At 41.1% G+C, this 144179-nt stretch overlaps 2 protein-coding genes across 6 annotated transcripts; one reads left to right on the forward strand and one right to left on the reverse strand.

The window, feature by feature from the left end:
- The first annotated feature begins 239 nt into the window (after window positions 1-239).
- Window positions 240-34897, forward strand: FAM98B (family with sequence similarity 98 member B). The gene is made up of 8 exons (XM_059057073.2): window positions 240-339; window positions 8331-8476; window positions 9627-9761; window positions 15232-15410; window positions 18540-18620; window positions 19627-19743; window positions 31515-31682; window positions 33767-34897. The coding sequence occupies exons 1-8, from the start codon at window positions 269-271 to the stop codon at window positions 34130-34132; spliced, it is 1263 nt and encodes a 420-aa protein (XP_058913056.1). The 5' UTR covers window positions 240-268; the 3' UTR covers window positions 34133-34897.
- A 2664-nt stretch (window positions 34898-37561) lies between these two features.
- Window positions 37562-117524, reverse strand: RASGRP1 (RAS guanyl releasing protein 1). Of its 5 annotated transcripts, XM_067028943.1 has the most exons (19): window positions 117135-117391; window positions 112506-112687; window positions 77344-77532; window positions 72978-73012; window positions 71054-71177; window positions 68474-68542; window positions 66949-67080; window positions 64639-64792; window positions 61228-61401; window positions 60097-60213; window positions 57530-57805; window positions 55934-56014; window positions 51178-51282; window positions 50213-50322; window positions 49369-49513; window positions 48608-48644; window positions 47694-47846; window positions 46481-46866; window positions 37562-40156 (listed from the first exon to the last, which is right to left on the reverse strand). In XM_067028943.1, exons 5-19 carry the CDS (start codon window positions 71059-71061, stop codon window positions 40022-40024), a joined length of 2082 nt encoding a protein of 693 aa, XP_066885044.1. In that variant the 5' UTR covers window positions 71062-71177; window positions 72978-73012; window positions 77344-77532; window positions 112506-112687; window positions 117135-117391; the 3' UTR covers window positions 37562-40021. The 5 variants fall into 5 exon arrangements, with proteins under 5 accessions (XP_066885044.1, XP_066885043.1, XP_058912946.1 ...); XM_067028942.1 differs by lacking the exon at window positions 72978-73012 and having other exon boundaries at window positions 117135-117374; XM_059056963.2 differs by lacking the exons at window positions 71054-71177; window positions 72978-73012 and having other exon boundaries at window positions 68474-68536; window positions 77427-77532; window positions 117135-117524.
- Window positions 117525-144179: the final 26655 nt, after the last annotated feature.

A 144179-nucleotide genomic window follows, 5' to 3' on the forward strand; every position in this document is an offset into this window, starting at 1 on the left:
GGTAGAATCACGATGTTTGCTAAGACAACTCAAAGAAGTCTTTTTATCTCTACTATTTATTGTTATTATTATTTTTAAAAGTTAGCATTGTTACATAAATTGGTTTTAGGCAAGAGAGCCAATTGTCTCCGGGCCGAGAACGTTTTGTCTCCCAGTGCCAGAGGCACTCCTAGGCAGTCCAGGTTGAGACGCGGCCGGAACCTTGGCGCCGCGACGCCAGTTTCCGGCGGGCTCCTTAGAGAGCGGAACAACTTTGGGCCGAAGGACCATGAGAGGGCCGGAACCGGGTCCCGAAGCTACGATGGAGGGGGACGTGCTTGACACGCTAGAGGCGCTGGGGTGAGTAGTCCTGGGGCCGCCTTTCCCGCGAAAACGTAAGCTGTCCCTCCGCCTGGCTGCCTCAGTCTCCTCCCCGTGGGCCTTCGCTGAGCTCTTGCCGCTCGGTGCAGGCCTCCGTCCCTGCCTCGCTGCCTCCGGCGCGGACAGAGTTAAGAGAGAGGCGGGAGATAAATCCGCTTCGGGGGTGGAGCAGGCCCGGAGAGCTGGGGCGCTTGGCCCCCTCTTCCGAACTCCTTGCCTCGGAACTCCGCATCCGGGACCTGTGGCGAAGGCGCGGAGGGGCCCGGCTGGCAGCACTCCTTTGAGGAATTAGTTGCTGCCCCGCGGGTGGTATTATTGTTGACGCTCCGGGGGAGAGGCGCTGGATGCCGGAGTGCAGCTGTCGGCTGTTGTCTCCTACCTTGTACAACCTGTGGCTTAATTAGGGCGCGGGAGCGAATCTCCTGCTTCCTTGACCCGAGAAAGGGGTTTAGTTCAGTGCAAGTCCATTCATTTCACCGTTTCTTCCATTCATTAACATATTAATTTGGTGTTAATCTGTATTCATTAATGCGTATTTATGTGCTAGGCCGAGGAAGAAGACAGTTTTCAGATTACCAGTAGGTTACCTAGTAGGGGACTATAAAGAGTCTACTGGTGTTTACAATTCAGGGTGGTTAAGTGCTATGAGAGCTCCTGGAATAATGTTAATACTTGCAGGCATGGGTATCAATACATGCAAAATAGTCTCTGCTTCAGCCTCATCCTGTTTTTCTTCACAGCCCTGGGGTCCCTATCCCAAATTATCTTGTCCTGAACATTTATTTATTGTCTCTTGAACATCCACCCTCCCCACCCTCCACCCCCTAACCTGTCTTGTTCCCCAAAATATCCTACAACCAGATCTGCTACAATAAATAGTGGTTGGATGAATGGGTAAATGAGTGAAGAAGAGTTCAAAGCAGAGACTCCACAGAGGTGAGCATAGGGCCAGATAGTTGCAAGTCAAAAAAATACACATTAATTAAAGACATTGAAGCCATCTGTACAGTTGTGTGCCGTGCCACATCTGGAGTTTCTTGGATAGTATAGGCTGTGCCTTTGCAGTGTGATCGTGAAGCTCGAACCACCCCTTCGCCCCCCTTGATTTTTCTTAAAACTGCACTTACTCCTCTATCAATTGCTTCTTTGGGACCCTGATAGTACCTACTTTGCAGCAACTCATTGTAACAGAGCCTTGCACTTACTAGATCTTGAATAAATATTTGTCAAGTGAAAGAACAGAGCCAGTGATTATTTAGGGGGCATTTTTACTTCTGTGAAATCCTGTGGAAATTTTCACGTAACTTGGTTAAGGAAATAACCAACGCAAAAAGTTAAAATAATTAAAGTGTTTCGGACCCAAACGGTTTGAGCTCCCAAGTATTCCAGATAAGACTAGTGGGATTCTATAAATAGTTTTTGAAAAATGGAAAGTCAGTGCTTTTTAAAATTTCTTTCATTCTTTGAATTTGTTTATATTATAGGTGTTTTGAAAAATGAAGTTTGGTATAATCTTGGCTTTTATCAAGGAAAATTAGTCTCAGGTTATTCAATATAGAAAGTAAAACAGTTTACACGCTTTAGAACTGATTTTTCCTGGAATAATTAAGGACAAGATTTTGAAGTTTGAATTTTCCTATAACAATGAAAAGTGAAAAAAGAGTAATTTTTTCACTTGAACATGCGTTTCAAAATCTCCATGTAGATTGTGAATAATGCATTTTCTGTTGTGATTAAAACATTTAGGATATCAGTGAAGGTACTTCAGTTTATCAGATAAAATAGGAAATTAAAGGGAGAAATTAAAAGGGAAAATCTATGTGAAAGAACAGTTTAGTGATGTAGTACATTATAAACGAAAACAGGGTAGTAATAACTTAGTTTCCTAATCTGTGAAAGGAGCAGGCTGGATCAGATTTCAGAAGTCTCTTTCAGTTCTGACAATCTATGATTTTGTAGAGCAGTGTATCTCAAGCCTGGTTATACATCAAAATCATGTTTGGAGCTTGGAAAAAAATGTTTCAGTCTGGTATATACCACCAGCTGAGTGAAGCATGATCTTCAGGGGTGTGATATAGGCATGCATGTTTTTAAAAAGCTTCACAGCCTAGGTTGAGAACCACCATTGTGGAGGGAAATTTATTTCACATATTTCCTGAGCACAGCTCTGTATTGGACGCTGTTCTGAGAAGTCATTGGTGAGCAAAACAGACTTGGTTCCTGTCCCAATGGAGCTTATAGTCTGGTGGAGAAAAAGACATGATCACACAAATATATATAAACTAAAATAAGTGTTTCAAAGAAAAGAACAGGCTGACATAATGTGGCAGGAGGACCTATGTACTCTTAGGGGTTAGTGACAGATTACTGAGGAAGTGACATTTGAGTTGAAATAGGAAGAGTGAGTAGGAGTTAACTAGGTGAAGTTGGCTGGGAAAGGAGGACAAAGGTGTCCTTACAGTGAGAACAAAATATGAAAGACCTTAAATTGGAAGGGATCTGCCATATTAGGAGAACTGGAAGGAGGCTGATGTAGCCGGAGGGCAGAGAGCAAGGACCCGTGTTAGAAGATTGGATCCACGAGGAACAGGGCATGCAGCACCTTTTAGGCCATGTTGAGGATTTTATTCTTCGTCATGACAGCAATGCGACATGATTGAAGAATTTTAAATAAAAAAGGGAGTGATTAGACCAGGGGTCCCCAGCCCCCGGGCCGTGGGCCGGTACTGGTCTGGGGCCTGTTAGGAACCAGGCTGCACAGCAGGAGCTGAGCAGTAGGTGAGCGTGGAGGAGCGGAGCTTCATCTGCCGCTTCCCATGGCTCACATTACCTCCTGAGCCAACTCCCCTACTCCCCCTCCTCCCCGTCTGTGGAAAAATTGTCTTCCAAAAAGCTGGTCCCTGGTGCCAAAAAGGTTGGGGACCGCTGGATTAGATGTCTAGTTTGAAAAATTACCTCTGTCAGCAAGGTGGAAAACAGATTGGAGAATTAGTTAGTAGTCCAGGCAAGACGTGATGGTTGCTCAGTGGCAGTGGATATAGAAAGTATATTACTGGTCTTAGTGATTTGATTGGCTATTAGAGCTGAAGGAGATGACAGTATAAAGGATTCATTTCTTCAACAGGTATTTATTGAGCGACAAAATAAAATTATACACTTTGGAATCTCAATTGGACTGGGAAGAACGTGAAGACAGTCGGGAGCTAGGAAATACAGAGAATGCAGAGGGACCATAGGAACTGAGGTAGAGATGATATTAAGTGTGGTCAAAAGAGCAAGCTGGAAGGATAGATAGTAGGCTATGGTCAGGGAGTGACATGTTCAAATTAGTGATTTCAGAAGTGACGTAGTTCCAGGTGATGGCATGATCTGGGTGTGGCTTACTTATGTGCAGTGGCAAAGGTTGGAAAAGAGGAGGTTAGGGAATTGAGAGCTCAGGGTATTGGAAAGGGTATACATATGGACTTTGAAGAAACTCAATATAATTGAAAAAAATAGGAATGGAGAAGAGAAACTGAGCACAGGGAATGTTGAAGAGTGTCCAAAAGATTGATAGATGAAAACCACGAGAGAAAGAGGGTGGCAAATCTGATTGGCCTGAGCCTGGAGAGAACAGGAGATATTTATAAGATAATGAGGGAGTCGATCAGAAAATGGGCAGAAGATCTAAATGGACATATCTCCAAAGAAGACATACAGATGGCCAAAAAGCACATGAAAAGATGCTCAACATCTCTAATTATTAGAGAAATGCAAATCAAAACTACCATCACCTCACACTGGTCAGAATGACCATCTTTAAAATGTCTACAGACAATAAATGCTGGAGAGGGTGTGAAGAAAAGGGAACCCTCCTACACTGTTGGTGGGAATGTAAATTGATGCAGCCATTATGGAGAACAGTATGGAGGTGCCTTAAAAAACTAAAAGTAGAACTACCATATGAGCCTGCAGTCCCACTCCTGGGCATATATCTGGAGAAAACCATAATTTGAAAAAATACATGCGCTCAAATGTTCATTGCAGCGCTATTAATAATAGTCAAGCGTGGAAGCAACCTAAATGTCCATCGATGGAGGAATGGATAAAGAAGATGTGGTATATTTATACAATGGAATATTAGTCATAAAAAAGAATGAAATAATGCCATTTGCAGCAACATGGATGGACTTAGAGATTATCATATGAAATGAAGTAAGCCAGAGAAAGACAAATATCATATTATATCTGTTATATGTAGAATCTAAAAAAAGAATGATACAAAAATGAACTTATATACAAAACAGAAATAGACCCACAGGACATAGAAAACAAACTTAACGGTTACCAAAGGGGAAAGGGTGTGGGTGGGGAGGGGTAAATTAGGAGTTTGGGATTAACATATACATGCTACTGTATATAAAATAGGTAAACAAGGACCTACTGTATAGCTCAGGGAACTATACTCAGTATTTTGTAATAAACTATAAGGGAAAATAGTCTGAAAAAAATAGATATATATGTACGTATAACTGAATCACTTTGCTGTGCATCTGAAACTAACACAACATTGTAAATCAACTATATTTCAATTAAAAAAATATAATGGGGGAGCCGTGATATGGATGCTGTATTGGGAAGCAAGGAGGACAAAAACCCCACCATTTTGACCGTCAGGCAATTACGAGTAAAATACCCAAAGCTAGAGGTAGTAGGGATAAGTCTTTCTGCGAAGACATTGACAGAATAGGAGAGTTGTTGTTTATGGATGGAACATATGGAAGAGTTTGAGAAGCAGGAAGAAGTGGAGAGCTGGATCAGAGGCAAGCCGGTAGGCTGGGTAAATGACAGGGGGAAAGAAAGGGTCTAATATTTTATATGTTGGCTGATGAAAACAGAAAACAGAAAGTAAATTAGACCCCGGCTGTGTCTTCATGAAGCTTTACCAATGGCCCTGCTGGACTGAAGGTTTGGTTCACCCAGCTTATAGCAGTGTCAGATCAGCAACTATGGTTCAAGTGTGCATGGCCCTGGGGTAGTCTAGGCCTAGGGGAGGTGTCCCCAGTTACTACTAAGTTATTAATCTTTGGAGTTACTCTTTGGAATAAGAATAGCACTTTCCTAATTAAATAAGAATATATAGAACAAACTAAGCATGATAATAATACCTATCTTGTGGGATATTGTGTCAAATAAGGTGACATACATACAGCACATAGCACTGGCCTAAGATTAGTTTATAAATGTTAGTTGCTATATGATTATGATTGTTATTAGATATTCAGGTTTGTTAAATGCATTTCTTTTTCTTTTTACCTGTTTTGATGAACTGAGGCATTAAAGCTTGTGTATTCAGGATTTAGTATTTTTGGTGATTTAGTAAATTTTTATTGAATTTTATAATTGGCATTTCAGTAAAAATAACTTACCAATAATATGAATTAGTTAAATTTTTTCAGGAGCTTATGATTATTGCTTTATTGCAGAAGTGAAAGCAAGTAGGGGGAAATAAGATATTTACTATTAAGTCTCAATGAGAGGTGCTGTAAGACATGGTAGAAAGGTAATACAGGGGAACCAGTCTTGGTTGGAGGAGCAGAGACTGGTCTAGTCCCAGCTGTCTTTACCTGGCTGCATTACCTGGCCAGGTTATTTACTTTGTTTCCTTATTAGTGCAGACAGAAGTTTGAGTTCACATGGAGCATTTGGGGTCAAATCTAGATTTAAATCAGAGTGTCGTCACTTATCTTCTGATATTATCTTCTGGTCCTGCAGAATTAGGATAATAATAACTTCAAATCATTGCTGTAAAGAGTAGATGAATTGGAATATTCATCTGGCTTGCTACTTAAGGCAGGTATCCTAACCTTGCTGAGCCTTAATTTCTTATCTGCAAAATGGGGCTTTGAAAATACTCACCCTTTGTGAAATATGACCAGAGAATTTAGAGAAAAAGAAACACAAATGGCCTTTAAACATATCAAAAGATGTACAGTCGTGCCATAAGAGAAATGTTAATTAAAACTATACTGAGATACCAGATGGTTAAAAATCCAAGTGTTTGACATGAGTCAAACGTTTGGTAAGTTATGGGTAATGGATACTCTTCTACTTTAATGGTACAACCCCTGTATAGGCAAATTTAACATTATTCAGCAAAGTTGCATAGCCATTTACCCTTTGATCCAGTGATTCCACCTCTAGAAATCTATCCCAGATATACACTGACAAAAATTTGCCCAATTTTTTTAATAGCAAAGCATTACAAAAAACCAAAATGTGCTTCAGTAGGGGCATAGCAAATAAAATATGGTATATGCAGACAGTGGATACAACTATAAAAATGTTTGAATAGTATCTCTGCAGATCTCTAGTATATATAAATATGTGTCTGTGCATGTGTATGTGTTTAAAAAAAGGAATAGAACAGTAGATAGTAGGCTGCCTTTTATCTAAAAAAGATACATTTATGTATATATATATTTTTGTGTGTATATATATATGTTTATATTTATATTTAAAAACATTATGGTTTGACAACCCCAAACTAATAAATATGGTTTCCTATGAGGAAGGGAGGAAACAGAGTACTAGATGGAACAGTATTAAGATTGCAAGCTAGAATTGTCAGAATGTACCTTGTTTTGTTTTAGACTTTGAAACCGTATAAATGTTTTACATAATTGTAAAGCAAAATTAAAATGAAATCAAAACAAAAAAAGAGAGAAATCCCTAAAAATTAAAAGCAAAATGAAAAAAATATCAGTGTATTGAGTGGGAGGTTTAATCACTTGGAAAGGAATTGTTTTTCTATACATCCTTACTGGAATATATTCTAAAGATAAAAATATAAATTGTTTTCATTAATTTTTTTTAGTAATAATGCTGTTTTTTCTATTCTGAAACTGTATGTAATTTATGTTTATTTTTATATTTACTAGGATTCTGTAAATGTCATAAAAAACCAGCATTTTCATTGTAAGAGGAAAATAGATAAAAATGTAAAACAAAATAGGTAAAAACCCTATAATTCTAAATTTGAACTGGAAATAGCAGTGTGAACTCCTGATATAATTTCTTTTAAAAAGGTACAAATACACTGACTAACCTTTACGACCAGATTGTGTATTCTAAATACCATTGAAGAGAATCAGGGCTTGGAGAAATGGCTGATTACAGGTATAGGGGAGGAACATATTGTCATAGAAAGCAAGGAAAATATTCAAAGAATAATGGGGACAAGTCAAAGGACTCATTGAGTAACATGAATGCACTCCCACTAATCAGAGATAGGACAGTTTAAGTATCAAAACAAAAATAAATGCAATGGATTAAAACCCATCAACTGTGCTAAAACTCATAAGTTTAATAATGTGGGGGAAAAAACTCAGTTACAGAAAGAACAGTAAAAGTAGAAAACTGGTATCAAATTCAATTAAGATAATACACAAAAATGGTTTGAAAATTTAAGGTTCTATTCAAATACACTTTGTAGCAGTGTTTAAAAGTATAAAATTATAAAAGAAATGGTTAAGATTAAAATAATCTCATATGTCCTCAGTTTTAATTTTTTTAATTTAAATTTGCATCTGTTCTTTTTTCACTATATTACCTTTTTCTTATTCTTTTAACTAGTATAGTTATTAGACTATCTATTTGACTTTGTTATGTATAATATTTATCTTACAATTGGTTGATAATTTTACTAAAAAATTTTAAAACAAAGTCAAATGTTAATTATATAGAGCATAAATCAGCAAACTATTTCTGTAACAGACCAGATAGTAAAAAGTTTAGGCTTTACTGGCCACACTGTCTTTGTCACAAATAAGGAAAACAGCCAGAGAGAGTTTGTAAATGAGTACATTTGTTGGCTGTGTTCCAATAATATTTATTTACAAAGACAGGCAGCAGACGTTGATTAAAAAGTATTAGGTGTATTAGGGTTTTGTTTGTTTGTTTGTTTTAACCTTTTATATCTTCCTTTCTAGGTATAAGGGGCCACTGTTAGAAGAGCAAGCCCTTATAAAGGCAGCAGAGGGTGGACTATCTTCACCTGAATTTTCAGAGCTCTGTGTTTGGTTAGGCTCTCAAATAAAATCATTGTGCAACTTGGAAGAAAGTATCACTTCAGCTGGTATTGCTATTGAGTTTTATTTACTTTTCTGTTTACTAGTAAAATGAAATGATAGGTTATGATTTACAGTTTTATCTATAATGTGCTCACTGTACAAAGAAAAGTCATTATGACAAAGAACTTCAATATGTGACTTAAATATCTTTGGATTAAATTTTATATTGATTAATCCAAAATTGGTTCTTAAATTTATATAAAATTATAAATAATTATTGTTTATCTGCTGTCTTGAACTTAGTATTGTTCTTTAGAAAAAGAAGAGTCAATTTGGTTATATAAAAAGTTTAATTTTTGAATACTGCTTATTTTGAATTAAGGTGTTTTTTTTCCCTAAAGTATCCATATATGTAATCCCTAATTTGAATTGTATTACCAAACCTGTAACTCAGGACATGGATTCACGTAGGAATACGTTTATTAAAAAACTCCTGTACTAGCTCACAAGGTTTATTTAATTCACTACTGTATTGGTAGCTGGAGTTCTTGTGGGTCTTTGATTGGTAGAATTTCAGACAGTGTAATAAAATGAAAAATAAAATTTGGGGGGGCATTTGCTAGGAGACCAGTAGCCTTCCCTTCTGATGCTGTCCTTTTAAATTGTTTTTTTCCTTGCCAAATCTAATAGAATTCACTTGAAGCTAAGTAAAATAAACTGAATTCAGAACTTATGACACAAGTTCCCACATAATTAGATTATGAAAGAAAGATAAGTGCTGGGGCTTAATTCGATGATAGCATTTATTATCCAAATCCATAGAAAAACAATAGGAATGGATCATTTGCTCTGAAGCCAATTAATAATTATAGCCATAATAATGCTTTTAATATTTCAGTTACTAACATAAAATATTTCCATTTTATCTGCTTTTATGGAAAGCCCATTGGAAGATATCAGAGATTTAAATATAAAAATATTTATAATTACATTATTAGATACTTATGTTCTTGAATTTAAGTGTTGCTTTCCATATGTAGAAATACGTTTTGGTTACTTTGACCTAAGCTTTTGGGGTCACACATTTAAGGATTTAATGTCAAAGTGAAAATTTGGAATTGAATATAAAATTAAGATCAACTAGTGGTAGATTTGATAGTATCAGATTACATGGTAAATATTTATTAAATGTTTTATACCTTTTCTTGTTTAAAGGGAAAGATGATCTAGAAAGCTTCCAGCTTGAGATAAGTGGCTTTTTAAAAGAAATGGCATGTCCATATTCTGTACTCGTATCAGGAGATATTAAAGACCGTTTAAAAAAGAAGGATGACTGTTTGAAACTTCTATGTAAGTTATGTTTCTTTGAACAATTTAAATGCATGTGTTTAATCTGGTTTGTGTTATTTTCAAGTCAAGATTTATGAACTTTAATTAATGAAGCATTAGATATTTTGTGTATTAGAAAGTTTTTAATATTTGGCTTAAAATATGAAACTGACTCAGATTTTTATATAAATGTAGTATAAATTCTACTAATGTACTCTTTAAGATTTCTAACACTTATGATTTATTGGGCCAATATAGAATGCCCAGGGTTTGTGACTTGTATGGTACTTTAGTAATTTTTCCTTCACCTAATTCATCTCTTTACATTTATGACTAATTGGCTAAAGTGGTGATCTCCAAACTCCTATTTAATCTTAAAACTCTCTGAAACTAGGCTGCTGAGCAGATTATTAGATGATAGGCACTGAATGATGATTTAAAAATATTTATTGATCACTTTCTACTGTACCAGAAACTGCTCTAAGCATTAGGGATGTATCAGTTTAGAAAAAAAGTTGTGCCCTTGTGCCACTTGAATTTTAGTGAGTGTGGCCTATTCTCATCAGGGATAAATTTGGAGTACAGATTACCTATATCTTAACAATTACTATAAATAACATCCATTTATTTATATTGGCTCCCTTAAAAATTTTTTTAATTCAGTTAGTTTAATTTCATGCTATTTTGAAAGTTCTGCAAGCAGTGACTATTTGAAAGAATTTTTCTAACATCTTCTATTATTGAAGATTTCAATTATTTTAGGTTGTACCATTTATAAAAAGATGCATGTGATATATTCCTCTATGTTTTAGTGTTAAAATGTTAGTTTCATTAGAGCAGAAATCATGTTTATGTGTTTAACTAGTGGTGGTGTTCTAAGTGTTGACATTTGAATTATCTTGTTTGTTTTGGGGAGGATAAAAGTTATGTGCCCTTCCCCCATTTCTTACACTATTTCCTTGTCTTCCTCCCATTCAGTGTAAGTCACTGATTTAGTGAACCATTGTTATTAATGGGAGGTCACAGTAACCCTTAGGTGTATTGGGACAAAAAGGAAGGTAAGAAGCACTGGCTATGAGGAACTTGCATATAGATATAGATAATCCTTAGATTACCTTATCCTTACCTTAGGTATAGGTAATCTGTAATTCTTTATGTTAGTCAGTGAGAACTGTGTAAATCATCACGTTTCCCTTTTTGCCTTTGCTTCTAAGAAGCTCAGCAATAACAGTAATATAAGTTTCTGGTCCAAATAAAAATAAAAAGGAGATATAAGAGAGGTTGGTATAGTTTTTTCTGAATATAAAAATACATGCTCAGGAGGTGGGGTGAAATGGGGAATTGTTAAATGAGTACAAAGTTTCGGTTAAGGAAGATGAAAATGTTCTGGAGATGGATGGATGGATGGTGGTGATGGTTATACAACCGTTTGAATGTACTTAATGCCACTGTACACTTAAAAATAGTTAGAATGGTAAATTTTATGTTACATGTTGAAAAAATACATGCTCATCGTAGAAATCTTACAAAGTAGATAAATATGAAAAGAAGAAAATAATTTATCATTTCACTCCCCAGAGAGGATCATGAATAACTTTTCATTGTATTTCCTTTTCCTTCTCTTTTTCCTTTGTACACACATATTTAAATAAGATTGAGATCTGTTACAGATGTAGTTCCTGCTCTTCCTCTTCTTCATTTAATGTATTGTGAGCATTTTCCCATCACTTAGTATTTTTAGAAAAATAATTTAAATTGGCTACATAACATTCTATGCTATGGGCATTTTTATTTAATAGATTTCAAATTTGGGGGTATTTGGATTTTTCTAATTTATCTATCTATCTATTTATGGCTATGTTGGGTCTGTTGCGTGCAGGCTTTCTCTAGTTGCGGTGAGTGGGGGCTACTCCTTGTTGCGGTGTGTGGGCTTCTTGCGGTGGTTTCTGTTGTTGCAGAGCATGGGCTCTAGGCGCATGGGCTCAGTAGTTGTGGTTCGTGGGCTCTAGAGCACAGACTCGGTAGTTTTGGCACACAGGCTTAGTCGCTCTGCCACATGTCAGATCTTCCTGGACCAGGGCTTGAACCCGTGTCCCCTGCGTTGGCAGGCGGATTCTTAACCACTGCGCCACCAGGGAAGTCCCGATTTTTCTATTTTAAATTAATTTCTTTGTTCATATTTTTGGTTACTTAGACAAAGATCATGAACATTTAAAAAAATTCTCTGGTCTAGATATATTGCCATAATTTGCTCCAGAAAGGTTATACCAATTCACAATCTTACAAGCATCTATTTCATCTTTATCTTTAGTTTGACTACCTTTAAAACATACTGATATAATAAGCTTATTCATGTTCTTTTAGAATTGTTTGCAACATGTGTAAAATGAAAAGGGCCACATTCCTTACTATGTGGAGAGCTTTTATAGAGATAAAAACTCACTGGAAAAATATGTAGAGTACATAAGGCATGAGAAGGCATTCTACAGAAAAATGTTAAAAAAAAATTGCTTCTAAACATGAAAAGATGCACAGTTATCCCCCAGAGTTAAAGAGTTACAAAAAAAACCAACAGGATACCGTTTTTCACTTACCAGGCTAGCAAATACCAGAAAAAAAAAAGTCATAATACAAGTTTTGGGGGTAGTAAGCATTCTCATATACTACAGGCATTGGAGTGTGGTGGGAGAATAATTGGTACAATCTTTTGGAAAGGCAAATTTTCAATAACACAATTAAAATTCACCTGTCTTTTGACTTGGCAATTCAATGACTAGGAGTTCATACTAACTGTACAAAGATATATGAAAAGAGTATTCATCATGGCATTGTTTGTAGTAGTTAAATAGAAATGGTACATCTTTGCAGTGATACCATTCTATAGCCATTAGAATGAGAGTAGATAAATTGTGTAAATATGGAATGATCTCTAAGATATATTGGTAAATAATATACAGAACATGTATCGTATGCTCTTGTTTCTATAAAAGAAATAAAAGTGCATAGGTGGTAGAGACATATACTAAATACACACACACACACACACACACACACACACACACACACACACACACACACACACACACACACACACACACACACACACACACACACACACACACCTAAAAATATGCCCAAGAAACTAACACTGGTGATTGCCTCTGGGGAGGGGGAATCTGAGGATCTGTGGTGGAAAGAAGACTTTTCACTGTATTATTTTCCATCTGTGAGAATTAACATTTTAAATACTAGACTGAACTCTTGCTTGTACTGTTACTTACAGCATGTTTCCATAGAACAAAGACAGACTTCAGCCATGATTCTGCACAAAATATAAATTTTTGAAGAACTGGTGATCTGCTTAATGAAGTTAAAAAATCAGAGGGACCTTGGCATAGTCCTCATATGCAAAGTTTGATACATGTTGGTCTTAACTTTTTGTGGGTTCTTTAGACTATTGTGTATAGATTACATGGAAAAATCTTAAATTAGTGGCTCTCAATCCTGCCTGCCCATGAGAGTCACCTTGGGTCCAAAACCACACAGATCCCCAGATTCTACTTTAGACCTACTGGTTCAGAATCTCTGAGGGTGGGACCCTGGTACTTGTACTTTTAAACAATTTCTCAGATATTTTTTCTGCCCAGCTGAAGTCGAAACTGTTGTATTAAATTGTGTGTGTGTATAACTTTAACTAAACAAATAAAAACAAACCCCATTATCTTTACTGTTGTAAAAGTTAATTTTAAAAAAGATTGTAATGATTTAAGATAATTTTTTGCTTTCCAAAATGATATTTTTTTAGGTTTTTTTAATTGAAATAGAGTTCACATAAAATATTGTTAGTTAGTTTCAGGCGTACCACATAGTGATTTGACATCTGCATACATTATGAAATGGTCACCATGGTAAATCTAGTAACCATCTGTCCCCATATGAAGTTATTACAGTATTATTGACCGTATTTTATATTGTGTGTTACACCCTCGTGGCTGATTCCTTTTCTAACTGGAGGTTTGTACCTCTTAAGCCCCTTCACCTATTCTACCCCACCCCCACACCCCTTCTCTCTGGCAAATACCCATTTGTTCTCTGTGTATATGAGTCTGTTTCCATTTTGTGTTGTTTGTTTTGTTTTTTTTCCATCTAAGATTTTTGAATGATTTTTAAAAATATGGCTGTTAAAAGGATGAAATAAAATGGTGACAGTGAAAGGACTTGTGAACAGCCTGGGGTGGTCTGTCTTAAAGGCAGTTTTTCAAATTGCTCTATCTGCTTAATAGATCAGTTAAAGCTATACATTCTCTCCTGACTTGAGCTGTGCGTATCAGAGAGAGAATATTTTATCATTCTTAAACATTCTTAAGCATTTTAAAATTGTTGAAGTACATGTGGGTCTCCCCTACTAGGCTTTAAACACTTTGCAAGTAGGCACTATTTAAAAAAAAATTCCTTCTGCCCTCTTTATTTCTTTTTGTGATAAGAATACTTAATGTAAGATTTACTGTCTTAGCAAATTTTTAAGTGTACAATATAGTATCGTTAACTATAGGCACTATGCTGTAAAGTAGATCTCTAGGATTTATCCATCTTATATAACCAGTATGTATCAAACTTTGCTTATGAGGACTATGCCAAGGTCCCTCTGATTTTTTAACTTATTTTTTTTTGGCTGCGTTGGGTCTTAGTTACTGCGCGCAGGCTTTCTCTAGTTGCAGCGAGCAGGGACTACTTTTCGTTGTGGTGCACGGGCTTCTCATTGCGGTGGGTTCTCTTGTTGTGGAGGACAGACTCTAGGTGCATGGACTTCTGTAGTTGTGGCTCGCGGGCTCTAGAGCACAGGCTCAGTAGTTGTGGCACACGGGCTTAGTTGCTCTACCGCATGTGGGATTTCCCAGGCCAGGGATTGAACCTGTGTCCCCTGCATTGGCAGACAGATTCTTAGCTACTGCACCACCAGGGAAGTCCCGGTCCCTCTGATTTTAAAACTTCAATAAAACAGATCACCAGTTCTTCAGAAATTTATATTTAACAAATATAAAATTTATATTTAACTAAACTCCTTGTTTCCTCCTTCCCCAGCCTGGCAATCACCATTCTGCTTTCTACTTTAGGTGTTTGACTGTTTTAGATTCTTCATAAAAGTGATATCATTAGTATTTGTCTTTCTGCATCTGGCTTATTTCCCTTTGCACAGTGTCCTCCAGGTTCATCCATGTTGTCAGAAATGGCTGGATTTCCTTCTTTTTTAAAGCTGGATAATAATTCCATTGTATACATATACCACATTTTCTTTATCCATTCATCTGTTGAATGACACCTAGGTTGTTTCCAAATCTTGGCTGTTATGAACAATACAGTAGTGAATAAGGTAGTGAAGATCTCTTTGAGGTCCTGATTTTCGCTCCTTTGCATGTATACCCAGAAGTGGGATCTTTAAAGCATTCTTGTGCATTTTAACATTATTTGTTTTTCCCTTTTCTTATTATAGTATTTTTAAGTACAGAGCTTCAAGCTTTACAGATATTACAGAACAAGAAACGTAAAAATTCTCAATTAGATAAAAATAGTGAAATTTATCAGGAAGTTCAAGCTATCTGCGATACCCTTGGTATTCCCAAGTCAGCAACTTCTGACATTCCACTTATGCTGAACCAAGTGGAATCAAAGGTATTGTATTTGTTTTATTTTTCATTTCCTCCAAACTCAATTAAATGCTGATATGTAAATGTTGAATTAAAAATGAAAATACAGTTGACCCTTGAACAATGTGGGACTTAGGGGTGCTGACCCTCTGCAGAGTCGATAATTAACATACAACTTCACTGTTGTCCCTCTGTATCTGCGGTTCGCATTTGTAAATTCAACCACCTGTAGATCGGATAGTACTGTAAATTTATTTAGTGAAAAAAATTCACATATAAGTGGACCAGCACAGTTCAAACCCATGTTGTTCAAGGGTCAACTGTATTTCCTTTAGGTACAAGATATACATTCTATTTAAAGAAACATTTATCTTCGTGTAAACTAAATTTTGGATTTGGAGTTAATATGCATGTGACCTAATTTGACTATAAGTAATATTCAGGAATCAGATCTTAATGAGTGAGTGCTAGGCTTTGTGAAGGTTTGCCCTGATAGAATTCCTTTTGCAAATTTAAGGGTCTCTTTTCTAAACAAGGTTGTATCACAGTATAATGAAAGAAGTAGAGTTATCCTATGAAGTCAAAGGCATACTAAATTTCTCTTTAATGGATGTTGTTAATAGAATTGCAGTGTGTTTATCTTTGGCAGTGAACAAAGAAATGCACAATTTCTGGTGGATAAGTGTTTAGTAAATGTTTGTTGTATAGTGAATAAATGAATAAGTACCCTGATGGAGTAGTCAAAAACAACTAAAACCTGTGTACTTTTATCTTTTTTTTTTTTTTCAATTATTAAACTATCCTTGTTCCCAGTCAAGCCATTGATTAGAGAGAATGATACTCTCACAGACCAAATTCTGGCTTAATTCCTAGGTTTTGTAAGACTCCTCTAGGGGAATAATGCAAGATTCATTTTTAAGGAAAAGAAAATTCTCACCCTCAAGAATAGGTACTAAAACTCTGTTTTTAGACATGCTGTTTTAAACTAAATTCTTGAATAAAGTACTCTTTGCATTGATAATTTATGAACTGAAAAATAAAAAGATTTGTCTTACTGAATGTCAGAGAATTTTAGTATCTTTAAGATGAAAACACAGTATAAAAACTTTTTTTCCCCCTAGAACTTATAAACCAAAGAATAAGCCTATAAATCCCAGCTTAGAAACATTGGTGTAGAGTTAATAAATTGCTCTTCAGAATTTGTTTCTCTGGATTAAGAATGATCTGAGGTTGGGTAAAATATCTGGGGCTATTTCAGATTGAGACAGATTTCTAGACTCTTCCTAATTTCCCAGTGCTTCCACATATTGATCCCAGAGAGGTTTTTCCTTTTATGAGTTTCAATTAGAATTTAAAAATACCCCCAAACCTCTTTTCTCTACTTAAAGCAGGCTGTAATGCCTGTGTTCAAGTGCTGGCAGGCTAATTATAAGGTAGTAGTTACTATGGCCATCATGGCTAAATAGTTACCTATAATGACTTACTTCTCCATTCAGTTCCTATCAAAAGCAAAAATTTCCATATTTTCTTCTATGTACGATGTGTCCAGAAGACACTTAGTCACCATTGGGGAGGAAATTTATCATTATTTTTTAGCTCGAAGCTGTTCAAATGTAAATCTAAAGTAATTATAGTAATATTGACAGCACACATACAGCATTTACTGTGCTAAATGTTTATATATAATAACTCATTGCATTCTTACATCACCTATGAGGTAGTAATATTATTTACAACAGCCATTTGAGAAAATTGAGGTACTGAAAGATTTAATAAATTAGACAAGCAAGTTTCTAAGTAGTAGTAGTGGTAGACTGGAGTTTCAAACCCAGGTGGTCAACCTCAGAGTCTGCTCTTAACTCCCTCTTTATCACAAGTAATTCTCAAAGTTATTAAAACTGTTATCTAATGTTGAAATACAGGGAATGTGATTATATATGAGAAACTTAAGCATGCATTCAGAGTCCCTCTTGAGTAAGGGGTTATGACTAAAACTTTTAGTAGTATGTGAAATATCAAAATAGAAGGTATTTACAATAGTGAGGAATCTACAGAAATGGTATGTTTTAAGAAAATAATAATTCTTTTCAATGTGTAAGAGTAGTGTCAGTAATCACTTTTGTAGTGGTAGATTTGTAGTGGTAGATTTACTGTGATGTAAAGCTTAAGCTTTGGGACCCCCTAATTTGCACAAGTTCTTTCTAAGCTCATTTTTCAAAAATAGCTTTCTCAAGATATAATTTAAGTGCTATAAAATTCGCCCATTTAAAGTGTACAAGTCAATGAATTTTAGTATATTTACAGAGTACAACATCATCAAAATCTAATTTTAGAACATTTCCATCATTCTCAGAAGAAACCATGTGCCCATTTACAGTCACTTCCCATTAACCACCACAAGTTTCCAAGCTAATTTTGTGTTCATAATTTTTAATTCTTTTTAAAAGAGGTCCCCCAACATTAAATAAGGTTCATACTCCTCAAAATGTGAACTCTTCCTGATTATTTTCTCTAGTTACTTTATAGCTAAGCAACTGTAAATATTTCATTCTGTTTGAATGACCTCTGAATGACCTCTGATCAATAGGTCTTTTTGCTAAAGCAAAAGCTAATGTCTAAATCTTGTTCACCAAAATAAATATGTTTCAAGTAATTCAAATCAGTGGCTTTGCAAAGTAATGAAATGTGTATGTGGCGACTAATTGAGAGGGCTTGCTCTCCTGTGTTTGTGTTGCTGAACAATGGAATGTGTACAAAATATTTAATTGAGTAAAACCAACATACTCAGCAAAGGTTTTAGTATCCCTTTTGAGAATTTGTCAGCATGTAAGAGCGTGCCATCTTAAGAAGAAACTCTGAATTTATTTCAGATAAAACATTATAGATTCTCATAATAAAACCTTTTAGTATCTACTTCTTTAGTTGTCCATGTACATTATCTCTTACTCTGGAAAAGGTGTGCTATAGCTTGAATTAATGTAACTAATGCTTCTTTGAGAAAGATACTCTGCATTGTAGTGATATTCTTTCCTAGTATGTGAAGGTGTATTTTAACATTTTATTAATTCTCTAGCATTCAAAGCATTTTAAGCAAGAATAAGATTGTTTTAAATTAGGGATATACATTTTCACAATCTTTTATGTTTAATTTTAGGTGAAAGATATTCTCTCACAAGTCCAGAAAAATCATGTGGGAAAACCACTGCTGAAAATTGATTTAAATCTGGAACAGGCGGTAAGTCACCCCCCCTTTTTTATTAGCTTTATGTAATTAAAGTAGTGAATATGACTTAATTTTATAGATGGACATCTAGATTTTTACAGTGTGTAGCATGCATTTTTTATATTGGAGAATTAAAATGGAATGATATTCTAGAGCAGTAGGTCCTAACATTTCTTCACTCAGATTATTAATTAAAAAAAAACCTGGCCAAAAGTATTTATCGTGCCTAATATGTTAGCATAGTTGTAATTCGAAAAGTGTAGTAGCTCAACACCAACAAGATGGGAAGTTGTTGGTATTTTCTTTTTTTTTTTTTTTGCTGTACGCGGGCCTCTCACTGTTGTGACCTCTCCCATTGCGGAGCACAGGCTCAGCGGCCATGGCTTACGGGCCCATCCGCTCCGTGGCATGTGGGATCCTCCCGGACCAGGGCAGGAACCTGTGTCCCCTGCATCGGCAGGCGGACTCTCAACCACTGCGCCACCAGGGAAGCCCAGTTAGTATTTTCTTTCCTTATTGGTCCAGAGTACTTTGCAAGTAGATATTTTACTTAAATTAACATGTTTGAAGATCAGGTAAACTGTACCAATTGTAGAGTTTAATTTGTATGTTTAATATCTTCTGAATATTTTATTTTATTTTATTTATTTTGTGGTACGCGGGCCTCTCACTGTTGTGGCCTCTCCCGTTGCGGAGTGCAGACTCAGCGGCCATGGCTCACGGGCCCAGCCGCTCCGCGGCATGTGGGATCTTCCCGGACCGGGGCACGAACCCGTGTCCCCTGCATCGGCAGGTGGACTCTCAACCACTGCACCACCAGGGAAGCCCTCTTCTGAATATTTTAAATGTTCTATCAAATATCTTTATTATTTAATTTATTGTAAAGTCTCATGGGATCAGAAAATGACCATCAAGTACCACCTTTTGAATTAATAGGAAGTATTGACCACAATTCTGAAATTTCTTTTCTGTGCATAATGAGTCTAAAGGTTATGATTTTTGTTCCCAAATTCTTTAGGAACAACTGGAAAGAATCAACGATGCCCTTTCCTGTGAATATGAGTGCCGTCGGCGGATGTTGATGAAACGATTAGATGTAACAGTGCAGTCCTTTGGATGGTCTGATAGAGCAAAGGTAAGGCTGTTTTTCCATTTGTGTCCTGTAGGTGGTACTCTGTGACAGCTCTTCAGGCTCTCTTGTCTGTTAGGTACCGATGCCACATTTGTACTTTATCACACTGTTTGAAGCTCCTGCCCAGGCCAACTGCTGGTCTTAAATAATGATCCTGGTCTTGTATACAAGTCCCTGTTTTCAAATATCTTAATTTCTCCCCATATCTTTCACATTTATTTAAAACTCATAGATGTTGTGATTTATGCAAGGATATACATAAAAGAAGGCATCATATGTGATAGTGAGATAGATATAGTGAGCAACTGGTCAAGAAAGAAGGATTTATTGCTAAACACCCTACAGTACACAGGATAGCCCTTCAAAACAAGATCTATCTGGTCCGAAAGGTCAAAAGTAGTGGTTGACAAAATCTGTTTCTGATGATATGAGATCAGATTTTTCTTTATATATAATATATCATTATTTTCATTCAACAAATAGTTGAATGCATACTCTATTTCATGTACACATTGAAGGACTTTTATTAAAACATATATTTGAACAGCAAGTGCAATGTGGCACACTGTACACAAAAAGAGGTGACTCTTCTGTAATCATCATGCCTGTCTGCTTATTGTGCTACTGTCACTTTGTTTATTTAACTAATGTGAGGTTCATTATTCTTTTTCAGTTTTGCAATCTGGTTAAAGTGACACATCATTTCTCAATGTTATCCTGTCCAAATCTTCTCTGATAAATAGCACCTGTCTGCAGAAAGCACCTGCTCAGAAGCAGTTTTAGACTTCCTGTTACTGTTAAGCTTGTGACAGGTCACCCAGGCTGAGAGGAAAGAAATTAACAGACAAGCTGCTACTGTGTTCTGAAATGATGGGACTGAGGCCACGTATTCTCTGGTTTCTCTCCTAATGGCCTGTGCAGTCTTTCCAGTATAGTATGTCTCTCTTCCTATTCCACAGAGGGATTAAAACCCTTTTTTCCCATTTGATATATGTCTAAATCCTTTTATTCAACTGTCGAGAAAGTAAAATACTGATTTTTTTTTTTAGAAAAAAAAAGAAAGAAGGATTTAGGAATGAATCAGGTAGCACTGATGCGTGAACAAACCTTCTTAAAGGTGGCTTAAGGCTGTGGAGTGTGTTCCAGCTGAAGAGGAGGTTGGAGGGTGGGGGCATTCCCAAATATGAATCTCTTTGGGTAGTTTTCTAGAGAGCTGTCACCCATCATTCCCATTTTATGCCTGTAATCTGTACCCAGGTGTCGTCTGGGATCCTCCACTCCAGACTGTAAGCTGGGACAATTATAGGAAAACATTTGCTTCCCCTGTTTGAGGGATCATTGTGTCCTGTGCTCCTTGATGTCCAGTTTCTGAAAATCACTGGTTCATGTGGGTTGTCCAGTTTTATGGTTGTTTCAGGTAGGAGGGTAAATCTGTGCCTGTTACTCTCATATATTATTATTACATTCTTTGGATTAACTGGGCAGTTGTCCTGCCCCCATATTGTATCAACTGGGGTCATTTATGCAGCTTCATTCAGCTGATACCTGGGCTGGGCTGGAACATCCAAGATGGTTGTCTCACATGTCTGGGTTTTGCTAACTGTTTCTTGGGGTGCTTCACTTGTCATCTTGGCTCTTAGGTGGTCTCTCTCTCCATGTGGTGCCCCACATTGGTTTCCTATGGCTGCTGATCAGAAGTCCTAAAATGAAGGTATTGGCAGGATTGCATTCCTCCTGGACACTTCAGGGGAGAATCTGTTTCCTTGCATTTACTAGCTTCCAGATACCACCTGTGTACCTCGAGTCATGACCTCATCCTCCATCTTCAAAATCAATAATGTAGGATCTTCCAGTCTTTCTCCTTCTACTTCCATTGTCACATGCCTTCTGCTGTCTCTCTCTTATTAGGAGCCTTGTGATTACACTGGGCTTACCCAGATAATCCATCTCAAGATCCCTAACTTAACTCGCATCTGTATCTTCAAGGTGACATAGTCACAGGTTCCAGAGATTAGGATGTGGAGATCTCGGGGGAGCCATTCTGTTTACCAGGTGTCTTCTAATTGGAGTTTATTTTTTTCCTGCATTGTATTTCGTTATCATATGCGGCTGCTGCTTTTTTCTTTTTCTCTTTTTAAAATATACTTAAAAAATCAAGTATTCTAATGAGTCCTCTCTTCTATACTTTCCCTCCTAAAAGCTTGTGTCCTACTGCAATTTGGGCTGTTTGCGCACCTATCCTTGGCTACTCCACTATTTCCTGGATCCCATGGCCTTCTCGTTCATTGTTTATTCCCTCAATCTACCATGGTGAATCCACAAATAACTTCCTAACAAAGGGTGCATAGGAGTGATTTTTCTGACCCCTTGAATTCTGAAAATATGTTTATTCTGCTGCCACGTTTGATTGATAGTTTGGGTAAATATAAAATTCTAGGTGGAAAACATTTTTCTCTAAGAATATTGAAGGCAAAAAAAAAAAAAAGAATATTGAAGGCATTGCTTCATTGTTTTCTAGCATATAGTGCTGCTGTTGAGAAACCCAGTGCCATTGCCTGTCCTTTTGGATGACCTTTTATTTTTCTCTGGGAGCTTTTGGACCCTTTTTTTTTTTTTTTTTGAGAATTACATTTTATTTGACAGACTTGCTTAGGACTTAAGCCTGGAAGACAGCCTCTCAGATGACTCTGTGGGACTGCTCTGAAGAGGTAAGGGAGGAGCCAGGATATATAGGAGTTTTTGCAAGAAACCAGGTAGTAGGAACATCAAAAGATCATTGTTAAAAAAAAAAGAAAAAGAAAAAAAGATCATTGTTAATTAAAGAAAAACAGGGAGTTCCCTGGTGGTTGGACTCTCTTCTTTATCCTTGGAGTTCTGAAATTTCACAGCATATGTCAGTCTGGGTCTTCCTGAATTTATTGTGCTAAGCATTAGGTGGGCATTTCAATCTGTAGACTCTTAGCTTTTATATTTCTCTTTATTAATTTCTTCCCTTTTGTTTTCTCTTTCTGAAACTCTTGTTATTCAGATATTAGACCCCCTGCATAGATCCACTTGAGTTGCTTTATTTTTTTTCTCATTTTCTGTCTTTTTCTTTTTGATTGACTTTCTTGGAAATGTCTTTAATTTTATTTTGTTCTTGGCACTAAATTTTTGTTTCTGCCGTCATTTTTTCATATCCAGGAATTCTTTTTGCTTCTTGAGTTTTCCTTTTTCATGTTTTTTTTTTCTTGTTTTATGAACGTGCTATCTTCTTCACTGGGGATGAAAAATTTTTTTAAAAAAAGGTTTTGTTTTGTTTTGTTTCCCCTTTAATTATTTCTTTCTCTTCCAGAGCAATTTTTGGTTTGTTTTTCTTGGTCTCTCTCTCGTGGTGGCTTTCTTCAAATCATGATGGTCCTTTGTTGTCCATATTTAAGAGAAGACACTGAAAAACTGATTGGGAACTGTAGTCGTTGATCAGGATTGTTGATGTCAGACTTTGGAGCCGCCTCCTTTGCTGTGTAAATTCCTGATGCTCATTTGGAGAAGTCTTTTCTCTGTAGCTGCTCAGTTTTTCAAGAAGGGAAGCATCATTTTTTTCTGTACATTATTCTCCTTTGGCTAGAGGAGGAGGAGTGGTGACATGGCACCAGGGGTTGGAAGAATAGACTATTCCATAAATAGACAGTTAACCCCTATTTTTGGCTCCCAGTTTCATTTCCTGAGATGTTGGTTCCCTTCTTACCTGTATCCCCTTTTTCCATTCTCTTTATTGTAGTATATATGTATTTAAAAAAAGAAAATTTAGTGTGTTTGAGAAGATACCTTTAGAAAATATCTTGATATTTTATCTTCTCATCTTGGTCTTTCTTCATCACGTTTTAGGACAAGGAGCTTGTGTTTTTGTTGTTTTTTTCCTTAGTCCGGAAGATTTTTTAAATATTTTTTTTCCTCAGAGTATAGGTCAAATTTTGGCCTTTCATGCCATCCTTTTCAATTGATTATATGAGTATATACATTTATACCCTGAGTTTTCTTTTCTTGGTAAATTTAATATATCTTTATCTTATTCTCCGTATTTCATGTGTCTGATGTTGTTGAATGACTCATCAAATGTTGTTCTGCAGCATTTAAAATCTTTTGCATACAGATATACTCTATTGATTGACATTGAGTTTTCCTTTAATTTTGTCTCTTTTGACCCTGTAATGAAATTTATGGCAGCTCAATTTTTGTTCATGTCTATGATATATTCCTAAAAGTGGAATTTCTTGATCAAAGAATATCCATTATAATGCTTTTGATGCATACTCTAGAGTTGCTCTTCAAAAAGATTATACATGTTTATTAGTATGGTTAATCTGGTTTCTCTGTTTCTTTGCTGGTATTGAAATGAGACTGAGTATACTTTTATAGTTTGCTTTTTTTTTTTTTTTAACTGAATATATTGTGATCATTGTCCCATATCTCTAAAAGTTCTATTTTGGTGTCCTTTTAAAATTAATTTTAAATTTATTTCTTATTTTTTGAGTTATAGTTCACCATCTTAAAGTGTACAGTTCAGTGGTTTTTAGTATGTTCACTGTATTCTGTGCCATTATCTAATTCCACAACGTTTCCCTCACCACCAAAAGAAACATGCACCTATTAGTGGTCATTTGCAATACCTTCACCTTCCTTCTCTGACACTCAATACTATAACCTACTTTCTGTGTCTTTGGATTTGCCTGTTCTGGATATTTCATATAGATAAAGATTCATACAATATGTGGCTTTTTATGTCTGGTTTCTTAGCATAATGCTTTCAAGGTTCATCCATGTTGTCCCATGTAACTGCACAATCAGCCCTCCATGTCCGCAGATGTGAAACCCATGGATTCCTAGGGATTCCTAAATGGAAATTTACTAAATTTCCTAAATGGAAATTGTGAAAGGTTATGACTCTTAATGCTCTTGATTCACATCACCAAATTGTTTTTTACAAAGTTTGTATGAATTTAAGCTCCTACAAGTAGGGTAAATGAAATTTTGCCTTCACTTTAGCTTCTTTAATTTTAGAATATTATCAATTTTATGGCTAACTTGATGGTTAAAAAAGACTAAATTGTTTTAATTTGTATATTTTTTATTAGTGGTACAGTTGAACTTTTTTTCATAAGCTTATTAGTCATTTGAATTTCCTCTTTTTTGAAATTTCTATTTGTGTCTTGTCTTTTTTTCCCCTTAAGGTCTTCCTGTTTTCCTTCTGATTGAGCTTTTTATATATTAAGGAAGTTAGCTAGTTGCTTTATTTGTTGAAAATATTTTTCCCAGTGGTCTTTTGTTTTATGTCTTTTGATGCGCAGAAATTTTAGTCTATAATGTGGTTAAGTTTTTCAGTTTAAAATAAAACTTTAAACAGTGAACTCTTTTAAAAAATTTATAATTTTTTTATTGGAGTATAGTTGATTTGCAATGTTGTGTGAGTTTCTGCTGACAGCAAAGTGAGTCAGTTATACATATACCTATATCCACTCTTTTTTTTGTGTGTGTGCTAGGCAGGCCTCTCACTGTTGTGGCCTCTCCCGTTGCGGAGCACAGGCTCTGGACGCGCAGGCTCAGCGGCCATGGCTCACGGGCCCAGCCGCTCTGTGGCATGTGGGATCTTCCTGGACCGGGGCACAAACCTGTGTCCCCTGCATCGGCAGGCGGATTCTCAACCACTCGCCACCAGGGAAGCCCCATATCCACTCTTTTTTAGATTCTATTCCCATATAGGTCATTACAGAGTTCCCTGTGCTATAAAGTAGGTTCTTATTAGTTATCTATTTTATATATAGTAGTGTGTATATGTCAGTCTGAATCTCCTAATTTATCCCTTCCCCCTTCCTTTACCCCTTGGTAACCATAAGTTTGTTTTCTACATCTGTGACTCAGTTTCTGTTTTGTAAATGGGTTCTTTTGTATGATTTTTTTGGATTCCACATATAAGCAATATCATATGATACTTGTCTTTCTCTGTCTGACTTACTACGATAAACTCTAGGTCCATCCATGTTGCTGCAGATGGCATTATTTCATTCTTTTTTATGGCTGAGTAATATTTCATTGTATATATGTATCACATCTTCGTTATCCATTCCTCTTTCGATGGACGTTTAGGTTGCTTCCATATCCTGGCTATTGTAAATAGTGCTGCAGTGAACATTGGGGTGCTTGTACCCTTTCTAATTACGGTTTTCTCCAGATATATGCCTATGAGTGAGATTGCTAGATCATATGGTAGCTCTACTTTTAGTTTTTTAAGAAATCTCCATACTGTTCTCCATAGTGGCTGTACCAATTTACATTCCCACCAACAGTGTAGGAGGGTTCCCTTTTCTCCACTCCCTCTCCAACATTTATTGTTTGTAGATTTTTTTGATGTTGGCCATTCTAACAAGTGTGAGGTGATACCTCCTTGTAGTTTTGATTTGCATTTCCCTAATAATTAGTGATATTGAGCATCTTTTCATTTGCTTTTTTTTTTGGCATACAAATTCTTGACCTTATATATTCATTTTGTCATTTTTTTCCCTGCCTGTACCTGTAATGGGTTTCTTAACCAAAGTCAATCCATGCACAGGATTTCTTTTTTTTTTTTTTTTTTTTTGTGGTACGTGGTCTTCTCACTGTTGTGGCCTCTCCCATTACGGAGCACAGGCTCTGGACGTGCAGGCTCAGCAGCCATGGCTCATGGGCCCAGCCACTCCGCGGCATGTGGGATCTTCCTGGACCGGGCCACGAACCCGTGTCCCCTGCATCGGCAGGCGGACTCTCAACCACTGCGCAACCAAGGAAGCCCTATTTTGCATTTATATAATAAAATATAGAAGACAATAAAAATAAGTGAGGACTGCTATAAGCAACAACAGAAACAAAACTCATGAGCAATATTCAGCAAAACAAGGCAAACATAAAATGATATACATTGTATGGTTTCTTTTTAAAAAATTCAAATCTGGGCAAAACATTTATGGTGAAGGTAGTAGTTATTATGGGGGCAGAAAGTAGGGGTCATGACCAGGAAATAGTATAAAGAAGGCTTCCGAGGTGCTGGGAAAGTTCTGTTTCTTGATCTGAGTAGTGGTTATACTAGTGGGAGTTCAGATAACTCACGTAAGTCATAAGTTTATAGTTAAACTTATGACTTATGCAGTTTTCTCTGTGTTACAACTTATTAAGAAAGCTAAGACAAAAGCCTTATTTAGTTCATTAAGATGAACAGTTGGCAAAGAATTACTGAATATTATTTTAGACACCTACAAAGTTCAAGGAAGTGTCTTAGGTGATCAAAGATTCCAAGTCCATTCCACTATCAAATACATATTTTTTTCTTATTAGTCGTCCATTTTATACACATCAGTGTATACATGTCAATCCCAATCTCCCAATTTATCACACCACCCCCTTCCCCCGCCACTTTCCCCCTTTGGTGTCCATATGTTTTTTTCTCTACTTCTCTGTCTCAATTTCTGCTCAGCAAACTGGCTCATCTGTACCATTTTCTAGGTTCCACATAAATGCGTTAATATACAATATTTGTTTCTCTCTTTCTGACTTCCCTCTGTATGACAGTCTCTAGATCCATCCGCGTTTCAACAAATGACCCAATTTCGTTCCTTTTTATGGCTGAGTAATATTTCATTGTATATATGTACCACATCTTCTTTATCCATTCGTCTGTCAATGGGCATTTAGGTTGCTTCCATGACCTGGCTATTGTAAATAGTGCTGCAATGAACATTGGGGTGCATGTGTCTTTTTGAATTATGGTTTTCTCTGGGTATATGCCCAGTAGTGGGATTGCTGGGTCATATGGTAATTCTATTTTTAGTTTTTTGAGGAAACTGCATACTGTTTTCCATAGTGGCTGTATCAATTTACATTCCAACCAACAGTGCAAAAGGGTTCCCTTTTCTCCACACCCTCTCCAACATTTGTTGTATGTAGATTTTTTGATGATGGCCATTCTAACAAGTGTGAGGTGATACCTCATTGTAGTTTTGATTTGCATTGCCTAATAATTAGTGATATTGAGTGTCTTTTCTTGTGCTTTTTAGCCATCTATATGTCTTATTTGGAGAAATGTCTATTTAGATCTTCTGCCCATTTTTTGATTGGGTTGTTTGTTTTTTTTGATATTAGTCTGCATGAGCTGTTTGTATATTTTGGAGATTAATCCCTTGTCAGTCACTTCGTTTGCAAATATTTTCTCCCATTCTGTGGGTTTTCTTTTAGTTTTGTTGATGATTTCCTTTGCCATGCAAAAGCTTTTAAGTTTCATTAGGTCCCATTTGTTTTTATTTTCATTACTCTCGGAGGAGGATCAAAAAAGATCTTGCTGCAGTTTATGTCAGTGTTCTGCCTATGTTTTCCTCTAAGAGTTTTATAGTATCTGGTCTTACATTTAGGTCTTTAATCCATTTTGAGTTTATTTTTGTGTATAGTGTTAGGGAATGTGCTAATTTCACTCTTTTACATGTAGCTGTCCAGTTTCCCCAGCACCACTTATTGAAGAGACTGTCTTTTCTCCAGTGTATAGTCTTGCCTCCTTTGTCATAGATTAGGTGACCATGGGTGTGTGGGTTTATCTCTGGGCTTTCTATACTATTCTATTAATCTATATTTCTGTTTTTGTGCCAGCACCATACTGTTTTGATTACTGTAGCTTTGTAGTATAGTCTGAAGCCAGGGAGCCTGATTCCTCCAGCTCCGTTTTTCTTTCTCAAGATTGCCTTGGCTATTCAGGGTCTTTTGTGTCTCCATACAAATTGTAAAGTTTTTTTGTTCTAATTCTATGAAAAATGCTGTTGATAATTTGATAGGGATTGCATCGAATCTATGCATTACTTTGGGTAGTATAGTCATTTTGACAATATTGATTCTTCCAATCCAAGAACATGATATATCTTTCCATCTGTTTGTGTCATCTTTGATTTCTTTCATCAGTATCTTATAGTTTTCTGAGTACAGGTCTTTTGCCTCCTGAGTACAGGTATTTTATACTTTTTGATGTGATGGTAGATGGGATTGTTTCCCTAATTTCTCTTTCTGATCTTTTGTTGTTAATGTATAGGAATGCAAGAAATATCTGTGTATTAATTTTATATCCTACAACTTTATCAAATTCATTGATGAGCTCTAGTAGTTTTCTGATAGCATCTTTAGGATTTTCTATGTATAGTATCATGTCATCTGCAAACAATGATAGTTTTACTTCTTTTCCTATTTGGATTCCTTTTATTTCTTTTTCTTCTCTGATTGCCATGGCTAGGACTTTCAAATCTATCTTGAATAAAAGTGGAGACAGTGGACATCCTTGTCTTGTTCTTGATCTTAGAGGAAATGCTTTCAGTTTTTCACCATTGAGAATGATGTTTGCTGTGGGTGTGTTGTATATGGCCTTTACTGTGTTGAGATATGCTTCCTCTGTGTCCACTTTCTGGAGAATTTGTATCATAGATGGGTGTTGATTTTTGTCAGAAGCTTTTTCTGCATCTATTGAGATGATCATATGGTTTTTATTCTTCAGTTTGTTAATGTCGTGTATCACATTGATTGATTTATGTATGTTGAAGAATCCTTATATCCCTGGGATAAATCCCACTTGATCATGGTGTATGATCATTTTAATGTGTTGTTGCATTTAGTTTACTAGTATTTTGTGGAGGATTTTTGCATCTATATTCATCAGTGATATTGGCCTGTAATTTTCTTTTTTTGTGATATCTTTGGTTTTGTTATCAGCGTGATGGTGGCCTTGTAGAATGAGCTTGGGGGTTGTTACTTTCTCTGCAAGTTTGAGAAGGATAGGTGTTAACTCTTCTCTAAATGTTTGACAGAATTCGCCTGTGAAGCCACCTGGTCCTGGACTTTTGTTTGTTGGAAGTTTTAAAATCACTGTTTTATTTTCAGTACTTGTGATTGATCTGTTCATATTTTCTATTTCTTCCTGGTTCAGTCTTGGAAGCTTATATCTTTCTGATAATTTGTCCATTTCTTCTAGGTTGTCCATTTTATTGGCATATAGTTACTTGTAGTTAAACAATGAACTCTATTATATTTGGAATCCCCTTCGTTATATGTTGATTATTATTATTTTACAAATAGACAACAGTTCATTGCAGCACCATTTAAAAAATCTATTTCTTTTCTTATTGCTCTTTTTTTAAAGGTTTTTGTATTCTTTATTTTTAGAGCACTTAAAGGTTCATGGCAATATTGAACAGAGGTTTTGAGATTTCCATTTACCTCCTGCCCCCCCCCCATAACCCCCCCATCATCATCCCCCACGAGAGTAGTAAATTTTTGCAGCTGATGAACCTACATTGATATATCATTGTTATCCAAAGTCCCATAGTTTGTATTAGGTTTCACTCTTGATGCTGCACGTGCTATGGTTTTGAAAAAATACACAAAGACATGTATCCACCATTATAGTATCGTACAGAATATTTTCACTGCCTGAAAAATCTTTTCTGCTTTGCCTATTCTTCCCTCCCTCCGCACAACCCCTGGCAACCTATTTAATCTTTTTACTATCTCTACAGTTTTGCCTTTTCCAGAATGTCATATAGTTGAAGTCATACAGATTATTATTTTCAGATTAGCTTCTTTCACTTAATAATAGACATTTAAGTTTCCTTCATGCCTTTTTGTCTCACTGATCTTTGATGCCTCCTCTATTGTTTATTGCATTCATGCATTTATGAGGCCCTGAATCTCAATTGCCTCTTTTGTTTCATCAATCTGTTCCCTCTACCAGTTCCATTTAATTAGACTGAGGTAGGATAGTATAGTGTTATCTATACAACCACTCTAAAAGGATGTTTTGAAGATTAAAGATACGATATTAGATGAAGAATAGCTTGGCTCATTTAACAAGTAGTCAATGAATGTTAACTGTTAAGGCAATGATGATTTAGATATCCCCTACCTCCCTGCTCACCACTGCCCCCAAAAAAATATTCCAGTAGGACTGAAGTAAATCTATAAGTTAATTTTGAGGGAAACCGACAATACTCAATGTACCCATCCAGGTATTTCTGTTTATTCAAGTTTTACTTTTGTTTTTGTAGATTTACTAATGTTTTCTCCTTAAAGGTTCTGTGTGTGTTTTCGGTACAGCTATTTTTAGGTATTTTGCTTTTTGTTGATATGAATGGGATTTTTTTTCATTACTTTTCAAATGAGTTGTTACTGGTAGTTATGTAGTCTTTTAGCATCTGTTGGGCTTTTTTTTTTGTCATTCTACTTACAGATTATCAGATATTTGAATGTTTTGCTCTTCTCTGTTTCTTTGCTTATGTTATTATCTCCTTTTTTTCTTTCTGAAGATTATCATTGCCATCGCCCTTTTTTAAAGTTAATTAATTAATTTGGCTGCGTGGGTCTTAGTTGTGGCACACAGGATCTTTGCAGCATGCAGGATCTTTAGTTGCAGCATGTGGGATCTTCGTTGTAGTACATGGGATCTTTAGTTGTGGCATGCAGGATCTTTAGTTGTGGCATGCAGGGTCTTTCGTTATTGCGTGCGGGCTTCTCAGTAGTTGCGGCGCACAGGCTCTATAGCGCGTGGGCTCAGTAGTTGGGGCGCACAGGCTGAGTTGCCCCACGGTATGTGGGATCTTAGTTCCCTGACCAGGGATCAAACCCACGTCCCCTGCATTGGAAGGTGAAGTCTTAACCACTGGACCACCAGGGAAGTCCCGCCATTGCTCTTTCATTGAAATGTTCTTTGGTTCCTTTTTTCCCTGAATTTTGTCATTTAGATAAAAACAGATGACATAGCAAGAATTTACCAGCCTAAGCGTTATGCTTTGTCACCCAAGACAACAATAACCTTGGCACATCTACTTGCTGCCCGTGAAGATCTATCCAAGATCATCAGGACAAGTAGTGGCTCCAGCCGGGAGAAGACAGCATGTGCCATTAATAAGGTTGGTTTTTCTTTCAGTAACAGTGGATAATGAATTTATAATATCCTTGTTTGATGTTTTTACAGATTTAATCCATTTGTCTTTTCATCCTAGTGAACTCCTAGAAAAGAGAGTGGTGGAGGGGCTTCAGTCAATTTAGACTTAGTAATGTTTTCTGTGTGCATGTTTGTTTGAATTTCTGTATTCATAAATTAAACCACAGTTTTATCTGAATTAGAGGAGTTAAGAATTATTTTTATGAATAGCATTAGCAAGAATTATTTGCCTTCTTTCCAATAATGTAATCATTTTTTGTCAGTAAAAATCTGTAGGAGTCATTTCTGGTACTCACATATTCCTTAGATCCTTGGTGTAAAGGGAGGAGTCCATGCTTTGGGTTCACATCCTAGCTCTATCATTTACTTAGAGTGGTCACCTTGGGCAAGCTGCGGAATCTCTTGGAGGTTCCATTTCCTGATTCCGAGTATAGATCCATTGCTCTGACAGTAGTCTTAAATAAGCTCAGAGTCTGAATTTTTTACTTTATGACAGCAGCATTAACAATAAACTAATTTAGAATGTTTATATCAGCTTGATTAGCATATACTTACTCTTCATTTAGATAGATCACTTTATGACAAACTATTACAAAAGAGCAAGAAATCAGAAGTAAGGGATTTGGGTAATTTTAAAACATCATTTCTCACTCAATGCAGTGAGAAAGGTATCCTGTATCAAGGGATGGCTGTATGTAAAGTCACTTTGCTAATTATTGCTAAGTTAGACACTAGTGTTTGGGCCTTCCTGCTTCCAGTTTAGACCAACCTCCTCTCTTCTTAAAGTGTTCTGTCTTTAAATATGTTACTTAACGTCTTGCATCAGGTTATAAGATAGTCTTGATGGATCAAGAGTTCTATTTCTTTAAGTGACATTGCCCATCTCTTTTCTGAGTTTGTAATTTATAGTCTAATTATTTGAGGGCAGTCTTATTATGAGATCTTGGAACAGCATCCCTGTATATCCACCCACATAGCATGTTTGGTGGAAAGACCAATGAAGATAATGATCAAGAAAAAAGCTACTGATATTTTTTGGATTTGGTAATTAGGATGTTATTGCTGACTTTTAAAAGAATGTTTGCTTCTTCGAATCTTGTCCCACAGTGAGGATGTTGTACTTTTTGTCTTTCATTTATGACATAAAGTAGTAAAACATGATTTTGGTCAGAGAATCAAAGGAAGTAGAACACAACTGATTTATAGATCATTTTGGTTGAGGCACTTCTGGTTTACCTTCTTTCCTGAGAGACTAGCAGGAAGCTATTTGCTTCCTGTTGGTCTCTGTACACGGGCATATAAAGTAGCTTCTTTCTACACAAAGTTGGGGACTTAAAGCAAACTCTTCCTTGGCTTATCCTTCAAAGCATTATAAAGCATGGTTAAGGAAGTGTATCAAGTCTCTCTTTTCTCTATAATATAGTAACTAGTATCATCATTGAAAGTTAGTGAGCTTAATTTCTCATAAAAAAGGAATAGTTCATTGAAAATCCTTGTATCTCTTTACAATGATAACCTTGGATTATAGCCATTATGTTCATCTCTGACTGCATTATACCCACATGTTATCATATATACTTCATACTCTGTTGAAATAAAATGTGCTCAGAAATTATCTTTTATTGGATAATCTATTACCAAACCAATGGCAATAGAAAGTCCATAGTTGTTGCATAAACGGATATGAAATCAATTAATGTAAGGTATGTATTTTATGTATATTGTAAATGTTTTGCTAAAAAAATTTCTAAGTGTGATGGGTACTACATTTGTTATAAAATTTGCTGAACAAATTTAAACAAGTCCTTAAGTTTCAGAAATATTCCCCCACATTGCTTAGAAATAACAGCACATTGTGAGGAATTTGTCACATATCACATTTGTATTTTCAATATTAATTCATACTGCTGTGTCTCATACTTTCATGTCCTTAAATACTTGACTTCTGTTTCTTTATTAGAACAATAACTTCAATATTGCTTGTATCCTTTATGTAAATTTTAACTTTTAAAATATTGGAAACTGAAAGAAAATATTTCTTTTACACAGGTGCTGATGGGAAGGGTGCCTGACAGGGGAGGACGGCCGAATGAAATTGAACCACCACCCCCTGAAATGCCCCCTTGGCAAAAGAGACAAGAAGGCGGCGGAAGGGGTGGTTGGGGTGGTGGAGGTGGAGGTAGAGGAGGTGGTGGGAGCGGAAGAGGCGGTTGGGGAGGGGGTGGGGGGTGGGGAGGGGGTGGTGGAGGGGGAGGGGGGTGGGGTGGAGGTGGAGGGGGTGGTGGTAGAGGAGGAGGTTTCCAAGGCAGGGGAGATTATGGTGGAAGAGGGGGGTATGGAGGAAGAGGGGGCTATGGAGGAAGAGGTTATGGAGATCCATATGGAGGAGGAGGTGGTGGATATAGAAGATATTAAAAGCTACAGCATTTAGATAACAGGCTTACTTCTTAATAGATACATTAGGCATAGTGTTCTAAATAACTACTTGAATGTCATCTTTGAAGTAAACACCATGTTAGATTCCCTGATGATATCATTCTTGAATTTAGAATGTAAAGAGCATTGTTTTATACTACTACTTGATCTCTTAGACAGAGTGATGATTTTTTCCATATTCTGTGTACTCTTGAGCATGTTATGTCTTTTTAAAAAACAAAAAAATGAGCAAAAATTATTTTTAAAAGTGTAAATATATTATTACCATCAAACTTGGAAAATAGAAAGTATTTTATTGTCATGGTTGAATTTAGATTGTTACCTGTATTTTTTTCAGGTCTGAAACACATAAATGACCCCACTTGTAGTGGAAAGGAATATAGACTATTGCCTCATCTGTATTCCTGTGGCTGTGTTTTGCGTTTGTTAATCCTACTTTACAAAATAGGGAAAGGGACTGATTGATAGTTGTGTTCAAGGGGAAGGTTTCTTGACTTTTTCTTTCTTTTATATGAGCAATTCCTCTGGCCAGGTTTGTGTTAAAATTCCATTAATTGAAGCTGAAGTCTGGTTTTTGCTATGCATATTTGATTTATTTTCCAACTGGATTTGAAATCTGTATGATTTTGTTTGACTGACAGCAGAATTAAAGACTGAGGTCAGAATTACTCTAAAGGGACAAAGACATGTACTAATTTTACATGATGGTGTGAAAAATATTTCTGTAAATTGGTTTCTTCATTATTTGTGCCATCACTTTGGGTCTCTGAATATTAAAAGACAGGCTGCACTGTGCTACACAGGATTAGGACACTCATATCCAGTTTCAGTAGATCAGAGGTAGGGCCAGGGTATCCCGTGGTAATTCTGATTCTCAGCTAGATTTGGGAAACAAAGGGTTGGGGAATGATTAAATGTGGTTTGGTGGTTGGAGCAGTCGAAGGCTTGGGAATCAGGAGTTGTGAATTCAAATCATGGCACTAGCTCAGGGGTGCTATGGGTTGAAATGGCCATAGCTCTCAAGGATTAATTTGTCCTCATTTGTCAAATAAGGAACGTGATACTTGGGCCTTCTCAGGTTGTTTTATAAAGACCTAAGTACAAGTCCAATTTGTTGAGAATTTATAAAGGCCTGTTGTGAATGGTTTAAGAGGTGGCCCAAGTAATGCATTTTTTTCTTAGTGTAGAGAGAGAAAAAGATACAGTCACATAAATTTTTTCAATCCCACTTTAAAATCTGTAGGCTCCTGGTCAACTCTTGTGCATAACAACTTTCTGTGGTCTAACCAACTCAACAGATAGAAGCCTGAGTACCTGTGGACAAATGGTATTTGATATTTGGTAGTGTTATTCTTGTTGTTGTTTTGTTTTACAGTAAACCCTGTGGGGAGACCTAAAATAATGTTAAACCTTCACATATTGTGTACACCACAGTCTTGGCCATGTATTTTTCAAGCTAACCCTTCGAGGAAATTTGTTCAGGATAGGAAAACATAAATTTTTTTGGTTATTCTTAAGCTTAGAGTTTTAAAAAATTTTATATGTAATGAAGAGACTTAATTTCATTTGTGATAGTTGAAGAAAAGGCTTTCCATATAAGGAAACACTATCAGTAGCTATGAACTCTGAAAAATAAATAATTTTTAAAAATATATACGCAAAGACCACTGGAGTAAAAAATTTCAAAAAAGTTATTACTCAAACTGTTCATTTAAAACCTTTACATTTCTACTTCATTTCAGCAGCTTTGGTTGCTGATACAGGACAGGTTGACAACTACTTTCAGCTTCTTTTATTACTAAAGGTTTATGGTGAATAATGGTAGAAACATTAGTTTATTAATTTCTGTAAGATTTCTTTGTACTTTCATAGGAGTGCTGTTGGGTTATCTGCTACTCATTGTAAATCTTATCCAAGTTTAGCACTTGCTTCTGGAATCTTGTTAGAGCCGGAACCACTCTTATTTACATATTCCTATAAACTTCACTTGAATGAGAAGCTGAGTGGTCTAGAACCTAATATCTTATTCTTTCCTGTGAGGTAGGATTTTCATGAAAATCTTCTTTCAGTAAAAATTTCTTTCATAGAAAAGTTTGCTAAGCAATATCTAGAATAGCAATAAGGCAATTTGGGGCCTTAATGTGAAAGGCCATAATGTGAAAATGCTTTATAAATTGAGTGCAATACAAATGCAGAGTATGATGAATGGCACTTCACTGCTTCCTAAAATCTAACACCTTCTTCTGTGCCGCCTCTTCATCATTCTTTTTTGCCTAGTTCTTAATTTTATTTTTTCCTACTACCTCATTTTCCCTCCCCTGTTTTCTTCTCCCTGCCTTGGTCTGTCGTGTAGTATCTAATAGCACCTATAGACATGATTTTACTGGGAGTTTCTGGATTAAAGAAGTAACTGACCTCTTACCTGGATTTGTCCATCCATACATAATTACCACATTACACATAAGCTGTCGGTAAAAGAAGAGATGAAGTATTTCCTTTTAACCTGTTCCCTTGTGTTCTGCAGATCAGGGAAATCTTGCCTCGCTAAACAGGAAAAAACATTTTAAACCAAAAAACATTTAATTACCTTTATGTGTGTCAAAAGAAGGTATGATAACTCCCAAAATATTTGTGATGAGGAGAATGTTCCGAGCGATGATACTATCTATACCTTGTAGGGGGCACAGGGTAGAGATATTTGGAGTGGGAATTGTGGGTGGAGGAGGGGAGGTAGTTTAATCTCTCTTCTAGGGCCAAGTTGTCAGTGTGACTTCATTGTTTTGTATGAAGGACTATGAAATGCCAAAATGATAAATATACCACATCCAAGTGTATCAGAATACATTCCACCATGGAATTTGAGTGATTGGAGTCTGTCCCCGTTCTCCCCCACCACCTTCATTGGTCTAGTTAAACAAAAGTTGGCTGATGATTAAGGAAAAATCACAGCTATCTGTAATCACTCTAAATAATCATGAACACAAATGAATTGCTCTGGGTGATCTGTCCACTAGATTGAACCATCCTCTACCAGTTCCATCCACAGCTTCAAAGTTTCTCTTCTTTACTTGCTAGTTTTCTTAGATACAACTGTGGAATTAAAGGTGAAAGCCACAGGAATGACAACCTCCGATTTGTCTCCTTCAGTGTTAAGTGTTTGTAGACTTAATATTTGGGGATCACTGTAAGTCATTATACAGTAAGATGGGAAAAGGCTGAATATTTGTTACTACATGTTATAGAAAGATTTAGAAAAATGTATACTGAATAATTAGTTGCTTTGCTTTTCCTTTCAGGAAGACTCAGTTTGGTTAACAGAAGTAGGGAGTGGTCTCAGTTGTCGATTATAGTAAAAATTCAGGTGAGGCTTCTATATGTTCATGAACTAGAGGAAAAACAGGACATTATGCCATAGGGATCCTAATGTCTTTTATCATACAAATATTACACAAAGAAAACTTACATTAGGTATCAAAAAAAACCACCTTTACAATCTGTACATTTGTTTTTTCCTTGCAGTTCTTTTACATTATACATCTTTAAACAGAAATTCACATTTGGCCAGTAAAACAGCAAATCAATTACCAAAGAAAATAAGAAGTGACATTGTTAACAAGATTTGTCCTTGTTTCAGCAGATAAATATATGCCCAAACTTATTTCAAGTTGATACAAGACACACAAATTTGTATCCTAGGCTTGACAAACAAAAAATTTGTTCCATATTATTCTGTAGATTCCACTAATCCCATGTAGTTCAGAGCAAATAATATTAATTTATACACTATAATTATTTGGCCCTTGCTGGACTGTAAAGACTTGTGGTGAAACTACTGCTTCCTATTGACTTTCAGTGGTAAATTCTGGAATGCTTGAGACTTTCTAGCCATGTTAATTTAACTAATTAAGGAGACTGTGACCTTTTGAATTCCTCTAGATCACAAATTATTTACATAGAAACTAACCTGGGCTCTGTATTTTGGATCCTGGGTAAGAAGAATGAAAAAAATTTAACTGTATTTCATAACTATGCTTAAAGAAATTGAATTGTACCATCTTTGGCCAGAGGAAAAGAATAGGTGAAGAATATGAATTTTAGGGATGATTATAAACTCATGTTTGTTCCACATAAGGTAAGTAAGTAGCAAAGTACTTCTTACAGGATTATATACCAAGTGGTGGACCTAAGCAGCCCTGACATGGGGATTTCTGAGTTTGGATTTAGAAAAAGGTAGATTTGTGTGTAAAGTGATTCTTTAAAACACTAACTGAAAGCTAGTCACTAGCTTTTTCATTAAAGCTCAGTTCAGTACAAGGAGGTATGCAAGTGGGAACTGGTCTTTCATCAAAGAAACTTCTTAAAATGATCTGAATGCTCCAAGGAAGCTTATACTATATATACAATTTGTTTCTGATTAAGACTTGGTGTTGTTGGCTTTAGGTTTGGAACTTCTGGTTATTGAGATTATATGCTTGGCAGTTGGTCAACTTGTGTATGAATTTTAAGTCAGCTTGGTGTCAGGCTTTGCAAGCATGGAAGGTAAGTTCTCCCCACCAAAAGAAAATGATCATATGAATTTTTTTTTAGAGAAATAGAGTCTGACAAAGAAGTTTGTGAATAGTTGCCCAGATAATTAAAAGAGCCCATTTATCATTAACCTTCATTAACAGAAGACTCACAGGACTCGTGATTTTGCCAAACAAACAATACAATTTACATTCTGAGCAATTTCTTTATCTTGTAACAAGCTGAACTTCGTGAATTTGTGTACATGACCAAAAGTCGTTTAACTCACACATTTTACTAAGGAAGAAACAGAATTCCAAGCCACATGCATGTCTGATGTTCTATATACATAATATGTACATATGTACATGCTGTCAGCTATTATTGAAGCCTCTGATCCAATTAGCTTATTTCTAAATAGTATTAATAGTGAAGACAGTACAAGCACAAATTCAGTTCAGAAACTTACTTCAAGAAAAAAAAAAAAGATGGCGTATGAGAGTTAAACATTTTTAAAAAGCCATAAATTCTTCATTCTATCCAGTGTAGATTATGAGGGACAAACATCATGTTTGCGTTATGTTTGTTTTAGCTAATTAGCCAGCCATGTGTGAGGTGCTAATAGCCACATTTCCAGGTACTTAACTTGGCTACTTCTTTTATGACTCAGACTAAAACTGAGTTGACCTGTAATTGGATGATGTCATGTTGTTTAATAGCCCCTTCCTGCTCTCCCCAAATTTATGGTTACATCTCTAGAAGTTCTCTTCTAGGTAGATATCCTCGTGTGTAAGAACGTAGTGAGGAAAAAGGGGGAAAGGCAAATTGATTAGATCTGAGGCAGTGAAGTGGGAACCAGATTCATAAAGAATGCTGAAATATAGAGGAAGCAATTCTACTTTTGGAATGTGAGTATTTTTCCATTATAAGCAAGCTTTGGATGGAACAAAATAAATGCCTCAGGAAAAAACGGGAAGGAAACAAATTCATTTTCCAGGGATTTTAGTTCTAAGGAAGAAGCAGCTGGGCAGGCCATATAGAAGAAGCTATCTTGTCAGAAAACTATAGTCATGTTTTTTTATCATGCTTTTGATATTAGTCCCAGGGGGGGAAAATTTCTGGTATGAATGGAAAATATTTTGCATTCTTCAGCTTTCCTCCCTTCGATTCAACTGGCTGGAAGAGAAAACCATACTGCACAGGTTGGAATCTTTTAAGTAACAAAAGAGTAACCAGCTTTCCTTCTTTAAAGTACCCTTTTGAAAGCCAGTCAGTCTAAGGTTTCCCAGGTCTTTGTGTTAAGAGTTTTAGGAAATAAGATCTCTGATACACTCTGCAGTTTGTGCTGCTTGAGTTTCTGGGCTAAGAACAGTCACTCTGCTCCATCTGAGCCAAGACATGATTGCTTCTTGCAAGCTGGAGGGTTTCTATCTTCTTCTGTGCATATTTCAGTTGGATCTTTAGAGCATTATTATCTGCTTTCAGGGTATTTATTTCCTTAAAAAAAAAAAAGAATGAGGTATGTTAATAAAGCAGCAATGAACGGCAAATCAGTTACAGTATTGGGAGTACTACACTTGATTCGCATTATTCACTGTGGCTGAGAATTAAAAAGTGTTTTCAAGGCATGTATTTTGCCCTGAATAAAAAATAACACATTGAATATCAAATGAGCATATGTAAACAACAATTAGTTTTGTTATATCAAAGATGTGAGTGGCTAGCAGGCAGAATAAACCATTCCTGAACAATAGATGAATAATGAGAAAATCTTTGAATATTGTGTAGCAGGCCTAAACTTGGCAGAAATAGTCTTGGTCAGGTCTGAGGTATGAAAGCAGTGACTTGGAATCCTATAATATGTGATATTATAGTTCACATGAGATATTACATATGTAGTATTACATATTTTCTCCTCCAAATCATTGAAAACTAATAGACTCTTGAGAAAGATAAGAATTTTATCCCATCCCCCTAAACTGGGATTTATTTAATTTGCAGTGATTTAGTTATAGAGGCAGCTGTTGATTTCCAGTATTGCAAATGGCAGAATCTCATTCTTTGTTTATGGCTGAGTAATATTCCATTGCATGTATGTATATGTGTATATATATACATATATCTTCTTTATCAATTCATCTGTTGATGGACACTTAAGTTGCTTCTGTATCTTGGCTATTGTAAATAATGGTAAGAACATTGGGGTGCGTGTATCTTTTTGAATTAGTGTTCTCATTTTCTTTGGATATATACCCAGGAGTGGAATTGCTGGATCATATAGTAGTTTTTTTCAGTCTTTTGAGAAATCTCCATAATGTTTTCCATATTGGCTGCACCAATCTTCATTCCTCCCAGCAGTGCACGAGGGTTCCCTTTTCTGAACATCCTCATGAGCACTTGTTATCTTGTGTTCCTGATGATAGCCATCCTAACAGATGTGAGATGATATCTCATTGTGGTTTTGAATTGCACTTCTCTGATGATCAGTGATGTGGAACATCTTTTCATGTACCTGTCGGCCATTTGTATGTTTTCTTTGGGAAAAAAGTCTATATAGTTCTTCTGTTTTGTAATCAGATTTTGTTGTTATTGAGTTGTGTGAGTTCTTTACATATTTTAAAGAACTCCTTACCAGATATATCATTTTAAATATCTTCCCCCCATTCAGTTGATTGCCTTTTCATTTTATTGATGGTTTCCTTGCTGTGCAAAAGCTTTTTAGTTAATGTAGTCCCATTTGCTGATTTTTTTGCTTTTGGTGTCATATCCAAAAATTCACTGCCAAAGACCAGTGACAAGGAGCTTCTTCCTTCGTTTTTTTCTAGGAGTTTCACAGTATCAGGCCTCATGTTTACCTCTTTGATCCATTTTGAGTGAATTTTTATCAGTGGTGTAAGATGGGGGTCGAATTTCATTGCTCTGCATGTGCTTATCCAGTTTTCCCAGCACCATTTGTGAAGAGACTTTAGGACTTTTTTTCTATTTCTGTAAAGAATTCCATTGGTATTTTGATGAGGATTGCACCGAAGGTATAGATTGCTTTGGATAGTATGGATATTTTAAGTCTTTTAAAAAAAATTTATTTTATTGAAGTCTAGTTGATTTACAATGTTGTGTTAGTTTCTGCTGTACAGCAAAGTAATTCTTTTATATGCATATATATATTCTTTTTCATATTCTTTTCCATTATGGTTTATCACAGGATATTGAATATAGTTCTCTGTGCTATACAGTAGGACCTTGTTTATCCATTCTGTATGTTAATAGTTTGCATCTGCTAATCCCAAATTCCCAATCCACCCCTCCCACACCCCCTCCCCCCTTGGCAACCACAAGTCTGTTTGTTGTGTCTGTGAGTCTGTTTCTGTTTCATGGATAAGTTCTTTTAGGTCATATTTTAGATTCCACATGTAAGTGGTATCATATGGTATTTTTCTGACTGACTTCACTTAGTATGATAATCTCTAGGTCCATCGATGTTGCTGCAAGTGGCATTATTTCATTCTTTTTTATGGCTGAGTAGTATTGCATTGTATATATATATATATACATATATATATACCACTAAATCCATACCACATATTTATCCGTTCATCTATTGATGGGCACTTAGGTTGCTTCCGTGTCTTGGCTGTCGTAAATAGTGCTGCTGTGAACAGTGGGGTTCATGTATCTTTTTGAATTATAGTTTTGTCCAGATATAAGCCCAGGAATGGGATGGCTGGATCACATGGTAGTTCTACTTTTAGTTTTTTAAGGAACCTCCATACTGTTTTCCATAGTGGCTGCACCAATTTATATTCCCACCAACAGTGTAGGAGGGTTCCCTTTTCTCCACACCCTATCCAGTGTTTATTATTTGTAGACTTTTTAATGATGGCCATTCTGACCAGTGTGAGGTGGTACCTCATTGTAGTTCTGATTTTCATTTCTCTAATAATTAGTGATGATGAGCATCTTTTCATGAGCCTTTTGGCCACCTGTATGTCTTCTTTGGAAGGAAAGAATTCAGGTCTTCTGCCAGACATTTTAGCAATCAATTCTTCTGATCCATGAACACAGGATGTCTTTCCATTTTTGTCTTCGATTTCTTTCTGCAAAGTCTTGTAGTTTTCGTTGTAGAAATCTTTCATTACCTTGATTAAATTTATTCCTATTTTATTGTCTTTGATGCTATTATGAATGGGAAAGATTTCTTTTTCAGATGTTTTGTCCTTAGTGTATATAGAAATGCAACTGATTCTATAAGTTGACTTTGTATACTGCAGTTTAACAGAAAATGTTTATTAGTTTCAACAGTTTTTTTTGCTTAATCTTTAGGTTTTTCTATATACAGACTCATCATCTGTAAACAGTGACAGTTTTGCTACTTCTTTCCTGATTTGGATGCTTTTTTACTTTCTTGTCTTGCCTAATCTCTCTAGCTGAGACTGTCAGTACTTGAATAAATGGTGAGAGTGGGCATCCTCGTCTCATTCTTCATCTTGGTGGAAAAGCTTTGAAATTTTCTCCATTGAGTATAATGTTAGCTGTGGATTTGTCATATATGGCCCTTATTATGTTGAGGTATATTCCTTTTATCCAGTCTGAGCAGGGTTTTTATCATGAAAGGATGTTGTATTTTGTCAGATGTTTTTCTGCATCTGTTGAGATGGCCACATGAATTTTATCTTTCATTTTACTAATGTGATGATTACATTTGTTGATTTGCCTATGTTGAACTGTCTTTGCATCCTAGGGATAAACCGCACTTTTCATGGTGTATAAAAATCTTTTTGATGTGTTCTTGAGTTCAGTTTGCTAATATTTTGTTGAGAATTTGTGCATGTATAGTCATCAGTGATACTGGTCTGTAGTTTGGTTTTCTTGTAGTTTCCTTATCTGGCTTTGGTATCAGGGTAAAACTGCCCTCGCAGAATGAGTTTGCAAATATTCCCTCTATATTTTGGAAGGTTTTAAGAAGGACTGGTGTTAATTCTTTGAGTATGGGGTAGAATTTGCCAGTGTAGCCGTCTGATCCTGGGGTTTTCTGTGTTGGGAGGATTTTGGTTACTGATTCAATGTCTTTGTTTGTTATTGGTCTGTTCAGATTTTCTGTTTTTTTCTTGATTCAGTCTTATTCGGTTGTGTATTTCTGTAAATTTATTCATTTCTTCTAGGTTATCTAGTTTGTTGGCATATAATTACTCATAATAGTCTCTTACGGTCCTGTGTATTTGTGTAGTAACAGTTGTAATGTCTCCTTTTGTCATTTTAATTTTACATATTTGAGCCTTCTCCCTCCCTCCCTTTCTTTCTCTCCCTCTCTCTCTCTCTTTCTGGCTGTGTCAGGTCTTAGTTGCAACACGCAGGATCTTTCATTGCAGCGCATGGGCTCCAGAGCACGTGGGCTTAGTTGCCCCGCGGCATGTGGGAATCTTAGTTTCCCGACCAGGGATTGAACCTGCGTCCCCTGCATTGGCAGGCAGATTCTTTACCACTGGACCACCAGGTTAGTCCCTCTTTTTTCTTGGTGTGAATAAAGGTTTGTCCATTTTGTTTATCTTTGGTCAGTGTACATGAAGCTTTGGTTTGCTGTGGCACAACTGGCCGTTTTAAGGGCAGTTACTGTTAAATGCTTATTCACAATCAATTTTGTTTATCTTTTTTGTCGATCCTTTCTTTTTTTTTTTTCTAGTCTCTATTTTATTTATTTCCAGTCTGATCTTTTTCCTCCTGATAGCAGCAAGTTGTTGTGGGGCAGGCTCACCAACTCCCTCGGCTTCACAGCCCTCTCTGAAGCACAGGTGGGTAGAAACCTACTGGGTGGTCTGGTGTAAGGTGTAGAGTCACTTTTGTTTGTTTATGTTGTGGGTCTTCAAGACTTTGAATCTTGTGTTTTTACCTTACTTATACCATACTGATTACACCCCCAAAATACTGGGGGTGTAATTTGGGATACATGAGTTGTTTCTCAACATAAATTACCTACATAGCTATCTATTAGCTAGTGTGTAATATCGAGTATTTGCTATGTGCCAGGTACTGTGTTACATGATTAATAGAGGTGGATACAGTATCAGACTGGGGATTTGAACCCAAGAGGCTTTGCATTTTCTTTTGTCCTGTGCTGGCTTAGAGATATACACATACTTAAAATAATGTATATAATATTTATTAATTATAATATGAATATTACATATTATTTTAAATACTCTAAAACATGCATAGTGAATTCTGGTCCTTAGGTCCCAATGACAAGGATAAAAGTAAAGAGGGTTTACCAGCTCTGGTATTACTGGGTAGGAATGAATACTGGACCTAACTAACTCACCTGAAATCTTTCTACCACCCACTTCTTGCAGCAAGAAGTCATTGTTGCCAACAACTACATTGCTTCTTTTACAAGGCATATAAAATATGTCAGGATCTGAAGCAAGCTGTAGAGCGCACGGACTGTATTTTACAGAGGACCAAACAGGTCACAGAGTTTATCAGCAGGTGTAAGAAATATCTGGGACTAGAAGTCTTGAAAGTTGATTCTGGCTGCTTCTACCCCTAAAGAGGGCTTTGTGTCACCCTCATCAGAAGATGTTCTGATTGATTCTTAAAGCATGTCTTAAAATATTGAGTACTTTTCATCCAGGAAAATCTGTTCTTTTCTCAAGTGTTCCTCCTAATATTATGTTTTTGTTCTAGGCACCAAACCAAGAGTTTCACATACATTATCTAACTTGTTTCTTCAATTCAATTCCTGGGAGTCTGACAGGGAAGGTGCAGCACTGAGGACCAGGTAGGGAATCCTGAGAACCTCTTGGGCAGTTTTACTATGTAGTGTGTAGAATTATGTAAGGAATTCTAGCCAGTTTGATAGGCCTCCAAAAACACATTGCCAGCCTTGATGTTTTGGGGGAAAAAGGCAGACAGGCCTTACCCTATCTTTGGTGAGAAACTACTGTCCCATGACAAGAGGTCTATCTAAACCAGCTCTCACTCTGAGCTTTGTACTCTAAACAAAAAGAAGTAGTTAGTGATGACCCTACGGAATTGAGTATTTGGACAGCTGCCTGTTGTCCCAGCTCCTACTTTCCTTTCTTCTTTTTTAACCTTATTATCCCCCTTCTCATCAAACCTTGGCATCATATTCTTCTTTTCTTGGTAAACCTTATTTTGTCTTTTCTAATACCTCCATTAGATAACTTATAATTAGGACATTGTGAGCCTAACAGAAAAAAAGCAACTCTGCTACCACAACTGTTACTATTTACTACATTATATTGCTATAGATTATAATCCATGGTGCATTTTCCAACTACTGTTGATTTAGCTGTGTGTGTGTGTGTATGTAAAATCAGCACATCCCCTGATGTTTTAGAGAAGAGTTCCCTCATTCTGTATTAAGAAGGAGGCTTTTTCTGTAGTGAGCTAAATACTCTCTTCCTTTTTTTTGATAGGCATGGTGATCACCCCCTTCTTTTAGGAGGATGTCCAGGCAACTATAAAGGCCCCCAAAGACCTCTAGGGAGGGAGGATTGAGGCAACTTGCTTTTAAGTCTAGAAAAAGGGTGTGGTGTCACCACAGTAAAGCTGATCAATAGAAAGTGGGAGCCTACTGTGAACAGAGCTTTGGGCTCTGGTACCAACACTTTGAGATTGTACCTTTATGGCAATAGGAGCCCTGTCTATCCCCCACTGGTTTCTTTGTGACAAAGCAGAATCCTTTTTTTTTTTTCCCCCTTTATCTTTCTAATAATCAACCTGGTCTGAATCTTTGGTTTACATGTTCTTCCCTGGTTTAGCCCCACTTTTCCCAGAGTCTGAAAAAAAGGAAAAGGAAGGTACCTGTTCCAGCTCTTGGTAGGTTGGGAGTCTGAGGTGACGGAGCTCCTCCTTTGATTTTATGAGGGATTCTTTATTCTCCCACTTGACGAAAGCCCGCTTTCTGACCCAGACTGGGCTGGGGCATGGAGATGTATTGCTGGGAAGTACGTACAGAGTATCCTGGGCTGTCTTCCTTGGGGAAGATAGCACAAAGTGACTGGAAGGGCCCTCACTGCCAAGCCAAGACAGTGCTTCGGTCTGGGTGGCCTTGTGGGCAACAGTCCTCTTCAGCCGAACAGAAATCTTCTGTGAGGACACTCCCATGAGCATGATGGTCCGATCCTTACTTTCCTCATTGTGTTCCACAGCCTCCCCATTAGGGAACGTGAAAGGTCCTTCCTCTGGTGCTGTAGGAAGGTACGTGACATGTTAGTACTTTGGCTCAGAAAAGCAGACTCGATATTGACACATTAGAGTCAAATGAGACTTTTCTTATTGTTACAGGAGTTCCATAGGCCCAAAGTGGATTCATTTTCAAGCAGGCAGTTTAGGGGGTAAGGGGGCTGAAATCCAGGGGCCTTGCTATGGCCACTGGTGTCGGGCTGCATCCACCCTGAGGAAAGGCCATCCTTAAGGCTCCTTTTCTGTTGCTTGCTTTCTTTTTTGCTCCCCAAAAGGTAGCATGCCTAAGATTCCATCCCGAGCTTTCTGTATGTCTAGGGTTTATATTTACCATTTAATAGATAACAGTGACAACCAGTAGTCGGTTTTTTTCACTACAAGCAGACCTCGCCAAATAGCACTTCTACAGCAATTTTCACTTGTTGCCCATGATGTTTAACCTACCTATTAGTCTACTTCCTGGCAGTTCTAGGAAAGCCTCAGAAGTCCTCTTGTCACTACTGGGCAAAGCTCTGGGGAGAGATGGTCTGGAGAAGAGAAACCTCTAGGTGCAGCCCCTTTCCAGGCTTCACTCTGAGGCCACAGACGTTCATGCTGCTCTCTGCCACTTTTCTCCCAAGAAAGTCTACATTGTGTGTGACAGAACTGTGGTGCCCACAGGTGAAATGGAACTCTTAAAATACAGGGTACATAATATACAGGCATGTCTTCCACAAGCATCTTTGTGGTGGTTTTTATTACAAGTAGGAAGGATAAAGGTAATCTTTCCTCCCCCAAAACCGTATTCTTCCACCTTCACTTTCCAAGATGAATGTTCCCAGTGCCTGCTTACCATGGAGCAGATCTTTGGCTCCCAACGAGCAAAGGGTGGACGTTGGCCCCACAGAGGTGCTGTTCTCTGTGGGGGTTGTTGAGTTCTTGGATTGCTTCTTGCACTCGAACACAACCAGGTCTTTGCATTGTTTGTGGCAGTTCATCCCACAGTCTGTGGACAAGACACCCTGATCAGGAAGTCTTTCACTTTCTCCTCCAGGGTCTCAAAACCACATGCATGCAGTGCTCTCGTCACACATGCCTGTCCTGTTTTCTGGAGCTAGGACACTTAACGCTTCTGTTGAACTTAGCATTCTTCTCACTGGGTCAACCCTGGATCTCACAACCTTGTCACAGCCCTTATGAGTCTGGGCCTGCTCTCCTAGATGGAAGTGGTGTTTCTCTTGGTCATCCTGCACATACTGCCTACTCTAAGGAGACCCTCTGGAGGCTCCCAGCTGTTAGGCCTTATTCTTTCTTCCTTGCGGTAAAAGGTCTTTTCTCCTTTACTTCTGAACTTTTCTAGTCATAAGGAAGGACAGACAATTATCCTGGGATATCTACTGATAAAAGGAAAGCTGACAAGGGCCTTTGGTAATCACTTATCCTTTGTTTCAGAAGTGATTCTGTGCCTGTCTTTGGGGACCCATGACCATATGAGAGCATAATCTACCAATCATCCCTATTTCCAGGGCAAACGAGGCAAAGTGAGGCTCTTGTAATGAGCTGCATAACTAGTCACCCAGATTCTTCTCCTCTTTGTGGTGGCACTCACTCTCAGGGGGTGTTCTAGGGAAGCCAGTTTGAAGATGAGGTTGTGAGGTGTGCTGAGAAGCTGTGGACTGAATGGACAACTACTATGGGTAGAACATGCTTTACAGGAAAGCCTCTCAGACCAGGGAAGACAACACACTGGACAAAGGTGGGCCTTACCTTTACACCGATACCCTTGTTTGATCACTCCCCAGATCTGTGAGACAAAGAAGAGACAGTTAGAATGCACCACAGGTCCTTCATCTACCTGGTAGGAGGCTAGACACTGACATCCACTCTTTATTTTCCCTCATTCTACTCTACCTCAACTGGGAAGGAAACCTCATTTATCTCTCATATGTCTTAATCCCTCCTGGCCTTAAACTGAAAACAGGAAAAGTTTGTGCTGATCAGAGGTAAATGTTCTCAAGAAGCTTACTACAGTGGATTCATGACCCAGGCCTGAAGCGGATGAATCACAGGACAAATAGGCTGCTTGAGACTCCAAACTAAAGAGCAGGTATACAGAATCCTGGGGTCAGGGACTGAGTTTAGGAGGAAACTGTTGGTCGGGGTGGGACAGAGGAGGGGCAGAGCCCAAGTGACTTCTTAAAAGGCAGTTCCTTTTGAAGGGGTGAGGATGTCTCATATTTCTCTTTTCTAACATCTGAAACAGCATATGGATATAATACTTCAACATTTCCTCACCATTTATCCCAGGCCCTTCTAGCAGAAGAGAAAATAAATCAGGAAGAAGTGGGAAAAGATGAGCAAGTAAAACCCATGCATTTGAGGAGGAGGTTATTGTAGGTGTTTGCTTAGGCTCTAGGCGGGAAGAGTTGATAAAGGTGCACAAGGTCTGTACCTGGCTTAATCACTTAAACTGTCACATACCCCTCCCCACGTCCAACCTGGAAGCAAGCACTCTGAGAACAACTCACAAATCCAGCACAGTTGTCACAGAAAGTGGGCTTCAGGTAGGTTGTCTCTTGGAAGTTGTGAGGAAAGCCCAGGCCCAGCTTGGAGTAGATGGAGCTGGCCCTCATGAAGTAGGCGGTGATCTCTTCTCTGCTGATGAGACCTTCCCTGCCCGCAAATGAGAGAGAAGAATGTGAGCGGGGCTGGGTAGCAAGGCAGCTTCTAGCCTTAGAAACTCACTTTCTTTGTATCCTTGAGGAGTAGTACAGTGTGTATTACCTGACAGTTACTTCCATGAGCCCTCCTTTTAATAAGGATGTCTAGGTAGCATGTGTAAAGAGGTGAGATGGCATTACTCATTTCCACAGAGTCACTCTTTGGCTAAACCAGGTTTTCCTAACTAACTTAACCACTATCCACAAGACTTGAAAAAGAAGTGATGGAAATGTGGGTATAGGGAAATATCTTATGCTGAGGTTTCTGACTTTAGACAGCACCTACTATATAACTGTAACCCACCAACCAAACATTTGGTTTCACACAGAGAACCAACTTCTTGAGAAAAGTAAATATGCAAAATATTAGTAAATATTAGTTGTTCCTCATAATCTGTAAGGACAAAGCAAGACTAAACTTTTTTTTTTTTACTTAGAGTTGACTATTCCTAAACTGGCAGAATTATGGAGTCTTCAACTCTGAGGCATTTAAAACATGCATTTTTCATGGTCTGTTGTGGTCCAAACCAAAGCCGGACAGGCATCTGCTTGATAATGGCTCTCTTAGCACCGAGATTCATTAAGTGACCACATCAGCAACACATCTTACCAACAGGTTCATAGCCACATATTCCCATACACAAACCCTCACCTGTCTTTGTCCATCACACAGAAGGAAAATGGAAAACTTGCAGCAATCTTTTCAAATTCTTCCTGGGAAATGTATCCATCCTGGTCATGATCATAGTTCTTGAAGACAGACTGTGAAAAAGGAGTTTCTTTGGTGATTACCAAAGAGAAACCAATCATAGCCAAATGACAAAGGGTCCAGAACACCTCAGTCTGAGTGAGAGGAACAAGGAAACCTGCTCCTTAAGCTGCTGCCGAGATTCAGTGGGTCACATCCCAGGTCTCTGCAGGTACCGGCAGCTGGAGGGTGGCCAGATGCTTTCAATTCCATTAGCATGTCAATATGCCCTCACTCCAGCTGCTCTGTACTCCTAGCTCACTGCACTGAGGGATGTTCCCCCTTCACTCTGCCCTTTCTTCACTGCACAGCTCAGACTGCCACTTCTCTGTGTAGCTTCTACTAACAGCCCAGTCGGAAGTGCTCCCTACCCCCTCTTAATCCTCTACCAATTGTTCTGTCACTTGCTGGCTGGTTCTTTTCTTGTTACACTGGAATCGTCCACAGGATAAATGCAGAAATATGAAGGTATGTACCCCTCCTCAGCATTTAGCACAGTGAATTGAATCAAGCAGTGCCACACTTTTCAGTTTTAGATTCTCTTTATCAACCTTACTTACACTCAAACCTTTTCCAACCTCTCTCCGCCCCCAAATCAACTGACAACCTTTAAATATATGCTCTCTTGCTAGGCCTTTAAGAGGTACACCTCCCCCCATATGAGGCCAAAGTGTGTTGGCAAAATGTAACTTCTGAACTGTTCTGCAGCCACAATATGAGAAGTAACTGGTTCCCTGTGCTCACATAGGAACGAGTTTCAATTTTCTTACCTTTGTGTTTCTACCACTGTGCTCCCCTCTCCCCACACACAACAACACTAAGCCAGGCAGTGCCTTGCTTTTCATCTGTGGAAACACAGCTGTACTTACATCCACCATCCTCTGGATGTGTTTGCTTATGGTCTTTGGATCAGGTTTGGGAGATACTCCAGAGGCCCAGTCCACTACTACTGGTGGCTTTGAAGGTGTTAGTGGCTAAAATGAAATATTCAGAGAAATCCCCATGACTTTAATGCAATGCTATAAGCTTAAGCTCCTTCCTTTCCCATTACCTGGTAGCTGCATCTGTGGACAACCCTCAACTATGTGCAGTGGCAAGGAGCAGAGGGCCCACACGTAATTGAAATGTAGAACAGTAACCTTGGCTAACACAAGTGTTGTGCTTTACAATTTACAAAGAACTCCTCAAATACATTGTCTCCATCTAAGATAATTTAAAATTCTCAATATGTCTGGAGTTTCACTTCCCTCTCTATTAAACCTTTTGTTGAAGCTATCAACAAAGAGTAAAGTAGATCATTTAAATTCTCTCTCTAAAGCAACTACAGAAAGAAGAACAAACAAAGCCCAAAGTTAGTAGAAGGAAAGAAATCATAAACATCAGAGCAGAAATAAGTGAAATAGAGATGAAGAAAACAATAGCAAAGATCAGTGAAACTAAAAGCTGGTTTTTTGAAAAGATCAACAAAATTGATAAACCTTTAGCCAGACTCATCAAGAAAAAGAGGGAGAGGACTCAAATCAATAAAATTAGAAATGAAAAAGGAGAAGTTGCAACTGACACCACAGAAATACAGACTACTACAAACAACTCTGTGCCAATAAAAATGGACAACCTAGAAGAAATGGACAAATTATCAGAAAGATACAAGCTTCCAAGACTGAACCAGGAAGAAATAGAAAATATGAACAGACCAATTGCAAGTACTGAAATTGAAACAGTGATTTAAAAACTTCCAGCAAACAAAAGTCCAGGACCAGATGGCTTCACAGGTGAATTCTATCAAACATTAAGCGAAGAGTTAACACCTGTCCTCAAACTCTTCCAAAATATTTCAGTGGAAGGAACACACCCAAGCTCATTCTAGGAGGCCACCATCACCCTGATACCAAAACCAGACAAAGATACCCCCCCCTCAAAAAAAAAGGGAAGAAATTACAGGCCAGTATCACTGATGAACATAGATGCAAAAATACTCAACAAAATACCAATACTAGCAAACCAAATCTAACAGTACATTAAAAGGATCATACACCATGATCAAATAGGATTTATCCAGGGATGCAAGGATTTTTCAATATCCACAAATCAAGCAGTGTGATACACCACATTAACAAACTAAAGAGTAAAAATCATATGATCATTTCAATAGATGCAATTAAAAGCTTTTGACAAAATTCAACACTCATTTATGATAAAAACTCGCCAGAAAGTGGGCATAGAGGGGACCTACCTCAACATATTAAAGGCCATATATGACAAACCCACAGCTAACATCATTCTCAATGGTGAAAAGCTGAAAGCATTCCCTCTAAGATCAGGAACAAGACAAGGATGTCCACTGTCTCCAGTTTTATTCAACATAGTTTTGGAAGTTCTAGCCATGGGACTTAGTGAAGAAAAGCAAATAAAAGGAATCCAAATTGGAAAAGAAGTAAAACTATCACTGTTTGCAAATGACATGATACTATACACAGAACATCCTAAAGATTCTACCAGAAAACTACTAGATCTCATCAGTGCATTTGGTAGTTTCAGGATACAAAATTAATACACAGAAATCTCTTGCATTCCTACACACTAACAATGAAAGATCAGAATGAGAAATAAAGGAAACCTAATTTACCATCGCATCAAAATACCTAGGAAAACCTACCTAAGGAGACAAAACACCTGTACTCCGAAAACTATAAGACACTGGTGAAAGCAACTGAGGATGACACAAACAGATGAAAAGATATACAATGTTCTTGGATTGGAAGAATAAATATTGTCAAAATGACTATACTACCCAAAGTAATCTATAGATTCAATGTAATCCTTATCAAATTACCAATGGCATTTTTCACAGAACTAGAACAAAAAATTTTAAAATTTGTATGGAAACACAAAAGACCCCAAATAGCCAAAGCAATCCTGAGAAAGAAAAACGGAGCTGGAGGAATTGGGCCCCCTGACTTCAGACCATACTACAAAGCTACAGTAATCAAAACAGTATGGTATTGGTGCAAAAACAGAAATATAGATCAATGGAACAGGATAGAAAGCCCAGAAATAAACCTACACACCTATGGTCAATTATGATAAAGGAGACAAGAATATACAGTGGAGGGCTTCCCTGGTGGTGCAGTGGTTGAGAGTCCGCCTGCCAATGCAGGGGACATGGGTCTGTGCCCCGGTCTGGGAAGATCCCACATGCCGCAGAGTGGCTAGGCCCGTGAGCCAATGGGAGAAGCCCGTGTACAGCAAAAAAAAAAAAAAAAAAAAAAAAGAATATACAGTGGAGGAAAGACCTCTTCAATGAGTGGTGCTGGAAAAACTGGACAGCTATGTGTAAGAGAATGAAATTAGAAGATTCTCTAACACCATACACAAAAATAAACTCAAAACAGATCAAGACCTAAATGTAAGGCTGGACACTATAAAACTCTTAGAAGGAAACATAGGCAGAACACTCTTTGACATAAATCGCAGCAAGATCTTTTTTGATCTACCTCCAAGAGAAATGGAAATAAAAACAAAAATAAACAACTAGGACCTAATTAAACTTAAAGGCTTTTGCACAGCAAAGGAAACCATAAAAACAAAAAGACAACCCACAGAATGGGAGAAAATATTTGCAAATGAAGTGGCCGACAAAGGATTAATCTCCAAAATAAACAACTCATGCAGCTCTATATCAAAACCACAAACGACCTAATCAAAAAATGGGCAGAAGATCTAAATAGACATTTCTCCAAAGAAGACATACAGATGGCCAAAATTCACATGAAAAGATGGTCAACATCACTAATTATCAGAGAAATGCAAATCAAAACCACCATGAGGTATCACCTCACACTGGTCAGAATGGCCATTATCAAAATGTCTACAAACAATAAATGCTGGAGAGGGTGTGGAGAAAAGGGAACCCTCCTACACTGTTGGTGGGAATGTAAATTGGTACAGCCACTATGGAGAATGGTTAAAAGCAAAAAACAGAGCTACCATATGACCCAGCAATCCCACTCCTGGGCATGTATCTGGAGAAAACCATAATTCAAAAAGATACATGCACTCCAGTGTTCACTGCAGCACTATTTACAATAGCCAGGACATGGAAGCAACCTAAATGTCCATCGACAGAAGAAAGGATAAAGAAGATGTACATATATACAATGGAATATTACTCAGCCATAAAAAAGAATGAAATAATGCCTTTTGCAACAACGTGGATAGACCTAGAGATTATCATACTAAGTAAGTCAGACAAATATCATACGATATCACTCATATGTGGAATCTAATTTAAAAAATGATACAAATGAACTTATTTACAAAACAGAAACAGACTTACAGATATCAAAAACAAACTTATGGTTACCAAAGGGGAAATGTTGGGGGGAGGGATAAATCAGGAATTTGGGATTAACATACACACCCTACTATATATAAAACAGATAACCAACAAAGACCTACTGTATAGCACAGTAAACTCTACTCAATATTCTGTGATAACCTATATGAGAAAAGAATCTGAGAAAGAATTAATATATGTATACGTATAACTGAATCACTTTGCTGTACACCTGAACAGCAGGTACACTCCAATAACATTAAAAAATCTTTTTCCTCTCTGTTCTCTACTTACTATTTAGGAGAGACAAGGATGAGGAGAAAAATAGCTAAAAGGCAGGAAGACACGCAAGAAAAAAAAGTGAGGCCTAGACAAGCTGAGATGGAATCCATTCCTAAGTGTCTGAGACTTGGCCCAAATTAAAATCCCTTCAAAAAACGAAAGAAGGTCCCCTTTTCGTTGGAATGCCCTCTAACACCCTGAAACCTGCCGAATGTTCAGTAAACATCTTTGGTTACAATAGGATGCTAGAACTTGATCTTTCTGTACAGAAACAATGAAATTTAGCCATTTGAACAGATAAGCTGAATTTCTCATGTACGGGCAACTCTCTACGCTTGAGTACCACTTGCTTTGGAGCTGGGGAGCTGCCCAGGAGACTGGGAATTATTGGTTCTTCAGAAGGAAGACTGAAATTATTTCACCTGCCTGTAGGAAGCCAGGGCCAGATAACCTGTGAAGTCCCTACTGTGCAGCCAGGACTGTGCACAATTTTGAGGACTTCTCATCATAAGAGGTCAAAAGACCCAGCAGACTGCTCTTCCTGACCCACGGGGCTTTTCTATCTACCAAGTTGAAAGTCCTCTGAAGCTGAGCATCTGATTAATATACATATCATTATCAACAAATCATGAAGAGAAACAACTGCCCTGAGGACACTTTATAATTAATAGGAGGGAGAGGTCGCTCCAGCCCACCACGCTATATCCCTTCTCTAACTAGTAAACCACTGGCCAATTCCCCCACTCCTGACACTCATGGCATGTAGTTATTTACTGTTCACATATTAGTCTTATCCCCTCGAGTAGTGTACAAACTCTTTATGGTCAGGAACTATTCCTCATACATATGTTGAAGCTTTCCTTATTCCTAGCACAATGTTGGGCACATAGTAAAAACATAATATGCTTTTTAAACTGAACTAAAGTCCATTCTGAGATGGATGACCTCGATGAGAGGCTTGTAAAGCACCTGTGTTACACATGGGAGTCTTAATATGAAAAACTCACTGGGGCTTTGTGGTTCCTGGGCTCCCGGGCATAAGAAAGCTCGTAGATTTCATCTTCAGTGTAGTAGAGATCTAGGGATAACTGCAGATCAAAGGAGAACAGAGTTAATTGCTAGGATGCTGTTAGCCTTTCCCAGGGCTGATGTGTTTCTTTCTTGGTTCTTCCTCTCTAGTGGTTTACCCTTCTAGGCTGTAAGTCATTTGTTTTTAAAAATTCACAAAAACTTGGGGGTATAACATCTACTATTGTAGTAGGGTAAGCGTTAGTTCTTGTTAAAATATTTTTAAACTTTGCAGAAGTCTCAAGATGCTCACTTTTAAACTACGGTTTAATAGCTAAGCTTCTAGGCAGAGCTTAGGCCAAAGCCCCTATCTAGTCAGATATGGTCCACACCTCACGTGTTCTCTCCCAAAGCAGATGAATGATCTGAAAGGACAGTTTGCATGGCCTGATACCATTAAAATTGGATTCCAGCAACAGAACCCAGTTTAAATGATAACAGGTAATATCAAACAATATTGAGAGTTTCATATATCTTAGAACTATAAAATTTTAGAGAGAGGTCTTAGAAATAATCTTGTTCTTAATCTGGATTCTATGGATGGGCTTCAGGGGGTTCAGAACTCAAAAACATCCGTATTTTTGAGTATATATAGTTTATGTATATTTTGGGAGGGAAATGCTTACAGTTTTCCTCACAGAATTTGTGAACAAGGAAGTTAAGATTCAGTGCCTCTTTCCTCAGATGATGCTGTATAAGGCTGAAACTAGCCAAGGTCACCTGGACAATTAGCAAAAGGGCTGGGATTAGACACCAGCTGGATGCAAAGCCTGAGGCACTATCAAAATAATCCTGTGAGGTAGGAAGAGGCTACAGTGATTATTCCATTCTGCAAAAAAAGCAGATTAAAAATTGTCTAATTTTAGAACTAAAAGAGAAGGGAGAAGTCATCGCAGAGATGAATCCCTCTGATTTTACAGACAAGGAAACAGAGAGTTAGAGTTATGTGCCCACAGTCAGTCACACAGCTGGTGAACTGTGGAATCGCAGCTCTGGAAAGGAGTTCATCTGATCTCACCCCGCACCCAAAGTGCAAATCCTGGTCTTCCGCATCACTACAAGTGTTTGCCTGCCCTTGGCTTAAACGTCTCTGGGATCCAAGCCAGTGGTAGCAGCACCCAAATAATGATCCTGTTTTTTTTTTTTTTTTTTTTTTTTTTTAACTCAATGCCTTGTCCTTTTTCTAAATGAAAACCCACTGTCTCCAATCTCTTACCAAGCCTTGTATCCTGATTGGCTATCAGCTCCTCCCAGAGAGCTTAGGTCTGGCTTTTATAGGGGGAGGGGAACACTCCCAGAGGTCCAAAGGGCATGGTGCTAAAGAGCACAGCCCCGGAGTCCCACCACCCGGGTCTGAGCCCAGGATCTGCTGCTTAATAACGTGTGACTTCTGGCAAGTTACGTCTTTGTGCCTCAGAATCCCCATCCATAAAATGGAGGTAATGATAGTATCCACTTCATAGAGTTCTTGTGAGTTAACTGAGCTGATCTTTGATAAGGTAGCGCTCAGTGATTTGTCTCCCATGGAGCCTCACCGTCAGCAGGTGCACCAGGTCCTTGTTGGCCTCCAGGGGCGGGGCCACCTCTTGCAGCTGGACCAGTTCGTTGATATGATTGTAAAGGGCCAGCAGCTTGTGGACGTTCACCTTCCCCTCCTCCAGATAGTCGGGCATGGCTTCATACAGGGAGATGAGGTCCTTGAGGTGTACCCCCAGGATGGGGATCTTGAAGTGGGTGCACTCCCCGTAGGCACGCCGGTAGTTGTCATAGTTTCTGCAGGAGGACAGCAGCTCAGTCATCTCACCCAGAACCTACAAAGCAGAGGAAGAGACCCAGTCACAGGTACCATCCAGGCAGGCTGCGTTTTTGCAGCGGCCGCCTTTTACTCTCAGCTCCTACCATAATTTCACCCCGTCCCTGATTTGTCAGGCAGGGAGTGGCCCATCTAAAGGTGTAGATTCCAACTCCCCAGTTAAAACTCCAGCTCATGTCAAACATCGCAGAGTAGATTTACAAAACTCAAGGTGTGCTTTACTACATAACTGGAAAATTCTAGATGAGGTTTTATTTACCATTTTTATGCTAAAATTGTTCTTTTAAAAAATAAGCACATGATAAAAAAAATTTAAGAAGTACAAGAGTATACAGTGCATAGTAAGTGTCTCTCTGACCTCTACCCTAAGCCATTCAGTCCCCTTCCCTAGTGTCTTCCGAATGATTCCAAAGACACCGCACCCCATAATACGTCAAGTGTGCTGCCCACACAGCTGGAGGGAGGAAGCATGTGTTTCCAGTGTGGCGCTTCAGTCACCTATCGCGTGTTGTTATTCCTTATGCTGCGCTCTGTGGGCCTTGGCTCCGTGAGTCTCAAGATGGGCCTATGCCTAGGAAGCAGGTGACATTCCCCTCACGGACCGAAACCCTGGATAGGGAGGCTGAACAGACTAGACCAATTCCCAGCAACGGACCTGAGAGAGGACGAGGCGGAGGCCATGGGGGGCTCTGCGTTAGAGCCTGTGCTCTGCCACGGCCAGAGGGCACATGGCCGCTCCCAGCACAGCAAGGGCACAGCTAGGTCTGCTGCTCCTTCCAGTGCGCCTGCTTTAAGTCAGCACGCAGTTCACAGAACCCCACCCCCATGTGTGGTGACCAGCCTCCTCAGAAGCAAAGACAGGAAGGAGAGACAGTCTGCCAGTCACGTCACAACACAAAACAACCATTTTAAACACTGTGCCGGAAATTTCTGTAATAAAATCACGGCCTAAAGCAGTACCCTTTCTCCCCGATAAAGAGCCTGAGGTCTGGGAGTCAGCCCCTGGCAGCCATGTGGCTGCCAAGAGAGCCTCCTCACACACCTCTAGGAAACAGGGCAGGCGAGTGTGGAGTGTGGGAAACGCTCACAAGACAAAAGACTAGCAGCAAAGATGACAGAGGTATTTTTGTTCCCCTTGGAAGGTGACGTAAACTACTGCAGGACACTACCTTTAATTCTGGACTTAGGAATTCACTATGCAGACCACCCTGAAGGTCAAGCAGCTACAGACAGGAAGGACTGCTATGGGGGGCACCCCAAGCTGCAGAGCAGCAAGCTACATCTCGTCAATGAAATGACACAAAGGCACTTTGAATTCTGTGATTCTCTCCTCCTGAGACACAGGCAGTCTTTTCAGTTGTTCTGCCTGCTCCCAGCCAGCACTATCAGGGAATTATAAGGTGACCAGACCACTGGGAGGTGGGGGTGGAGCGGTGTCCCCAGACCCCAGCATTGTCAGAACAAGGATGATTAATAAGAGGCTTTCCGAAAGGAGGCTGAACACCTGGGAAAACGGATGTGGCAACGAGGCTCAGACACCTCTCCGTAAGAAGAGAGCTCGTGGGGGGACTGGGGTTTGAGTTTATTACCAAATGAGATGAAATACCCAGAGCAGTTGTTATCAAACCCATACCATAAGGAGCTGCATTTATATCTGTACTGTATCAGTGGTTTACGTGTGTGATAATAGCCGTAGGTATAAAGGATTAAAGTCCTTTCTATAAAATCTAATTAATAACGTAGGAAAGTGCATAGGACACTTAAGAAAAATGTTCCTCAATAAAATACCATCTATTAAAAAAATGGTACCTGAAAAGCTCATTTCCAACGATCTGGGAAAATTCAGCTCTCCATAATGTCACTCTCCAAGGGTTCCCGCTAGCTAGGTTTCTAACGTGTCACTAAATAACCTCATTTGACATGCAGACTGAACTATGGTCACTGAACCACTCTTCCTTGCTAGAGCAAGTGAGTTGTTCCTAAAGATGGTGACTCCGGATACTCAGTGGCATTACAAACACGGGAAAGACACACACATCGTTTCAAATCACCAGCGGGAATGGGTGCAGTAACACTGCGGCCAGACTGAGTCACAGTCACTCTCAGATCTGTGACATCCCCATTCCTGTCCTGTGGGTTTTCTTAGGGGTTGCTTCCTTGGTATTTTGCCTGGTTGAAAAGGGATGGTGTGGTTTGGAAATGCTCTCTGGGCTGCCCCTCAAGGAGGAAATGCTGACACTGGTCCTAGGCGTGCGGCTAAGGGGTCCAGGAGGAGACAGGAGCACTGACCTTATTGATTTCATGCGGGACATGTGAACTTGTCTCCTTGAGCCTGGAGATTGAGCTGTGACAGAGCCCTCCTATCACGGCCATCAACGTATTGAAATTCTGTAGTTGGTGGAGCTTCTGTGACACAGAAAACAGAGTCACTGTACATGTCAGTTACATGGGAGCTTAGATGCTGCCTCTCATATCTGTGTTATGAGTCTTCCTAATTCTGGCCAAAGGCTAGCCATCAGGTATTGCAATTTTCTGTCCATTTCTTTCCTAAGGCTTAATTCCAGACCAGGAGGTCCCAAATCTAGCAAAGCGTCATGTCTTCCTCCTTTAGTTTCAGCTGGTCTGTGGACCACCCTCTACAGCAGTGGCTTCTAACGCCCAAAGTACTTGTTTAACACAAAGATTTCTGGACCCAAGTGCAGATGTTCTGATTCCCCGGATCTGGGGTTCAGCTTAGGGATCTGTGCTTTTAACGTACCTTTAGTTAACATTGGAGCAGGTGGTCCATGTACCACACCTTAAGAAACACTGGTCTAGAACATCTAGAGCTGAAAAAATATATCGTTCAGCATAATCCTTTATATCCTTCACCTCAAAGTAACCAGACTTTTTATTTCTGAGGGCAACGCCAGTGCCTATAGAGGACAGTATCTGGGACGGAGATGCTAGAATCTCTGTGAAATTTCAAATATGTGTTCACAGTATCTGCTTTTCTCTTATCAGGTACCTAAACTCTGCCCCTCAAACACTAAACCCAGCCATTCAGCACAACATGGGTTCACAGACCTAAATCAGGCTGGTCCAGATCCACTAAAACCTGAAATTGCCCTTTCCTTTGCCATGTGGGCCACATTTGGTAAAACAATATAGGCTGGTAAGCATCTTCTGAAAAATGTTAAAGATCTAAACAGATCTAACCACATCCTGACCTTGAAGATGGCCTGTAGGGCCCTCTCCATACTGCCCTTGTGTGGGAATGTAGAAGAGTCACGGTATCTAGATCTGGGGACAGGTGAAGGTGCACAAACCCCACCAGGAGGTTCATGAGGAAAAAGCAGCTCTAATGGATAGACTAGGCTGGAGGAAGAGGGGATAATTTACCTCTTAGCCCAGGCCTAAATTCTTAATCCAGTCACTCACCTGAGCCACCTGGATGAACTTGATGAAGACTTCAGCTCGGAGCTGAGGGGTGGGGCGGCTGAGAACCATCAGTTGTACCCACTGGGAGATGCCGTTACACAGGGCAATGGACCGCTCCATGGTAGGGTTCTCCTTCACGCAGCTATTCACGAGGTAATTCTGATAATCGGAGAACTGGGGAAAAAGAAACTCATCAGGACTGCTGCTCCGGAATTCTGGGAGACCCGAGGGGCATATTACCTCTGCTGAGTTGATGGCTAGAATCTGCTAAGGGACAGAGGAGCTCTTGGTAGGAAGGACATCTTTCTTATTCTACCCACAGCATGGTCCCTCTACATCAAAAGTCATTAGGCCTAAATGGATGTGTACACATACAAGTTAACCCAAATATTATGTTGAGTAGATAGGGATAGTGTCCCTTCTAAATTCTAAAGAATACAGTAGACAAGAAAAATCTCAGTACTAGTTCTAGCTCTGTTGCTGAAGGTAAGGGAAATAAAAAAAGATCATCTCACAAAATCTATTGTGTCACACTTTTTCTCTCTCCTAGCTGTTTTCTTAACTTAAAAATGGGATAACATCTGTCCTATTTAGGACATGGAATTGTTACTAAGATCAAACATGATAACCTGTGAAAGCACTTTAACTTTTCAGAGTGCTACATAAGTGTGAGGTGGTGCTAACAGGATGTTATTAACCTCATGATCAAACAGACCTGTTTGGATTTCCCTCTATTCGCCAACTTGAGCAGGGACGAAGCGAGTGGTGTACGTGACACTGGTTAGCTATTGTTTGGGGACCACAGCTTCCCATTCACCTGGGCAGTGGCATTCACTATGGCTGACAATGAAACAAACAGCAGATGGGAAGCTGGAAATCTCCCAGAAGATCCCTGTGTAAGTCATGACTGTAGCTACTATGTCACTGTCACAAGCAATCCTTCAGCTCAAATAGTGTAACAGAGGGAGGAGAGTTTGCTCTGCTCCAGTGCTCCCATGGGAGTTTTTGGTGCTGTTCCCCAGCTATTTCCAGCTCTCCATTTCTCAGCTCTGCCCTTTGAGATCAGCTGTGACCACATGACACAGTTTAGCCAGGAGAACATCAGTGGAAAGTGACATGATGATTTTTTTTTTTTTTCAGAAACAAGGAAACTTTTAAATAATGATGTTTATATTAGTAGTAGGCACATTCCAGAAATAAAGAAAATTCCTCTCGCTGGGATTGTATTGGAACGAATGCTTTTCAGGGAACTCCTTTTAGGAAGTTGAGCACACTATCATTTCACACCCTAAAGATCTTTAGATATTTAGGAGTTGCTGACAGAGTGATGACTTTTGAGAAAGAAGAGCCAAGTGAATGATTGGCTATGTTGCCTTTCCAGGCTGCAGAGATCGTGGAGATACATGTTAAGATGAAGCCTCCCAGACCCAGGCTCTGAGCACCTGTGGTCAGCAGAGGCCCCTGGTCAGACGTGAAGCAGGAGTGAAAAATAAACTTTTGCTCTGTTAGGCCACTGAGATTGGGTGGGAAGGGTTGAGGGGGTTGTTATCAGTGTACATACCTTAGTCCTGCCTGACTAGTAATACACTGATGAGAAGATCTCATAACCTAAATAAAATGAATGCAAATTAACTAGCCCCATTTTTCTGTGCTGTGTTTGCTGATGGGTGGAAAAATATGAGTAGACCAAACCTACTCCTTAAGAGAGACATATACAGCACAAATCTTACTGGTTCTAAGAGAAAGTTCCCCTGATTCATTCCAGTGAATACATTTATATACTCCTCCCATTCTAAATGTAACATATTGAATCCACTTGTTTTTTAAAAGAATTATCTCAGTATAATTCTTCCCCCCGCCAAAGTATTATAATAATAAGCAGAAAATATCAAATGTCACTCAATTCATAGCAGAGATAAATTTCTCTCCCACCCTACGTGGGGAGAACTGTTTAGAACTGTGTAGGGAAAACAAAAAAAATCCCCCCCAAAGTCTTCTTCTACGAGGCAACTGTGACATTCAAAAGAAATGAAGGTTCAAGCTGATGTCTTTCTTCATTTGCAGCTAGAACCCTGCACCGACACTGGGGGAGCACTGGCGCAGAGGCCTTGTTCTGCACTGACTCTTCCCTTCTACCTCCACTGATCTGAGCCCTGGCAGGGAGCAGACATCCCACAGGCCTGACAGAGCAGTCCTACCAGTTGGGCTCCAGTACAGCTCAGATTTCCAGTGTGATAAATGGCTCTTTTCAGTGTCCTTCCCCCGTGACAGGAGAGGCACTGCCAAATGGAAACCCCCCAGGGGGAGCGTTCCAACTGGGGCCTGCGGTTCTGTCTGAGGGGAGCCAGTGGGGAGACTGGAGGTCCCCGTGCAGATGAATGCTTGGAGACGTATTTCCAAATTGGGCTGGAGGGGGCAGGGAGGTTCCTGGCTCATTGGCAAACTAGCTGGGTGAAAACAGGGAGGCTGTCGACATTATGGGAGGAAAGCTACAATACCCCTGTAACCTGGTTTGCAGCTCTCCTTCCAAACACAAGCAGCCTCAATAAATTGGTGCTGAGTGACCGAGAGAGGCTTGTGATCCTGGTCTCAGCTCTGACTCTAATAAACTGTGTGACCTGGTCCAAGCCACCCCTGGGCCTCTATCACCTCAGCAGGGAACAAGTGCATCTAAGAAATGCATCCAGCAACTAGGCAGTCTCTACTTTTAGAGCAAAGCTGAAAATTGTATCTTTCCATAGCAGTGGGGGCTGAGTGGAGTCATTTCTCAGGAAATCATATGGGCCAGTGAGGCTCTGTTGGCAGGTTCTCCTGTATGGAGCCGGTGTTCGTTGGTATCACATATGGAGTTTCAGTGAGCAAGGTTTGGGTCAGCACAGTTTCTCTCTAGAATCAGGGGTGACTGCTGGGCCATGTCAGCACCACCTCAAGGGCTTAGGTAAATTCTGGGCTAGACCAGTAGCATCGGATTTATTTTGAGATTTCCCTCAGCCATCCAAAGCCTATTCTAGAATGAACTCAAGTCCTCTTACAGGACTTAGCCTCATTTTTTTGGAGGAAAATTAAAAAAATAAACATTCTGGAAGCCTAATAATTATCAGGAGTAAAATGTGTGTGTGTGTGTATGCGCGTGCAAGCTGCGTGTACACGCACGTGTGCAGGGTACCATGTGCGCCCATAGTACTGCCACTTGAGCGAGTGGTGGGCTTGGAGGATGGGAGCATGGAGCGGAGCAGGAGCAACAAATAAGGCAGCGTGTCCTGATTGTCCCAACTACACGGAGTCTGATGGGAAAGGCTTGCCAGCGCCGAGGGGGCCCCTAGGGTTAGGAGGCGGATGGCCTGTTGAATTCCTCTGCTTATTTTCAGAGATATCCCAGGGAAGCTTTTCTCCGGCCCCTCGGGTACATACAGATATCCTCCGGAAGGACTTGAACTCCAGGTAGGTAAGGTGCTCGGAGAGCTCTTCTGGTTCCAGATGGTCAAAGAGCAGGGAGACTTTCCGTTTCTTGCTGGTGTTTGATTTTATCCTTTGAGTCAGTTTCCTGGACCAGTCACGGGCATTGCTTTTGCGGGTAAAAATGAAAGGGAGAAGACAGGGCAAAAGAATAAATCAAAATTGCTTTTTAATGCAAATAAATCCATTAACGCTTCCCACAAGACTATGCAAAGCACCATGACCTAACTTTCCTTGGTCAAAACACTGCATTAACAGTTTCCCGACATCCATCAGTTTTTCCTATGGTGGCGACTAGGAAGCTTTGATGGTTTTCCTTGAGCCTTCTAAACGTGCCATGGGAACTGGGTAAAATGCATTTGTCTTAAGTCTGTGGGAAGGACAGAGTCTCGGGCACTGTTCACAGTGTTCTGGCTCCTCTGTGTAACCCTGGCAGGTCTGCTCTCTCCATGCCTTCTGTGTTCCCTCATCTCATGAGGGTGATGGGGACTCTATGTGGCTGGAAATCTCAAGGTAGTGGGGCAGTTTTCATGCCAGAAGAGCACAGAGAACCACAGAGAGGAGATGCCATGCTGGGGAATCGTGTAGGAACAGGTGGTCACTCTGGGCAGACTTGTGGCATTTTCCTCAAATGTCCCCAGCCACTGAAATGACCAAGGAAGCCTAGCTAACCCTAGAGTTAGCCCCCCCACAACATTTTCTTGTAATCAATCCATGTGTTTCTTATTCATTTTCAATTTCCTACACGAAGGAAGCAAAGAGGTAGCAGGTTGCAGATCTGTATTTCCCAAACCTGTATTCCTGAGAACCTTGTCTCTTGACAAAAGGGTTCTGTGGTCAAATGAGTTTGGGAAATGCTACAAATTCTGCAGTCCGCTTAGCCAAAGAGCATATTACAGACTCTGAGACGCATTGCAAAAAGGAAGTTCAACTCTCTATTTCTCAAGTATATCTGGTCGGGCAATATCCCACTGACTAATTCCTAAAGAACATACCGTGGAAAATATTGGTAGAGGAAAGTCAGCTAGGGGTATATTGGGATGAGGAAATCAGGGTTTGAGAACTGCCCTGGGCCCTCCCGTGTGCTGCATTTAAAAGATGAAGACGGGCTTCCCTGGTGGCGCAGTGGTTGGGAATCCGCCTGCCAATGCAGGGGACACGGGTTCGTGCCCCGGTCCGGGAGGATCCCACATGCCGCGGAGCGGCTGGGCCCGTGAGCCATGGCCGCTGAGCCTGCGCGTCCGGAGCCTGTGCTTCGCAACGGGAGAGGCCACAACAGTGAGAGGCCCGCATATCACAAAAAAAAAATAAATAAATAAATAAAAGATGAAGACATTGTTACTGCAAAACCTTCTTTTATCTCGCAAGTTATTATAATTCTAAGCAAAGAAGTACAGAGAGTCCAACCTGCTATGCAGATTTAACTGGGACTCTGACATGTGATTTGGAAATCATTTGCACACGGCCATGGCACAGGGCACTGAGGGTTCTCACAGTCCGGATTCTGCTCTGCCATTAACTCAGCTAGCTGTGTGACCCCAGACAAGCAAGCCTTGCTGAGACTGTTTCCCAGGACGCTGGATAAAATCATCTTGAAAATATGTTTCAGTCCTAGAATTCTGTGTCCTAGGGATCTGTATTATTCTAAAACAAAGGGGCCACATTGTGAAAACCTTAACATATGATGAGTGTACTCTGCTCTCCCCAGATTAGGACAGGCATTCATTTTTCCAGAGTGGGACCATCTCATAAATAAGAAATCCAAGGAATAATATTCAGTATTCCTGAGATCCTTTCCATCTCTGCATAGGTCTAAGTGTCTCTTGCAGAACTTCTGGCCTACTGAATATGTTATAAACCCTCTGCTCGATCCGTTTTCCAGCAGTCCCCTCCCCATTTATAAGTGCAGGGGCCCTCCAGGCATTAGCTGCTGAAGAGGCACCAATTTAGTCACCACACTTTCAGTTTCTTGGGATTTATATAAATTTTAGTCAATATCTGGCTACCTGATTTCTTTTTCACTGAGACTTCTTTTTTCCTACTCTTGGATATTAGTCATGTACAGCGTTATCACCAGGGGGCTTCTCTGCTTTCCTGCTACATGTCAAGCTTTTCTCTTTCATGAGGCCATCTGAACCTGCCCGAGGGCTTCTTGGGGTGGGTAGAGCAGACGTCACAGCGGGACGCAGAGCCTTGCTGAGCAGCCTGGGCTGTATTACAGGAGGGAGGTGGTTTCCAAAGAGGCGTCAAAACCACGACACTCACATTTGAGTTGTGTCAATCAGGCAGCAGTGCAGCTCCTCGCCATTAGCTTTCACCAGTTCCTGAAACTCTTCCATAGTGCTTGCCAAGCTGGCATCCATTTTAAACATGATCCAGAATTCTGTTATCCAATACCTACATGGTGGGATTTAAAAAACACAAGCCAAAACTGAAGCCAAGGACTCACATTGTGGTGGGTTCTTCCTGCAAAAAGGATTCAGAAAAAGACAGGGGCTGGTTTGTTCTATATTTCTGGGAATATAGAATCTATATTCTCTATACAGGATATAAGGAGCTGGAGTGGGGGTGGGGGAAAGAGAAAACCACCCACTGACGATACTCCGCGCCTCACATATTAAATGCTATGCTATGATAAGGTGAATCATAATGAAAGAAGCCACTGCAAAGATTTAGGCACAACCATGTGTATCAGAGAGAATGATAAATAAGACAATGGCAGACAAACCAAACATCCAAAGATTGGACAATGTATCTGTAAATTACACTTTATTATATCTCAGGATATTATATGGCCATTAAAAATAATGTTTACAAAAAGTTTTTTTTTTTTTTTTTTTTTTGCGGTATGCGGGCCTCTCACTGCTGTGGCCTCTCCCGTTGCGGAGCACAGGCTCCGGACGTGCAGGCCTAGCGGCCATGGCTCACGGGCTTAGTTGCTCCGCGGCATGTGGGATCTTCCCGGACCGGGGCACGAACCCGTGACCCCTGCATCGGCAGGCGGATTCTCAACCACTGCGCCACCAGGGAAGCCCTACAAAAAGTTTTTAATGACTAGAGAAGATTCCTATGATTTAAAGTTAAGTGAAAACTATAGGATACAAAACTTTGTATGTATTTTGATCTCTACTATGTTAAAAAACCTATTTGGAAAGAGACAAGGGAAATAGACCAAAATAGGTAGTTGGATATAAATGATTATTACTATAGTTATATTCTTCTCTATATTTTCAAAGTGCTCTAATATGAGCTACATTACTTTTATACTTAGGAATAAAAACAAAAATAATCTTTCCCTTATGTCACTTGATACTTGATGTCACTTGATGCTGTAAGGTTGACAAAAACATTGGTATAAAATATTAAGCTTTGGGCTTCCGTGGTGGCGCAGTGGTTGGGAGTCCGCCTGCCGATGTGGGGGACGTGGGTTCGTGCCCCGGTCTGGTGGGATCCCGTATGCCGCGGAGCAGCTGGGCCTGTGAGCCATGGCTGCTGAGCCTGAGCGTCCGGAGCCTGTGCTCCGCAACAGGAGAGGCCACAACAGTGAGAGGCCCACGTACCACAAAAAAAAAAAAAAAAAAAAAAAAATTAAGCTCAGGCACATCAGAAAAAACTGACTATGCTCTTTGAGGAATTTCCAGTACTAACAATTGCCCTTTCTGGTCTGCCCAGAGTTGTTGTACAGATGGTCAGGAAGGGAAAGGCAGGGAGGACAAGGACAGAGCTAGAGTCTCTGGCTCTTTCATTTCACCCCACTCCACAAAGTCCCAAATGCATGCAGAAATGTTACCTTACAAAATAGCAGATCTTCAGGCAAAGCCCTGGTGAATTCTTTGCCAAGGCATCCTTATAGGTATGGCTGTGGTTAAGGGAAATGGAAGCCTCTGTTATAGAAACCAAACAACTTTTCATTTTTGGAAGTACTGCTATAACTACCCTCCTCCAGCCCCGCAAATAGTTTCTTTTAATGTTTTTTCTCTCCCTGGCCATAGGATAAAACCAACTCAATGTGTGCAGCTGTATGCTTATGAAGGGCCAAGGCGGTGACTTTAGCCCATGCTGAAGTCGCTTATGGAAGAAGGCCACAGCATCTCCTCTGCAGAGAAGTAGGAAGTCAACAGCACAGCAATGCCCCTGCACAGGTGACCTGTAAGAAGTAAAGAAGGGGCAAGTGACCTCTGCCCATGCCCAAGACTAGGAGTCTGCTGGAGACAAGCTAAAAAGAAGAGATTGTTCTTATCTTTTCAGCAACTGATAAAAAAATCGGTGCATTGAATTAGAAGAAAGGGAAGGAATAAATATTCAGATATATTGTAATGATAAGGCAATAATAGGAAAATGATAATATATGCCTAGAAAATGTCAGTAGATTGATCTTACAGGTTGTAATAGCAAGTCATTAAAAGCCATGTGAATGATCTTACAGGTTGTAATAGCAAGTCATTAAAAGCCATGTGAATGATCCAAATACAACGGGAGAGCACATTAAGGATCAATATCATGCAGAATATTCCACGAGAATGATGCCATTCTAAGAACAAGAAAGAACAGCAAAGTTCCATCAAGCTCACACATCTCTAGAGATATATGGAAAGAATAAGTGTTTACTGTAAAGGTCATAGAAATGCAAAATCCAATCCAGTGATGAACCTGGGTGGTCCTACCCTCTTCCATCAACATACTGAGGAATCAGGCTATGTGGGCTGTGTGCCCCGCAAGACATTGCCCTCTTTCTCCTCTAAAAACCATGTCAAATTAACCACAATCCAGGGCTCCATGAATTTCAGCAGGGCCCCTGAGAGGAATCCACTGAGCAGCCAGCAGATGTCTCAATTAACTGGGGCTGTGCAGTCTTCTTTCAGTGGCTATGCATATTTTAACCCTTGGAAAACTCAGACCTAAATATAGCAAAGTAAAAAACAGTCCAAATCATATTACTGATATTTTTATTAGGAAGGGATCTATGCCTTTTGAAATCTTATATACCTGTAATGTTTAAGAGCATATTAGAATGAGAGTCTTGCAACTTCAATCTGGAATATACAATTAAGGGATTTACACTTGTGATTTTAAATTCAAATCTTATTAAGTTTATGCATAGCTTTGGAACATCTAAGGTAATGTTAGCTTTACTGTTTATAATTTTAATTTACTGAAGTTATAAAAACTAGTTAGAATTCAGAAAAGCCTCTGAAGTATTTTAAAAATCTAAAATATAAGATTTAAAATTACAAGTACATACCTATCAATAATTACTTTAAATGTAAATGGACTAAATGCTTCAATCACAAGACATGGAGTGGCTGAATGGATACAAAACCAAGATCCATATGTATGCTGCCTACAAGAGATGCACTTCAGATCTAAATAGTTAGACTCTTCAAGAAAAAAAAAATGGGAGAGGGCCCAAATCAATAAAATCAGAAATAAAAAAGAAGTTACAATCAATACTACAGAAATACAAAAGAACGTAAGAGATTACTACAGTTACATGCCAATAAAATGGACAACCTAGAAGAAAGGTACAAATTCCTAGACATGTACAATCTTCCAAGATTGAGCCAGGAAGAAATAGAAAATATGAGTAGACCAATTACCAATAATGAAATTGAATCAGTAATTAAAAAAACAAAAAAAAACTTACAGCAAACAAAAGTCCAGGACTAGATGGCTTCACAGGTGAATTCTACCAAACATTCAGAAAAGAGTAGGGCTTCCCTGGTGGCGCAGTGGTTGAGAATCCGCCTGCCGATGCAGGGGATACGGGTTCGTGCCCCGGTCCGGGAAGATCCCACATGCCGCGGAGCGGCTGGGCCCGTGAGCCATGGCCTCTGAGCCTGCGCGTCCGGAGCCTGTGCTCCGCAACGGGAGAGGCCACAACAGTGAGAGGCCCGCGTACCGCAAAAAAAAAAAAAAAAAAAGAAAAGAGTAAACACCTATCAAACTATTCTAAAAAACTGCAGAAGAAGGAATACTTCCTAACTCATTCTATGAGGCCAACATCACCCTGATACTAAAACCAGTCAAAGATATCACAAAAAAAGAAAATTACAGGCTAATATCAGTGATAAAAATATGATGAACATAGATTCAAAAATTCTCAACAAAATATTAGCAAACCAAATACAACAATATATTAAAAGAATTATACACCATGATCAAGTGGAATTTATCCAATGAATGCAAGGATAGTTCAATATCCACAAATCAGTCAGTGGGATATACCTCATTGACAAATTGAAGAATAAAATATATAAATAAAGAATAAAAATCATATGATCATCTCAATAGATACAGAAAAAGGATTTGAGAAAATTCAACAATTTATGATTAAAAAAACTTTCCATGAAGACGTATAGAGGGAACATACCTCAACATAGCAAAGGCCACATATTATAAGCCCACAGCTAACATCATACTCAATGGTGAAAACCGAAAGGATTTCTTCTTGATCAGGAGCAAGACAAGGATGCCCACTCTCACCAATTTTATTCCTAGCCAGAGCAATCAGACAAGAAAAAGAAATGAATCAAAATTGGAAAGGAAGAAGTAAAACTGTTACTGTTTGAAGATGACATGATACTATACATAGAAAATCCTAAATATACCACCAAAATAGTACCAGAGTTCATCAAAATTCAGTAAAGTTGCAGGGCACAAAATTAATATATAAAAATATGTTGCATTTCTATATACTAACAAGGAACTATCAGAAAGAGAAATTAAGAAAACAATTCCATTTAAATCACATTGAAAAGGATAGAATATCCAGGAATAAATCCAACTATGTAAGTAAAAGACCCACAGTCAGAAAACTTTAAGAAACTGATGAAAAAAATTGAAGATGACAGAACAGATGGAAAGATATACCATATTCATGGATTAGAAGAATATTGTTAAAATGACCATACTACCCAAGGCAACCTACAGATTCAATGCAATCCTATCAAAATACCAATGGCATTTTTCACAGAACTAAAACAAATAATTCTAAAATTCTATGGAAAGAAAAGTCCCCAAATAGCAAAACAATCTGAAGAAAGAAGAACAGAGCTGGAGGTATCACACTCCTGAAATTCAGACTACACTACAAAGCTACAGTCATCAAAACTGTATGGTACTGGCACAAAAACAAACAAGTAGATCAATGGAACAGAATAAAGAGCCCAGAAATTAACCACACACTTATGGTTAATTAATCTAAAACAAAGGAGGCAAGAATATACAATGGAGAAAAGACAGTCTCTTAAATAAGTGGTTTTGTGGAAACTGGACAGTTACATGCAAAATAATCAAACTGGACTATGCTGGACACTATGCACAAAAATGAATTCAAAACTGATTACGAGCTTAAATGTAAGACCTGAAACCATAAAACTTATAGAAGAAAACATAGGTATATGATCTTTGACATCAGTCTTCATAACATTGTTTTTGGATATGTCTCCTCAGGCAAGGGAAACAAAAGCAAAAATAAACAAATGGGACTAGGGCTTCCCTGATGGCACAGTGGTTAAGAATTCGCCTGCCAGTGCAGGGGACACAGGTTTGAACCCTGGACTGGGAAGATCCCACATGCTGCAGAGCAACTAAGGCTGTGCGCCACAACTACTGAGCCTGCACTCTAGAGCCCACGAGCCACAACTACTGAGCCCGCATGCCACAACTACTGAAGTCTGCGCACCTAGAGCCCATGCTCTGCAACAAGAGAAGCCACCATAACGAGAATCTCGCTCGCTGCAACTAGAGAAAGCCTGTGTGCAGCAACGAAGACCCAATTCAGCCAAAAATAAATAAATAAATTTATTTTTTTAAAAAAACAAATGGGACTATATCAAACTAAAGCTTTTGCACAGTGAAGGAAAAGAAACCACCAACAAAATGAAAACACCACCTACTAAATGGTGAAGATATTTGCAAATGATATATCCAATAAAGGGTTAATATCCAAAACATACAAAGAACTCATACAACTCAACATCAAAAAACCAACCTGATTAAAAAACTGGCAGAGGATCCGCATATCCATTTTCCCCAAGGAAGACAAATGGCCAAAAGCCACATGAACAGATGCTCAATATTACTAATCATCAGGAAAATGCAAATCAAAAACACAACGAGGTATCACCTCACACTTGTTAGAATGGCTGTTATCAAAAAGACAACAGATGACAAGTGTTGGTGACGATGTGGAGAAAACAGAACCCTTGCACACTGTTGCTGGGAACATAAATTGGTGCAGCCACTATGGAAAACAGTATGGAGGTTCCTCAAAAAATTAAAAATAGAACTACCATATGGTCCAGAATTTCCACTCCTGCGTATTTATCTGAAGAAAACAAAAACACTAATTAGAAGAGATATATGCAGCCATGTGTTCAATGCAGCATTATTCACAATAGCTAAGATATGGAAGCAACCTAAGTGTCCATCAAGAGATGAAAGGATAAAGAAGATGTGGTACGTACACACACACACATACACTGGAATATTAGCCATAAAAAAGAATGAAATCTTGCCATTTGAGACAACATGGATAGACCCAGAGGGTACATGCTAAGTGAAATAAGTCAGACAGAGAAAGACAAATACTGTATGATTTTATTTATATGTGGAATCTAAAAAAACAAATGCACAAACATAACAAAACAGAGTTATAGGTACAGAGAACAAACAGGTGTTTGCCAGAGGGGAGGGAAGTAGGGGGAAGAAAGAAATAAGTGAGGAAGATTAAGAGGTACAAACTTACATTTGCAAAATGAGACATGGGTAAGAAATGCACCATATGGGGAATACAGTTAATAACTATGTAATATCTTTGTAGGGTGACATATCTGTAACTAGACTTATTGTGGTGACCAGTTTGACATGTATAGACATATCAAATCACTGTTATGTAACAGAAACTAACATAGTGTTGTAGGTCAATTATACTTCAAAAACGGACAAAGAAACAACAAACATAGAAAAACAGATCAGATTTGTGGTTACCAGAGGCAGGGATGGGAAAAGGGGGATTGTATGAAGGCAGTCAAAGATACAAACTTATAAGATCAGTAAGTACTAGGGATGTAATGTACAACATGATAAAAATATAATTAACACTGCTCAACATTATACATGAAAGTTGCTAAGAGGGAAAATTCTAAGTTCTCATTACAAGAAAAGAAATTTAAATTTCTTTAATTTTGTATTTATATGAGATGATAGATGTTCATAATTGTAGTTTAAAACCATTATTCCAACTAACCAAGCATTTTTCAAGGTTCCTTAAAAGTGCTTGGTGGGACATTCTAGACTTATAGGAAGAACAGTAAGATTTGCAAGCTAAACTTGAACCCCTAAAGAAAAACTATGGCTGTGAAATTTGTACATTTCATAAAATGACTTTAACTTAAAAAACCTAAATTTTGATAGATTTACTGTTATAAAATCTGTCCCTGAGAGCACCAAAATCAAACAGAAACACAAAACCTCACACACACACACACACACACACACACACACACACACACACACACACACACACACACACACAACAAGAACAAAGGTAATCAATCCAAAAAATAAGCCCAGGCAACTGGCAAATTTCATGAAGTGAATGGTTCCAATGCCTGCCTTTCTTTGGATATAAAAGGGAGGAGTGAGAATGACATGACTTTACATTTCTTTATACCACATGGGTAAGAAAATGCATCCCTTCGGTGCAAAGAGATTCAAGCATAAGGCACATTCTAGATAAATACGTCTTAGAGTCTATATTTTTAATATTTGATCTAGTAGTTGAAATTTTTAACTTCTTCCTTATTAATGAGGAAGGCACAAAAGAAACCCCCCACTTTTCTTTTAAAACAACTGGGTGGACATAAGAATCCACATGGTGCCTTTTATCGTGGAGTTTATCTTCCTTCTCTTTGCTCCTCATCCTTCTCTTCACACATCCGTTCCCCAGTGCACAGCGCCAGATGCCATGTGTGGGGCAGGATCTGTGAACCCACTGAGTCTCCATATGACGGCTGAGCCTGTGGGCACGCAGATGCCATCCAGGAGGGCAGAGCCTCCCAAGGTCGCAGAGCCCTTGTGCCACCGCGGAGGCAGCCTCAAGCGAGGCAGGCACCGCTTTCTCACCCGAGGAGATGAAGCAAACAGCAGCACACGCAGGCCAGCAATCGGGGGCTCAGCCATCTGCTGGCCTGGGGTAATCGTCATTGTTTGCTGGAAGCTTCAGGCTCCACAGCTTCATAGGCAGTGCTGTGGCCATGAAGTACCAGGACAGTTCTGGATGTACTTCTCAGGCATCTGAACTATTCAAAGCACGTTAAAAATTGTTAAATTTTTTTCTCTCTCTCTTTTAACAATGGAAAAACAGGAAACAAAAGGAAGCCATCCGAGCTTCTTTAACTAACAGGTAAAAGGAGCCACTCCAGCCTGGGACGTTGAGACATTCACCGTGGAGGGGAAAGGGTTTCTGAGACAGCTGAGGATGGAGCAGGAGGGGCACGCTGGGCCAGCCTGTGGAGGGCCATCTCCTGGCAACCGAGGATCTGCCGTTACCCTCTATTTGCAGAGGCTCTGGAGCCTGGCCTGCCTGATTCGCTTCTCAGGAAAGTAACTGCAGAGGTGGATAAACGAGGGAGAGGGTGGCTGTGCAGATGAGAAGCCCAGGATGGGACAGAGGCTGGGGAGAGAGAGACCGTGAGGGCCCACATGAAGGCAGAGGCATGGGAATGGAGAGAAGAGAAAAGAGTCACTTCTGATGCAGGAACCCTGAGATTGGGTGACGGACTCTGTAGGAGGTGAAAGGCACGGAGGATTGTGAGTGCTTTGATGTTGCCGCTTTAAGACCATCGGATGGGCAGCAATACCATGAACGGAAACTGAAAATACAGGTGTCAAAGCAGAACTCATAGTAGTAGTCGTTGAGGTGGTGAGTTAATGAGTTAAGTTTTAAGCATATTAAGATTGCAGTGTCTGCAGGACAAAGTGGTCCAAACGTTTAACAAAAAAATGGTTTGGGTTAGAGAAACATGGACTTGAAAGTCCTCAGAGGAATGGTGGTGGAAATCCTGGGGGAAATCACCCAGGGGAAGAGCAGTGAGAAGAAACCAGGATGTCATCCCCATCTCGAGGAGGTACGCAAAGAAGAGGCTGGATGGAGAGGTGGAGGGGGGCAGCCCAGGAGGAGGGCGCGCCGGGAAGGTGCAGTTCCCGGGGCCCTGGAGGGAGTCTGGAGAGGCAGGGGGTGTCAACAAGGCCTCTACACTGGAGATGGTGGTAAACAAGGGTGGAAACAAAAGCCCCCAGGCTTGGTAGCTAGGAGGTCACTGGTGACATCAGAGGAAAGTCTGAGTACAGGGGTGGAGGTCACAGTCGGGTTAAGGACTGAGTGGGAGTTGAGAGATGGGAGATAGTGAGTACGGACTATTTTAAGAAGTCTGTGCATCACATTTCTAACCCTATCAATGGAATGAAGGGGAGGCAGGGTTGAGAGTTTCTTTTTAGGTTGGGGAGACTTGAATGTGTTTTAGGCTGAGGGGCAGGTGCCCCTGAAGAGGCAGGGTTTAAAAGGACAGGAGAGAGGGGAGGTAACCGATAGAGAAAGATTCTGGTAAGAGTGGGAGGGAGGACGGGGAGGAAGAGGGCTCTGGTTCCACCGTGGGGGCAGGTACCTGGCAGGGCACCAAGACGGGCACCCGAGGTACAGCTCAGTCCTTAGAGCGACAAAGTTTTTTCAGCGAGGAGTATTTAATCACTGACATTGTTTAGAATTGCTGGTACGTGGAGTTAATAAAAAGTAGACCAAGTCTGAGTCCGTTTTATTATGGTTTTAAAATTCTCTGCAGACCAGACATCCAATTATTACCTGCACCTCTCATCACGTGGACCCCTCCCAAGGTTGCACCCTTGGAGTGCCACTGATTACCTCTCATCTCAGAGGAGGTGTTAAGGTTTATGAGTAGCTTTAGAGAAGAGATTCAGTCTTTATGGCTTCTGTGTTTTTGTTCTGTGTGCCATGAGATGAAAAGGGATGGCTGAGGAGAGTGGTAAAGGATTAGAACAGCTACAAAGCATGACTCAGTGCCAGGGACTTGGGCTTCAAGGTGCTAAACAGTCTCAGCCCACCTACAGCCCACAGTGTCATCAGGGAGAGGGAGAAGGCAGACGTTTTCTCCACCCAACTCCATTCACACCCCAAAAGAAGGTTAGAATCCAGCAGGGTTTGCTTGGCACATAGCCAGTGCCTCTGCCTGAAGCAAAAAGGCACCAGCAGACTCTCCAGATGCTCTGGCTTCAGGAAGCTCTCTTCAGAATCTGGGGAAGGCTGAAGAATTGGACAGGAAAGCCAGAATGCAGATTATCACTTGAGTCATGCTTGCACCCTTGTAATTCTGCATGGGATGAATATGAATTTTGATTAATCTACAGGAAAAGTATTTTTCACTAGCAAGAACTAACAAAGAAGACTGTTTGCATGTTGATTTCTTTGGCCTCTTCCCAGAGCAATCAGCATCAATAACATTGCCTCTCCCAACAGAAGATACACATACATACATATGCGTACATACATATGTACATACACACACATGCACACAGACACGCACACCATTCCCTGAAAGGACGTATGAACCCATTAACCACTCAGGGTTATGCCAAACCAACCAATGTGAAAGTATCCTTCAAATTTCAAGATACTGTTGAACGAATCCCATCTGGGGACGGCCAGGCACCGTGCTAAAGGATATAGAGTGATAACTTTCTGGAGCAGCTCAGCAGAGGAAATGAGAATTCGGTGCATGGTCAGCATGACTTGCAACAGTTGGTTACTTCGACACAGGTTTCCGTCTGCATCTGAAAACATAAAGAGCAGCTTCTGAGCGAGGCCCCAGAGACGAATTAGTTACCTGGTGGGACACCTGCCAGCCCCCCATCACTCCTGGTGGAAGACCAGGGTGCGGGCTCTGCAGGCCCAGCGCCCCGCCCCCACTGACTCCGGCACACACGTCCCTCCGTTCTTCGCCTCTCTTTATCCTCCGGCTGCATCCTCCCCCCACCAAGTGTCCATTTTGAGGCTCATTAACCACGCTGCCGGAAAAGTGTTAGAATCGTGGGGAAAGGATAACATTTGCACCGGTACACGTGAGTCTCTGTTGAAAGCAGAAGCAGATCCAGGCTTTGTGATGCCTGAAAGGCATGTAACGGGGGAAGGAGGAAGTCCTTTCTGGGGTCAGAGGGGAAAAAGTTATAGTTTTAACAGATTACAGTTAAAATACCTTATTCTTGCAAGTTTTACAGGAACATATGACCATACGAATACGTCTCTAGGGCTGCCCCATGGCCTTGGAAGGGGGCTCATGCAAACGAGGGGCCCTGAAATGTAAGCTTCCCTAGTTTTACAGGCAATGTGCTCTGGATGGGAATAAAGGAGGAAGACTATAGGTAAACATGACTTTTGGAGATTATGGGTGGGTTACAAGTACCCATGATGATTTGTATCAAAGATCATGGTTAGCTCCTTACTTGGGTTTTCCAAATCCTGCTGGTACCACATAACAAGATGCATTCCATACAATGGCACTGGGGGCAAAGATTCCCCCTGGAGTGGTTTTCAAAATCTTTTAACATTTACGGCATGAAGTGTTAGGGGCTGTGCTGGTTATTCACTGCAGATCTAGTCTCTGTCTTTCACCATGGACTGTATCACCAGGCTCCTTGCTAGCCAGCTTCCAGCTGGGTTCAGCCATTGGGATGCATCGGCAAGAGATGGGAGGAGAGAGAAGTAGGTATTTCTTTCTCCTTCCCTCTCTGCTTGGCACTACTTCCCTGTAGCTACAAGGTCTCTTCAATGAGTGATCACGCTGCTTGGTCCCTCTTTGAGGGCTCTAGCTCTCACTGGGATCTAATACTATATACTAATCTCCCTTGACCCTTGGCTCCTGAGGGTGGTAATGACTTCTGGCTGTTGATAGTCTCTGGGTGCAGCATCTCTTCATTCCACTCTCATCTCTGTAAGGAGTCCCCCATCATTAAAGTGTCTTCATTTAAACAAACCATGTGAATTCTGTTCCCTGCTGGGAACTTGAATGATTCAGGGGAAAATATCAAATGAAAGAATATACATGAATTCTTTAATCATTTGCTAGCTCTTTAAAGCACATTCTACAAAAGAGGTTATCATTTTCATTCTTTCCAAGTATACCAAATGGTAAATGAAGGACACAGTGCATTTGGTCTCAGGATTCAGAAGTTTTGGCTCACTCACAAATAATGAGTTAAAGTCATAGTTCATTGAGAAAATACAAGCAAACGTGACAAGATCGCTCACCTTACCTTCCCACCGCCAAATCCACCAATTTACCCACATTCTATTACTCTTACTGTCTGCCTTCCTCTATTACCATGGAAGGCACTTCACAGGTCAATGCTTCCACTGAGCTCTGGGTCTCCTTTTTCTCAAGGACACTGACAGTGTCTTTGTTCCATGTTCTCTCCTCCAGTATCAACTTTCCTCTTTCTCTCTACTGGTTTACTTCCACTGGCATTTAAGCACACCCCAGAATCTCCTATTTAAAATGAAATGAAATAAAACAAAACCTGAGACTCTAGGCACCTCTCCATTCTGTTCCCCTTTTCAGCCAAACCTCAGTCATCAATTTCTCATCTCCCATTCCCTTTCATCCATACCGTTTTTGACTCCTACCTCTCTTATTTCACAAAATCTTTTATTTTCAAGGTCTCCAATCTTTTATTTTCAAGGTCCACATTGCCAAATCCAAGGGTTCATGCCTCTGTCCTCATCTTACTTTATGACTTGAGTTGCATTCAACCCAACCCAACCCAACCCAAGCTGACAACTCTCTCCTCCTTCCTGGAGCACTTTCTTCGCTTGGCTTCCACAACATCACACTCTCTCAGCTTCCCTCTCCAGCTCTTGTTCTGTCTCCTCTTCCTTTGCTGAGCTTTTAAATGTTACTGTGCTCTGTGGCTTAGTCCTCCCACTTCTTTTTTTTTCTAACAATTTTTAAAGTCTAAAACTTTTTAAGTTTTAAATTTAAAAAAATTTAATTTCTTTCTTCTAGGTAGGGGACTTCATCTAGTCCTTTGGCGAAAATACCATTGATATGCTCATGACTGCCCAACAGATATCTTCAGCCCTGAGTACCGAATTCGTATGTCCCACATCCTACTTGGCAAATCCACGTAGATGTGTAATTTCTGACTTAACTCATCCAAACAAAATTCATGACCTCTCCGTCCCCTAATTCACTTCTCCTCCATTTTTCCTCATCTCAGGAAATGGTACCACCAGCCATCCTCTCAGTTACCCAAACAAAACACCTAGGGGTCATCCTTCATTTCTCCCTTTTCCTCGCATCCAATCCATTAGCAAGTCTTGATTCTACTTTCAAAATACGCCTCAAACCTCTCCATGTTTCCCCATCCTTGCCATCATGCTGGTTGTAGCCATTACCAAGATGACCTAATTGACCTCCCTGTTTTCACTCTTATCCACTTACCCACAAACTGCTCTTCACACAGCAGCCAGGAGTGAGCTCCTAAAACCCATAAATCAGGTCATGTGCTTAATACGTTTCAATGGGTTCCATTATACTTGTAAGGAAACATGGACTCCTTGCTACAGTCAACAGAGCTCTACATGTTCTGGCCCCTGTTAGTCTCCCACTTCATTTCATACCAAATTACTCCTCTCTGTACCACTGTTTATACCTCGAACCCTCCAAGCTTATTCTCCTACTTTGCATTTGTTATTTCCGTCAGTGTGGCCTTTCTTCCCTTGGCCCATTCATGTCATTTATGTCTCAGTTTCAACGTCACATCCTCAGAAAGGTCTTCCTTAAACTACTTAAGGTAGCCATGATCCTGCCTGAGTTTCTTCACAACACTTACCAGTGATCTGAAGTTATCTTTTTTTATTTGATTTTTATTTTCGGAGTCTCTGCTAGAATATAAGCTTCATGAGACCTGACCTTGTCTGTTTTTTTCCACAGCCATATCTCTAGGGTCTAGAACAGTGCTGATACATGACAGTTACTCACTAAACACTTCTTGAGTAAATGAGTGAACTACACCAAATAGGAGACCCCTTAACTTTTCATGTATCTTTGGATATTGAGTTTGCTTTTTTCATTAGCTATTTCATTAATGATATATAATATACACACATTTTCTTCTTGGCCACAGTTTATTAAAGAAACAAAGTTACAATTTGATAAATCATTTTTAAGAAGTATTCATCTAGCCTGTTATAGTTTTATAAATCTTTCATTACTTATTCTAAGCTTACACTCCGGTGAGGTGGGGTTAGTACTGCTGTTTTCTGGCCCACATAATTTCTGTAATATTTATCTCCTGCCACAAAAATTCTGCATAACAAAACACCCCCAAATTCAGCGACTGAAAACAGTCATCTTTTTTTTTTTTCCCTCAAGTGTCTGTAAGTTGGCTAGGGGTTGGCTGATATAGGCTGGGCTTTGCTAGGGCTCCTATCCTACATGCCCCTCCAACTTCCCTGGACCAGTGGGGCTAGCCGGGGTATGCTCTTCTCATGGTGATGGCACGGTGCTGTAGGGCAACTGGAAACATCCAAGGCCTCTTAGGCCTCGGCTTAGAACTGGCATGCTGTCACTTCTGCTTTATTCTGTTGGCCAAAGAAAGTCACTGCTGAATCTCAAGTCAAAGGGCAGGAACCTCAAAGTCATATGGAAAAGATCACTGACACAGAGAAGGTAAAATTGGGTGAGGGGGCAATAACACAATCAAATCTATCACAATTATACGGATGCAAGTTTTCAAGTCAGCATCTGACAATATAGTTTTTATAATGCACCTTTCCTCACAGAATTATAGTGTAGTGCTGCTATTCCCGTACGCTATGGTACAAAGCAGGAGAAACTGAAATATATTTGTAGGGTGTGCGTTAGAATGTTCCTGGAGTTATGGACACACTCGCAGACTTATTCAGTATGAATAGAATCTAAGACTTGCTATCTCAATTGTTCTTTGTGGCTGGCTATCATCCTTCCATGGATGCTCATATCTTAGGGAAAGGGGCTTAGTAGTATCCTGGGTGAGATGAAAACCAAGTCACATATAGAAAGATTCAAGGACCCAAATAGGTTAACCATGGAGAAGGCTCAGTAGAGATATTAAAATTATCTTCAAATATTTGTAATGGTCACTGTGGGAGAATGTTTAGACTTGTTCTGTGGGGCCACAAATGCAGAACCAGAGAGGATGAATAGAAAAAGTTATGGGAAAGAGAACTGGGCACAACACATAGCAGAAAATTCTAACCATTAAGCCTGCCCAACAGCGGAAGCATTCGCATCACAGACCTCTATATTCAAGAGGAGGCTGGGGAGGGACACTTAATTCAATTATTGGAATTGGCATTGCACTCTATTATTTACTGAAGTCCTGCTCAATACCAGGGGCTATGCTCAGCACTTTAATGATGTTATTTCTAATTTTCACAACACCTCTGCAGTGTTGGTACTGCTCACAATTTTTTTTTTTGCGGTACGCGGGCCTCTCACTGTCGTGGCCTCTCCCATTGCGGAGCACTGGCTCCGGACGCGCAGGCTCAGCGGCCATGGCTCACGGGCCCAGCCGCTCTGCAGCATGTGGGATCTTTCCAGACCGGGGCACGAACCCGTGTCCCCTGCATCGGCAGGCGGACTCTCAACCTGTGCCACCTGGGAAGCCCTGCTGCTCACAATTTATAGCTAAGGAAATGAAAGCACAGAGATTAGGTCATTTGTTCTAGGTCAAAGAGACAATGGATGAAGGAGCTCAGGATCTGGCTCCTTGTCTGTTTGATTCCAGATCCCCAGCTCTTTCCAAAACACTGCATGACCATTAGTCGGGATAGGGAATTCAAGTATTAAATGGGGGAAAGGGCTACAGTAGATGAGTTTTAAGATCTCTTCCAGTCCCTAGGGCTACAAGTCTAAGAGATGCCACTGGAATATTGGATTGGAACCAATTAATGCACATCTTTTGAAAGGATAGCTTTTTGCATCTGATGATTTCTGAAAAACTCTCACATGCCTTAGTGGATTGATAGTGATCATTCAAGTTGGCTTTAAAATAAGAAGGGTGCTGTGCCTAAGATTCACAGTCACAGTCATTCTCCACTTTTGCCTTGCACCCCCTCTTCCACAGAGCCCTGTGATGGTCCCCCACTACGGCGTGTTAATCCCCACGTGCTCTGCGGGAGGGGAGGCTGGCATATGGTGAGGCCAGGAGGGCATCTCTCGGCACCTTGGTTCACACCCCCCTCGGAGGTGCCTCTTTTTCCACAGGAGAATTTCCCGGAATGTTCACTTGCCCTCATTCCCGCCACCACCTCTCCCCAACTCGACCATCGACCTCCCTACAATCTCATCAAGGATGCACTCCCCTCCCGCCCTCATCTCATGGAGCAGCACTTCTCCCTTCTTGAGGGGAAGAGCCTCCCTTTGAAAGTCAGATTTCAAAGTGGCTGGTCAAGGGGAATCTACCTTCCAGACTGCTGGATTTTATTTTGATAATTTGATATAATTGCTGTAAGCTGATTTAAACATTTCAGTGAATAATTTAATTTTGTTTGCAGCTTCAGGCTTCTGAAAAACGTAGGGTGTCATACTAAAAATTCTAATAAGTAAAATGTGCAATGCAGAATAAACTGTGCATTTTTTCTCATTACCATCTGCTTCTCCTTCTACTTCAGGGGCAGACTTCTTTAAAGGGTTGAAACCTCAGTGGGACATAAAATGCCCATCTTGCATACTCTATCACCCAACCTGGGGAGCAATGTGTGCTGCTAGGGAAGTATGCTAGTCAAAGATCCACCCAACCTGTGGACCATTTGCTCTACAGAGCAAACAGAAAAGCCATGTGGAGAGTCATTTCTCTGCGAGCCAGCAACTGGTTTTCCATCATTAGACTCAGTGCTGGCGTTAGCTATGCTTCATGGAATCACAGACTCTCATGGTGGAAAAGACTTCAGCCGTCTTCCACCTCAACCTTCTAGCTGTTGCATTACTTCCTCCTAAAGGCACCACAGGTAACCAGCTGACTAGGCTCTACTGACACCCTTCCAACGAGAGGATACAGCTTCTAACTACTCTATAGAGCAACTTTCATTCTACTTCAATTAAAAACATTTTATAATTAATCGACTCTGTGCAAGGCACTGTCCTAGGTACCAAAGGAGATACGAAGGGCTGTAAGAGAACTCTTGTCTAGTTGGAGAGTAAGACACACACCCAACATACTTCATAATATCAGGCAGTCAATGTTAGAAGTGAAACCCGTGGAGATCATGCTGAATGGTGGCAAAGTTCAGGGGAAGGAGAGATCCTATCCAGTCGTGGTGATTCAGGAAGCATCTCTTGCCATCTGCAGTGAGGTGACCCAAAGCTTCAGGATTCAAGAGGCCATCTGGTCTAGCCCTCTGTCTCTCAACCTGCCCACAGCCTCTTTTCTTCCTTTCTGTGGTTTAATCTTAAATAAGCTGCTTGCCTCCTAGAGTGATGCCCTGCTCCCTGATGATATGACTCCTGTGAGAACAGACTTGCAAACGGCTGCATTTGAGGCACTGCTTCTTGCTGACGAGGGGTGGGGGCAACTTTCCTACAGTGAAGGCTTGTCTAGGGGATGAGGCAGGAATGACTCGCTGCAAAATGGACATAAAACATGTCCAACACCAGAGAAACTCCAGTACAGAGTCCTTTCTTCCCCTATGTTTCGGTTTCCATGGAAATCCCTTGATGTGCAAAGGGATTTTGTATGTACCAAAGACAGAATGTCAGAAATTGGTATATTGAGGGTAAGCAAGCTATCAGCATTAGGAGGGAATCACACAAAAGAACAGGTGTGTTGAAACCAGGGGCCGGAAAACGGTAATAGGAAAGCTAGTATCAGAAAGCCACGGGGCAGCTTTGGATCCAGAGCCTAGAGCAGGGCTGCAGCTGCTAATGCAGGTCAGTATCTCCAGTAACAGGAGAGGCTGGATCCAGGCAGAACCTGACAGATACACACAGAGTTCTGAACGGATTACAACACGATAAATGTTCCAAAGAAATAAACACTACTTGACAGCAAGACTATTACATTCATTAGATCCTGTTTGGAGAGTGCGGAAAAACTGAGAAGCTGAAAATAAGTTTACTGGTTTGTTGTTTGTTTGTTGGTCTGGTTTTTTAGGGCCAACAGCTGCAGCTGGGGTAGGAAGTGCACGTGAAGAAAGAATGTGGTGATGCACACATACTTTGAACTCTCAGAGCTTCTACTACCTGAGCAGCTTACAACAGGTATCGGCAGCACCTTAATCTCTTTTCCAACCAGGAGAAAGCAAGCGATTTGCTAAGGACGGAGTCTCGCTTCACAGGGCAAGCGCGAGAACCCGCGTGGCTGCCGCTGGGGATGCACTGGTAAGAGTTTAAACAACAGCTCTCCTGGGGGGTGAGGGGGACCCTGATTTGTAGTGTATGCAGATTTCCGTGGTATTAATACTCTCACTGTGGCCAATTCCAAACCACCAATATGAAGTCAGACGGTGGAGCTGGGAGGAGATGCTTGCAGTCAGCTCTCAGCACCACGGCCGCCGCTCTCATCCACGGACCCAGGGTCGGAAGGGCTGTGCCTGCTCAGCTTCCGTCCTACCTGGCACCTTGTTCCCAGGTGCTCCCAAACCCACTTTCCTCCTCACCTCACTCCTGATCTCATGCCCTCTGGGCCTTGCCTGGTGACTATCTGGCCAGTTAATCCTGATGACCACATTCCTCAGGAGGAGGGGAGGACATTGGGTGAATCCTCTCAGACGTCTGCAGAGCAACAGCGACTTCCTGGAGTACTTGGGGCTCTAACCCAGGGAAGAACATTTTAACGTAGGGTGAGAATTCAGCAGAAGGGAAGCTCCCAGCCCTCGTAAATCTAAGTCCCGCTCTGGTTCCCTCTGGGATAACCTGGTATATCATACCCAGACCCATGGCGGGGGACCCGCCACGTGAGTGAGAAAATGGAGGTCTAGTTAGAGTATCTTCTGTTCCTTGGCACGGCGCACTGTCCAGGTGCTCTGAATATCTTGGTTACAGTTAGCTTTTAATGACTTATTTGCACTGGCTGGGGGACACCATGACCTGGACAACATGCAGCCTCCGTTTAACCGTGCGCTGCAATTTCAAACTTCTGCAACAGGCCGTTAAGCAGCGTCTTACCCAAGTGGGTGAGGGCTGGGTGGACTCACCTCTTCTCTCTGAGGGTGCTGACAGCCAAAGCCAGGAACACAGAGAACAGAAAAACCTGCTAATCGACCCCTACATAAAGGGGATTTGGTCTAATCAGGTTTCTCTCAACTCCTTTCCCAGAGAGGCTGACCTCCAGGCGCGCTTAGTTAAGGAAAGGAACTGCATCTGCTCCCGTTGTGCTATCGGATTTATTCGCCATCCTGCTGGGCCAGGGTGGTGGAGCGGGAGGTGAGGCAGGCATTCAGGTTGCCCGGCATCTAGATACACACACCGCTGTCCTTGAAGCCCCCAGCAGCTGGAGAGCCACTGCTCTCCCTGGACGGGAACGCCTGAGAGCAAGACTTTGTTTTCACAGCACTGAGGCTCAATGGACAGAATCACCTGGGCTGAGCACCTGAGTCGTACCACTCTGCAAGCAGCGGGTACCATGGGCACAATTTTAAAGAGGAGGACACCGAGGTGTCGTGCGTTGGCCATGGTCTAGGGCTGGTGAGTGGAAGGTCCTGGACAGGATCGGCCCTCTGGCCCCCAGCCCAGGGCTCCTTCCTTGGCATCTACCTCTCCTCGGGGGATTGCTGGGAGGTGAGCGGGGTAAGGCCTAGGTATACTGGGAAGAGCTCTGACTTCCAGCCGTGCGTGCTACAAGGCTAAACCTCTTACACCCATATCTCCTTTTCTCCCCCAAAAGCCCTACACCCACAGGCCAACCCTGCCCTTCTTGCTGCAGTCACGGTACAGACTAAAAATCTTCCTGGAGATCCGAACCCTTAAACCCACCACTTCTCATGACATCAACACGAAGGCTGTTACTGGCGCCATTTAGCCAGGATGACTAGACCCCAGAGAGCCCGTGACCACGTGGGTGAAAACACCCAGTGTCTGAGAGCTCACAGCCCCGAGTGGCCCATCTCCCCCTCTTCCTGCAACAGAAGCTCCACTCCCTCGGCCAAACCAGACGGCAATGGGGACGGTCCTCCCTGCGCACGGCTTTGCTTCTGAAGCGTGAAGCTCTATGTAAAGGATGACCTAGATTTTTTGGATGAGCGACTGCAATCTATAAATGTCTAACCATGCGCACGGATTGCCTAAAGTGAAAAAGAGCTTTCAGCTCTATTGCCTCTGCTGAGCAAGGCCGTGGCCTTCCTTGGGGACTGCAGCCTCCATCCGGACCTGTCACGTCTCAAGAATCAGGGGTCTGAGAAGTCGTGAGGGAAGCTGTCCTCTTCGGTTCTGCAAATTGGACACAGTCCTGAGTGTGGAGGTCGGGGGGCTGGGCGGGAGGAGGCGTGACGGGTGTGGGGTAGGCCCGGTGATGGGCTCTGCGACCCGGTGATGGGCTCTGGGACGAAGCCATGACCTCAAAGTCTAAGAGCCGTTGTTGGAAGGTGGCACCAACTGAACACCCTGGGCAGGTGGCCGCTTCTCCGGGGCCCATCTAAGTCCCTGGGAACAATCGAATTGTCCAGCTGGGTAGAGAAGCTGTGATTTGAGTCCTTGGTGAGCTGCTGTCAACGCAGCCTACTTGGCTCACACAGTGACTGTCCTGCACAGCACCACAAGAATGTGCCCGGCGGGGGGCGGACAGGCAGCAGGGCTGCGGCTCAGCTTCCTGAGGACATAGAGAGCTGCTGGCAGGTGGCTGGAGGGAGGCCAGCACAGGGGGAGCAGACCCAAGACAAAGACACAACACAACGGGGAAGGGAATCTGGGGCAGAGCTCTGCTCTCTCCTCCCTTACTGGAGCGCGTTCCTATCGCTTCAATCTTGTCTGTTAAATCCTGGGCCTCTTTTTGGAGTATTTGTTGACAGGCTGGATAGGTATTAAGAAGCAACTCAGGGAACTTTCCAAACACTGACCTAGTGAAATAACACAAGGCCTGTCTGAGACTTACTGGTTAGCCACGAACTCAGCCTTCTTCAGAAAGTTTTTCTCAATATTGATTTGATCCTAACAGACCTAGACGCCTAGATAATCTCGTTCCGGTGCACAGTAGGGCTGAAGCAATTGGTGCACGTTGCCGTTGCCATAAAATGGCGCTGCCCCCAACACTGTCTCACCACACACTGTGCGTTCACCGTACAAACTGTCCTTGGCTCATAATTCTCTGCAACGAACAGGCCTGGACAAAAAACATCATCACACCATCATGTATGGTAAAAGGACTGAGTGAAACCATTTGTAATCAGACAGAAGTTATTCTGAAAGCCTCCTCGCCCCTTCTTTGGTTGTAGTTAGTATTAGATTACCTTTGATTAAATACAAAGAAACGCTTAGTAAACTGGGAAGCACTGTCACAGGGGTGAACTGTTCTTATTTCTCTTGCTGGATTTGGAACACTATTTTGCTCCTGCTAGGCGTTGGTTATTCCAGAGTGGAACAATGATTTTTCATGAAATGCTTCATTTTAACCACAACTCAAAGAGGGGCTGTCCACGCTGGTCTGTCACACTGTCCGTGCCAATGAGACCAGATGTGGTTTCCTGCAAGCATGGTTCCAATCCATGGCAGAGTAAGTAGGGGCCTTCCAAACCTCTTTCTAGTTCTAGGTTCTAAGTGCAACCCGCCCCTCGGGCCCTCAAGACAGAAGGATTTCTTAGGGTTTACTGAGGTGCTAGAGAGAAATCTGCATGAGGACCCAGGAATGACTCTGAAAGAGAGAACTTCACAGGTGGGTGAGGAATCTCCTAATAACTGAAGGAAAGAAAAAAACTGCCCTCTACTCAGGAGCCAAGAGCCAAATAAGAAGGGGTTTCCAAACAGTCATGAACTGGTGTTGTGTCACTGTCTTACAGAAATAGCCAAAACGCAACTGAAACTCACAAAGTGGATACCAATCGGAAGATCGGAAGGCCGGGAGCACTATTTGGTGTTCTGCCGGAGCAAATACAGCGTCTGACCGGAACAAGAGAACTACATTCGAAGTCCAGCCTGACTTTCTCTCCCTCTCCCACTGGAGGTCTGTGTTGCTCTCCTGCTGTTAAACATACATGGAGTGCAGTACCAGGCCCTGTTCCAAGAGGGTCTTCACATGTATTAACTCTACGAGGTAGGTGGTATTGTCATGATGGATGAAGAAACCGAGGTTAAAAAGGGGGTAAGGCAAAGTGCCCAAGTTTAGCTAGTAAATGGCAGTTCTGGGATCTGAACCCAGGCTGCCGAGCCCTGAGATAGCTCTGTCATTTCCGAGCCTCCATTTACTCATTTGCAGAACAAAAGCTTGATAATATCTTGCCTCCATCCCTCCCAGCAGAGAGAGATAATCAGGAGATCAGTCAAGATAAGGAAAGCACTTTGATATCTTCTGGGGAGAACAAAGTCCTGCACTAAGTCCAAACCACTGTGATATGTGGTTGACTGGTGGGTCCCAAACATCTAGGCTGCCTGACAGTAGTCACGTAGCACACGAAACCTCATGCCACTGCTGAAGTACTAACAACATGCATTGATTGGGGCCTTCTCTCCTCCTCCCACGTTAGGTTATTTGAACCTCACACCAACTCTGCAGGATATTATTTTTATTATTTTACAGACGAGGAAACGGAGTAAGGTGAGGTAAGCTGCTTAAAGTCACATGCGTGGTGAGTGCCTGACCTGAGTCCAGGTCTTTCAACTCAAGCGCGGCCCTTTCCACTGTATGTACCCCCCTACTGCTCATTCTGGGTTGAGAAGATTAAAGGCACATCCTTTCCATCTCAGCTCTGGAGGGTTTCTGGTGCCAGCCTACCTGAGAAGGTACTGAGCATCCACGGTGCTTGGGAGGGCTATAGCCTATTGTGGTGAGAGTTGTATTTGTTTCTTCTGCTTTGTAGCATAAGTGCCTGACCTAAGCTTTGATTGCTGAGGCATCCATTTCAAAGAGGCATCCTTCAAGGACGGCTATCTCTCAAATAAACACACTGCCAGCCACAAGACTAGATAAAGGGCCAGGCCACCTCCCCGCACTGAGGCTCCTTGGTTTTAGACATTGTGGTTGATTTCAATAACTGACCATTGGGCTACTTGTGTTTTTCCTCTCCTCATACTTTAAACTCCTGCCCTTATGTTTTAAATTCACCAATAAAGGCTGAGCCCATCAAACATTAGACCCACCCTCGACCCCAATATATTCAGAACCCCTGGCCTGCGTGCCCTTTCTCTTTCTTTCTCTCCTCTCTCCCTCCCCCCACCCCAACCTTGCTGTGTGGCCCTAGGTAGGCTGTGTAATGTCCAGGTCTTGTAAGCAATAAACTTTTATTTTTTCAAAGTTTCCTGATGGTTATTGCTGAACAGTGTCTTGTAATCATAAGAAGAACCATCTCCTTTTGAGACGGGCACAAAAGAGCCCTGCTATAGGCATTCTAATTTTCGCCACAGCTCGGCAGGGTAGACGTTGCTGTTTCACACATGAAGAAACAGACTCAAGGGAGGTAAAATAACTCATCCTTACCACTCATTTGTCGTCCCACAGCTAGGAAGTGGCAGGAAGGGACTACAAACTATTGTGCTGGCTATTTTCTCATTCTGAATCCAGGGCTGTAGTCTCTGGCAGTCCTGCACTGCCTTCTAAATGGGGATCCTCTGAGGATAAGGACAAGAGTTTGCTGACTTCCTGTCAGTTCCCTGTAGTCTCCGGTCCCCTGCTGTGCACATTACAATGGGGCGATTTCTTTCACCCAAATCACAGGACAGTAGTCCCCCCTTATCCACGGGGGGGGGGGGTACATTCCAACACCCCCAGTGGATGCCTGCAACCAAAGACAGTACCAAACCCTATACTATATATACCATGTATGTTTTTTCCTATACCAACGAGTGGGTAGAGCCTACGGTGTGGATCTGCTGGACAAAGGGATGATTCATGTCCTGGGCAGAAGGGGGGAGGACGGTGTGAGATTTCATCATCATACTCGGAATGCCGTGCAATTAAAAAACTAAAAATAGAGTTACCATATGATCCTGCAATCCCACCACATATATCTAGAGAAAACTCTAATTCGAAAAGATACATGCACCTCATTGTTCATAGCAGCACTATTTACAATAGCCAAGACATGGAAGAAACCTAGATGTCCACTGACAGATGAATGGATAAAGAAGATATGGGGTGTGTGTGTGTACACACACACTCACACACACACACACACACACACACACACACACACAAACGGAATATTACTTGGCCATAAAAAGAATGAAATAATGCCATTTGCAGCAACATGGATGGACCTGGAGATTATCATACTAAGTGAAGTAAGCCAGACAAAGACAAATATCCTATGATATCACTTATACGTGGAATCTAAAAAATAGTACAAATGAACTTATTTACAAAGCAGAAACAGTCTCACAGATATAGAAAACAAACTTATGGTTACCAAAGGGGAAAGGGCAGGAGGGATAACTTAGGAGTTTGGGAATAACAGATACACACCACTATATATAAAATAGATAAACAATGAGGATTTCCTGGATAGCACAGGGAACTGTACTGAATATTTTGTAATAACCTATAAGGGAGAAGAATCTGAAAAAGTATATATATATACATACATACATATATATGTATCTGAATCACTTTGCTGTACACCTGAAACTAACATAATATTGTAAATCAACTCTACTTCAATAAAACAAATAAAAAACACAAATTAAAAAGTATCCCATAAAAAAATAAGAAAATAAAACCTATGAATTATTTACTTCTGGAATTTTCCATTTAATATTTTCAGACTGCAGTTGACCATGGGTAACAAACTTCAGAAAGCAAAGCCTCAGATAAGGGGAGATTGCTCTGTATAAGAACAGATACTGACTAGTAGCCAATGATACACACAAAACAGTAGCTATGCACTTATTGAAAGAGCTAAATGTCTTTGGAAGAAAGATGTATGTAGCAAGGATTTTTATGCCTGAAATGTGAGGGGATGCAGGAAGGTGATGGTAAAGGAATAATCACAGTTTTTAAGAAGAAAGGGTAAAAAGAGAAATCAAGAAACTATAAGGACAAAAAACAAAGGACCTAATGTTCAGGTTCTTCTTTCAACCTGTGTTAATGCCGCTGGCATTTAATTCCATTTACAGATCCAGACAGAGCATCCCCTTGACACGGTGACCATCAGAGATTCCCAAATATCTTTAAGGGTCCTGAAATTTAATGTCATTGTGCAATAGAACAATTCTCCTCAACTTAGACTATAGTTCAAAAAGCCTTCCTGGGCTTGTGATCTAGATAAGAATTGCCAAAATATATCCACTGAAAAACTGACATTTTCAGGACTGAAAGGGTAAAGGGAGATGCCTGAAGAAGCTGATATCCTGAGTTTCTGTGGGACCTAACAGGTCGATGCCAAGATTTCTTTGACTTGTGTCCTCAACTGATCAACAAGTCCTTAGTCAGCTCTGGAACCTGCTCTGAGCAGAGTAGGAGGGGATGCCGAGGGCAGGGCCACCAACCCCACACGGCACTGAAAATACCACTAAATAGCTGGACATGCCTGAGCACAGCACTTTTCACCTTACACAGTACTTCCACATGCTTGGTCTCATTTGACCATCACATCCACCTTGTGAGGTGGGTAGGGACACAGTCACTTTGCAGATGAGGAAGGCACAAAAACAGGGCTGATGTTCAATCTGTCCCAGTGGCATCTGTGTGGACTGATGGGGCCTGTGTCGTACCAGTTACTAAGTATTTTGAATATCACCCTGGATGAACAACTGGCCCATGGATAATACCACCACCAGTGGCAGGGATGGTGTTCCAGGCTTGGATGTTCTCATAACAAGTCCAGGGTCTCTGTTCTAAGAGAGCTGTGCCTAATAGTGTGGGGAATGCAGAGATAACCAGGGTACTGTCCAGAAGCTGCCGGCTATAATATGGTACAGAACACAGAAGGGCCTGGAGGGAGGTACAAACAAAACACTAAGGCAGTGTGGGGAAAGGGGAAGGCTAGATTTGACTAGAAGAAATGGCTCAACCTTTATGAAGAGGTGGCATGAAGTGGGTCTTGAAGGAGGGGTCAAACATTGACTAAGATGGAGGTAAAGACATTCTGGGTGAGGGAAGAAATGGTTTCTACTCTTGGAGATCAGAGAGTTAAAAGTATATTCAGGGCTTCCCTGGTGGCGCAGTGGTTGAGAGTCCGCCTGCCGATGCAGGGGACGCGGGTTCGTGCCCCGGTCCGGGAGGATCCCACCTGGGCCCGTGAGCCGCGGCAGCTGAGCCTGCGCGTCCGGAGCCTGTGCTCTGCGACGGGAGAGGCCACGACAGTGAGAGGACCGCGTACGACACACACACACACACACACACACACACACACACACACACACACACACACACACACACAGTATATTCAGGAAAGGATGCGAAGTCCAGTTTGGTTTAATTAGAAAGCATTGGTAGATAGGAAGTATGAAAATGCAGATAAGGGTCACAGTGTTGGGGACCTCATATACCAAACTGGGAAGTTGCCCTTACTCTGATCTTTACTTTAAAATTCTGCAAAAGCAGATGGTCTGTCTACAGAAAGAGGAAAGCAGCACCCTCTCACCTAGCAATCTTTTAAAACTGGTTATACCTTACAACCCAAGTCCTAAAGGCTCTTTTCAAGGTGGATCATTTCTAAAGAACTTAGTACCTTATTTTAATTTCTACTTGCATCTTTTCCCTAACTGCATAGCTACTAAGGGAAGGTTATAGAGTGCGTGAGTGTGTGTGTGCGTGTGTGTGGGCATGTGTGTACACTTACTGCTACAGTGAGATCATATCAGAGCATGAAATAAAGGTTGCTTTTTGCCTAATATGACTAGTTTTGCTGTTATTCAGGAAGCTCAGTTACTTGAATTGATTATTTTTCCTCCCACACTTGGTCAGCATTAGTATGTTAACTCTCAATTTCCTTCCCTGTCAACATCCTTCCCAGACTGCTTTAAAAGCCAAGGAACCATACGGATGGCCATCTATGATTACAAGAGAGCAATGACTCTAGGGCTTCCCCGATCTGTCACAGGGATGCTGGATCATTCACTTCCAAACAAATTCAGACCCCCAAATGTACAAGAAGTCAGCAAGGATGGGGCTGAACGTTGGCAAGGCTTTGGCTTCAGCTGCTTGCTCAGAGTTTGGTCACAGTGGGTCAATATCATTATTTCATCTTTGGCCTCTCATGTGTACCAGCTGGCACATATGTCCCTGATCCATGCTAGTGATTTAGGTAAAATGAGGATGCTGTAGCCAGTCTGAATAGGTATAGAGTGGGCTGTGTAGTAGGAAGCACTCAATACTTTCCCCACTTGGTGTCTTTTCCCCCTTTACCTCTCACCTTTCCACACACCTGTGGAAACCATAGGAAAGATCTTCCTGTGTTAAAGTGTTGGAGACTTCAGTATTCCTCTGGTCATATTTGTATAATAATTGTCACTCTGAGAGGAGATAACATAATGAAAAAAAATTCACAATTGGTAAATTTGGGGGCTTTAGTGGGTGATTTTTTTTTTTCTTTTTCTAGTGAGGTGGTCTTAATTTAATGGAGAGTTTCAGGAGAAAAAAAAAATCAAAGGTTTTCTATCCTAGGGTGCATATGTTCAGGCTTACCTAGAAGTAAATGAATATATTAAACCTGACTGACTTTTCAAGACCTCCTGGTTAGCTTAAAAATAAGACGAGATGGGCTTCCCTGGTGGTGCAGTGGTTGAGAGTCCACCTGCCAATGCAGGGGACGCGGGTTCGTGCCCCGGTCCGGGAAGATCCCACGTGCCACAGAGCGGCTGGGCCCGTGAGCCATGGCCGCTGAGCCTGCGTGTCCGGAGCCTGTGCTCCGCAGCGGGAGAGGCCACAACAGTGAGAGGCCTGCGTACAACAACAACAACAACAACAACAAAAAAAGACGAGACAAAAAATAAACCAAATGACCTCCCCCCAAATAGATCGCAAGGCTTTATCTCATACATATTGCATCAAAATATTCAAGGATGGACATAGAATTTGTATTTTTAAAAATATCTCCAATGACATGATGGTCAGTCAAGTTTGATTACACTGCTTTAGACCACTTAGTTTATTCCTTGCCCTGGGGTAGGTCTATAAGCTACTAAATGACCGCATGAAGACATCTCCAATTTGAGAAATCAGTGGTGAGGTCTTTCAGCCATTTTCAGGGCTGGACACAAGGGAAGTACTTAACAAATAGGTGATTTGGTGCCAACGTTACAGACTCCTGGGTGGGGGGACTCATGAAGCACAATCAGAAGCACCTCAGAAATCAATGTGGGGTGAGCCAGAAGACCATGATCAAAGGTAACTGATCTGGGCCACAGGGAGTTTCCTGTTGTACATTAGTAAAGCTCCCCTCTCCCTCGGGCCTGCACAGCCATATTCTGAGGGGATAGTTTATCCCTGAAGCCAGAGACCAGGATATGAAAACATATCATTTTCCCTTTCCCACCATCCAACTCTTGGGCCTTTTACCACTCACAATATTTCTGCCAGAGAGAGGAACCATAAGGGGATTGAACATTAGTCATTTTACAGTATTTCAGCAACTCTGGTAAAACAACTGGAACAGACTCATAAGTATGATTAAAATGAAACGTGTGGGTTCTTGGTAAATTTCAATGAACCCCTCTTCTACACTGGCATGGTCTACCTGAATTAACTTTCAAGTAGTCTGCCATTTCACCTCTGTAGTTCGTGGGGTGTTACAAAGAGAATTTCACTAGCAGCAGGTCAACTGATTAAATAAGGATGTTCTTGGCAGGGTTTTATTTATCTCCCCACCCCTGCCCAGTGATCATCGGAAGGGGGCTCTGGTTTCTGAGTCACTAGAAATTTGTCCCTCAGATCTTGGCCCTCACATATTTGATCACACACAATCATAGAGGAACCCAAAGGATTAAACCAGAGATGAAACAAAAGTTAGTCATCTTCACTTGCTATCTGGTAGGACTTGAAAATCTTGGCTTTGCCTTCTAGCAAGCTCTACCACATGGGAACAGATTGTGAAAAGACATCTTATCACTTAAAGTTCCTGCAGAAGAAATTTCTACCAGTTTTCTGCCAGCCAGTTTTGGTGTTTGTTTTTTTGAAAATCTTTTTTCTATCTTACTGAGGTACAGTGGAAAGCACAAATTTTAACATTTAGTTTGATGTCTTCTGTCAAACACATACATCCTTATAACCCAAACCCTCTCAAGATTTAGCATATTTCTATGACCCAGTAAGTTCCCTTATCTTCCCAGTCAGTTCCTCCAACTCAGCCCGCCATAAAGCCATTTTTCTTATTTTTTTAAATCATAAATTAGTTTTACCCTATTTTAGAACTTCATACATTGGAATCATACAGTATGTATTTTTGTGTGTAATGCTTCTTTCATGAGGCAAAACATTTTTGAGATTAACCAATGTTGACTACATCAGCAGTGCATTCCTTTTTATTGATGAGTAGGTATTCCATTGTATACATAGCATATTGTTTATTCTTTCTGATGTTGAGTGATATTTGGGTTGTTTCCAGTTTGGGATTTTTATGGCAAAAGCTGCTATAGACATTCTTGTATAAATCATATCATGGGCATGTTTTCCTTCCTCTTGTATAAGTGCCTAGGAGTACAATTGATGGGTCATAGGGTAGGCGTATATTTATAAGAAACTGCTAAACAGTTTTCCAAAGTGATTATATCATTTTACAATCCCATTCATAATGTTTAAGACTTTGAGATGCTCCACATCCTCACCAACAGCTGGTGCTGTCAGTCTTCTGATTGTATTGTTTCCATTTATCTGTTGAGTTACTCTTCTGTTTACCTTACTCTGAGTCCTTCAACATATTTATAATAGCTGTTTTAAATTCCCTAGTTACTAATTCCAACATCTATGTCAACTCTGAGTCTATTCCTGTTAACTTTTTTTCCTTCTGGCTATGGGTCACATTTTCCTGCTTTTTAAAATGTCTTGTAATTTTATATTACATGCTGGGCATTGTGTATACGATGTTTAGAATTTGGATCATGTTAATTTATAGACACATTTAATTTACTGGAGCTTTAAACTCATCCTGTCAAGGCCTGGATTTAGGCTTTGTTAGGGTGGCTCAAGAGTAGCTCTTATTCTAGGGCTCTAGTACTCCTATTCCTGTGGTGTGGTCTTTTTCATGTCTCAGCTGAATGCCTCAGGTGTTATATCTCTCCATTCTGGCTGGTTCCAAACTGCAGTATTTCCCAAACTATAAGACTTCCTCTGACTCACAGACCCCCAGTAACAATTTGGTGGCATGGAGTCTTACCATATTTGTACACAGTTTAGCACTTGGCCAAAGACAAAAGAGATCCCTTCTTTCCAATACCCTACTCCACAAATTCCAGCCATCCCAGAAGCCCTGAACACAAACTCTGGTTCCTCTGCCAGGCAAGATGCTGCTCTCTGAGTTCTAGTCCTCTGTACAACAATTTGTATAGTGCCAGGAGAAAGCCAAGATAAGTTTTGAGGTTACCTTATATCTTTTCATTTTATCTATAATCACAAGTCTGTCCTGTTTTCTAATACCTAAAAATAGTTGCTTCAGACTTCCCTGGTGGTCCAGTGGGTAAGACTCTGCACTCCCAATGCAGTGGGCCCAGGTTCGATCCCTGGTGGGGGAACGAGATCCCACATGCATGATGCAACTAAAAAGTCCACATGCCACAAATAAGAGTCCACGTGCCGCAACTAAGAAATCCGCAAGCTGCAACTAAGAAGTCCTCATGCCCCAACTAAAGATCCCACACGCCACAACTAAGCCCAGCTCAACCAAAATAAATAAATAAATAAATTTTTAAAATGCATGTTAAAAAAATAGTTGCTTCACATGTTATGTCCTGTTTTATAGTTGTTTACAGCAGAAAAATAATTCCAATACCCAATAATCTATCATGGCCAGAACTGGGAGTTTGTGTTTTGATATTTAATATGTGTATAAATGGGAAGTCCATTTACTCTGTATCTGTCCTCTGGGAGGACATATACATACTAACTCTTCTATGCATAACATTATCAAGACATACATACACTTAACACTGTTAAGACTAAGAAGAAAGAAAAAACCACTAATTTGTCATCTTTTCAGGTGCTGCCATCTTCTATCCTCATAGATTTTATTTCTATAACATTCCTTAACTATTTATCTCCTCTGTACTCTTTCTAGCCTTCTATTCCTGTCTTAAAACCCAGAGACTAAACCTAAATTTAATAATGCCCTAAACTCTAGTGCTTGGTCTGATCTTGGTGTAATAGACAGACTTTTTTTTTTTTTTTTTCTTTCATCACACCACCACCACCTCCCACCCCTGCTTTCCCCCGCTTGGTGTCCATACGTTTGTTCTCTACATCTGTGTCTCTATTTCTGCTTTGCAAACCAGTTCATCTGTACCTTTTTTTAGATCCCACATATATGCATTAATGTATGATATTTGTTTTTCTCTTTCTGACTTACTTCACTCTGTATGACAGTCTCTAGGTCCATCCACATATCTACAAATGACCCAATTTTGTTCCTTGTTATGGCTGAGTAATATTCCAGTGTATAAATGTACCACATCTTCTTTATCCATTCGTCTGTTGATGGGCGTTTAGGTTGCTTCCATGACCTGGCTATTGTAAATAGTGCTGCAATGAACATTGGGGTGCATGTGTCCTTTTGAATTATGGTTTTCTCTGGGTATATGCCCAGTAGTGGGATTGCTGGGTCATATGGTAATTCTATTTTTAGTTTATTAAGGAACCTCTATACTGTTCTCCATAGTGGCTGTATCAATTTACATTCCCACCAACAGTGCAAGAGGGTTCCCTTTTCTCCACACCCTCTCCAGCATTTGTTGTTTGTAGATTTTCTGATGATGCCCATTCTAACTGGTGTGAGGTGATACCTCATTGTAGTTTTGATTTGCATTTCTCTAATAATGATGTTGAGCAGCTTTTCATGTGCCTCTTGGCCATCTGTATGTCTTCTCTGGGACATTGTTGTTTTAATGTGCCCAGAACATCAGTATTCCTTTGGGAAAAATTTCGTCCCCAAATTCAGTCATGTGGTTCTAGAGAGAAATGCTCCATTCTTAAATTACTCCACCCCTGTGGCCATAGTTGATTGGTTCAAGGAGTAGCCATCTACCCCAATTTGAACCAAGCAAGGTTCTTCCCTGGCAAGTTTTTCACTGAACTTGAGGGAAAAAAATATTAAATCTCTAATGGTTAGAGATACAGGATTTGCAGTTGTTAGCGCCATATTCCCTGTCCAGGGAGGAAACAAATCTTCAGTGAAAGAAAATTATTAGCTGACAAGCAGAGAAGCACGTCAGAGAAAGAAGAAAGAGACAGAATACATGCTGGTATCTGCTGATGGTGTTCTAGTCCCTAATTTCAGATGTTTCCAAGGCCTACAGGTATCTTCTGTGCTTCAGTTATATGAAATACCTGTATTCCTTCAATAAATTCTGTAAGATAGTTCATATTGGATTTCTGTCATTGTCCTAATATTTTGAAAAATGAGGGAATTATGTTTTGGGGTCTTATTCATTAAACACCTATTAATATAGCTCATATTCATGTAAAATTTAAAATTATAGTACTATGTACTAGGTTCATACCTGCCTGTGTCTATTATGACAACATCCAGTAATATTTTGACACAGCCATTTCAACCAGATATCTCCATCTTGTATCTCCAAGATGCAATTATGCACCCTTTCGCATTATTAACCTGGGAGGATGATACACTAACATTCAAGTCTATAACCTAACCCTAAACCCTAAATCCTAACCCTAACATTCTAATTATCTACTATTTTTGATTTATCTATTTTTGATTATCTACTATAATGGTATTTTGATAAAATTTTACATAAATGATTTCTTTCTACTAAGATTCCACTTCACAACAATATAGAGGATATGTATTAACTTTCATGTTGATAGAAACTGAGCTGCAGAAATGTTAAGAAATTTGCTAAGGGCAAAAAGTTCTAGCATTAGGACTAGACCTCATAATTCAATCAGGGTATTAGCTCCTTAACCTGGAAAGTCTATTTCTATTAAGGCAATCCCAGATTACTTTAACTTTTTGAGAAGTCATATGGCACTATAGGCTCATATTGAATTTAAAATCTACTAATATCCTTTGGTATTTTTCATAAGATGAAAATTACCCTAGTTTTTCTCCATCCAGAATATATATAAAGCAATATTATTACATTTCAGTGCAAGACATTTATTTCTATTGAAGTGCTGTCCAAGTTCTTTTCTCTTCCTTATTGATCTTCCTGAACTTTGATTTTCATCTAATGTACTTATTTCTATCAGTGTGTCTAACAAAAACACAGATTGTGTTTAAGTCTGATGAAAATGTCCAGAGCCACTCATAAGTGTTTACACCTGCAGAACGACACCCATCCATACCCATGTCTGTATGTATACACTTTGAGTATGATTATTAACCAGCTCTGAATCTATCTGGATCCATATGTAGCCTATATTTGCCCATCCAACATTTACTGAGCATTTACTTTGTAGCAGAGCCGTCAGTACCCCACCCACATACTCTCAGGCCCTCTCATTATACTGTATGCCCACCCAACTTCAACCTGCCTGAGGGCTTCCTTTGGAGGGCCTTCCCATCCCCACCTGTGCGCATGGCAGCCCAAACATGCTGGAGAAAACATGCTGGAGAATTAACACCTAGAAGCAGCCCTTAACCAATGACTGACTGGAGGTACTTGCCATATAAATACCCCAGCTCCTTTGCCTGTGGTAGGATAGTTCTAAAGTCTTCTACCTTGATTCTAGAGTAATAACCCACTTGACAATGCACCCTTTATAAGCCGCCTTCCCAGTTTTTTCCTAGGATCATTTTCCGTAGTAAACTATTTGTATTCAAATCCGTGTCTCGGGATCTGCTTCTGAGGAAACCTAACTAAGACAAACATTTAATTCTCACCCAAACTAAAATGACCTTTAAAACCTTTCACCATTATTATCTGTTTTGCAGATGAGAAAACTGCAGTAAAATAACTTGCCTAAGGCCAACATTTGGTAAATGGCAGAGTCAGAAGTGGATTCCAAAGACTACCACGGCCTCTGTAATCTGCTCACTGCCTGGGATCAGTCAAAACTGTGCGTGTGTGTGTGTGTGTGTGTGTGTGTGTGTGTGTGTGTGTGTGTGAGAGAGAGAGAGAGAGAGAGAGAGAGAGAGAGAGAGAGAGAGAGAGAAGCAGGGAGAGGGCTGAATGTGATGTGGGATGTCAAGTACAGGACACGAATAAGGTATTTCAGTGCTGTGCAACCAAAGTGCCCTGTGTTTATTCTTGACTTCCCTCTTCCCTCTTTAAGACAGACGTAGCAGTCTATTTCATCACCCAAGAAAATCAGACTAGATTCCTTTGAATTTTCTGGAATTCTTAATCATCTATTTTTCTTAGGTTTGAGAATACTTTTCTTTTTAAGATCTCAATATGGAAAATTATAAGCATATACCATAGTAGGCAAAAACAATGTAAGGGACCTCTATGGACCTATCTGGCTTCAACAATGATCAGAACACGGCCAGTTCCTCTATACTCCACTCACTTCTCCCTCCCATATTATTTAAAAGCAAATCCCAAACATGATATTTCATCAGTAACTATTTCAGTATGTATTTTTAAAAATAAGAACTCCTAAGGAAAAAAAAAAAACCCAATGCATCATTAACATGCCTCAAATAAAATCGATAGTAATTCCTTAATATCATTAAATATCCATTCAGCATACAAATTTCCAAGTACATATATTATATAATAATTATGAATATGTGTGTGTGTACGTTTAGAAAAATGGTTCACATGGTTGAAATGTCCCTTAAATCTCTTTTAGTCCAGAGAATCCTCCTCTATCTTTCTTGCAATTTTCAGGGCACACTTTCTCAGTTAACTGAAGCTAAGTCCATCTCGGGCAGATGTTGGTGGTTGCTGACCAGGTAACAGGACTCTAAGCCACTGAGGGCAGAGACGGTGGGGGAACCAGAGACACAGTAATTGTGGGGAATAGGTCCTTCCGGGTTTATTTAAAGCAGTGCCAAACAGTCAGGTGAACCCCAGTTACCACACACTCAGCTCATCCTTGGCAATAACCGAAGACAAAGTCCAGCAGCCAGGAGTGTGGCAACTACAGCTGTCTTCTGGAAAGCAACACATCAGAAGCTGGAGTGACTCACTGTGTGTCTTGAACTACCTGGGAGTGGAGGGAAATGGTGAACCCACCAAAGGAGGTTTGGGTGGAGTAAATCTGGAACCCAAGATGCAAGTGAGCTGGGGAGGAAGAAGGGGGGAAGGGAGCATGAAAACATCCCTATGCATCTGGCCATTAAATAAGCGAATGCAAAATTAACCAAAAGGATTAACTGCTCACCAGACATAAGGATGCTCTGTAGGCTGTAACTACATTTGAACAAGATAGACTCATAAATCATAATGCTGGGACATTTCTTGGCTTCCTAAATGTCCTGGGTGCCTCCTTGAAATGGGGCTCTTCACAAGATTACAAAAACAAGTCCTGGGGGAACAGTGGTTCACAGACATCAGTGAAGGGAAGCCAGACAAAGCTACCTTTGCTCTCCTACCCCAGAAATTCCCAAGTGGCTTCATCCTTGACTGACTTACTACTCTGGTTATTCCACTCTCTCCTTCACTCTAAAACTGCCAATCTCTGCTTCCCCTTCCCCCTCAAGAACAGGACCTCTGGTCCCTACTCCCTTTGTTCATTTCAATCAATTGCTGGTGTCTCTCTAATCCAAGCTCCATCCTGGCAGCATCTTCTGCCTGAAGATTTTGGTAAGAACCTCCGCAGTCTCCCCAGGGCCCTTGACCACTCTTCAGAAAAAACCAAAGCAGACAGCATGTTCTCCCTCACAACACTGCCTACCATCTCTGCAGAAGAATCACGAACGTACCAAATTGTAGCATCTTTGTGATTCTACTATGTATCTTTCCCGGTTGCTACTTCTTAAGATTCTCTTAGAAAGTTAACAAAGACACAAGATTTTTCCACTGTCTCTGTTTCCCTTCAGCACAACCCTGCTGACTTTCTCTATACATAAAAGGAAAAAAAAAAAAAAAAAAAAAAAAGCTCACCTCTAGACTTTTAAGTTAATGGGAGCATTGTTTGTTTACTTCATTTATTACAACTATAATCAGTCATGGTTATCATAATTCGCATTTAGCATTGGAAAGAAATGAGTAACTACTTTTCTTGTAATGTCTTTAAGTCCTCATTAGAATCATTTTAGTTGCCAAGCAACCTTTACTTTTATGCCTCATGTGTGAAGAGATTATGCCAGAATTATTTTTTAAAATCAATTTTAGGATGGAAGAGCAACTTTGTGTGCTAGCACACCTCTTTATAAATACTAATACTGATTTTAAAATCATAATTGTTTAAAATGTGAATTATGAAAAGCAAAGAGGTAATTGTAGTCAATCTACCATAAAAAAGTTAATATGACTGTAGTACATAAACATGCATAGAAGAGAATCTAGAAGATATACCCAACTGTCGATAGTGCTTATCTTGCTTTTGGTGGTAAGAAGGGATGAATGCAATTTTCTTCTTTTTGCTAGTCTGTATTTTCTAAGCTTTCTATAGTGAACATAAATAATTTAAAAAGTTATTAAAATTTTAGCAATTATACTCCAATAAAGATGTTTAAAAAGTTATTAAAATTTTAAAAGTAAGACAGGAGAGCTGATCTAATTTACAATTAGATCTTTGTAAATACAAATATGAGAGGATGTTAGCTGAACTTATTGTGGTAATCATTTCATAATATATGTCAATCAAACCATTATGTTGTACACCTTAAACTTATACAGTGATGTATGTCAATTATGTCTCAAAAAAAAAAAACTGGAAAAAAAGTAAGTATGTGAGCTGAGTTATAGTCAGATCTTTGTAAATACAATCTTTGTAAATACAAGTCAGATCTTGTAAATACAAGAACTTATAAAGTAGTGGGAATTAAATGAGAACATGTATATAAAAATTTTAATATAAACACTGTGTTGATTATAGTAAATACTCAAAAGGTAACTATTACTAGAAAAAATTTTAAAGTCTATGTACGTGGTAAATTTTATGTTATGTACATTTTACCACAATAAAAAAGTCTATGTAAGTACAACATAGATTCAGTCTATATTAATAATTTAGGGGAAAAATTGATTTAAATTTGGTTGGTCTTTTAAGTCTTCACCCTAAGGATACTGGCTTTTCTAATAATCAAAAGTACTTTCTTTAAAAACAGACAAATTCCCAAAGGACTTACAAGTGCACAGTCAATATCATGATTGAGACCCCATTACACCTTCTCCCAGACATTTTCAGTCTCAGAAATCATTTCAGGAGTATGACAGTGAGGGAAAATTGAGGCTCTGAGTTACAAAGTGACAGGCCAAGTGCTCTGGGTTTAAGCCAATGACAACCTCAAAAACAAGACTGAAGGCTTCTTTTTTTTCAGCAAAAACTACTGACAAAATTTTACTGATCATCCACAATAGTGGAATATGGAATTATATCATACAATGGATTTAATAAAACTTTTATTAAAATGACAATGGAATAGTCACGAAATCTTTGGAATGGGATTTTTTTTCAAGTTTAGAGTTAAAAAGGAAAAGAGAAAGAAAAATGAAAAATTTAACTACATAAAAATGTAATATTTCATTAATGTCCCCAAAACAACATAAAAACTGAAATGACAGTGAGGAAAAAAATGCCTGTAGCAAATGCCAATCAAAGAGTTAACAGGCTTTTTTTTTTTTTAACCACAAAAAGCTTTCATAACCTCTAATAATAACAACATTAAACAAGTGATAAATAAGCAAAGATATGGACAGCTCACAAAATTAGAAATATAGTTAGCAAACAAACTTATGAAAACACACTCAACAAAAGCTTGGTTTTATGTATCAATAGTGCCTGTTACCACATAGAGAGAAATGAAGGCAAACGATTAAACAGATGGAATCAGAAACGAAGACAGCATATAATGCTAGCATTAATGCATTAATGAAGAACAAAAGTCACAAAATTGAGGTTTAGTTGATCAGAAATAAGGAAAAGTTTAATCATGGAGAATTTTTAGAGGAGGTAAATTAAAAAAACAAAAACACAGAATAACTCTGACTCCAAAATGAGAATCTCTCAGTCTTAAAATTTCCACTGTGACATTTTTTTTCTTTTTACTGTTACATAAGTTTCAGGTGTACAACACTATAAGTCAATATTTGTATACACACTACACAGCGATCACCCCCCAAAAGTCTACTTACCATCTGTCACCATACAATTGACCCTCTTCACCCCTTTCACCGTGCCCCCAGTGCCCTTCCCCTCTTGTGACCACAGATCTGTCACTTCAAAAAAATTTCTCAACTTCACTGATATATGACTCCTTATCTGTAAGATACATGGTTGCTTCTCTTTGAAGAACACACGGAGAGTTGTTTTATAAGATACTTAGATGAAAGTAGCAAAACAACGGCAAATAATACTTTCTCCTACACAGGTTAACACAAAGTAAAATTTCCAGTTTTCACTTTCCCGACTTTGCCCTTTGCCGTGTAAGCATCCTCTGTAGCTGGGAGAAGGTGCTGGTAAATGCTTAACGATGGCCTCTCCAGGGGTGGGGTCGAGAAGAACCCGATTGGTAGTGTTTGCCCATTTCCCTGGAATAAATACTCCCAACAGAGGGAACGTCAAGCTCCTGGCGTGACTTCACGGACCACGGAACTGGGAAGAGACGCAGCTATCTCCACACCACTATATGTATATGTATGATACGTACGTGCTATACATGTATAGCATATCACTATATAGCTTTTGTACCGTACAGACACAATGGCCATCTCAAGAAGATGGATGACAGTAAAATGTGGTAATGCACTAGGAAATGATGAATTTTGAGGGTTTATTTTTATTTTTAATATAACTGTAAGTTCATATAATTTAATTTTTATTGATGCCTGTATTTAGCAATTGGCCTGCTAAACTCCTGATGATATAACAACCTGCTCTCACAGAGTAAGACTTTCAAGACTGTGAGAGCATCAAGTGTGCCCTGTGCATCTGCGTAGGACGTGCGTAGCTGACCCTGCTTCTTTCCCTGCTTTCCCTGCTGTCTTCCTCATAACCACTCTAGGACAACCCCAACTAGCTGGCAGCCCAAACTACCTGCAGACCAAGGCACCAAGTCCAGCAGCTGTAACAGCTCCAGGCAGAAGCAGGCAGGTCCTACCAACAGGAGGTGGGACAGGGGTGGGTCTGCACTTCAGATCACCTTCCCTGGTGGTCTCACTGCCAACCACAGCCAATAACTGAACACACCATTTTTGCTTTCACGTTATTTCCTAATGTGTTTCCATCACGGACTTAACAACCTTCGTGTCAATACAGGGCCTTAAAAAGTCTGCTGCAAAAGCAGCACTTTGGAAGACGTACTCAGACGAGCACCTCTCCAGTTCCCTCAGCTAAGCCACTACTTCTGGGTCTCTGACCCATGGGGAACTGGCATACGCTAGGAAGCCAGGCCCCCAGCACCACAGTAAACGGGTCTGAGCGTGGCTTAAAGGTGGAAATGCACATTGGGAATGCTGCCTTTGAGTGCAAGGAACCAAATCATAGTAATAATCGACCACCACTTTCCATTTATTTCCAAGGCCAAAAGACTGACAGGCGGGAAGTTTTCAAAAGAGTTCCTGCATTTGAGAAGGGATAGAAATGCAGGAAAATCTGACAGAAGTGGGCCCAGAGTTGCAAACCTGCTCAAAGGCAGGCCTCTCTCTAGTTAGATCTGGACTGATTGCTTTAGAGATGCCCAGGACACTGGCTTCGCCTCGTGATTGTCTAGTTCATATAGTTGAAAACCTATTTGATCTATCGTTTTTCAGAGGATTTGTATTCTTCAAGTTTTCCGTGTTTCCCTAGAAAGCCTGAGAAAATGCTCTGAGACGTCCAAGAAGCAAGTGTGTTGTAGGATGGTATTTCTCAAAATCAGTTTGTAGGGTCACCTCCTTCAAAACCACGACTGAATGAGAAGCTCTGGAGTTGACCCTCAGGAACCTGAATGCTGAACACACCCCACAAGGATGACTGTTCATGCTGAAGTTGGAGAACCTCTGGTAGAGTGGAGAGAACAGGAGTGTCAGAGTTCAGATCTCAGCGGCTCTCCCACTAATGAGTTTGGCCACTTTCCACAGGTTACTAACATTCCTGAGCTTCAATTACCTGTTAATTAAAAGAGCAAAATAATATCCACCTCACAGAGTTGTTGTGAAGATGAATGGGGCCAATTCAGGTAAAGGCCCAGACCACCAGGCCTAAGAAAGGAGGAGATGGGAAATTCCCTCTAGTCACTGTACCTCACACCTGGAGAGGGCAGACATGGCAGCCTATCAAAGATGCAGCAAGGAGGCTCCTTGCAATATACAGCATCCCAATCATAGAATACAAATTCACTCCAGAGGGCTAAGAACAGTCATGCCCGGGAGCTGCTCTGACACCCCAGGAGGCTCAGGACGTGGGTGTCCCAAGGACCATCCTAGCCATATGAAATCTTGTAACCATGACTCCCAGAGATGGGAGATTGCACTGAGGAGGCTGCTGGGACAGCTGTGGTCTTCTTCCCAAAGGGCCTGTCCTCACAATGGCCCGCCTTCCTGACTCTACACTTGGCTTTGTTCCTTGAAGTTGCTGGTTCCTGGGTCTGATTGACCTTCAACATCATGGCCCTTGGCGTCTGGTCTTGTGCTTTTGTTGCCTCTGGGCACTTGACTTTGGTGCACAGACTAAGTTGCAGAGTGTTGAGGAACACTGAATCTTCCCTCTGCCATGGAGGGAACAATAGTCCCAACAAGTGTGTGTTTGCCTTTTTTGGATCTAACTTTAAAAATAGATGTAGTGTTTTACCCTTAATAAACAATGCTTTTAACATCCAACTGCAGGAAATACATCTATTAGTGGTACGGGAAATATACCTATTAGTCTGCAGGTTTTTCTCGTTTGGGAGATACAATGCACACACTAATTTTAATTAATTCAGAATTCTTTTGAGAGAATTTCAAGCAGATATCTGGTATATAGATGGGGTCCAATAAACGTTTCCTACATTGAATGGAGTTTAATTTCTAATCTGGGAGACACCAGGCCTGTAGACTGTGGGCACAGAGTGCAGACCTATCCTGTGCGACATGCAGGTCTCCCCCCGAGTGAAGGGAGCTTGCCCTAGGAGAAGGACCTAAGCACCGCCCAGCTCAGCTTTCAAGAGGCTTCTGGGGGCGTGTTTTCTCTTTAGACTGGGCTGGGGGGCTGGGGGCATGAGGCAAGTTGTTTCAGTTCTCACAGGCTCCACTTATTGTCTCCTCTGTCCGTAGAGACACTAATACCTGACCTATTTTAGAGTTGTTTTGAGTTTAAAAGAAAATCAATACATATAGCCCTCCAAGAAAGAAATAAACAACACACCATAAATAAGATACTAGCTGAGCTGTGTTTCCTTTCTCGCTGTCCGGTAAGACAAAGATGTTGAGTTTCTTCCCACACTCGACCTGGGAGCAGGAGGGCTGCTTGCTGAGGGTCCCTTGCTGGGACATGTTTGCAGTTTTCTTTCTGAGGCTCTCAGAAGTTGTCTTGCACTCAGAGGGGGGCAGAATTGGGACATCTGAAGCCTTCCATTCAGCCCTCGAAGCTGGCAGCCCTCTTACAAAGTGAAAACATTATAAAAAGCCCAGATGATCTCATAGGTCTTTCCTACCTCTGAAACAGATGGTGTGATTCACATACATTTGACAGAAACGTACCAGGGTTGTGATGATTTGCCTCACTACGCTCAGTGGAAGAGTGGATTAATAAGCAATAATACGGTGACAATGTAAAGCATGACCTCTGATTAAAACAGAAGGTGGGAGTGGGTTGTTTCATGGTGAAAGCAACGCACTATGACTCAAGGCTCTGAATTTCTAATCACAGATCTGTAACCTTGTATGTGGCACTGGGAGGCTTGCTAGAGGCCTTAATTTGTACGTGCTGGCCACCCATCCCTAACAGCCTTGTAATAAGTCCTTCCTCTGAAAACAGTGTGGGTGGTAATTAATGGTTAATAATACTAAAGAGAGAGCCATCAGTACAGACTGCCAAATGCCCAGGATGCCTTAGACAGTATTCACACTATCAGCTGGAGCTGCTAGAAAAATGCAAATCCCACACTGCTTTTCCCCTTCCGGTCAACCATCTACCCAGGCCAGTGCTATCCAATGGACTTTCTGTAAAGAAGGGAATATTTTCTATTTACTCTGTCCAGCAGCAGGCACCACTTGTGGTTATTGAGCACTTGGACTATGGCTGGTGAAGCTTAGTAACTAAATTTTACATTTGACTTAATTTTAATTAAAATGTCTACATAAATAGCCACAGGTGGGTAGCGGCTGCCATACTGGACAGCACAGCTGTAGCCAGTTCAAACCTCTTCAAAGCATCTGCACCAAGGTGAGGTTGAGACAGTAGTAAAAAGTAAATGGACTAATTAGTCAGTCTTTGTGTTCAAAAGAGGTATTATTTCCTCCCCCCTTTTTTTTTTCAAGTTGTTGGGAGGAGTGGCTGAAACCTGAGCCTGAAGGGAGAGATAACCCCCGCCCCACTACCCCTGATAAAAAATCTTTCCCCACACTTTGCTAGTGCTATTTCCCTCTCTTTCCATAGGTATTCAAATGAGAAGACTTCTAAACTCATGAACAAAAAACTAAGCTAGATTGTTTTACTCTAAAGCAAAAACTCTTCTATACTAACCAGAGAAAATAACCAGTAAGGTAAGTTTCAAGAGAAGCATCGGGCTCGCGTTACTATTCTCGGATCACCTCTGAGGAGACCTCCAGGAGCACAAGCAATGTCCTACTGTGGATGGTTGCCTGTCACAATCCGGCTTTGGCTCCCCGGCCCCCAGCTCTAGCTCCACACCCCTGCCCGACTAGACACGTCCACTTATAACCAGAGTCCAATTCACAGACAAAACTGTCGTCTCCCATTCCCTCCAGACATAGGGTGTCTTTTCTTTTTCGCCTCTTTCATGTAAATTCTGTGGCAGGAAACCCTGCAGGACCTCAGGTGCAAAGCCTTGCCTCGTGATGGCTCCTTTTCTGCGATCAGCATTCCCACGCCCTGCAGCGGAGGGGTTTGAACAGAGGTCTAAGACCTCACCCTTGGCGTGACCTCACTCAGAGTCTACATGGTTTAAAGAATTTATTCTTCCTGCACACCTTACCTTATCATTGCCCTGTCTTTGGTACATTTTTTTCTTTCCCCAAACGGTACATTCCTCAGGCATTCTAAGCTTGAATAATGGAATAGGGGTTGGGTCACTGTAATTCTCTCATGCAATGCCCAGCTGAGTGTCAGATGCAATTAGGGGCTTAATGAGGGGCTACTGATACTTCATGATAATGGATAAAAGACTATTAGACTCAATGGTTTTTTTTTAAAATAGCTTTGGGATTTTAAGGTACTTTTCAGTTCAACATAATCCAGGAAACAGTATCTTTAGCCCTGCTAGGATTCACTGAGGGGAGTGGGTCAGGCTTGGTTATTTTTTATTTTGCAGGACCTCAGAATCGGTCATGTATTTTCCAGGTTGACGTCATGACGATTTGAAGGTTAGGGCAACAGCCTTGAACTGAGCGGGCAGTGTATGACTGGAAGGGGAGGAAGAAAGATGGCATGATAAAGATATTGTTGGACCTTGTTTCCTCAACAGTGAAACGGAAAGAGAATCAAAATGCTTATTCATGAAATAGTCACAGTGCCCTGCTAAAGACCAGTAAATAAGACTATCACGACTGTATGAGGAACTTTCTAGCTTATCAAGTTGGGAACCAGGTGAAAGAAAAGTGCATGATGAATAATGGCTCATTACAGCCATGCCTCCACCCATCCCCCCCATCTTCTAGCTCATCTCCTTGTATGGATATTTTCCAAAGAGATTATTTTGAAATAGAAAACCATTCATTCTGCTCTCAAATTCACCCTCAGCTGAAAGACTAAAGTGTAACTAAATAGAAATTTAATGCTAAACTAGTAAAACTACTCCCTCTTTTCCAAGTTAAAAAATCTATAATAAACAATAAAGCAGTGATTCTCAAAGTGAGGTTCTTGGATCAGCTGCAGCAGCATCACCTGGGAAAATGATAGAAATGTAAATTCTTGGGCCCTACCCCAGACCTGCTAGAGCAGCCGGCCTGCGGGTGGGACCCGGCAACCTATTTTACAAAAAACCTCCATGTGATTTTGCAGGAACATTTGAGAACCGCTGCTTTAAACCAAATGGTGGAATCACCAAAACTATTCTTTTTTTTTTTTTAACATCTTTATTGGAGTATAATTGCTTTACAATGGTGTGTTAATTTCTGCTGTATAACAAAGTGAATCCGCTATACATATATATATATATATCCCCCACCAAAACTATTCAATGTTTTGCTAAATTGTACTAAATGAGAATCTCCAAAATGTCAATTTTTCTGAATTCTACAAATAAGGTTTGACTGAGCACTAAACAGGTCCAGCCAATGAATAATCCCTAGCTCTGAGTTCTAACAGTCCTCCTGCATGTTGTACTACCTGGGATCTGATCAAGCCTCCCCTATACTCCCTGGGATGCACCGGGGCAGGGCTGGCTGGTGCTTCTGTGCTGAGACATACATGTTCATCTGCTTCCCGGTGGGAGATGGAGGGGTTTCTAAAGGGTCAAGGAGGGGGACCGGTGATATTGAAACTCTATGAATTTTCCATCATTTCTTTTTTGAAACGGGAACAAACACTTAGTACTTTTCAATCACTACTTCACATATAACAATCAAAAGAAAGACAGTGCTTACAAAATTAAAAAAAAATAGGGCAACTTTGTTGATAATTGCTTGTCAGCTGCACTAAGTTGCACATCCCTCACTGTTAGTACAGGTGATGACAGAGTGCACGCCTAGATAACTCCCTGCCCATGTGTCTGTCTGCTCACTTTATAGATCCTCAATACTCAATCACACTGCTCATTTGCCAGTACCTTTCAGGCACACACATCTGGCCTTGCCTGGTCATTTCCTATTCCTCCACAACCACCCTCAAGATTGTGAGGGGAATTATTAAGACTTTATTGTCCAAATGACCCAAAGGTTTTCGAATTTCTATTTGATAACAGCGTTTGCTCATGTAACCTAGTCTTTGTGTGCCCCAAGAACACAAGGACAGAAAAGCACCAGATGTACCACTGCATTTTATCATATTTTTCATCACAAGAAAAACCTCCATCCTGAGAAAATTGGAAATGCAAACTCTCCTCAGTAACTTTTCTTGCTTTAAATCGCACTTCTCATCACGACCTATTACACCCACATAGTCATGTGCCATAGGCACTGCACAGTCTCCAACATTTCAAAGGCTCAAGAGCTATTTTTAAACCCCAAATGCAATCTAGGTTGCTATTCTATAACGCACTTTTTAAGGAAGAACAAAGTAAGAGAGCGATTTTTATGCATGTGGGCAGTTCGCCAACTCACCGAAAGATTGAACACAGCTGTCGATGAGATCGTCCAGGCTGGCTCCTTTGGCTAAATGTCCCAGAGACACCATCATTCGGAACTGGGTGATCTGGGCCAGGCTGGGATGGGAGGGGAGGGGGCTGCTGGAGGGCTTCCCCTCTAGTCTTGCTTTAGGGGCTGCTCTGCAGCCATGAGGTTTCCTGGGGAAAGAGAAAAGACAGGGAGAGTAGAGCAGCCAAGGGACGACCACACACTGACAGCTCCGCTCCGCGCTCTGCAGGCAGATTGAAGAGGAAAGGAGTAGAGATAAGACAATTAATCCCAGGAGTTGGGCTGATAAGACATACCCCCTCCCACTTGGTAAAGGCACCAAACGGACTGGTTAGCTGTTAAAGAGACATCTCTCACACTAATAGCAAGGTGAGACTTCAGGGTTGCAAACAGGGCTCCTCAGCCTGGGGTTAGGATTGCTTTGGCCTGCTTTCTCCAGTTCCTGAAAGGAAGAGGCAGACGCAAGACTATTCTTGGCAGTTTTTAGCTCCTAGCAATAAATTTTTATTTTAGCCCTGAGACCACTGACTTGGGTCTCAAGAATTGTTTAAGTTTGGTCTCATCTTCAGCTAAATTCATTCCTCTTGAGCAACACCAGAGTTACTGTAGAAAGTCAGGTGGCCTCAGAAACATCTTTAAGGATTTGGGGGGAGAAGGCAAAGACCGAGGATCCGTGTGCAGGGGGTGAGGGTTATGGCGGTGGTGTTTAGATTTTAAGCTAGTCCTGTCTTTTTCACAAATCTTGGCTGGTTCTGTTTTTCATTACTGATAATCATTCTGAGTCATTTTTATCATTAAACATATATTCTATCAAGTTCTTACTGATTATGAGAGTTTTATTCCAGAAGTGAATACAAAAGGACAAGTCTGAATCTGGAAATGGCTTTAGAGCCCAACAGGTCACTTTCACTTAGCTTTATCTTTGGTCATGACCTCATCAGTATAAGTCACGTTGTTTGCAAAATGATATCAGTAGGTTAATTAAGCATTTTATTTTTCCTTCCATTAAAAAAATAAACATAACATACAGAGACATATCTATCATCTTTGAAGGTTTACTAGTGATAGGTGTTGTTGCTGATAACTCCTTTGAGTATATTCTCCTCTCCTGACTGTGGCTTTGGCTATTTCATGTTTATTACCAAAGAGGAGATGAAGAAAAGACATATACCGGAGATCCATAACTTTAACCACTGTATATTTGATAAACACATGATGGTATTAATTAATCAACAAGTACTTATCCTATGAGCAACACATGTGTGATACGCCAGAGAGGACCAGTGAGACGGTCTGTGAAGGTACTTTGCAAACTGTAAAACATACTCATTATATGTTAGCTGTTGTAGTATGAAGGTGATCTGGAAGTTCCTTAATACAAAAATCTAGTTGGAGAATCAGAACCAGACCAAGAAAAGATAACTCTATAAATCTTAAATAACTGTCCTGTGAGTGTCAAGGGCAAGATGTGTGATGTTCTCAGAGGAGGGAAAACCAGTTCTAGGTGGAGTGTTGAGGAAAGCTTCTCGACAAGATGTAACCTCACCCAGAAGGGGCTGAAGAAGTACTCAGATCCAAATAAAACGCTGGGGCACACATGGATTTTGGGAAACCACCCTGTTAAAAAGACAGTGGGACCACTTAGTACAGCCAGACTCGTGAAGGGAACACCCTGACCTTCGAGTTCCCTTTCAAAGTAGCTCCAGAATGCTGGTCTGGCATTGGCTGCTGCCACCTGTTCCAACTTAGGATGGGCTCAGTGAAATCCAATCAGAAACTGGCTCTTGGGAATCTGCTAAGCCAAGGCAGTGATTTCTGAAAGATCAGGTTGGTGTTACAGGACTTGATCAAGTTTCTGGCCATTACTGATTTTTACCCAAGCCCTGTGATAGCCCCAAGATCAGATCAGCATCTGAAAATGAAAGAAAATAATGGCCACCCTGAATTGAGTACCTTTGATATGGCAGGCTCTGGGCTGGGGATTTACGTGGTCTTTAAAGCTTACAGCCCAGAGAGATGTTATCTCCATTTCACGATGTTGAAACTGAGTCTAAAAGAGGCTAAATGACATAGACAAAGTTGTAGAACTCATATGTACTTGATCTGGGATTTGTACTTGGCACCTCTCTGGTTTGGTTTAATAAATATTTACTGTGCCTGGGACTATGCACCTTTCACTACATCAGAATTAGCAAGAGGAGCTGAAAAGGTCAATTCAACTTAAGACAAAAGTAAAAACCTCCAAAAGCATAGCTGATAACATAAAGGCTGAATCTTGGGTCCTACTTCTTTTTCAGGTCCCCAAAAGTCCTCAGACCCCAGAGCTGGATGGCCCCTCCATGGTCATTCTCCAAGCCCTTCACCCATACATGTGGAGGTCTGGGCTCGGAAGGGCAATGTGACTGGGCACCAGTGCAGAGCCAGGTAGAAGCCAAGCCTCCTGTGTCCATGCCATGCTCTCTTCCCTCCACAGAAGCAGTGATGACTCTCTAAACCTGGCACTGGTTGTCCAGTGTTGGGATAAGTCAGCTTTTGGCCTTAGCTGCTGCCTCTTCACCATTAAGACCTCTACCCAAGGCAGACTCGGGAAAGATGAAAACAAAGTCCTTCTTGTTAGAAGCCTCTTTTTCTCTTAGGCCTTCCATATTACTTCTCCTTAGCCCCAAGAGAAGAGGCCACGGCAACTGGAGGCTGTCTCCACACACAGCTCTTCCCGCTGGGGCCGGGATGTGCGTGTCTACCTCTGTCTCTCATCTGGCCAATCCAGGGAAAATTCCATTTTCTCCCTCAGTTGGTAGCATCAACCATTCAGGACTCCAAAAACTGCCCTGGCTCTAATTCTGGCAATGTTTCCTAGTGTCATCTGTAGGGGAAACCACATTGGTGCAGGAGGTGATTCTCAGAGGTAGATGCTTTTATCAGAACTAGGAGGGACTGGTAAAATACAAGCAGAAAGAATGAACTTGAAGGGCATATTTAGGGGACGGGGAAGGGAGGGTGAGATGCAGTGGGTGGGGAGGCCGCTGAGACTCAGAGGGCTTGGGCAGGAGAAACCAAGAAGAGAAACTGCTAAAACCCAAATGGCATCCTGAGAGGTCAGGAAGATGGGGGTTATGTGCACCATAACCTAGGAAACTGGGCAATTTTGCTGTGGAGTCTCTTGACTGGCTGCTATGTGACAAAACTTCAAATCATTCTCTTCTGGTGAAATGGCTGTAGATAAGGATTTATAAAATGCTTTATTTTAGACATAGAATGCATTCGCCTCTAAGTCTGCAAAGGCATATGTATTTTTAAAGGAAAGTAGGCAAATGTCTCCTCACCAGCTCCCTCAAGTATTAAAAAAAAAAAAAAAAAAAAAGCACCCTAGAGAACAACTTGAAAGTGTTTCCTGAGGCTAAAACTGGCTAAGGCCTCATCCAGTTTGCTGAAGGACACTGTCAAAACTCTGAAGTGGTTCAGGTGCAATCCACTCCAGCCTCAGGTATCTCAGTGGAGGTCACAATTTCGGGTTGAACTTTTCATGAAACTCAGCCCAGAAGAGTAAGGGATGAAATGGACAAGGAGAACGAACGGAAGCTTCCACAACTTTCTTTGCAGTGGAAGATGGCTTTTATTGGCTAGAATTCTAGTGAGGATTTCTTCCAGTCCTGTCCTCTCCCCATTCCCATAATACAGACACAGCTGAATGTACTGAAGCTCCTCCCCTCAGTCCGGTTCAAGGCAAAGTGCTGGACCTTCACGGTACAGGACGGGGTGGGGGAGGGCATAAAGGACCAAGAACTTTTAGATCCATAAGGTCCAGCAGGGCAACGCTTCCTGCCTCGACTGGGCACGGCCAGGAGCAACAGAGTCTGCGTGGATGGAGGTGGGAAGAGCATAGCTTTCCCGGCCCTATGCTGAGCCCAGGCTGTTGCCAGGAAGTTGTCCAGTTCTAGCTCTTTGGGGGACGAACTCAAAGTTGCTCGGTCCCTCCAAGCCTCCTTCTCCTGCCAATAGCTTTTTCACTCACGGTCACTTTTCCTTCATCTTCTGTCACCCCCAAGACCCTCCTAAAACATGTCTCTAGGGTCACGGTGGGTGGAGGGGAGTGCAGGTTTCCACCCAGGTGGTTATGTGGCTCACTGACCCCTGTGCACTCTTGGCAAAGGCAGTTGGCCTTCTGGGTCCGGCCCGACGTCCGCAGGGCCGGACGGTCCGCCAGGTGGCGCTGCCGGAGCTGCGGCAGGTGCAGGGGGCGCGGAAAGTCTGCGAGTGGGAGTTCCAGGGGCCCGGCGCCGGGGTACCAGGTCGCTAAGCGCGATTCCGGGGCTCGCCGGGCCAACTCTGGCCGCGCGTCCGCACAGCCCGGCTCCCTCCCCAGTCTATCGTGCGAGACGCGCAGGGCGCTGCGGGCTCGTCAGTCCCTCGCGCCCGTCTCCCCCGACTTCGGCCGAGACCCCGACCGGGCGCCGCCGTCCGCACCCCGGGCCCGCAACTTCCCGGAGGAGGCGGCGCCGTGCCGCTCCCCCACGCCACTTCGCACCCCGGCGAGGTCCTGGGGCCGCGCGCGCTGTGGCCCCCGCCTCAAGAAAGGAAACGGACGCCCCTACTCACCGCGGAGCTTCTCTCGCTTTGCCCAGGGTGCCCATGGCCGCGGCCGCGCTCCAGGAGACGCCTCACCCAGCGCGGCGGGACGGGCTCGGCGGGGTGCGGCGCATCGCCACCACCGCCTGCCGGGCCCCTCCGCCCCGGCCTCTTCGCCCAGGACGCCCGACCGCGGCGAACCCGCAAGCACAAACTTTGTGTGAGCGCGCGCCCCCTCGCCCTCCTCCTTGCGCGCGCGCGCACACACGCCGGCTCCAACCACCTGACAAGCGCTGATGTTATCGCCGAGGAAATGTGTGGCGCTGTTCAGCTCTTCCCCGAAACCTGCCCCCATTACTCGGTAGTCCCCGGAGGCCTGCGCCTCCCTCCAATCTCGCCCTTTACCCCTGGCGGCTACTTCTCCCGGCCCGAGGCTGAAGTCGGAAGGGGAGCTGGAAGGGCGGGGAGGCTCCAGGTGCCCTGGATATCACCAAACCAGCGCCAGGAGAGGGGTTGGGAGCCGGGGGAAACCGGCTTCACCTGGCGGCTCTCGGGGCAACGCCCCCTCCCCCGCCCCCACCTTCCCGAATTTCACTCCAGTCTCCCGAAGACGCCTCGTCCCCTCGCAGGCCTCTCTGGTATATATCAGAGCTCAGAGTCGGGGGTGGGGTAAAGAACGAATACACGGTTGTGGGTCCGCCTTAGCCTGTGTCTTTGGGTGTCTTCTTGGTAGCAATTAACAAGACTGGTCTGGAGATACGTGCTTGGCACCCTGCGGGAGGCAGCGAGTGTGCAGGTGCGCTGCAGGTCAGGCGGGACACAGCTGCCTGGCGTCTGTGGATATGGGAGAGAGGGGGTCAGGGCGGGGGAGGACTTTCTGACGGCAGATCTGGTCAGAAATGGCTGCCTACCCCTGCTTGCCGAAAAGATAGTGATGACAGCAATAGCTAATGTTGACTGAGCACCTTGTGCTAAGTGCTTTCTGTACATTCCTCATGTACGCCGTCTCCCCCAAATACCAAGAGGTCACTGTTTTTTTTTTTTTTTTTTTTTTTTTTTTTTTTCGATATGCGGGCCTCTCACTGTTGTGGCCTCTCCCGTTGCAGAGCACAGGCTCCGGACGCGCAGGCCTGGCGGCCATGGCTCACGGGCTTAGTTGCTCCGCGGCATGTGGGATCTTCCCGGACCAGGGCACGAACCCGTGTCTCCTGCATCGGCAGGCGGATTCTCAACCACTGCGCCACCAGGGAAGCCCCCAGAGGTCACTGTTTTAAAGATGAAAAAAATGAAGGGTTAGAGAATGATATGCTTCCCATCACACAACTAGTACACAGCAGAGAGAACTACGACCTGGGCTGAGATCTGGCTGACTCCCTGTAATCGCTGTGGGATTGTCCTAATAACATACCCATTATCAGTGTCACATGCCCTAACTCTAGTCACATTAATAAGTCCCTTCCGGGCTTCCCTGGTGGCGCAGTGGTTGAGAATCTGCCTGCCAATGCAGGGGACCACGGGTTTGAGCCCTGGTCTGGGAAGATCCCACATGCCGCGGAGCAACTAGGCCCGTGAGCCACAACTACTGAGCCTGGGCGTCTGGAGCCTGTACCCCGCAACAAGAGAGGCCGCGATAGTGAGGCCCGCGCACCGCGATGAAGAGTGGCCCCCCGCTTGCTGCAACTAGAGAAAGCCCTCGCACAGAAACGAAGACCCAACACAGCCAAAAATAAATAAATAAATGAATTAATTAAAAAAAAAAAAAAAAGTCCCTTCCCAGCCATAATGTTCTGGACCTTAAAGCCTCATACGTATATGCCACCATCGTAAACACAACAAACCGTTCAAGATAGCTTACAAAGGTGTGTAACTCACAAAAAGAAGTGTATGAAATGAAAATTAAAGTACATAAAATGGAGCCAGAAATGAATGGTTTTTTTTAATGCATCCCATAGAGTCCAAAACACTTGCTACAAGTGGGACCAAAGATTTGTCTCCTGGATTTCTAGCAGTCATGTTCAAAAGGGAAGACTTGTGTAAAATTCAATTTCTGTCACATGCAAGACAAAAAAAAAAAAAAATTGCTCAAGAGAAGATCAACTCTTTTGATCCTGAGAGCAGTAAGAAATTTCTCCAGAGAATCCTCATGAACATTGTGTAATAGAACCAAGTCCTCAGTCACAGCCATACACATAGAAGGAACATTTGGATATTTAATAAATATTAAATTATGACACTCTTCCAGAATTACACTGTATATGCATATGTATACATGCCAAATGGATAAACACGTACCTTTATATAAATGCATAAATATATGTAAATGTGTTAGATAGGCTACTGGGTGTATACACACAATACTGAACACAGTTGCAGGCAGTTGTATGCAGCTATACACCTGCAGTTCATTATGTAATAAGTATAGAAATGATTAGCTATTAGTTCATTCGAGAAACAAGTCTTGTGAGTCTTGCTGAGTTTTCTAAAGAAAGAGGCCTGCTTCTACCTAGGAAGCTTCTTCCGCTCTGGCTTCCTGAGAGCTCTGCATTCCACTTGCACCTGATTGGGTTTCTGGGCCCAGCTGAACTCTTTGAAGAGGCTTTCTGGCTGTTCCTACTTGAGCAATTTGTTTTTTCCAAACACCTAAAAAATTAGAAGTTAGCCCCATCTCTTTCTTCATCTTCTGCCACGTGGTTAGTCTCCATGGTGCTGAGACACCTCTGACCTCAGGAACAAAGTGCTCCTTCTTTTCTCTTGTTCTCTTATCCTCTTTTCTGCTTCTCCAAACTCTTTGATAGGCAGTAGTCAATGTCTCTGTAACAGTTGAGAAAGGTTGGGGACCACTGTCATCTTCTGATCACCCTTTGGGTAAGGTCATTCCTTGGGACCCTTTCTCTGTTATTCTTTCTTCTTTCAACCAGGGGCTCTTAACTGATATCCCCAGACCTTTTACTTGGCTTTTTGGTGAGTATCTGCGAAGACTCTGAAACTAAAAACACCTGTTTTCATCAGATTTTCTAAATGATCCACTACTCAAATCCCGTGGGTTTTTTTTTCAAATTAGGTGTTTTTAATTTCTTCCATGACTTCAACAGGACCCAAATGACTCCCATGTCTGAATATCTAACCTTGATATCTAACATCCCAAACCATATTTCCAACTGGTGGCCTCCCCGAATTGTCCCCCAGGGCTTCCTCTCCATCTCCACAGCCACATGTCTTGGCCCCAGTTATCTCTGAACCTGAACATGTGTCATAGCCTCATAAATGGCCTCCCTAGTTATAGAACCTCCTCTTCTCTGATCCTTTTTTCATGCTGTTTTCAGAATTACCTGATCATGTCATTTCTTTGCTTCCAAGCTGCCAAGGAATCCTCCAGTTGCCTATAGAATAAACTACAAACTTCTTAACGTTGCTCACCTTCACAACTAACCTTACCTGTCCAGCCTGGCCTCTAGCCATGCCCTCCCAAGCACCTGACCTCTTAGGTTGTGACTTGGTCACTGCTGGTAATTGCTGTGCCCTGTGCTCTCACAAGCCTCAGAGCTTTTGCTTGTGTATTTCCTTCCACCTGCCATCTCTTTTCACCTAGATGCACAAAGGCACAGTTATACCAAATGCATAGCAGACTGGCAAGTCACCCCAGAGGGCACAGGCAGGGCTGCTTTCCAGGGGCAGGGGGTGCAAACCCACCTTGCAGAATCTGCCTGAAGACTGGTTATGCTTGGAGTACCTATTGGCCACCACAGCTTCCACTCTGTGGTCTAACATTTTTTCATCCCTTTGAGATACATTCACTGGGTGCCTACTTACTGTCAGATGCTGTCCTTGGCATTGAGAATCTAATAGAGAACATGACAGACAAGAGCCTTGTTCACATGAGCTTATGTGTCTAATAAACAGACAAGCCCAAACATGCTAGGATGTTATACCCTGATTTCCAGGAGCTGCCACCGCAGAGTTGGGTTACCCCCGCTCTCATGGGGACACCATGGGGTATTCCGGTTGAGGCACCCATATGGACCAATGAGGACAAAGCTGCTACATTTAGGGACACACAGCTCCACGGGAGAGTGAAGAGAGATGGAGAGAGAAAAGGAGGGAGGGGATGTGGCATCATCCTTTCCTCTCCTGCTGTGTGCTGCTCCTGTTTCTGAGACAGGGAGAGTTGGCCTCATTATTTTATTATTGTGACTGGCCATCCCACACTGAACACTGTACATCCCTGCTGCTCCTCACCTTGGACCAAAGCTAGAGAAATTGCCCACGTGAGAAGCAGCCACTTTTGCTCCAGGCCTGTAGTTTGGGGGCTTATGGTTGGACTCATGCATGTTTCTTTGTCCTCGGCATCTTCTTATGGAGGCAGCTCATGCCTCTTTGGGAGTCTCTCTGTCCACGGGCCAGCTCTTCTGGAGAGCGTTCTACCTCCTTAAGCCACCCCCAGGATTCTCTAAAGGGAATTTGATGAATGGCATATAAATGGTATTTTAAGATCTCCATTCTTGTTTTCAGCTGAAGGATGCTGCTCGTCTCTGTTGAAGCCCCTTCTCAGGGACCCTCTCCCCACCACAGGTCATATTTCTTTACATTATGGAGCCCATAGGTTTTATTTGACTTTGGAATTGTTTTTTGGATATTAACAAACAAACAGAAATATATGTTGTCTCATGGCTTTTGCTCTCAGTGAGATGGGGATCCCTGGAAGACTTTGAACAGAGGAGGGAGGGGATCTGACTTCTGCTTTATAGGGTCTGGCTGCTGAGTTCCAGAGTGACTCATGGGAAGTTAGGGCGGCAGGTTCTCTGTGGAAGCGGCCTTCATAATGTCCAACTTCTGGGTCTGCCCGGTGGGTGGCTTTCCAACAGTTTTGAATATTACTCTGTGGTGAGAAGTGTAACATCACATTTTACACTCTGTGACTCATACGTACATTTGTGTTACATGTCAAACTGAAACACAAGCTGTGTGAAACATGATCCTTTCAAATCTTTTTTTTTTTTAAATGACATTAAAAAACAAATGCTGGTCAGGACCCTCAAAATTGATCCATTAGTAGGTCGGGATCACAGTTTACAAAATACAGATCTAGGGCTACCTCTCATGATGATAATCTCAGTAGTTACCTCTGGAAAAGGGGAACTAGGTGGCTCTGAGTAGGGGGAATCTTGCTTTTCATTGTTTCTCCTTTTGTAACTTTTATTTTTGTATTGTGTGCAAGCATTTAGTCCATCAATGAATCCTATTTTGAATCATTCTGGCATAGAACTTCTTGCTTTCTGATTCTGGTCCAAATAGCTTTAAAAAACCAGAAGCTGGGGCCAGAAAAGGTTAAGTTGTCGGTGAATCTGCTTTGTTCAAGTTTATCAAAAAACATCAAACAATATGTTTTTCACAAATATTTGGGAGGCAGAATGGCACAGTAGTTCAAAGTGTGAGCTCTGGAGTTAGACTGATTTTGAATTTCAGCCCTCATGCTTCCTAGTAATGTGACCCTGAGCAAGTTAACTTTTCTAAGCCTCAGTTTCCATGTCTGTAAAAATGGGTACAAACAAGGCCTACCTCATGCAACTTTGCTAATGATTATATGACATGGTCTATGCCTAGCACGTAGCAACCACTGCGGACACATTAATATTTTGAGTGCCAGGCTGTGGGCACATGAGGTGAATGTTTTGGTAACCTAGTAAGTGCTATGCAATCACATCCAAGGGACACCTGCCCTAGTCTTGGTTGATGGGGAGCCAACTTCTCAGAGGAAGTGAGGTGTGGGTTAAGATGTAAAGGACGAGATGAACAGCTCACTAGCCAAAGAGAAGTGAGGGAAGAGGAGAGGCGAGGCCCGTGTTTCAGAGACGAGGAAGATGCAGAGGTAAAGAAGCAGCAGAGCAGAGTGCTTTGCTGAACTACACACAGGAACTTTGATTCTCCCCACCCCCTACCAATACATAAATAAGGTTCTCAAGTCTGACTTAATCTTATTGCCTTTGCAGAATCTGAGAGGCTTCTCACTTTGAAGGGTCCCCCATGAGCACCTTGAGTCCCTCACGCTACTTCCCAAGATAGCCTCTGGGTGCTTGAGCTGAGCGCTGCTGGAAAGAGGGCTGAGTTCATTACCATTCAACACTGAGCTTTTCAAATGGCTGCGAAGCAGTCAGAAAAGCAACAGTTTAAAAGCTAAAACTAGTTTAGTAATGCAATCGGAGTTTTTAAAACTCCGATTGTGCACCGAGCACCACCCTAGCACTAATACTACTTAATCATTTAACACCTACAAAGACACGGGTAAAAGCTCGAAAAAAACCCAGTTAATAGAAAGATTCAAGTGGCCTGGACCAGTCAAAGGATGTGGTTTTCTGAGTACAAAAACTGTTTAATATGCATTCAAAAAAGTACTGTGATAAGCATAGTATTAAAATGAAAACTCCTAAGTATTAATAAAGACACTTGCATGTGAGCGATGGAGAAAATTCTTGTAAATTAATATGGGTAGGTGCTTCTCACACTGGGATCATCAGCAGACACACCCTTAAGGGTCTAGAAGAAATTTTTTTCCCCTTTAAAAGGGGTCATATTTTACTCATATTTAAGAAATACTGAAGTAAGCCATTTCACACACAACTTACAAGCATTTCACTTCTTGATTTGACAGTGGAGTTCTAACACTCCAGCCCACTCCCCTGTGCCAAAGCCCAGTTTTCCACCCCACATGGGATGTTAAGTATCTTTTTCTTCAGTCTGATTCTTCGTGGTGGGAATAGAGAGTGAAACTCTCATGGGCAGATAGCAGGCTTCGGAAAGTATACATTGGGATGGAATAGTCAGTCTGTCTTGCCTGTTCCTCTGGATTTGGAAGTGGGAAGTGAGCCCGACTAAGAAGGGTGTGACTTAACCCTGTAGGTAGCTGTGTTCCCTTGGTACAGAGACTGTGTTTCACAAATGAGTCACACCCAAGACAGCATCATGAAAATTAGAAATTCACTGATTAAAAAACAAAGCTGAAGGCTTAAATTTGCTGCAAGTGTTGATCAAGATTGATCTGCCTCCCTGTCTAACTGGTAACAGACTCAACACATTTTGGTTGAAGAAATTTCTTGGCATTCATCCAAATGACAGCCAGAATTTACTGTAAAAGAAAACTGTCTTTTTTGTCTTGTCCTGTTTGTTTTGTTTCTGCACCTTGCATCAAACTGAGAAAACTTGCCTTGGACAAAGTGTACAGCTGGAGTAGTCTACATGATGGCTTCATAAGTATGGATGGAGACCCAACCGTCATTAGTGAAAAGTATCGCCATATGTTGTGATAAGTCCAATCAGTGCCCATTTATGTGTGATTTTTCAAGTGCCCCAGAAATGAGGCTTTGTTTCCTGAGGAAGGTCACCTCATGCTGGCTCTTAATTTGGCTCATGCAGGTGTGATCCTGATGTTGTGTTAGTGCTTTGGCATCGTTTGTATATGGGTGGAGGTGTGAAGAAGTCTGGGTTAGACATATGATGGAAACAGACAAGTTCTATATAATCAATGTTGGCAGTTGTTTAAAAAATCCTCTTTTTAAAAAAACTGAAGTATAGTTGATTTACAATGTTGTGTTAGTTTCAGGTATACAGCAAGGTGATTTGGTTATACATATATATGATTCGGTTATATGTATATATATATATATTTTTTTTTTCAGATTCTTTTCCCTTACAGGTTATTACAAAATACTGAGTACAGTTCCCTGTGCTATATAAAAAAATCCTCTTAAAAATCTGAGTCGCTGTGACTTTTTGTCCCGTACCAGACAGAGGAAATAAATGGGTCACGTAAGAGGCAGGGTCCAGGTGGTGAGTTTGCCTCAGGTTCTCCCCACATAGGACCACTCTCAACTCAGCAGGGGTGGCAGGGCCACAGTGTATTTGTGAGCCCCTTCCTCCATAAAGATATATTTTAAAGTATATTTTATGATTGTGTTGGCATAAAGATGAAGAGAATCCGGAATGGATTCAATGATTATACATATGTTCTTATCACCGTCAATTTTTTTCTTTGGTTTTAAAAATAAATTAGAACCTCTTTGAGGACCCCTCTAGGTACTGTGGGCTCTTGGCCCCATGCCTCCTGAGTCCGCCCTCAGAGTGAGCCTGGCTCCTTCAAGAAAGACAAAGTGCTCTTTTCTGGCTCTGAGAGAGTACTGGCTTCTGGCTATGGAGAAATGTTGGTATAAATATAAGGGGAAAGGTGAGTTTCAAGGAGGGGCTCCCTCTGTCCCTTTTGAACACCCGGTAGGGAGGCATATGAAAGGTGACCTGGAGGGCAGTGAGGTGAGAAATTGCACGAAAAGAGGAGGTTTGCCTGGGGAGGCAAGATAAAACTAGGGGCGCTGGAGGGTCATTCAAGGCCAGAGGGCCCGGCCCGGCTTGGAGGAGCTAGGAAAGCAGTACTTACTGACCAACTGGCTGTCGGTGTAGGGAATAAGGAATACTAGCTCTGTGCCAGGGAGTGAGTAAGTACCTACTGCTTCCGTGTCAGACTTAACTTGAAACTATAGTACCCAGAGGCCTAGCCAGAAAAGACCTGGCAGCCCCTGGGCTATTGCAGAAAGTAGGCTAGACTACTGGGCGCAGTTGTTAGGCAGCAAAAACAACGAAACAAACAAACAAAAAAGGGCCGACTTACATGTTAAGCTATGCTGAGCTAGATTCTACCATCAAACAGAATGCTTTTTACTTTCTTGTCTGTATTTTCTGTTTACCCTAGATTCCTCACGATGATTCTATGAGCTGACATATTGAGCACTTCCTACATGTCAAGCACTGTGCCAAGAAATAAGTACACATTATTTCATGTCATCCTTACAAAAAGACTTTATGATGATTTACCCTTGCTGTCCTCTCTTTATAGATGGTGGGGTTTAAGGCTCAAAAAGGTTAAGTGACTCATGCAAGGACACACAGCTAGTGAAATGTGAATCTGGGTTTCAATTCAGTGTGATTCTGGAGCCCAAGCTTATTACCATTTTGTTACACCTCCCACTCATAATATATTAGATTTTGTACCCAAAACAGTTGATCTCATTGGCTGTAGCCTATTAGAAAATTCTGGATAGGTAAAGAGGATCAGTAACCAGCACTAACCATATTGTTGATGGTCTCAATGAAGTGCTGAGCTTTTAGCTGTCTTATCAACCACAGCCAGAGCATCAAAGGGTCAGAATTTTGGTCTAGTTACACTGATAGTCGGCCTAGCTCAAACTAGAATTGCCTCTGAAAAGACTTGGCCATTGGTTGGGGGAGAGAGAGCCACTGACTTAAAATTTCTTTAGGCCCAAGTTTTCACTTTCAGTTATTTGAAAAGCGAAACTATAACTGTTGTCAATGGGCTATTAATACGTTGGTCGGGGCCTTGTTACCTTATTATGTCACTTCTCATATAACATGTACCATACTTCTCGTGTGTGTGTGTGTGTGTGTGTGTGTGTGTGTGTGTGTGTGTGTGTCTGTGTGTGCCTACACCTGTGAATGTTTCCTTAGCGGACTGGGCTAAAAATGCAGTTCCTACTGTAATTTCTTCTCCATGATTCCTTTTTTAGGGGCTTTGGTCTTCTCTTTAAAAATGGGGAATTATTGCGCTTCCCTGGTGGAGCAGTGGTTGAGGGTCTGCCTGCCGATGCAGGGGACACGGGTTCGTGCCCAGGTCCGGGAAGATCCCACATGCCACGGAGCGGCTGGGCCCGTGAGCCGTGGCCGCTGAGCCTGCACGTCCGCAGCCTGTGCTCCACAACGGGAGAGGCCACAACAGTGAGAGGCCCACGTACCGCAAAAAAAAAAAAAAGGGAGGAATTATTATATCAAGTGATTCAAGCATTATTCCTTAGGGCTTCTTTACTACAACCCAAGAGTGTTGATTTGTTTGTGTGTTTATTCATTTGTGTGAAGAGAGTTTTAGCTCATCATTATACTTCAAAAAAATTCTCATGACTGTACTCCACTCTTAAAATCTACCCTCAACAGGTGTGAATATTTTTCTGAGGTGTCAATATAAGTTCAGTCTTTTGGTCTAACCTGGTCAAAGTAGGAGTTAAGTCTGATGTTGACTTCTGGTGTTTAGATTATTTTGCCTAGTCCCTCAATTTCCCATTTGGACCATCCTTTCCTGGAACATCCCAGAAACCCAGTGTTCTCAGTATCCCCCTACCTTGTGGTCCCACCCAATGTGCTTACAGCTTCTGATACAGATCTGGGCACTGAAGAAAAAGGGTCCCTCGCTTGCCTTGCTTTCAACACAGAGCAAATCACATGCTGGGAAGTTCCTGACTCAGCTGTGCTGCTTCTCTTCCTGGTTCCCAGCCTCTCTAAAAGACTCACAGATGACACGTCAACTTCCATTTCTTGTTATTTCCATCAGTGTCTCACCTTTCCTTTTTCTCCTCCAGGACATTTGAGGACCACATTTTATTTTATCTTCTGTTTAATGTGATGTCTGGCATCTCTGCCAGCCCCAAGAGTGCATGACAAAACCTGTCCTTACGGACACTGGAATACATGAAGGAAGGGTAAGGTGGCCAACTATCCAAGATGCCTATAAAATGGGGGGCTATAGATAAGGAAATAAGTGGATATGCAGTAATTTGGAAGGCTTGCCTACTTTCTAGCTTCTGCTACAGAGAAGCATGATAGGTCCAGGTTCCTGAGAACTTAATTATGTCCCATCCTATTTCATCCTCTGGGAAAGATTTTTTTCCTTTGAACAGTCTTGTGTTTTTTGCCCTCGTCACTTGGAGGCAGGGGGTTTGGCTGCCTGAGGTTGACAACAGTCTTAATATTTGTTGCACCATAACTTTACTAAGGTTGTGGATATCCCAAACCTAGGATAGGCTTCTGAGAGTCAGGGATGGCTTTTGATTCAGACTCTCAAGACCCAATATTTTTGGCAGATGAAGCTCCTTCTGAACAGTAAGTCATTGTTGAGTGACATGAATAGAACCAGAGCTAAAGGAAATCAGGCTTTAAAAAGATTGTCTAAAACAAAAGTCCTTTCAGTCCCTGGTATTCCTGATTTCATCCCGGACTGAACCAAGGTTGCTCATTTTTGCAGGGAGAAAGCACACAAAACTGTGCAGTCTGGAATCCAAGCACACTTTGATTGCCAGGTCAGTCGCCATTTACAGATAGGAAGTGCTCATTGCTTGGCATAAGTTTCATGTGGAAGAGGAAGAAATAGCTAACCCTTTCCTGTCCTACCTATACTTATTTTCATCTTGTATTTCATGAGGGGCATGGCTGTCATTACAGGTACGAATCAAACAGAAAACACTATCATTCCAGCAGATAATAGAACTCAGGGAAATGGTTGCCAGTTTGCCAGGTTCCTTCTTCCATATGTCTTTTTTTTTTTCCCCCCACTTTTCTTGAAAGCTGCTGAGGTCTAGTTGTTCCCTAAGGAGGTTTAACTCAGATCTCAGCCAGTGCTGACCTAGAGGACTCAGGAAGGTCTTATCAATTGTGGTGTCGAACTTAGAAAGCAAATCCTGTTCTGGGCATGACTGGGAGGACCCAGAACTCTGAGACCTGCAAGAACCCTATTTATGGACACTTAACGATGGACTTGTTTGCTGAGGGACAGTTAGGGTTGTGAAAGTCCCCGGGAAACATGCCAGACTGAGACTTCATGACTGGGGACTGTCTAAAAGAGTCTAGACTTTCAGGGCTGAGAGGTGGGGAACTTCAAACCTTCCTGAGTTTTTCCTGAGATTTTGGTAGACAGATGGTTCCTCTTAGTTCACAGAGGACTTTCCATCCCCATTCTTTGCTCATTATTCACAAGAGTCTGTGCCGTGGCACAGAGGTAAGTGACTTGGTTTGGGCCACAAGGTGAACCATTAACTAATTGAGAATTGCATCATGTCTTCAAAGTCTAGCTTGGCCTCTTGACCAAAACAGCATCGAGTCTTTCTGGAAATTCAGATTATGTCACAGGTGGTAAGGCATTTGTCTTTGTCTTTCTTCATCTCATTTCTGTTTCCTGGTTTCTAGCAGGTATTATCTAAAGAGTCTGGTTAGCTTCATAATTGATTCATATTATACAATTTGATTTTTATATGCTCCCCCCCTGTTGAGTGCTTTTGATTCATTAAAAAGGGGAGAAATCTATGTAATAAAAACAGTAAACTGGTATGTCAAAATTGTCTCTGTCCCCGAAATCATCTCCACTGCGACACTTGCTCTGTGCTGCACCTGGTTTTATAGTTTAGGGAAGCAAGTACTCAGCTCAATCCCTAAAAGCAGTTTTAGTCTTGACCTTAAATATGTCATTTTGGTTTTTAACCAGGGACTTGTACATGTAAACTGACAATATGCATATATTTTACTATGAATATAAATGTTAAAGATCTTCTGAATTCCATAGCTTGTTTTGCTGAGAAAAAAAATTCCTAAGAATGTCAATCAGAAAAATGATAAATTTCTGGAGGGGTCAGATGGTCTCAGAGGTTTACTCTCCTCTTCTCTCCTTCTCAGGAGCTGGCCCAGCCAGGATACCCCTGAACTAGTTTCAAAAGGGGCAGGGCCTGGAAAGGGGTCAGGGGCCATCAGCCTTTGAGTTTTGCAGAGTTTTCCTCAGCTTTTAAGTAAACATTAGTGTTAGTTCAATTTTTCATTTCTTTGCTTAACTCACTAGACAAGTCACTTACTTCTGAAGTCTTGGTTTTCCCAGTGGTACTCCAGTTGGAGTATCTGTGATCATTTTCACCTCAATTTACTTTGACTGAATTCCATGCTCTTCAATTAGATAAATGATACAGTAAAGCATCATTAATCCAGACTCCATACTTTCAGAGATTAGTAATTCCAGAGGTATGAGATGGACTTTACTATTTTAAAAATATGTCTAGGAAGAAAGTATTTCCTAAGCCTAAGTAAAAATCAAACAAACAAACAAAACCAAAACAAGACATTGGCCTTTTTCACATCAGTTAGTCCAAACTGGAGAAGTATAACTAGCTGTTATAATGTTTTAAGGTTTGGAGCAACTCATTGGACTAGGACTTTGTGTGTGTGTGTGTGGTGGGGGGGGGGGTATGCAGGCCTCTCACTGCTGTGGCCTCTCCCGCTGCGGAGCACAGGCTCCGGACGCGCAGGCTCAGCGGCCATGGCTCACGGGTCCAGCTGCTCCGCGGCATGTGGGATCTTCCCGGACCGGGGCACGAACCCACGTCCCTTGCATCAGCAGGCGGACTCTCAACCACTGCGCCACCAGGGAAGCCCTGGACTAGGACTTTTTGAGGGCAATCTAAGAACTCTAGGATTTAAGTGTGGTCTTCAAATATGTGAGTCTGTCTAGGTGCATGTGTTTGTATGTGTCTGAGTGTGTGCAACCAAGCAGGTGTGTGTGCTATGAGGGTAAATTTTCAGTGTTGAGATTGTTTAAGGAAGCAAACCTGTGAAAGCGAGCAGGGCAGTAGAAGTTACCTATATGGAAAAGGGAAAGAAATCATCTCGGAAATCTGAAGTTCAGTAAAAGCAAGGAAGAAAGACCTCACACCATAAAAAACAAAGGGGGAAGTAAGAGGTCAGCATAACTTCATCACAAATATTAAGATCTTTGCCAGACTAAGAAATGGAACCCACCAGAATGGGATTTCTGAGGTAGATGGTTACTTGTATATTTGCATAGTGTCTACGTTTGGGGATAATAAATGAGTTTTGAGGTTTGTGTCTTAGAACAAGAAACCTGTACTCTATTCCTGACTCTGGCAGTGAGTAAAAAAAGTCAATCCAATTCAACCAATGTTTAAGGGGAACACGGGCATGCAAAGCCCCTCCAGGAGCTTTTATTCTAGTTAGTAGAGTCTTCCTAACTCAGACCGTTGGTGCTAGTTAGACAAAATGTCCAATTCCTCTGAGGCCGAGTTTAAAATGATAGATGTGGATGCACATGTCTGCTTTCTCTTCATCTTACACTGACTGTGATGCTCCAAGGATACATGGATATGATTCCAAAACAAATCTTTCTGTGGATGTCAAGTGTTCTTTGTCCATGGGGATGACTCCTTCTCACATAATTTGGATTTTTCTACTTCCAGATATAATTTGGGATTTCATAGTTTCAAAGTCATTTCCAGCTGTCACTCAACCGAGCCTGCCCATCTGTCCCTTGTTGGTGGTTCTGTTTGTCAACTCTGGAGCAGTGGTGCTGACACCTGCACAGGGCAAAGGCTTCCTCATCACAGCTCAGGAGTGTGTGGCCAGGGACAGAGGCTTTGGAGAGCCTTTCTCTTTCCAGGTGGACAGATAACAAAATGATATCATCAGGGTTCGTTCAAAAACAGCTTCCTCACCCTCTGGCTCCTAGGCTTGAGATTCCTGTAGAGTCTTTACCATTCAAACTTCCCTTTAAAAGGGCATACTAGGGCTTCCCTGGTGGAGCAGTGGTTGAGAGTCTGCCTGCCAATGCAGGAGACACGGGTTTGTGCCCCGGTCTGGGAAGATCCCACATGCCGCAGAGCGGCTGAGCCCGTGAGCCATGGCCGCTGAGCCTGCGCGTCCGGAACCTGTGCTCCGCAACGGGAGAGGCCACAACAGTGAGAGGCCCGCGTAACGCAAAAAAAAAAAAATAAATAAAAGGCCATACTAGATGTCCTTTGTGTAACAATTTAAGGCTATAGTCTGTCTGATTATCTATCTAGCATCTATCTTAATATTATTATATAGTAATAATAATTATATAAAATACATATAATTTAATATATATTACATATATTATATATTAATATGTGATATAATATTTATATATAAAATATTTTATATAATTATATGTAATAAGGAAATTGAAGCTTTCTGAGACAGGGCTACTCAAGTTACATAACTAGTAAATGGAACCTTGATCTTTTGTCTTCAAATTTTGTGTTCTTATTACTAACAATGTTGCTTCCTCTATAAAATATTCTACCATAAAAAATATTTTAACACAATTAGTTCAGCAGATTAAGAGCCTCCAACAGATAAATTTTCCCTGTTTGGAATAGAGTCTAGGGCAGGAGTGTGTGTGTGTGTGTGTGTGTGTGTGTGTGTGTGTGTGTGTGTGTTTGTGTGTGTGTGTCTTTTACCCAAGTTTTTATTATCAATTTCAAACGAGTGTGTGTGTGTCTTTTACCCAAGTTTTTTTTTTTAACATCTTTATTGGACTATAACTGTTTTACAATAGTGTGTTAGTTTCTCCTTTACATCAAAATGAATCAGTTATACATATACATATGTTTCCATATCTCTTCCCTCTTGCGTCACCCTCTCTCCCACCCTCCCTGTCCCACCCCTCTAGGTGGTCACAAAGCACAGAGGTGATCTCCCTGCGCTATGCAGCAGCTTCCCACTAGCTATCTAATTTACATTTGGTAGTGTATATATGTCCCTGCCCCTCTCTCACTTCGTCACAGCTTACCTTACCCAAGTTTTTATTATCAATTTCAAACATAGAGGGAAGTTGAAAAATAGTACATAGGACATCCATCCACCTTCAACCTAGATTCAATAATGATTAACAGTTTGCCATATTTGCTTTCTTTCAAGAACAATTTTCAGACATCATGACACTTTATCCCTGAATACTTCAGCCTAAATCTCCTAAGTATAAGGACACTCTCTCATATACCAATAGTATTTCACTTATAACTAATAATAGTTCTATAATAGTATCTAATAACTAGTCCACACTCAATTTTTTTTCCATCTGTCCAGTCCCTATTCAAATGTTCTCAATTGCCCTAGGAATGTCTTTTATAGAACTAGATTCCAGATTAAAATCACCCACTGATTTTGGTCATTGGGTCACTTAATTTCTTTTAATAGAGAACCACACTGTCCTGTGCCATAGCTACTAGCCAGATGTGGCTATTGGGCACTTGAAGTGTGGCTACTCCAAATTGAGATGTGCTTTAAGTGCAAAATATATGTCAGATTCTGAAGACTTAGAATGAAATAAAGAACATAAAATATCTCATTAGTGTAATTTTAATATTGACTACATGTTGAAATAATCTTTTTGGCTATATTGAGTTAAATAAAATATATTATAAAAATTAGTTTCATCTGTTTCGTTTTGTTTTTTTAATGTGACCACTCAAGGATTAAAAATGACATATGTGGCTTGCATTGTCTACCAGACAAAGCTATTCTAGAAAGAGCCTCCTTCCTTTTTTCCCCCATGACACTGACTGAATTAAGTGTATATGACAGTTATCTTTAGAATGAGTCAGGTATATTTTGGTGGGAAAAAAGGAGGCTAGAAAAAAATCTGCAGGAAGGGCTGCTTCCTGGGAGGAACCCTAAAGAACCTGCTGGAAGGCTGCTATAAACCTCCACTGTCATGTGTCTGCTCAGTGTGGGCCAGCCTGTTGAGCTTTGCTCTGTCTGCCTTCTTCATACAGATTTGTAAAGTGTCTGAGGATTCCCCTTCGTGTTAATATTTTGGTCTTTCCCTTTTTGCCTAAAGCATTTTTTCTCATTGTTTTCCCTTCTTCTTCTTGTGCCTGCTCACTTCTCAATTCACGCTCTCAGCTCAATTTGGGAGAAGCCTGGTGTTCCTGAGTTCTATTCTACCCATCCCTCAAGAGTCCCTGGACATTATTACCTGGGTAAATTAATGGGTATTAGAGACATTCCAGACCACATGCTGTATCTCCTGTTGATGCCTGTTGACCCTTCCCCTCCCACTAAGCTGCAGATGCCTGACTCCTAGCTGGCTCTCTTTTAGGACTTTGATGAAATGTCCTAAAACTCAAGAAGAGTTCTCTTCTTGAAAATAATAACTTCTCATTTTTATTACAAAAGTTATATGTGTTCAATCTGGTAAAGATAAGAAACATAGGTAAGCAAAAAAATTCTTACTCCTCCCAACCATTATACAATAGGATTGTTCAGCTGCTCCAAGCACAACAGTAATATTCCCACCCTCCTCTATTTGTTTCCTAGTTCTGCTGTAACAATTACTCTGAATTTAGTGACTTAACACAACACAAATATATAACCTCACTGTTCAGCAAGTCAGAAGTCTGAAAGGATACCCAAACCAGACAAAGACACTACCAAAAAAGAAAATTATAGGCCAGTATCTCTGATGAATATAGATGCAAAAATTCTCAACAAAATATTAGCAAAGAGAATTCAACAACACATAAAAAAGATCATACACCATGACCAAGCTGGATTCATCCCAGGGACACAAGCATCATTCAACATATACAAATCAATCAATGTGATACACCACATCAACAAAAGAAAAGATAAAAACGATATGATCATCTCAATAGATGCAGAAAAAGCATTCAGAAAAATTCAACAACCATTCATGATAAAAACTCATACCAAGGTGGGTATAGAGGGAACATATCTCAATATAATAAAAGCTATTTATGACAAACACACAGCCAATATAATACTCAATGGTGAAAAACTGAAAGCCGTCCTGCTAAAATCTGGAACAAGACAAGGATGCCCATTCTCACCACTTCTCTTCAACACAGTATGGGAAGTCTTAGCCACAGCAATCAGACAAGAAAAAGAAGTAAGAGGTATTCAAATTGGTAGGGAAGAGGTAAAGTTGTCATTAAATGAAGAAGACATGATACTATATATAAAACCCTAAAAACTCCACACAAAAACTACTAGAACTGATAAATGAATTCAGCAAGGTAGCAGGATACAAGATTAACACACAGAAATCAGTTGCATTTCTTTACACTAACAATGAAATATCAGAAAGGGAATGTAGAAAAAACAATCCCTTGGGCTTCCCTGGTGGCGCAGTGGTTGAGAGTCCGCCTGCTGATGCTGGGGACACGGGCTCGTGCCCCGGTCTGGGAGGATCCCACATGCCGTGGAGTGGCTGGGCCCGTGAGCCATGGCCGCTGAGCCTGCGCATCCACAGCCTGTGCTTCGCAACGGGAGAAACCACAAGAGTGAGAGGTCCGCATACCACACACACACAAAAAAACCCGAAAACAATCCCTTTCATAATCACATAGAAAAAATACTTCAGAATAAACCTTACCAAGGAGGTGAATGACTTATATGCTGAGAAAGAAATGGAAAGATATCCCATGCTCTTGGATTGGAAGAATTAATATTGTTAAAATGGCCACACTACTTAAAGCAATCTATAGATTTAATGTGATCCCTATCAAATTACCAATGACATTCTTCACAGAACCAGAACAAGTAATCCTAAAATTTACATGGTAACTCTCTGTCAAAAACTGGGAAGTAAATGAATCGGAGGTGAACCCACTCTGGTGAGAAGGGGCCCATCTGTTGCTGCCTCGCTGGCCCTCAGCTGCCAGGGGCGCTGAAGAACCTCCAGGTCTCTGAGGCACACAGTTTTGCAAACCACAGGGTGAGGTGACCTCACGTTCCCTCCCACTGACATCTCACTATCAGGTGCTTTGCTATCAATGAACTGCTGGCTGTCTAGATGGGTCTGAGATCACTATTGCTGGGGCCCGCCATGCCTGCTCCCTAAGTTGTCAGTACATCCTTGTTAGTCTTAGATAACAGCCATTTCACAACAGGTATGAGACAGGAAGGACCATGCAGGCCAAGCTGAATGGGAAGAAACTGGGCCACACCCACTTGGGGGAGATGAGTCTGGAGCCTAGATGAGACAGATGAATCAGGGGAATTCCTGTGACTCTGAACTTGGGGAATGTACATAGTATATAATAAACATATCATCTTAAACATACACGTGACTCTGAATATTGACTCTAACCTCCTCTTTTTGTAGATGAGAAAATGGAACCAGAGAAGGTAAAGGTCTCACCCCAGGGCACACAGCAACTTAGTGGCATAATCAGGCATCCTAAAAACTACACACAGGTTCTTCTGCTTTTACTACATTTGAACATTCCTCCCTACCCCCTATAAAGGGAAAAGGACAGAAGGGAGGAAGAAACTAACATTTAAAACACAAATTATATGCCAGACAATGATCTAGATGCCTTCCTTATACTTTGCTCACCGTCGGGATGGGGCAATGTACTGTTGTACATGTGTGGTCTTTGCTTCACAAAGACCTGGGGTCCAGAGGCACCCAGCGGTGACTGACCATGCTGTGAATTGAACTCAATCTCTCACTCCAAAGACTAACCTTTCCCAACTTGGATCTATTTTATTAACCTAGAAAGGTATCTGTTGCCTAAATATCAGATTGCAGAGGAATTTGGGAAGTAATTTTAAGACTAAATTAGGTAAAAGGTGATAAACCAGAAACTGATAATAGGTAAGACTCTAAATAGGATGCAGACACAGTAATTTGATTCAAAAACATCGACTTAGGAGAACATGGCCTGAAACCCTGCCCAGAACATGTCCTTGAAGGGGTGTTTGTTAGCATGAAGGTTGGTGCTATAGGAAGTGGTGTAAGATATGGAGAGAAATCCTCTCCCTCGAGTCAGATTCCTCTGGGAAATTCCACCTAGAGGATGGAATTCCAGCAACATTCTAACATCCTCTCTGCCTGGAAAACTTAGGGTACTCTTCATAAGAATGTGAGGTTTGGATGTAGATCTCTAGTCACTCAGAAGGCTTGGGTACCCAAAATGCAGGCACAGGGATTAATCCTTGGGGAGATGAGGGGCTGTGGAGGCCAGGATAGGTGCACAACTACCTTAAGTTTGAACTCTAGCACCACCTTTGGTCCAGCCCAAGTCTACAGCAGATATTGTGGCTGGAGCCCTGCTCTGCTTGTTCATCTCTGAAGAGTGGATTCCAAAGCCACTGCCCTTTGCCCAAGTCATGTTAAGAGTGGCCTTTTATTCCTGAAAACTCCAAGCTGCTACAGCAGTCTGGAATGCTCTCCATTGCCTCTCAAACTCACACCTCCATGGAGGCCCATCCCCTGTTGCCTTCCTGGCAGCATCACCCCCTACTGTCTTCCCTATGTACATTGGTTACATCTTTCCTCTCTTAAACCACAGAGATTTGTCATTAGCTGCTATATTGTATTGCTCTCTGATTTTTCATGTGTGCGAATCCCACTGAACTCAAAATTTTCACATTTCTTGAGATTAAGGCAGAGATGGGGTAATGAATTTGACTACCATTTCGGTGCAGTAAATCTTTGAGAATGAATGCATGAGAGCAGGACTTTAAGTCAGAGTGCCTAAGTTTAAATGCAGACTCTTCCTTGATCAAGTTACTTAACTGACCTGTGCTCCAGTCTCCTCATCTATAAAATGGGCATAATAATGGCACCTACCTCACAGGGCACTAATTAAATCAAAGAATTCATATAAAGTGCCTGGCACATTATAAGTCCTCAAAAATGTCAGCTATTATTATTCCCATGTGCCAAGCACTGCGTGAGCCATTTTCATTCACCATCTCATCTGTTCATCACAAGAATTTCATGGGGTGGTGTAGTAAACATCATTGGTTGCTGCATCAACCACCTACTGCTTCCTCCTCCTACACAAAGTCCTGCTATTATTTAGGTTTTTGTCCTCCTATCATCCTGTCTTTGGGGAAGCTGATTCTGCCCTCAGCCTGAATACTTTAAACCAGTCGTGGCCTCTGTCACCAGTGATTGGGTCACAGGTGGTCATGTGAACCATTCAAGCCAGTGAGGTACGAGGGAAGCCTGGCTGGTGGGGGTGGGAGTTTGGGAAGGCTTCCTCATTGATGAAAAAGAGGCATTTAGGAAGACATATCCCTTCTCCATGCTCTGGACCTTGTGGTGTCTGGATGTTTCCCTGGCACTTCTATGTAAATGAAGCCAACACAGATGGAGAAGGCCAGAGCCAAGCAAAGCAGAGGCAGGCCCCAACTCCTGGCATACCTGTGCACTTGCTGATATGTGAGATGGGACTGACCATTATTGTTAAAGCACTCGAGTCATGCTTTTTCTGTAACTTACACCCCCGCAAAAGCATCCTAACAAATACACTTAAGTATTTTGCTCCCTATGTCTCAGACAAGGAAACTGAAGTTCAAAGGGATTTGAATTATTTACTCAGAGTCAGACAGATAGCAAGTGGTCCTGCAGAGCAGTGTCCTATGTCCCCTGTAGCCTCCAGTGCCCAGGGCATCACAGGACAAATAATTGTTGTTTAATAAGTAGGTAGCATCTCAGAGACTCCTAATGCTCTTACCTGCCTTACCTGCGGGTGTTCTAAGACTTCTGTGGCAAGGAGTGCTGAACATTACATGCTTCAGCGGTTTTAATGACTTTCCAATGCAGTGTGTGCAGCTAGTCTCATGAATTCTCTTAAAAGCAAGAAGAGTCATTAGCTAAAGTGATTCTCGTTTCCAGGGCATACTTCAACACACTCAGCTCTGTCATAAGTAATGCTTGCTCTTTATTTAAATGACAGACTTTGGTTTGGTAGTTACCACTTCTTAACGTCATCTTCTTTTAAAAAGACATGATTCATGCTATAAATGCTTAGGATGTCTAGTTCTCCTTTTCTTCTGCAACTTGTGCTGAATTGATCTTGACGTTTATCTCTGCTCTAAGAGTCCTCTGACTGGGGGTCTGGTAGGAAAGCTTGGGGTGGGGTATATGAGAACAAGAGCGAGTTGGGGTGGGAAGGGGTTGTCTCACATTTTTCTTATCTGAGGAGCCTGTGTCATGTCTTAATAGATGCCTCTGATTTTTGTCAGGGGATAGAACACCAAAATACACCTTTAATTCTATGGGAAGCTCACCAAGGGAAAGCAACTACCAGTGACATACTGCATAGTCTCAGAGGCTATGACTGGGTTCCCCTTTGTGTCCCTGCCTCATGCCAAGGTCTAACCAAGCTCAGTCCCCACTGAACATGCACCTGGGCAGAACTTCAAGGACAGTGACCTTGACAGATAGGGCCAAATGAGGGAGTTATGGGCCAGTGGGCTAAGGTTGTAGCTGGGAAATCGCCTCAGTATTAGACCCATGAAAGCTAAAGTAATTGTTAAATCCTCCTCCTACCTGAAGACATAATCATAGGAGAGAAGCCAAGAGTAATAAGGGTGACAGTTAATACTTACTGAGCACTTAACACACATCAAGCTCTATTTTAAACTCTATAAATATATTGATTTTTTTTTAAAACAACAGAAATTTATTTTCTCACAGCACTGGAGGCCAGGAGTCTAAGATCAAGGTGGCAGCAGATTCAGTTTCTGACAAGGCTCTCTTCCTGGCTTGCAGATGGCCACCTTTTCCCTGGGTTCTTATGTGGCCTTTTCTCTGCTTGTGCTGGGGAGGGAGTCATATATATATATATATATATATATATATATATATATATATATATATATAGTAATTTTTAAAATATTTATTTTTATTGGAGCATAGTTGATTAACAATGTTGTGTTAGTTTCAGCAAAGTGATTCAGTTATACATATATATGTATATATTCTTTTTCAAATTCTTTTCCCATTTAGGTTATTATAGAATATTGAGCAGCATTCCCTGTGCTATACAGTAGGTCCTTGTTGGTTACATATTTTAAACATTGCAGTGTGTACATGTCAATGCCAAACTCCGAGTCTATCCCTCCCCCTGACCCTTCCCCCTGATAACCATAAATTTGTTCTCTAAGTCTGTGGGTCTGTTTCTGTTTTGTAAATGAGTTCATTTGTACCATTTATTTTTAGATTCTGCATATAAGCAATATCATATGATATCTGTCTTTCTCTGTCTGGCTTACTTCACTTAGTATGATAATTTCTAGGTCCATCCATGTTGCTGCAAATGGCATTATTTCATTCTTTTTAATGGCTGAGTAATATTCCATTGTATATTTGTACCACAGCTTCTTTATCCATTCATCTGTCAATAACATTTAGATTGCTTCCATGTCTTGGCTATTGTAAACAGCACTGCAATGAACATTGGGGTGCATGTATCCTTCTAGACCATGTTTTTCTCTGGGTATATGCTCAGGAATGGAATTTCTGGATCATATGGTAGCTCTATATTTTTTTCCTTAAGGAACCTCTCCATACTGTTCTCCATAGTGGCTGTACCAATTTACATTCCCACCAACAGTGCAAAAGGGTTCCCTTTTCTCCACATCCTCTCCAGCATTTATTGCTTATAGATTTTTCAATGATGGTCATTCTGACTGGTGTGAGGTAATATCTCATTGTAGTTTTGATTTGCATTTCTCTGATAATTAGTGATGGTGAGCATCTTTTCATGTGCTTTTTGGCCATCTGTATTTCTTCTTTGGAGAAATGTCTGTTTAGGTCTCCTGCCCATTTTTTGATTGGGTTGTTTGTGTTTTTTATATTGAGCCCCATGAACTGTCTGTAAATTATGGAGACTAATCCCTTGTCGGTCACATTGTTTGCAAATATTTTCTCCCATTCTGTGGGTTGTCTTTTCATTTTGTTTATGGTTTCCTTTTTCTGTGCAGAAGGTTTTGAGTTTAATTAGGTCCCATTTGTTTATTTTTGTTTTTATTTCCATTACTCTAGGAGACGGCTCAGAAAAGATCTTGCTGCGATGTATGTCAAAGAGTGTGTGCCTATGTGTTCCTCTAAGAGTTTTATAGTATCTGGTCTTTCATTTAGGTCTTTAATCCATTTTGAGTTTATTTTTGTGTATGGTGTTAAAGAATGGTCACATTTCCTTTTTTTACACGTAGCTGTCCAGTTTCCCCCACACCATTTATTGAAGAGACAGTCTTTCCTCCATTGTATAGCCTTGCCTCCTTTGTCACAGATTAATTGACCATAGGTATGTGGGTTCATTTCTGGGCTTTCTATCCTGTTGCAGTGATGTATAAGTCTGTCTTTGTGCCAGTACCATACTGTTTTGATGACTGTAGCTTTGTAGTATTGTCTGAAGCCAGGGAGCCTGATTCCTCCAGCTCTGTTTCTTTTCCTCAAGATTGCTTTGGCTATTTGGGGTCTTTTGTGTCTCCATACAAATTTTAAGATTTTTTTGTTCTAGTTCTGTCAGAAATGCCATTGGTAATTTGATGGGGATTGCACTGAATTTGTAGATTGCCTTGGGTAGTATAGTCATTTTGACAATATTGATTCTTCCAATCCAAGAATATGGTATATCTTTTCATCTCTTTGTGTCACCTTCGATTTCTTTCATCAGCATCTTATAGTTTTCAGAGTACAGGTCTTTTGTCTCCTTAGGTAGGTTTATTCCTAGTTATTTTATTCTTTTTGATATGATGGTGGTAAATGGGATTGTTTCTTTAATTTCTCTTTCTGATCTTTTGTTGTCAGTGTATAGAAATGCAACAGATTTCTGTGTGTTAATTTTGTATCCTGCAACTTTACTGAATTCATTGACGCATTCTTTGTATACTGTAATTTGAATTCATATAACCTGTGTTAGTTAAACTGTCACAGCTTGTGTTAATTAGGATACCTCTCACAACAGTAATAGTAGATACCACTATTATAGATGAGAAAACTGAGCCACTGAGACATGAAGTAACTTACTCAGGGTTTCAAAGCTAGGAAGTGGCAAAGTCAGAATTTAAATCCTGGTCCAGAATCCAGCTCTACTCACCACCCTCTAGTGCCTTAATAGCCAAGGTAGTTCATGAGAAGGAACAGACCGTTTGAAAATGGTAAGCAGATGGTGAGGAGAAAAACACTTTGATCAAGCCCATTTTATTTCTCCACCTTAACTGTGCCTGAGAGGCAGTGGGGCAGTGGGGAGAGCCTGCATGTCAAGATACCTGGAGCCCCTTTTGAATTCTGCCCTGACTGGTGTTTAAGGCCCACAGAGGATAAGCACCATCCTCCCCTCTTTTTGCTATTTTGACTGAAATGTAATGACTTACAAACTTTAAAGCATACTCAAATCACCACTGGTTCATAATCTTTAGGATGGAGAAAACGCATCTGCATTTCTAATAAGTTCTCCGGTGATTCAGATGCAGGTGGGCTTTGGATCAGGCCTGGAAACCAGCTGATTCTTGGGGCTTGTTCTGCCCCTTATTTAGTGAAAACAGGCTCCTTGCCCTGGTGGTTCTGTTTCTGGTCTGCTTTTGTCTGCAGAGGGGATCAGGGGCAGTGGGAAAAGGAAGGCTGGGAGTCAGCAGTTTGTGACTGGGGCCCCTGTCTTGCCAGTGCACGGATTCTTCTGAACTAAGATTCACAATGCAGGGAGCGAACGTCCTGGTGCTGTTGTTGTTGTTGTTTAGGTTCAAATTCATCCCCTCTCCGGTCCTGGTTACTGTACTCAGTAGATTTAGATGGCATGGACTTGAAATAAAGTACCCTTGTGTTTAAAAAAAAAAAAAAAAGGCTACTGTTCACTGCCTCCAGCCTTATTTTTTTTTCACGTAAAGTAGGATAAAGGAGACCAAAAATCAGGGGCATGGAATGAAACAGCTGCTTGGTAATGTCAGCGGCCACCCCCTGATCATTACAGCCACATTCTGGTCTGTGTTGCCATGTCTGAATTAAGAACGCTGCAGAGAAAAGTTGGAATCTAAACAGTCACTAATTCTTTTTTTTTTTAGTTTGTTACTTTTATTGATTGATTGTGGTAAGAACACTTAACATGAGATCTACCCTCTTAACAAAATTTGTAAGTGTACAGTACAATATTGCTGATTATAGGCACAGTGGTGTACAGTGGATCTCTAGAACTTACCCACTGTACGGTAACCCTGTTTTCCCTCCCCCCAGCCCCTGGCAACCATTTTACTCTGTTTCTATGACGATTTTAGACACTTCCTATAAGTGGAATCATGCTGTATTTGTCCTGCTGTGACTGACTTATTTCACTTAGTATAACGTCCTCCAGGTTCCTCCCCATTGTCACCATGTGGCAGGATTTCCTTGTTTGAAAAAACTGAATAATAGTCCACTGATCTTGACCATGATTTCTTATATATGACACCAAAAGCACAAGCAATTAAAGTAAGAATAGGTAAGTTGGGCTATAAAAATAGACGAAAGAAACCCCAATTCTTAAGTAACTTAAGTAATACAAGTTAGAACTCTCTCTTGCTCTCCTCATCTTAGTTTTCTGCATCCCGCTCTTTAAGGAGATTCTGTCCAGGCTCCCCTAGTGTGGGTCTAGTGTACACATGGTGTACTGGCAGACATACCTCTCATGTCCTTTCTTTGCATTGATACTGCGAGTTGATATTTTCCTGTTGGCTCAGGAATGCTCCAGGAAGTCTCTGCCAATGAATTAAAGATGCTTTATGAGTCCTAGTTCTCAGGGTGGGGGAGGGATGGATTGGGAGTTTGGGGTTAGTAGATGCAAACTATTACATATAGAATGAATAAACAACAAGATCCTACTGTATAGCACAGGGAACTATATTCAATATTCTGAGATAAACCATAATGGAAAAGAATATAAAAAAGAATGTATGTATTTGTATAACTGAATCACTTTGCTATACAGCAGAAATTAACACAACATTGTAAATCAACTATACTTTAATGCAAAAATAATTAAGTCCTAGTCCCCTTGCAAGGAACCTTTTAAAACTTTATTTATTTACTTTTAAAGCTGTCTCTTTTTGAGAGTCAGCATGATCTGGCTTCTGGTCTAATCTTAAGGTCACACCCTAGACGAGTAAGAAAGGATTCTTACTGCTAGCTATCAGACTGTGGAATCTCTATTGTCAGATAATATTTTTTTTAAAAGGTAAAATTGTGACTCTCATACAAATTGAATACACATCAAATATTCACTCATGAATATTGAGAGAACTAGTAGGATATTACAACTAGTTCAAAGCCAAAGCTAAAGTCCAGTTTTTTGTTTTTTGTGGGTTTTTTTTTTGTGGTACGTGGGCCTCTCACTGCTGCGGTATCTCCCGTTGCAGAGCACAGGCTCACGGGCCCAGCCACTCCGCGGCATGTGGGATCTTCCCGGACCAGGGCACGAACCCGTGTCACCTGCATCGGCAGGCGGACTCTCAACCACTGTGCCACCAGGGAAGCCCAAGTCCAGTTCTTTATATGGGCAATCAGAAATGCTGATTTAAATTTGCTACTAGATGCAAAAACAGCCTGTCCCACAGGGTGGAAATCAGTTTTATTTTTCACAGGACAAAATTTGTTTGGTTTTTCATGAACAGGAATCAGTTAAAGTCTGTCTCTACAGAGTTGCAAAATCGTTGAAG

This window comes from Kogia breviceps, chromosome 3 (genome assembly GCF_026419965.1).
Source record: "Kogia breviceps isolate mKogBre1 chromosome 3, mKogBre1 haplotype 1, whole genome shotgun sequence".
NCBI lineage: Eukaryota > Metazoa > Chordata > Mammalia > Artiodactyla > Physeteridae > Kogia > Kogia breviceps.

Excerpts from the sequence above, each read along its gene's own strand:
- FAM98B (XM_059057073.2), top strand. The coding sequence starts at position 269 with ATGAGAGGGCCGGAACCGGGTCCCGAAGCTACGATGGAGGGGGACGTG. Across the intron at positions 8,477-9,626 it reads AGAAAGTATCACTTCAGCTG|GGAAAGATGATCTAGAAAGC; the intron begins GTATTGCTATTG and ends TCTTGTTTAAAG. Across the intron at positions 15,411-18,539 it reads TGAACCAAGTGGAATCAAAG|GTGAAAGATATTCTCTCACA; the intron begins GTATTGTATTTG and ends GTTTAATTTTAG.
- RASGRP1 (XM_059056963.2), bottom strand. The coding sequence starts at position 117,169 with ATGGGCACCCTGGGCAAAGCGAGAGAAGCTCCGCG. Across the intron at positions 68,537-77,426 it reads CTCCAGAAAGTTATCACTCT|CTATAAGGATGCCTTGGCAA; the intron begins ATATCCTTTAGC and ends CCACAGCCATAC. Across the intron at positions 47,847-48,607 it reads ACAAGGGTATCGGTGTAAAG|ACTGTGGGATGAACTGCCAC; the intron begins GTAAGGCCCACC and ends TCTTGTCCACAG.